General features: G+C 41.0%; 7 protein-coding genes across 13 annotated transcripts in view; 4 read left to right on the forward strand and 3 right to left on the reverse strand.

Annotated features, from left to right (window-relative positions):
• The window catches only part of emb (embigin), a 10,478-nt gene extending 1,611 nt beyond the window's left edge, over window positions 1–8,867 (forward strand). The window contains exons 4-9 of one of the 3 annotated variants that reach the window (XM_061673515.1): window positions 1,026–1,108; window positions 1,786–1,922; window positions 4,267–4,428; window positions 5,771–5,891; window positions 8,310–8,406; window positions 8,471–8,867. In XM_061673515.1, the coding sequence (XP_061529499.1) occupies window positions 1,026–1,108; window positions 1,786–1,922; window positions 4,267–4,428; window positions 5,771–5,891; window positions 8,310–8,406; window positions 8,471–8,531 (661 nt within the window). In that variant the 3' untranslated portion in view covers window positions 8,532–8,867. The remainder of the gene's footprint in view (window positions 1–1,025; window positions 1,109–1,785; window positions 1,923–4,266; window positions 4,429–5,770; window positions 5,892–8,309; window positions 8,407–8,470) is intronic. The other 2 variants (XM_061673518.1, XM_061673517.1) reach the window with 2 other exon arrangements.
• A 530-nt stretch (window positions 8,868–9,397) lies between these two features.
• Window positions 9,398–13,124, reverse strand: mrps30 (mitochondrial ribosomal protein S30). The gene is given in 6 exon segments (XM_061673519.1): window positions 9,398–9,517; window positions 9,519–9,751; window positions 10,237–10,413; window positions 10,494–10,599; window positions 11,832–11,977; window positions 12,403–13,124. Coding segments are annotated over 6 exon segments (1,434 nt in total). The 5' UTR covers window position 13,124; the 3' UTR covers window positions 9,398–9,466.
• On the forward strand, window positions 12,594–14,727 carry hint2 (histidine triad nucleotide binding protein 2). 2 transcript variants are annotated; one of them, XM_061673521.1, is made up of 5 exons: window positions 12,594–13,687; window positions 13,841–13,978; window positions 14,058–14,162; window positions 14,383–14,451; window positions 14,523–14,604. In XM_061673521.1, the coding sequence occupies exons 1-5, from the start codon at window positions 13,598–13,600 to the stop codon at window positions 14,595–14,597; spliced, it is 477 nt and encodes a 158-aa protein (XP_061529505.1). In that variant the 5' UTR covers window positions 12,594–13,597; the 3' UTR covers window positions 14,598–14,604. The 2 variants fall into 2 exon arrangements, with proteins under 2 accessions (XP_061529505.1, XP_061529504.1); XM_061673520.1 differs by having other exon boundaries at window positions 12,608–13,687; window positions 14,383–14,455; window positions 14,523–14,727.
• A 2,310-nt stretch (window positions 14,728–17,037) lies between these two features.
• On the forward strand, window positions 17,038–46,426 carry LOC133400109 (long-chain-fatty-acid--CoA ligase ACSBG2-like). The gene is made up of 15 exons (XM_061672371.1): window positions 17,038–17,229; window positions 20,601–20,675; window positions 23,044–23,135; window positions 28,574–28,857; window positions 30,887–30,975; window positions 33,329–33,449; window positions 33,520–33,600; window positions 35,219–35,368; window positions 36,585–36,752; window positions 36,817–36,998; window positions 40,923–41,156; window positions 42,376–42,590; window positions 43,307–43,446; window positions 43,513–43,756; window positions 45,222–46,426. The coding sequence occupies exons 2-15, from the start codon at window positions 20,617–20,619 to the stop codon at window positions 45,296–45,298; spliced, it is 2,136 nt and encodes a 711-aa protein (XP_061528355.1). The 5' UTR covers window positions 17,038–17,229; window positions 20,601–20,616; the 3' UTR covers window positions 45,299–46,426.
• A 2,300-nt stretch (window positions 46,427–48,726) lies between these two features.
• LOC133400111 (flavin reductase (NADPH)-like) lies at window positions 48,727–60,831 on the reverse strand. 3 transcript variants are annotated; one of them, XM_061672376.1, is made up of 5 exons: window positions 60,294–60,831; window positions 56,063–56,204; window positions 54,890–55,091; window positions 49,568–49,732; window positions 48,727–48,960 (listed from the first exon to the last, which is right to left on the reverse strand). In XM_061672376.1, the coding sequence occupies exons 2-5, from the start codon at window positions 56,195–56,197 to the stop codon at window positions 48,803–48,805; spliced, it is 660 nt and encodes a 219-aa protein (XP_061528360.1). In that variant the 5' UTR covers window positions 56,198–56,204; window positions 60,294–60,831; the 3' UTR covers window positions 48,727–48,802. The 3 variants fall into 3 exon arrangements, with proteins under 3 accessions (XP_061528360.1, XP_061528358.1, XP_061528359.1); XM_061672374.1 differs by lacking the exon at window positions 60,294–60,831 and adding an exon at window positions 58,049–58,364; XM_061672375.1 differs by lacking the exon at window positions 60,294–60,831 and adding an exon at window positions 57,813–57,999.
• On the forward strand, window positions 60,824–82,925 carry ppef2a (protein phosphatase with EF-hand domain 2a). Of its 2 annotated transcripts, XM_061672373.1 has the most exons (17): window positions 60,824–61,052; window positions 64,503–64,562; window positions 67,231–67,358; window positions 67,946–68,000; window positions 68,083–68,258; window positions 68,923–69,037; window positions 69,153–69,199; window positions 70,211–70,377; window positions 70,457–70,493; window positions 71,745–71,894; window positions 71,968–72,303; window positions 73,458–73,643; window positions 74,457–74,599; window positions 76,296–76,402; window positions 76,917–77,083; window positions 77,403–77,490; window positions 80,659–82,925. In XM_061672373.1, the coding sequence occupies exons 2-17, from the start codon at window positions 64,511–64,513 to the stop codon at window positions 80,910–80,912; spliced, it is 2,208 nt and encodes a 735-aa protein (XP_061528357.1). In that variant the 5' UTR covers window positions 60,824–61,052; window positions 64,503–64,510; the 3' UTR covers window positions 80,913–82,925. The 2 variants fall into 2 exon arrangements, with proteins under 2 accessions (XP_061528357.1, XP_061528356.1); XM_061672372.1 differs by lacking the exons at window positions 60,824–61,052; window positions 64,503–64,562 and having other exon boundaries at window positions 66,742–67,358.
• Window positions 82,926–91,451: 8,526 nt separating this feature from the next.
• Window positions 91,452–121,593, reverse strand: scarb2a (scavenger receptor class B, member 2a). The gene is made up of 13 exons (XM_061672377.1): window positions 121,194–121,593; window positions 109,792–109,949; window positions 109,565–109,712; window positions 108,369–108,563; window positions 107,351–107,442; window positions 103,926–104,045; window positions 103,519–103,697; window positions 100,079–100,197; window positions 98,901–98,974; window positions 98,745–98,796; window positions 98,510–98,662; window positions 97,564–97,611; window positions 91,452–96,562 (listed from the first exon to the last, which is right to left on the reverse strand). Exons 1-13 carry the CDS (start codon window positions 121,314–121,316, stop codon window positions 96,431–96,433), a joined length of 1,593 nt encoding a protein of 530 aa, XP_061528361.1. The 5' UTR covers window positions 121,317–121,593; the 3' UTR covers window positions 91,452–96,430.
• Window positions 121,594–134,190: the final 12,597 nt, after the last annotated feature.

The following is a 134,190-nucleotide window of genomic DNA, read 5'->3' on the forward strand; positions in this document are numbered from 1 at the left end:
TTTTTAACTTGTTTTTTCATAAGAAACAGTGCTCTCAACAGTATTGTGCCATATAAAAACACACACAGTAACACAGTTACAACATCTGCTCTCCACATAACCTGCAAACACTGACAATGCGAGCACAAAACACAGCTGTACCTAATGTACTGGCCTTCCTTGTTCTTCTGTGGGGTTTATTCGCGCTCGGCAAACCACCTTAATGGCACATTAGCGCCACCAACTGATATTGCCGTTCCATTGCAAGGAAACCAAGTGAAATGATGGTGCCAGATGTCGTAGAGTTTGCTGCATCTCAAATTTTTGTTCGTATTTCAAGACAAAAAAAATATTTAATCGGCCAAGTAAAGGCAAATATCTCAAAAAACGTGTAAGTCAAGGCAATCGTATCTCAAGGCACCGCTGTACTTAAAAAAACAAAACAAAAAAAAAAAAAAAATGTCCTCGATTAAAAAAAACAAGTTTAATTCACTGTAGCATTATGCACAGTTCTAACATTTAATTCAGTGACTCGCATACCACTTGTGGTACGCGTGCCACACTTTAAGAATCACTGCACCATAGTGTTCCCCTGCTATACTGCGGTTACCTACCATGGCCCTGCTACATCACAAATTTTTGCATATCATGGAAAACCCTGCAAGATTGTGGAAATTTGCCGTAACACATTTTGGAAAGGAGAGCCACAGTGGCACTTTTGAGCCATTTATTGAACACTGGGAGAACAATAAAACATATAAACACAATGAGCACACTCACACAGCTCACACCCTGACACTCGCACTTTGATGTCAGACGTTGCCCTACCTCTTAAAAGCACATACTGTATCGAAGAAACAGATTACAATATGGACAGTATGTTCGTACATTTTATGCTTGCATTTATTGTATGCGTTCAAATGCATTTTCAATGTTTAAAAAGTAAGTTTTAATAAGTTAAAATGTGTTTAAAGTGGGTGTGAGGGGTTTAATTATTATTATTTTTTAAATGTTTTATATGGCCTCTCTATGTCTTGCTTCCTGAGGTTCATTATTAAAAACGAAGAAAGTCTGGGAAGATACTCGTGCATGTTTGGAAATGAAGCAAAGGCTGATTTCATTTTAGCAGGTGAGTATTTTACAATATGGTAATCCCCTGTGATTTTTTTAATGTATTATTTGGTATTTGTATTGTATGCATTGCTTGTGCCTTCATGTACATACATAACAATTCATTTATACTCTATCTCTTTATCAGTTGTCTATATTTGTTATATGCATGTTACTGCATGTGTGTGTTTGACCCATATCCATCAAACCATTTTCCGTGCCGCTTATCCTCACTAGGGTCGTGGGCGTGCCGGAGCCTATCCCAGCTGAATCTGGGCGAGAGGCGGGGTACACCCTGAAGTGGTTGCCAGCCAATCGAAGTGCAAATATAAACAAACAACTATTCGCGCTCACATTCCCACCTACGGACAATTTACAGTCTCCAATTAAACTACCACGCATGTTTTTGGGATGTGGGAGGAAACCAGAGTGCCCGGAGAAAACCCACGCAGGCACGGGGAGAACATGCAAACTCCACACAGGGGGGGGGGGCCGGATTTGAACCCCGGTCCTCAGAACTGTGAGGCAGATTTGCTAACCAGTCGCCCACCATTCCGCCATATATATATATATATATATATATATATATATATATATGTATATGTATATGTATATGTGTGTATGTGTATGTGTACATATATATTACACACACACGGTATGTATACACACATACCTTTTGTGCTTTGTTACCACCAGTGCCGCACATCAGTGATGTGCGGGACAAGCCTGTGGTCAGCTACGTTGGGGACTCGGTGGTGTTGGCGTGCAAGGTGGACGACAGGAAGCCCGAACCCAAAACCTGGTTGTGGTTTCGAGCCAACGGCACTGACAAGGTGTGATGCTCTTATTCAACTTTTTAACAGTACTTGAGATGTTAACATGGCCCATAAACCACATTTCCGGGTTAAAAGTTTGATTCAATTATTGACATTTTTTACCCAAGCGTGTGAAGAAATTCATCATCTACACTATAATTGCAAAATTGGAGTCGCATGATTTCAATGAACATACGCTATATTGAATAGATTTTCATATTTAATATGGACATTACTTGCTTTTTTAGTTAAAAACAAAAAGATGATGACGCGGGCATGTTTGTGACGCCCAAACTAAACGTTCATAGCTCGATAATTAACATAAAACATATATTTTTTTAAATAGAGTTTGATGTTTTTGTCAAAGTATGATTACTTAATGAGTTACATATTAAAGGGAGTGTTTGTTTGTCATACTTTATATGTCCAAGGATTCAAGGACTTTACTAATGCACATTTACACGATATGGCATGAAATTTGACATCCAAGGTCCCAGATTTCACCTATGGGGGTTATGCCACGCACGTCCGGTTTTAAGGACCGCCTCTTCCAGTCTGTTTATCTCTATGCAAAATGACTGGATTATTTACAATTCACTCAAGGCAGACCGAAAAGTTTGCCTGAACGGCGTGAGTCGTATCATTAAAGCAAATTCATCCAAGTTTTAATAGTTGAATTCAATATGGAGCGATCGTCTAATGCGTACCTCGTGTAGCTAGTCATGTTAGCTCACTAGAGCCCGTTCATTCTTTGGTCAACTACAAGAGACGACACAATCCTTTTACTCATGTCTTTTAGCGGAGGAAACTACATCAACACAGCATTGTCTTGTTTTTACTCCTTTCGTAGTGATTTCGAGCAGCAAGCCGTTTTTTTTATCTGTGAGGCTGGCCACTCGATTAGGGACAGCGAGCAAGATGGCAGCCGACCAGGCTTGTCGTCACCCTATTTTGCACACTTAACATTCTGAAGAGGGTTTTGCACTTTGTTAGTGGAAGACTAACAAGTATAATAATGAAGAACGGAAATAAATAGAAAACTGATCATTTGGGGGAAGCTAGCAACCGCAAGAGTCATTCTTTTATTGAACTCGAACTTACAGCAGTAACAATCGTATGTGAGCATCCTGCAAAAGATTGCGTTTAAAACATGGAACAGTATGTACACCCGGAAAAGCACGGAGATGCAAAGTTGGAAGAAGTTATGTCATACTTGGATAGAATGCGTGTAGTTGTGAATATGCGGCAAGGATTTGAAGACAGAGGAAATCCAAATACCAGAGGCTAAAATTGCACATAATAATTACATGATATTTCCACGGGGGGAGGAATAAGCATCAAGGGGCTAATGCCAGTTATAGAGCACTGTTCGAGCTTAACAGTCTAACGGCTTCCGGAAAGGAGCTGCTCCTCACTGTTGTGGTCCTGCATCAGATGCTCCGTAGCCTCCTCCCCGAGGCTGGTGGATGGGAGAGCGGGTGTGCGGGATGGCTTAAATATTGTTTTCAAATTCGATGTAGTAAATATATATTTTAAAAATACAAATATTATTACCTTTATATTTTAAATAAAAAATGGAAATTTACATTTGAATTGTATTTTTAAAATATCATGTATGAATGATTACACATTACATTCATTAAATCATATTATAATATAACAACATTCAACATTGTATTCCTAAAATCTAAAATATTACATTCAAATTGAATTTATTAAATGAAATATTTTCAACAATTTTGAAATATGAAAGGTAGATTGTATTTATTAAATGTCATACAATAACAATAATCAAAAATATCCATCCATCCATCCACCATCCATCCATTTTCAATACCGCTTATCCTGGTTAGGGTCGCGGGACGCTGGAGCCTATCCCAGCTGACTGCGGGCGAAAGGCGGACTACACCCTGAACTGGTCGCCAGTCAGTCGCAGGGCACATATAGACAATGACAACCATTCGCACTCACATTCACACCGTCCCTAGTGGGAACTGAACCCACGCTGCCTGCACCAAAGTCAGGCGAGTGTACCACTACACCATCAGTGACCTAATCAAAAATATATGACTATTAATTGTTACATTTTAACACTCAAATTGTATGAATTGAAAAGAATAATATTAACAATAATTTGGAGCTGCATGCTTTTTTTGATGTGTGTAAATTAATGAAGCAACCATAACCAACACAAATGTTCCATGTTGCTTGCGTTAAAAACAACAAACTTTAATTTGTAAATGTATTTTCCTTAATTTAAGTCATCATTTTCAGCTACAAAATGTATATTAAAACAAGAGTTTTACTGATATTTGTTTCTCGATATTTGTACCATCTGTGCTACTTCCTGCTCTTGTTCTAGGAGCAGATCACCACTGTGGCGGAACCTCAAAAGTACCAAATTAAAAACGCCGGCAAGGCCACCAAGCTTCACGTGCACAACCTGACCCGGGACGACTCGGGTCTGTTTTACTGCGGCGCCGTGTTCGCCATCGGCACGGCCGTCAGCCACCTGGAGCTAAAGGTAGGCCACATTGACACTTGAGGGCGGTCTTCAGCGGGGGTCTGCAAACTTTTTCCATCAAGGGCTGCATACAGAAAAATTGAAGGGTGCAAGGGCCACTTTGACATTCTTCAACAACACATTCTTAAACACTTCAAAAACCAACAGTGTTGGGAACATTTTATACACGAACACACTGTTCCAAAAATGAACTGATTCAGTTTGTAGTTCATAATTCAAAATTTGGAACTGAGTTCACCCCTTCCAAAAATGAACTAGTTCATAGGTCTTTTTTTCCTTCCCTTCAATAGCTTGCTGACGGGCTATTACCCTCAAAATATTGGCATTTTATTTGTCCATTGTTGCCACCCATTCAGTACACATTAGTAGCCTGCTGCAGCTTTCACCCTACAATCTCAAAAACATGTTGCTTGAACGGTCTTTATTAAAATGAGGAATTTAAACAAAACGAGACTTTTGGCCCTTAATGTACAAACAAAAAGAGGCAACACAGTCTGACAGCAACGGTGGTGAAAGGACATTGATAACTTTACATTACTCGCAACTTTGCCTGACTATATCAATCAAATATTTGATCTATTCTTATAGTACAAAACAAAATCAATTCCATATCATAACAGTGTGATTATGCAGTTATTAACTAAAGCATTCTGATACAAATAATAATTTTCCTAGTAATCATTTTTTACAATATGTGTTGTATTACAAAAGAACCACCAAAGAACACATATACACCCATTTACGCAGTGTGCCTGAACGCAACTGGAGCTCACAGCTGCGACGTGCCTGCCGTGAATGGCGGCTGGGGCCTCACTTGAATCGGTTGCCAAATAGTGTTTTTCCCCCCGACATATGAAGGCTCGTCTATAGTGTGTTCAGACGGGTTTTGACCTGGAAGTCCCTAACAAAACCTGGCACTCTGGAATGAAAATGAACCGACGTTCGAAAACTGTTCACACGCGCCAGAATGAACGCGTTCTCAATAACGTTCATCTGGCCGAAAATAACTAAGTTCAGTTCACGTTCGCCCCAAATATGAACGAGTTCAAGAACGTTTGTTCATTGAACTCGTTCAGGTACAGCACTCAAAACCAATCCATCAAGCAATTATATAGTGTAGTCGTTTTGAGAAACTGCTACATAAGAGCTTCATGTGAAAGGTAATAAGGTACATAGTTTGGGATTTTTCATGATTTTGGGGTGGCCCGCAGCCCTGTATCTCACAAGAATAGATCTGACCCTGCCCTGAGCAGATATCCATAGACGGCAAGCTACAAATAGCGCCCGAGCTCATGTTTGGACACCACTGATCTAAAGGAATATTGATCTTGTTTTAAAAAAGGTGATCACCATTTACGAGCCCTTGAAGCCCTTCGTCACCATCGTACTCGAGGTCCTCGTCCTCGTCGCCGCCATTCTGCTCTTTGAGAGGGGTCAGTCCAAGAAGAGCCAAGTACAAGGAGGTATGCAACTTGCTAGCATATATACATATATAAGTCTAGGTGCAGTGTTCAAATTATTTTTGTAGATGGGAAGAGAAATGGAGCAGTGGTGATTTTAACAGACGAGTTAGCTAAAAATGTCTTGGAGGTAAAAAGAGTATCAGATCGAGTGATCAGGCTGAAACTTGAAATTGAGGGTGTTATCTATATAATGTGATTAGCGGCTATGCCCCACAGATAGGAAGCGACCTACAGGTGAAAGAGAAATTTTGGATGGAGCTAGACGAAGTAGTTCTGAGCATGCCAGACAGAGAGAGAGTCGTGATTGGTGCAGATTTGAATGGAAATCTTGGTGAAGGAAACATGGGTGATGAAGAAGTGATGAGTAAGTATGGCATCCATGAAGGGAACTTGGAGGGACAGATGGTGGTAGACTTTGCAACAAGGATGGAAATGGCTGAAGTGAATACTTTTTTCCCCAGAAGAGGCAGGAACTTAGGGTGACCTACAAGAGCGGAGGTAGAAGCATGCAGGTGGGTTACATCTTGTGCAGACGATGTAGTCTGAAGGAGGTTACCGACTGTAAGGTAGTGGAGAGTGTGGCTAGACAGGAGGCATAGGATGGTGGTGTGTAAGATGACTCTGGTGGTGGGGAGGAAGATTAAGAAGACAAAGGCAGAGCCGAGAACCATGTGGCGGAAGGTGAGAAAGGAAGAGTGTTGTGCGGCTTTTCGGGAAGAGCTGAGACAGGCTCTCGGTGGACAGGAGGAGCTTCCAGAAGACTGGACCGCTACAGCCGAGGTGATCAGAGAGACAGGCGGGAGAGTACTTGGTGTATCTTCTGGCAGGAAAACGAGAGAAGGAGACTTGGTGGCGGAAACTCAAAGTACAGGAAATCATACAAGGAAAGAGGTTAGCTAAGGAGACGTGAGACACTGAGAGGAGAAATGAATGCATGGAGATGCGACGTAGGGCAAAGGTAGAGGTGGCAAAGGCCAAACAAGAGGCATATGATGACATGTATGGCAGGTTGGATACTAAAGAAGGAGAAAAGGATCTATACAGGCTGGCCAGACAGAGGGATAGAGATGGGAAGGATGTGCAGCAGGTTAGGGTGATTAAGGATAGAGATGGAAATGTGTTGACTGGTGCTGGATAGATGTAAAGAATACTTTGAGGAGTTGATGAATGAGGAAAAAAAGAGGGAAAGAAGAGTAGAAGAGGCAAGTGTGATGGACCAGGAAGTAGCAATGTTGAGTAAGGGGGAAGTTAGAAAGGCACTAAAGAGAATGAAAAATGGAAAGGCAGTTGATCCTGATGACATTCCTGTGGAGGTATGGAAGCATCTAGGAGAGGTGGCTGTGGAGTTTTTGAACAGCTTGTTCAATAGAATCCTAGTGCGTGAGAAGATGCCTGAGGGATGGAGGAAACGTGTCCTGGTGCTCATTTTTAAGAACAAGGGTGATGTGCAGAGCTGTGGGAACTATAGAGGAAAAAAGTTGATGCGCCACACAATTAAATTATGGGAAAGAGTAGTGGAGGCTAGACTCAGGACAGAAGTGAGTATTTGCTAGCAACAGTATGGTTTCATGCCTAGAAAGAGTAACACACATGCATTATTTGCCTTGAGGATGTTGATGGAAAAGTACAGCGAAGGTCAGAAGGAGCTACATTGTGTCTTTGTGGATCTGGAGAAAGCCTATGACAAGAGTACCCAGAGAGGAACTGTGGTACTGCATGCGGAAGTCTGGAGTGGCAGAGAAGTATGTTAGAATAATACAGGACATGTACGAGGGCAGCAGAACAGTGGTGAGGTGTGCTGTAGGTGTGACTGCATCAGGGATCAGCCCTGAGCCCCTTCCTGTTTGCAGTGGTGATGGATAGGCATACAGATGAGGTCCAAACAGGTTGGAACGGGTGGAGTCTCTGCTGGGGTGAAGGGCAAAGTTGATAAAACAGAGGTGAGGCGGCCATGATGTACGGATTAGGGACAGTGCCACTGAAGAGACAAAAGGAAGAAGAGCCAGAGGTGGCGGAAATGAAGATGTTGAGGTCTCTCACTAGGAGTGACCAGGTTGGATAGGATTAGAAATGAGGTCATCAGAGGGATGGAAACAAAGTTAGAGAGAGCAGACTTGGATTGTTTGGACATGTCCAGAGGAGAGATAGTGACGATATTTGCAGACGGATGATGAGGATGGAGCTGCCAGGCAAGAGAGCTTGAGAAAGACCAAAGACAAGGTTGACGGATGTAGTGAGGGAAGACATGAGGGCAGTTGGTGTTCAAGGGGAGGATGCAGGAGCTCACCTTACATGGAAAAGAATTAAAACGCTATGGCGACCCCTAACAGGACAAGCCGAAAGGTAATACGATGATGATTTACAAAACATTCAAATTGATGGTCGTACTGAATGTTATGACCACCGTGTGCGCGTCAGCCTCAGAGGAGGAGGCGGCCAACGCCGAGCCCCCCGCCACCAACGCCGAGCCCCCCGCCATCAACGTCGAGCCCCCTACTAGCACCTCGTCTGCCACGTGAGTACCCACAATGTATTACGTGGCTTTTTGTGTACGTGTTGATTTTGTGACCTCTACTTAGGCCGTCGGGAGAAAGTAACGGACTGGAAAAGAGCTCATCGGCCAGGCAACGCAAGTCCTGAAAATGTGACTCAGCAAAAGCAATACTAATCTAGTTGATGTGTGGATTTGATCACAATAGCTCTGAATCCAACATATAATCTCTACCTAGTACTGTATTAGAATCAAGCAGCGTTTTTTTTTTTTTTTTTTTTTAAGGATGAAAGGCAATAACCGCACTTGAGTGCAAAGCTTATCAACTGATTTAATGTCAACGTGCTGAACACGTGGCACATCTGTGTTATTGTAAATGTTACAGAAGATTGTGAGCACTTATTCAAAATGAATAAATGATCAGTACCTTACCATACTATAAATACTATTCCATACACTGTACATGGCTGGATGTCTTTGTGCTAAGAGGGTCATATTCGTAAACACTGATTAAAATCAATGTACAACCAAGAAGGGTTGGATTCTAGTATGTGTGTGTATATATATATATATATATATAATAATTTTTAATTATGTACAGTACAGAGAATTAAAGTTTTTGGTAATTTTTATAATTCATATTTCATCCATTTTCTTTATTAACATCTTTTTGTACTGTATTTGTCTTTATATCAAATCTATTTTTAAATATTCAACAATTATACTCCTGTAATATTTTTAGACAAGTTTGGATCAAATATGCAGCATAAAGACAATAGATTTTTGTAACTTAGAAATTTATATATTTATAGTTCATCTGATTTAAAAAAAAATATAGATAACATTTAATAACTTTTAAAAAAAAATCTTACATTCAGAATTTATTTTAAAATATTTAAAGCTATCCATACATTTATTTAATAGCTGATTTGTAAACATTAATATTTTGAATTGCATTTATAAAAAAATTCAAACATATATTTTTTTAAAGAAACTATGCAGATGTAATGGTATGCGAAGCACTTTTATTTGTTCATAAATACAAGCTGGATTTGTCAACTTTGTTTTGCAACATTTTGCTCCCTCATTTCCCGGCGAGGGGATCCTCTTGGGGCTGATGGAGAAGGAATCGCACCGAAGAGCCGCAGTGCGTCATCGTTGAGACCGACCACGCGCTCGTCCTCCACGCCCTCGTAGAGGCGCACGCTCTCGGTGCCCCACAGGAGGTTCTTGCGGGGGTTGTGGACGTCTGTTTGAGTGGACAATGCCAGCGTGTTGAGCTGGTAGCAGAAGAAGGAGAAAAAGTGGCCGTCGCTTATCACCGCCTGGGACACGAACGCTCTGCTCACGTCCTCGTGGTTCCAGAAACCTGCACAGCGCGCACACACCCAACTCTTAACAATGGAGTAGTCAATACAAATATTTAATAACTATTAAATAATAGAATAAACATATTGGCCCGAGGAGGTATTCATGGCAGCGCCACAACCGAAGCAGAATGAATGGGAGAAAGTTGATCCAAGACAGCGTGAAAAATGACGAGAGCCGTCTAAGTAGCCAGCTGGCTAGCTAGAGAGGGGGCAGCTGGTCCAAGCCAGTGAGGATTTACGGTACTTTTTAAAATGTTTTTATTTATTATTTATATTTACTATTTTTAAATGAACTATTACATTTACTGTTGAAATGCATCTATGACAAATGTTATTTAAAATAAATTTAAATTCTATAAAATAATGTAAAAAAAAAACAACTATCATGTAATGTTATGAAATATTTTTTTAAAACTATTTTAAAAAGTGTTGAAAAGCTATTAAAAATAAACAATGAGGTCTAGTGTATGTTTGTGTGCATGACCTTGATAGGAGGCCTGCGCGGCGGTCCACGCAAACAGGCTGGCGATTGCGTTGGCCCTTAGGAACACCTCCACTTGGTCCGACTGCTGGCGACGGGCCATGCGATCCCTGTGGTAGCGGTCGGGCACCAGGTGGAACTGCGTGTGACCGTAGCACGCCGGGTCGGGGACCTTGGTACCTGTGGAGCGCCGCCACGCAAAACATTTGATGACATCTGAAGATGGTTTATATATAGGGATAAGAGAAGCGAGAGGTCACCTGTGAACATGGTGTTGGTGTACTGGCGCTTGAACAGCGGCATCAAGTCGGGAGTGTAGGGAACGTCCGGGATGTCGGCGGCGTAAGAAGCCTCCATCGGGACCAACTACATGGGTACACCGTAAATCAATATCAGCATTTTTAGCACATTTAAAGCACTTATAAAGGATGAAATGTTTTTTTGTTTTTTTAAATAAATTATATTATTACATTGATTTAAAATGTTTAATCATTTCATTTCCTCCAATTCTCATCAATCTGCCTTGGTGCTTTTTCTACTTGGGTGACTATTTGGTTTCCTATTAGCAGAGCAACTGCAAACATTTTAGCCCTTTTACCAGTTGTCATTGGCACTTCTGCCCAAATAACGGGACAGATGCAATACATTTATCAATCTGAGTGCTTTTGCGACCCAGGTTGATATATTTTGCTGTAAGCGTACCAGTCAGTAGCATGTTATCACTTGTCATTCGAAGCAGTATTTGAAGATTTAAAATCCTCATCAATCTGCCATAGTGCTTGTTCTACTTGGATTGCTATCTTACTATACGTTTGCATACAAAGTACTGTATTAGCATGTTAGCTTTTGATTAATACTCAATGGATGGAAATGGTGCCTAAATACAGGACAAGAGGCAATATCCTTATCAATAGGCCTGAGCGCTTTTTCTACTCTTGGTTCTTTCTTGTTCCGTTAGCATATCAGCTGGTACCATATTAGCATCTTATCATTGTCATTTGAAGCAATACTTGAATACAGGGCAAGATTTAAAATCTCATCAATCTGCTTAAGTGCTCAGGTTGCTAGCTTGCTATGTGTTAGCATACTAACTGCTAGCATGTCAGCATTTTATCAAACATCATAAGCAGTCCCTAAATACAAGGCAAGCTTTAAAATCCGCATTAATCTGCTATAGCGCATATTTGGCGATGTGTTAGCATACCAACCACTAGCATGTTAGCATTTTATCAAATTATCATGACAAGCAGTACCATAATACAATGCAAGCTTTAAAATCCTCATCAATATGCTAAAGCACATATTTGGCTATGTGTTAGCATACCAACTACTAGCATGTCAGCATGTGTTCAATTGTCAAGAATTGGCCCAAATGTTTTTCGTACTCTTATTTTTATCGTGTTATATTAGCACCTTATCATTTTATCAATTGCCATTAGAAATAATACCCGACGACAACCATAGTGAATAAATGCCCATGCGTTAGCCATATCAACTGCTAGCATGTTAGCATTTGATTACCGCGCATTGGAAATGGTGTACAGGCCCAGTTTTTTTCCGAGACCAAGACAACATTTGAGTGAAAAGGTAACGCTAACCGGAGGCAGCTGCTGCACTATTCTAAGCTGACAGAGCGGACGGTCGTCTATCTGGAACCTCGTGGGCTCCAGGCTGCCCCTCCTGTGGCCCCTCGGGATGACCCTCTGCCCTCTCCTCCAGTAGAAGCCCACTTGGGGACTCAAATCTGACAACAAACACACAGAAACAGGCAGCAGTTACACTACAACTCACAAAACGATTGGGATATTGAACTTCATTTGGCCTTCTGTATACTTTTGAATGCACATGCCGAAAAGTTTGTTTCTTATTGAACTTGACGTTCTCTGTCAAGAAGCTAAGCAGTAATATTCACAAGGTACAGCCATTAAAATTTCCAGGGATGCCTTTCTGTGACTTTGCATCAGGCGGTTTCAACCGGGACAGAGAGACTGGAGGAGTCACAGAAAGGCAGAAAAGTGGACGTCCATTAAATTTTGCCAAATAGCTCCATGTTAATTAACAGCAAGCTGTGCAAAAAGTACAGAAACGTTTAACATTCAAATGTTTAAAGAAGGTTAAATAATGTGAACTTGCGGATGTTGTGTCCACGGACAGTAGGAACATGCATACCGAAGCTGGAGTTGAGGAGCAGCGGGTTGTATTTGGCCAGGCCGTATGTCAACGCTGTGATCAAGTTCCTCAGAAAGGGTCCTTCGATGAGCTCCTGCCGTCTGTACACGAACGGCTTACGTTTTATCAGGTGGCAGTGCTCCTGTAAAATCACGCGAGTCACCAATGAACGGATGTCCCCGAAGGCCTCATCGCCAATGCCGAGGTCTTGTGCAGCCGGAGCGGGGGAGTTCTGCTTCTCCTCGTCGCCGGCGACGTGAGGCCGAACCGGGCTGAGTTTCTCCGGCAAGCCGGGGATGTAGGCGGTCTTGGTGAAGTGCTGGTACCATTTATCCGCGTTACGCGCGAACGTCTGCGGGTAGACGACGTACTTTTTCCGCTCGATGCGAGTGAGGAGCCGGAGTTTATCCTGCACCGGGAACGCTTTTATCCGCTCGACTTGTTCTTCTGTCTGACGCGCCCGCGCCGATTTGCTTTTGGCCGTGAGAGAGGGCTTAATGGGCGGATAGATGGCCTCCTTCTCCACCGTTGCCGCGGCCTCCGTGTGGACAAGCTTGTGGTTTGGAAGCAAGTTCTGCGGGAAGCGAAAGGGCAGCCGTGTGCGGGCCGCCATGTTTTTACTTCTTGTTCTATGTTTCCAACTCACACCAAACGGGCACTGTACACAACAGCGCCCTCTAATACACGTGAAATAATAATAAATACATCTCTTTATGAGCATATAACTTCAGTTAAATGTCAACTCATTCACAATTAGATTTTCTCAATATTTGCATGGATCGTATCACTTATTGTACATCTTATTGGTTAACATCGACGAATTCCATGGATGATCTTGAATGCAAAGCAATGCTGGAAATGCTGCGTTTTGTAAAACCAAATGTCGTATTTTTAGACTTTAAGAGACATTAAGATCTCCCACACCTTGATTGTTTTCCACAAAAATATTACTGTATTCTCATCCCAAACTGTATTATGATTTGTGAATATAAACCCAAAACTAGTGTAGGATACCATTTCTTCTGACGTTCAGCGTCAAATGAACGACAGATTAACAAGGTGCCACTGAAGGCAACATCGACGTGTGGGATCTAGCTAGACGCTTTTCTGAGTAGAAATACAATCTCCTGTGTGTTGATATGTGTGGACACCGTATTTTAATTTCAGAATAACGACGACCGTGTTCTCCCTGGCCATGTTTTATGGTCATATTCTACGAATGTGCTTGGTCCCGAGCCGAACGGCGGGCAAACTCGGCCGTTTGCAACTTGTTTGCCAAGTTGAGGTAGCTTCTCTGTCATATTTTTGCTTGTTCTTTTTTTTTGACATAGTTATGATATGATAATGTCGATAATTTTCAATTTTAGATAGTAATGTATTGTTGAGATTGTGTTTTAATGCTAGTTTTAGGTCATTCAAATCCCGCCCCTTTGTTTAGAGACGTCTTTGTACCGGAAGTGACGAAGTACGACTGGCAGAAGATGCCAGTAAGAAATATGGTCGTCCAGCTGCCACCATCTTCTCCAAAGTGATTGACAAAAGCCTCCCTGCAGATATCATATACGAGGACGACAAGGTCAACTTGTGCTTGTCAATAAATGATTGAATCTGGTTATAATTGAGTAAATTTGTGTTTTTCCCTTTTCCTCTTCCAGTGTTTGGCTTTTAGGGACATCAGTCCACAGGCTCCCATTCATTTCCTGGTTATTCCTAAAATGCACATTCCCAGGATAAGTCAAGCCAAAGACAGCGATACTGAGGTGAGATGGCAGTAGTTCCATCAAGGAAATTTTGTCAAATGCTCATCATTTGTTGACAACCAATAGGAATTTACCTAAAATAATAATTATAAAATAAAAATATATAAATATAGATATACGTAAAACAAATTCTTAAAAAACCTTGCAGCGTTGGCATGATTGCTTCATCCTTTCAGGAAAAAAATAAAATTCAGTACTAATTTCCACTGTCCATGTGCAGCTCCTGGGACATATACTGGTAGTGGCTAAGAAGGTGGCCAAGTTGGAAGCGCTAACAGAAGGCTATCGAGTGGGTAAGTAGTCTGTTGTTGTTGTTAAAGTGTTCAAGGGCTATAGTGAATCTGTTTTTGTGGTTTGCAGTCATCAATGACGGAAAACATGGTGCTCAGTCCGTCTACCACCTTCACCTCCATGTGTTGGGAGGCAGACAGATGACATGGCCGCCAGGATGAATAAATACCGTACTTAAATACATACATTAGTACTAGATGTTGATAACAAACAGTGTGAGTATGTTTCCTATACTTATGCCAGCTAAATATCAAAAATAAAAAACCTCACAAAATGTGGACGTTTTTTTCTTGTACAGTAACAATATGGATTCAGTGTGATTTGTTGAATGTATTATTGTACTGATTTTGCTAGAAATCCGCCAATTCTAGGGCTGGGGAAACAAAATGGAATAACTAAAGCTAAATCGACTTCAAAAATAGGTCAATGCAGAATCTCTGCCTTGAAGAAAAAAAGTTCCGCCATGTTTGCACCGCCAGAACCAATGTTTCTCACAGATATCTATTGCAGACGGACGCAGTGCTGGGCCACTGATAAACTTTGCCAAAAACGACAGATGAGCATCTGTAAGTGATTTTTAAGACACCTTTTTAATGTGCATATAAAATGATGTATGAGTGAGCTGAATGGTAGGTACTTTTTTTTTTTTAACCTAAAATGGTAATTGCTAGGGCGCTAATGCTAATCGCGCCCTGCGATTGGCTGGCAACCAGTTCAGGGTGTACACCGCCTCCTGCCCAATGACAGCTGGGATAGGCTCCAGCACGCCCGCGACCCTAGTGAGGAGAAGCGGCTCAGAAAATAGGATGGATGGATAATGCTAATCGCGAATGTTAACCGTTTAGCAAAGGCTGAGTTTGTTGTCTCAGATTCTGTACAGTTTATACCATACAGTCTGTACCAACATATTCAGTTTAAGGATAGAAGTACAGCCCTCAGAAATGATAATAAAATTCATATTAGTAGTAAAAAAATATTTAGCTAAGCTAAAAACTAAAATGTTAACTAACAAACGTAATAAATAATCAACCTAATAATGAGCTATCTTGTCATTAGATTTGTCAGTTACTACATTAGTTAGCTTGCTAACTAACCGTAATACCTAACTAGCGAGTTAACCCAATAACTGTCTAAAAACTAAGTAGTTAGCTCAGGAAATAACTAGCTTGCCAGCTAACTAATGGTAATAAAAGCATCCACTATCACCAAAGTTTGTACTTTTTTTGCACTCAAGGAAATTGGAGTACCATTGCTCCAAAGAGTAAGGAAATTGCTTGATGACAGTTTGAGCAACTTTACAAACAAAGTGGCCCTTTTTTCGCACAAAAAGTATATAAAAATGTGTATTTTAAACACAATGTACTAGTGAAAGATACTTTCCTTGTCCCTCGTGTAGTAAAGTTGGCATTAATAAGCAGCCTCAGCAATCAATCATTGACACACAAACAGTGTTACATTGGTTCACATGTAGCGTGATTCATTGATGTGTGTGTATGCGTGTGCATGAGTAAGGTTACTGTGTGTCGCTGGAAACAAGAGTGAACTTTCCTCTCGTCTTTCCTCAAAATGAAGAAAGCAGGCCAAACCAGGATTCATGAAAAGAACTTCATTTTAAAAAAACTACTACAGAACTACTACCCTTCGATGTCAGACATGTATTGTTGGTTTGTGCGCGATACTGTCACCTATAGGTAGTTTTATACATATTTGTGGAAGAACAACCCATAATAGGTGAAAATATGCACTATAGAGACCCCGTATAATTTGTTTGTAGTAATATTTCCCTCCCACACACTTTGAACAATATAAACATATTAAAACACAAATTTTAAACACATTGTAAACATATTTCAACAAAAAACAACACAGGTAAGGGTTCAAATATATGAATAATGCTGCAAGTATTATAGTGTGTGTGAGTTAGATATGTACCTTTCAGAGACGGGGCCTAGTGTGGTGGGATGGGACATCTGCGTTGCTGTGTGTGAGTGCCTGGGCGTGAGCTGTGGTCGACAGCAGCTCCTGCATGAGTGTGCTCTTTTACTGTATATGTTTTACAGGTCTCCCAGTGTAATTCCAGGAGTAAAATATTTTCCATAGATGTGAATTTGAGTGCGAATGGTTGTTTATATGTGCCCTGCGATTGGCTCGCGACCAGTTCAGGGTGTACCCCGCCTCTTGCCCAGAGTCACCTGGGATAGGCTCCAGCACGTCCTCAACCCTAGTGAGGAAAAGTGGTATGGAAAATGAAAATTAAATTTAAAAAAATCTGATTTAAAAAAAAAAAAAAAAAAAAATTCAATTAAGTGTTTTGTGTATTTAAAAAGTAATTTTTTTTTCAGAATAAATTTCTATTTTTGTGAAAAAGTAGTAGTATTATGATTAATAACGCCAAATTATTTTTTTTTTTACCTTTTAGGAGAAAAAAATTAATTAGTTCTATGGCGGCGTAAAAAAAAAACGCAAAATGAAAAGCAAACGCTGCATGTTCCATCACGTTGTGGTGTACATTCATGTCGTGTCAGCAGTGTCAACATCAGTTAGGTGACGAACACAAACAAGCCTGCTGTTAGGTCTTCGTCACCTCGGCGAGTCACGACCTTGATGGTGGATCTTTTTAACAGGGCGCTGTGCCCTGCCTGGCAAGTTGGCCAGTTTGAGGGGGATGGCATGCCCCGCACGCAGGCTTCCTATTGGCCGATGACCGAGGCCTTGGGAAGCACCTTCACTGGCCGGCCTAACCTTCTTCAGGTTTTCAAGGGAGTCCCTGCTGGAGGTAAGATGTCTCAGTGACACACTTCTTCTTCTTCTTCTTCTAACATGCTGAGATATTGATGCTTTGAACACACTTCTTTTGCCTGGACACTTAGTTTGGTCATTTCCTTTTTAGTTTTAAAAGGTGTAATATCAGAATAAAGTTGCTGTTCGGAAATTTAAAAAATCTTTATAAAATAATTTATTGTAGTTTTCGACAAATAAACAGTATATTACAAGAATAAAGTCATATTTTTTCCTAAATAAAAGGTTGCACTCTTACGGTTTAGTTTCTTTGAAAAAGTTGTATTAATACAAGAAAAAAAGTCTTTTGCAATAGAAAGTTGTATTTTCCAATTTAAAAAAGGCATTTAGTAGTCCCAGAAAAAAAGTAATGTTACAAGATTAAAATACATTTTTAAGTCATTTTTGGCCAATTCTTTAAATAAATCATATTTTTATATAAGCCTAATGTCACAAGAACTAATTATTTTGATAATCATATTTGTTTCTATTTTTTTTCTATTAAAAAAAGGTATAATAATAAGTTGTGTTATTTCCCGTGCCAGTCTTAGATTAAAAAGATTCAAATGTATAATGTAAAAATAAATATTTACACTAGTTATGCTTTTATAACAAGAACAAAATTTGATTTTTTTTAAGCTAAAAGGGACTAAAATATGAAAAGTTTACATTATCTATCCGTCCGTCCGTCCATCCGTCCATCCATCCAACCACCCACAGTGCCACCAGAAAGTATTCACACCCCTTCACTTCTAGACTTATTCTTAAACTGATTTGAGTATAGTTTTCTTTAAAAAAAACGCACTCAGAATTAAATATTTCATGATATTTAAAATATATATGTATAATTTTGATGATTCTAGTTTACAGCAAATGAAAAGCCCAAATTCACCATCTCTAGAAACCAGAATATTATGTAACAAACAATCAAGAAACAATGAAAATGATTTTGAATGTAGAAATTAAAATTTGCCCTCTGAAAAGTATTTTCCCAAGTTTTTTAATGAATCTATACAATGTATGAGTACTGAAATAAATTGACTTTTTTTTTTTTTTTTGCCATATTCTAATTTCTTGAGATGTACCTGTACATGCCCTGCGATTGGCTAGTGACCAGTTTGGGGTGTACCATACCTCTCGCCCAAATCAACTGGGATAGGCGCCAGCACACCCTCAACCCTAGTGAGGATAAGCAGTACAGACAATGGCTGGATGGATGGGTCTGATTTTATGAGATAAAAGTTCTATTTGATTTCCATCATTTTTTTAAATACCAGGAACAAGTCTTATCTAGGCGGCACGGTGGCCGACCGGTTAGAGCGTCAGCCTCACAGTTCTGAGGACCCGGGTTCAATCCCCGGCCCCGCCTGTGTGGAGTTTGCATGTTCTCCCCGTGCCTGCGTGGGTTTTCTCCGGGCACTCCGGTTTCCTCCCACATCCCAAAAACATGCATTAATTGGAGACTCTAAATTGACCGTAGGTGTGACCGTCAGTGCGAATGGTTGTTTGTTTGTATGTGCCCTGCGATTGGCTGGCAACCAGTTCAGGGTGTACCCCGCCTCCTGCCCGATGACAGCTGGGATAGGCTCCAGGCACGCCCGCGACCCTAGTGAGGAGAAGCGGCTCAGAAAATGGATGGATGGATGGATGGAAGTCTTATCTAACTAAAAAAAGGTGTAATAATACAAGAATAAACTTGATTCTGACTTTATTGTCGTAGTATAATTTGAGTTTTCCTTCAGTGTGGTCCTAATAGCACTCATTTTTACTTTAATTGATGCTTCATTATAGCATCATCATCCAGACGTTGTTGCCACACACTGATGTTGTTGCTTAAGCTGTTTTAGCACCAAGGAAAACTGGAGCAAAGTTCAATGTAATAGAAACACACACACACACGCGCACACACACACACACACACACACGCCACGACTGAGTGTGTGAAAGTGTCACTGAACAACTTTGTCCACCAGGTAGAGAATTATTTTTATTAGTCTTTTCTCACAAAAAAAGGTCATAGTCTTTTAGAATCAAGTCATATTTTTTCAAGAAAAAGTGATACATTTATGAGGAAATCTTTTTAAATGTTTCCGCTAAAAAAGTCCTGTTAGTGGGAGAGTGAATATTTTTTTCTGTTAAAAAAAAATAATAATTTTAGAAGAAAATAATCTTATTGCGGTATGTTTTTGAGAATAAATATATATATTTTTTTCATTAAAAATGAGTAATATTATGAGCATAAAGTATGTTTTTTTAAAAGAATAAATCCATATTTTTCGACAAGGGTTTAATGTAAAACACAAATCTTCATATTTTTTTTAGAAAAAGAAAGTATAATCTTTTGAGCATAATGTATTTGTTGTAAATAAAGGCGACCAGTTCAGGATGTACTAACCCGAAGATAGCTGGGCTAGGCTCCAGCACGCCCGTGACTCTAGTGAGGATAAAGCGGTACACAAAATGGATGGATGGATAAAGTCATTTTATTGGTTAAAAGGCATAATATAAAAGAACAATAGGTAGAGAAAAAGTTGGACTCTTTCAAGAAAAAGGTGATAATCATACGAACATAAAGTTGAATTCTTTGCAATAGTTTTATTTTTTCTTTCTAAAATGTGTATAATAATGAGAATTAACATGCATTATCGTCATACAGTAATTTCCCAAGACTAAAATAATGTTTTTTACAGGAATAAAGTCCTATTTAAAAAAATAAAAAATAAAATAAATGAAAACTTTCGAGAATAGTCGTATTTATTTGACAAAGAAAATCATATTTTTCAAGACTAGTTATATTTTTATGAAAAATGTTGACTTTCTCTTACACCGTAGTGTTCCGAGAACAGTTAGATTTTTACAAGAATAAAATATTAATCTTTTGACAGTTGTATTTTTGTTAGAATACTGTGTGTGTATATGTATGCATATATATATATATATATATATATTATTAAAAAAGGTGAACTATCGCAAGAGTAAACTAATAATTTTTGGTATTATTGTGACTTTTTCGTAGTGTTTTTCTTATTTCACCTGAGCTTAACTTGAACATGCTGTAGAATCTGCCCTGTGGATGGCGACATGTTACTGTGTTTGCAGGAAATGTAAACACAGTAGCGACACCTTTTGGCTCTTAGTCAAAGTTTGCGTTAAGTGTCATGTGCTGGCTCAACATTATTTATTGGGGTAAAGGTAAAGTAAAGGACAAAAATAAATAAAATAAGTGCGTGCACAGCGTGTCCCAATGCCGTTTGGCAGTCAATAAAATGATTTCCACATGGACATGGTCAGTGTTGCAATGTGACTGCTATATATGAGCACAGAGCCTCCTCACCGCTTTTCAGTGGAGTTTCCTCTATGTGTGTGCAGCAGCGTTGAAGAGAAAATGGCCGATGGTGTCTTGAGTAACGGACTCACGGGGGTAGATGGACACCGCGTCAACAGGTACACACGCGTGACGGACTGTACATCCATTCACTATAATGTGCAATACAGTGGTCCCTCGACAATACAAAAACTGAAAAGTTTTTAGAGATACGAGCCGTCGTTTGACTACTGTTTGTTTGTTTTTTTTGTCCTGAGTTGCGAACAAAAATTAATAATGAACATCCATCCTCAATATCACCTATCCTGTTCAGGGTTGCGGGCCGCTGGAGCCTGTCTCAGCTGCCTTCGGGCAAAAGGCGGACTAAACCCCGAACTGGTCGCCAGTCAGTCACAGGCCACATATAGACACAGGACAACCATTCACACCGTCACTGAGTGGGAACTGAACCCACACTGCCCGCACCAAAGTCAAGTGAATGTACCACTAGACCATCAGTGACTAATTCATTAATAATCTTCAAAACAGAGACTTCAATCCATTTATTGCCACTCCCAGTTGGCTATGAAACTCAACAAAGAAAATAACACAGGTACCTAACCAAAGCACATGAACATAATATGTTTTAACTAACTTAAATTAGTGTTCAATTATTTAACACTAACGAAAAACGACTAATATTATTGCAGCTTAGTTGCGACGGACTTCTGTGTTGCATCATCAAAGCTATGTGTAGTATGTCTGTAATTAATATACTGCGCCTGGTAGCCAAAGTGCGCGCACCAGAATGAGTAGCACAATGCCCATTGAATTATCATGATGCATAAACCATTTAACTCTTTACGAAGGGCTGAAATATATGTCAGCAGGAACTGAATTTGAATAATTTATATTTGAATTTGAATTGGTAAACTTGAATAATTGCAATAAAAAAAACTGAATTTGAATTTGTATAGTTTCATTTGAAACATTGCATTTAAAAACAGAATCTGAATAGTATAATTTTAAATAGAATTTATTAGTTTGGAACTGAAGTCCTATAAACTTGAAAGTGAAGATTATTTTATCTACAGTGAAAATTCAAATGATATATTTTCACATTCAGTTTGATCGTTTCAGATTCAGTTTGACAAATTCAATTTCAAATTAGCTGTGATAGACATCCGGGGACTGTAGGAATAACAATCGATCGGCAGTAGACATATCTCCTCTTCGGCCAATCGGTGCCTTCGTTTTTGAGCGTGTGACAGAGGGACTCTCCGGAAAGTCACATTTTCTAACCAGCTCCAGTATTTATATCACCTTTATAGCACCTTTCCTCAACCTTTTGGAATGAATCATATGGTCAGAAAGAGATAAAATCTCGTCGTCGTCTTTCCGTTTCACCCCCCCCCCCCCCCCCCCCCCCCTCCCCCAACATAACTTCATCCAGGCATTGAACTCCATGCCCTAGGCTTGACTGAAACATACGGGTAAAAACAGCACACTGCACATATGATACAGACAGCACTGTTTCAAATGAATTTAGCGGGGTTACATGAATGAAATAGTTTAGCCCTTATGCATCCGTCCGTGTTGTCCATTTTTTGGACTTTGATATTTCCACCAAAGACAAATCAGTTAAAGTCAAAGGTTAGAGGGCTGAAATGTGGCCACAGTTTTGAACAAGTTAAACTTTAAAATGGCACCATGGCACTATTTGAATGAATCCAAGCATTGGGGTGTGACAGACTAAAAATATGTTTCGTGTGTATTTACACCCCTAAACTACCAAATGGAACCAGAGACCAAACCATTATTGCCCATTGAATTACCAAATTGAACCAGACAAATTCAAATTAAGTTTTTCAAATTCAGTTTTTTAATGCAATTATTCAAGTTTAGTCAAACATAACTGATGTGCTGGCACATATTTCAGCCCAGACTACTTTACATTCTCTTACATGTTATTACTATATGTTTCTATAAAATAAAATACTGTAGAGTGCTATTTTTCTTGTTAAAGAAACGTCACATCCAAAAAGTGTTTTTTTTTTTTTTGGGGGGGGGGCGACTGAAATAGATTAATGGCATTTCGATTAATTCCAATGTAGAAAGATTATTTTAAGATACGCTAGTAAGTCAAGGGCACCACTGTATTATCATATGTCAAGAGTACACTACTACTTAAGTACTCACACTCTATACTTAAGTAGAAGTACAGATACTCGTGTTTAAAAAAAAAAAAAAAAAAAAAAAAAAGACTAGTAAAATAAACCTAAAACCTGATTCTTTGTGACATATTGACTTGAAAGATGTTTGCTCATAAAACGTGGTGACATGGAGATGATTGCCTAAGAGTACATGTTATTTACACAACTCATTTGACACAAATCATTCTTGGAGCGTGACCCGTGTCATCATCTGAGGAGTTTGAAAAAAAAAAAAAGAAAAGGAGCTGATCTACTTCTGTGATACAGTTTTAATTCAGTGTATGTGTATTCACAGTATCACAGATTCTTTCTCCACCCTCATCATTGATTCTACCAAGGACCCACACGGGAGTGGACCCTCAGACGCACCGCAACAGCCACAAGCAGGTTCGAGTCTGTGGGGGGGGGGGGCTGCCAGCCCCCGACCCAACCCCACCTGTAATATATCACATGGCTATACTACTATAATGATATTTCATCATAACTTAGGCCTCACTATCAGGCAATAGACAATTAACAAAGGTCTGCATAATAGAGAACATTAAATTAAAGTACATTATTTGGGCAAATATAATGACAATGACTCATAATTAATCATACAAATAAAATAAAAGCCCCTTAAAAAAAATTGTTATTCTTTTTCTAAAAAGTCTTATTTTATTGAGATTTTTTTTTATAATGGTTTGATTACAAAAAGGCATATTCCAAGGATGAAGTACTTTATCGGTAAAAAAAGTCGGTAGTCTGAATTTGAAGTCAGATTTAATGTTGAATAATTTGTATTTTCTTACAATAAATTCTATTTCCAATTAAAAAGTGGAGCATTACAAGAAGAACATATTTTTTTTAATTAAAAAGGCATAAAAGAAAAAAAGCTGGAGAAAATAAATTTGGATTTAGGTGATGTCATATTTTCCCAAGGAAAAAAAAATTCTCAAGACAAAAAAGTCATAATCTTACAGGAATAACGTTGTATTGCTTTGAGATCGGGTGGCATGGTTGATGACTGCTTAGCACATCTGCTTCACAGTTCTGAGGACCCGGGTTCAAATCCGGCCTCGCTCGTGGGGAGTTTGCATGTTCTCCCTGTACCTGGGTGGGTTTTCTCCGGGTACTTTGGTTTCCTCCCACATTTCAAAAACATGCATGGTCGGTTAATTGAAAACTCTAAATTGCCCGTACGTGTGATTGTGAGTGCGAATTGTTGTTTGTCTATATGTGCCCTGCAATTGGCTGGCGACCAGTTCGGGGCGTACCCCGCCTCTCGCCCGAAGATAGCTGGGATAGGCTGCAGCATGCCAGCTCCAGCAATAGTGAGGATAAGCGGTATGGAAAATGGATAGATGGATTACTTTTGAGGTCTAAAAAAGATATATAATTTAATGAAAATATTTATGTATATGTATATGAAAAATGTCATAATTTAAAAGTCATAATTTCTACCTATAAAACAAATTTAAATAGTAACAAGAAGTAAGTTTCATGAAAATAAAGTTGTATGTGGTTCCCTGCTCTACAAAAGGGTTTCACAAAAGACAGATGTTGCAAAGCCACATAAAAGTGGGTCGTCAATCAAAAGGTTGTTGAAAACTCCAAACTTTGGGATGAATATGCATTGACCACAGTTTAGGAAAAATGCAAACAATCTCTCTTTTTCTCTCTTTCTCTGTCACTCTCTCGCTCTCTGAACTTTTGTAATATATCCACCCAATCCATCCATTTTCTTTCACCGCTTATCCTCACCAGGGCTGGGGGCTGCCGCAGCCTATCCCAGCTATCTTTGGGCGGGAGGCGGGGTACACCCTGAACTGGTCGGCAGCCAATTGCAAGGCACATAGAAACAAACAACCATTCACACTCACATTCACACCTACGGGGGCAATTTAGAGTCTTCAATCAACCGACCACGTGTGTTTTTGGGATGTGGGAGGAAACCGGAGAACCCGGAGAAAACCCACACAGGCCCGGGGACAACATGCGAACTCCACACAGGCCTCACCGTGCGGGCTTTGTAATAAATATATAAAACAAAAGTCCAAATTTGACAAAAATAGTACAAAAAAATCTGAGTAAAAGAGATCTTTTTTATTTTAAAAAGGTGCATTATTACTGTTATAAAGTTATATTTTTATCAATTTTTTTTATCGGAAATTTGAGAATAGTCATATTTTTCTCAAGAGGAAAAGTCAGAATCTTTGGAGAATAATGTTGGCTCTACTCTGAGATCCTCCCGGATGACCGAGCTTCTCACCCTATCTTTAAGGGAGAGCCCGGACACCCTGCAGAGGAAACTCATTTCGGCCGCTTGTATCCGGGATCTCGTTCTTTCGGTCACGACCCACAGCTCGTGACCATAGGTGAGGGTAGGAACGTAGATCGACCGGTAAATCGAGAGCTTCGCCTTTCGGCTTAGCCCCTTCTTTACCACAACGGACCGATACAAAGTCCGCATCACTGCAGACGCTGCACCGATCCGCCTGTCGATCTCCCGTTCCATTCTTCCCTCACTCGTGAACAAGACCCCAAGATACTTGAACTCCTCCACTTGGGGCAGGATCTCATCCCCGACCTGGAGAGGGCACGCCACCCTTTTCCGACTGAGGACCATGGTCTCAGATTTGGAGGTGCTGATTCTCATCCCAGCCGCTTCACACTCGGCTGCGAACTGCTCCAATGAGAGTTGGAGGTCACGGCTTGATGAAGCCAACAGAACCACATCATCTGCAAAAAGCAGAGATGCAATACTGAGGCCACCAAACCGGACCCCCTCTATGCCTCGGCTGCGCCTAGAAATTCTGTCCATAAAAGTTATGAACAGAATCGGTGACAAACGGCAGCCTTGGCGGAGTCCATCTCTCACCGGAAACGAGTCCGACTTACTGCCGGATATGCGGACCAAACTCTGACTCCGGTCGTACAGGGACCGGACAGCCCGTATCAGGGGGTTCGGTACCCCATACTCCCGAAGCACCCCCCACAGGACCACCCGAGGGACACGGTCGAACGCCTTCTCCAAGTCCACAAAACACATGTAGACTGGTTGGGCGAACTACCATGCACCCTCGAGGACCCTGCCAAGGGTGTAGAACTGGTCCACTGTTCCACGGCCAGGATGAAAACCACACTGCTCCTCCTGAATCTGGGATTCAACTTCCCGACGAACCCTCCTCTCCAGCAACCCTGAATAGACCTTACCAGGGAGGCTGAGGAGTGTGATCCCCCTGTAGTTGGAACACACCCTTCGGTCCCCCTTCTTGACCACCACCCCAGTCTGCCAATCCAGAGGCACTCTCCCGATGTTCACGCGATGTTCACAGTCTGTGTCCTGGTGCCAAGTGCACATGTGGACACCCTTATGCTTGAACATGGTGTTCGTTATGGACAATCCGTGACGAGCACAGAAGTCCAATAACAGAACACCGCTCGGGTTCTGATCGGGGGGGCCGTTCCTCCTAATTACGCCCTTCCAGGTCTCACTGTCATTGCCCACGTGAACATTGAAGTCCCCCAGAAGAACGATGGAGTCCCCAGCGGGAGCGCTCTCCAGCACTCCCTCCAAGGACTCCAAAAAGGGTGGGTACTCTGAACTGGTGTTTGGTGCATAGGCACAAATAACAGTCAGGACCCGTCCCCCCACCCGAAGGCGGAGGGAGGCTACCCTCTCGTCCACCGGGGTGAACCCCAACGTACAGGCGCCGAGCCAGGGAGCAATAAGTATACCCATACCTGCTCGGCGCCTCTCACCGTGGGTAACTCCAGAGTGGAAGAGAGTCCAACCCCTCTCGAGAGGACTGGTACCAGAGCCCAAGCTGTGCGTGGAGGCGATTCTATATCTAGTCGGAACTTCTCGACCTCACACACCAGCGCGGGCTCCTTCCCTGCCAGAGAGGGGACATTCCACGTCCCGAGAGTCAGCTTCTGTAGCCGGGGATCGGATCGCCAAGGTCCCCGCCTTCGGCCACCGCCCAGCTCGCATTGCACCCGACCCCCATGGCCCCTTCCACAGGTGGTGAGCCCATTGGAAGGGGGACCCACGTTACCCTTTCGGGCTGTGCCCGGCCAGGCCCCATGGGTGCACCCCGGCCACCAGGCGCTCTCCTTCGAGCCCCAACTCCAGGCCTGGCTCCAGAGGGGGGCCCCGGTGACCCGCATCCGGGCAAGGGAAATCTGAGTCCATAAATTGTTTTCTTCATACGGGGTCTTTGAGCCATGCTTTGTCTGGTCCCTCACCTAGGACCTGTTCACCATGGGTGACCCTGCCAGGGGCATAAAGCCCCAGACAACTTAGCTCCTAGGATCATTGGGACACACAATGCCTTGAGCCGTCACCTTATCGTGGTGGAGGGGTTTGTGTGTCCCATTAATTTTTTTAATTGTCATTTTTCTATAATACTCTCATTTTTTTCAATAAATCATAAAATTACAAGATTGAGTTGATTTTATTCCAGAACAAATAAAAAACAAATTCAAGAATTATTGTTTTAATTGTAGGATTGTTGTTTTTATAATATTCTTTTTTTTTTTTTATGGAATATTAAAAGAAAAAAGTCTTTTTTCATGAACAAAGTCATGAGTAAAACCTTTCAGGAATAAAATATATGGTATTAAATAAATTTAAATTATTTTTAGACTTGCCAGGTTTTCATAAGTCTTATTTTTTAAAATTAAATAAAACAAGAATAAATTCTTATTTTTCATGAATTAACTAATAAATAAAAAAAATCACGAATAAAATTCACTTAAAATAAAGTTGCTAGTTTTTTAATATGTTTTAAAATATTTTGGTCTTTATTTTACTGTGCATAAGTTCTGACTTTTTATTACGACAATAAAGTATTTTTGGGTAAATTAAAATCTTTTCATATTCATATATTTATTTAAGAATAGTTTTGCTAAAAAATTTGAATCAAACAAATAAAGGGCGGCACGCTGAACAAATGGTTAGAGCGTCTGCCTCACAGTTCTGAGGACCGGGGTTCAATTCCCGGCCCCGCCTGTTTGGAGTTTGCATGTTCTCCCCGTGCCTGCGTGGGTTTTTTCCGGGGACTCCAGTTTCCTCCCACATCCCAAAAACATGCATTAATTGGAGACTCTAAATTGACCGTAGGTGTGACCGTCAGTGCGAATGGTTGTTTGTTTGTATGTGCCCTGCGATTGGCTGGCAACCAGTTCAGGGTGTACCCCGCCGCCTGCCCGATGATAGCTGGGATAGGCTCCGGCACGCCTGCGACCCTAGTGAGGATAAGCGGTAAAGAAGTCAAAAATGGATGGATGGATGGATGGATGGATAAATAAAGCTGTATTTCTTTCTAAATACTCGTATTCTTCGAGGAAAACAATCTTTTATAACAAAACATTTTGTCGTAAATTTTAAAATAGTTTTACTATTTTTAGGAGTCTCAATCTAATAAGAATATTTTTTTTACATAAAAGTCATACAATTCTGAGAATAAAGTCATTTTGAGAATGTATTTTTTTTAAGAAATGTTTTTTTGTCAAAATTGCCAAAAATGGTCAGTTTTCAGATGTCAGATTTATACATTACAGACAGTATTTGGATTATTATTATTATTATTATTGTCTGTCGTGTCAGTCATAAAAACATGTCCTTTAAAGCTTTTAAAAACCTGACTGGCAAGCACACACGGACGCACGCTCACACACACACCGTATCATCTCAGGTAACACGTAGACCTTGCCTCTCTGGTGTGGCCTCGCCTTCTATCTTAGTCCAACCTTGCGTACGCTCACTCACTCACACGCCCGGTCCTGAGTGCAGCTGTTCACAATGGCGACTAAATGGAACTGCCCCTGTTGCCCCCCAGAGCCTCCCGCCATAGCGCTGAAGCCCCAGGGGGTCGCCGCCGCCGCTCTGGCCCCGGCCGAGCAGTTGTGGAACACCGTAAAGGAGGGGGCTGTCCGCTTGAGGATGGAGGAGTCGGGGCCGGCCGCCGACACCCCCGTCACGGTGCACCAGATGTTCCTGGAGACAGTGCAGGGCTTTGGGGGGCACCCGGCCCTGGCGTACAAGAAGGACGGACAGTGGGAGACCGTCACGTGGAGGCAGTACTACCAACAGTGCAGAGCAGCGGCTAAGAGCTTCATCAAGGTCTGCCTGTTACATTCTTTTTCTTACTTTAGCTTTGATTCATTGTCGTTGACGAAGACCCCCATTTGTCTTCACTGTTTACCAAAATGCGTACATGAGCTTCGGTGAAAACCTTCACTTGTCTTTGATGTTTTGACAAAAACATGTAGTTTAGGGGCACGGTGGATGACTGGTTAGAGCTTCTGCCTCACAGTTCTGAGGACTGAGGTTCAATCCCCGGCCCCGCCTGTGTGGAGTTTGCATGTTCTCCCCGTGCCTGCGCGGGTTTTCTCCGGGCACTCCGGTTCCCTCCCACATCCCAAAAACATGCATGGTAGGTTTATTGAAAACTCTAAATTGCCCGTAGGTGAGAATGTGAGTGCGAATGGTTGTTTGTTTATATGTGCCCTGTGATTGGCTGGCAACCAGTTCAGGGTGTACCCCGCCTCCTGCCCGATGATAGCTGGGATAGGCTCCAGCACGCCCGCGACCCTCGTGAGGAGAAGCGGGAAAGAAGTCAGCTAACCTAACGTATGAGTTTTTTCATGAAACGTGAAAGACAATAATGTGTCCAAACTGACTTTGATATTTGTCTACAAAAACAGGTATGTCAGGTTATTCGGAAGCATAATTGTGTTTGATGTTCACAAAGGCATGTGCATTAGTCTTGTTGGAAACTAAATTGCCTTTGTGGTTTACAAAAATGCAGTTTGGGTTAATTGGATTACTGTATATTTGCCTTTGGTGGTTTATGGAAATGTACTAGGAACACTGCAAATTGTCTTCAATGTTTACAAAAGCATGTACATGAAATTAGCAGAAGACTTAACTGTCTTAGATGTTAACGAAGCTGTGTAGTTTATGTTCACTGCACTGCGATTGGCTGGCGCCCAGTTCAGGGTGTACCCCGCCTCTCGCCCGAAGGTAGCTGGGATAGGCTCCAGCACGCCTGCGACCCTAGTGAGGAGAAGCGGTACGGAAAATGAATGAATGAATGACTTCTTTGCCCAATAATAAAGGAGTCGTTTACATATAAACTATGCTATTTTGTCAATTTTAAACTAAATTGTCTTTGGCATTAACAAAATGATGTCGATTATGTTCATTGGAATAAACTGCCTTTGATGTTTTATGAAAACAGGTACATTTGGTTAGTTGAAGGCAAAATTGTCTTTGATGTTCAAAAAAACATGTACTTTAGGTTCATTGGAGACTTACTCAAAAACGTATTGAATGGGTTCTTTGATGAGCCCTAATTTTCGTCAATGTTTAGAAAAAACACATACATGACGCTAGATGAACGTTTTCTAAAACTGTCTTTGATGTTGAAGAAAACATTTTGTAGGTACGATGTGGAGACGTAATCGTCTTTTGTTGAAGTTAATTGTCTTTGTTTTATGAAAACATGTACGTTCGAGGTTAGCTGTAGACATAATTTCGGTTGATGTTTACAACAATGTATAATTTAAATTCATTGGAGACTAATTTGTCTTCGATGTTTTACGAAAACGTACGTTTGGTTCTTTCAAGGCTCCAAATTGTCTTGAATTGTTACAAAAGCATGTATGACTTATGGGTAATTGTCTTTGTTTAATCAAAACACATACATGAGATATACTTTCCTTTTGCTGTATGGACCTTATTCATAGAAGGATGCCAGATTTATGTGCTACATCTCAATAATATTGGCTAAGGTAGGGATGAGTAATTGCTTAATTATTGGTCCCTGTACTTCAGTTTGAGAAGCTTAACTCACGTCAAGTTTGAGGATGAAACCGAGGCCTTTGGCCCACTCTACGCGTCACCGTGCTCAACTCTGATCAGATGTCTGCCGCTTTTGCTGTGTACCAGTGGCCGTGCAGAACCCGTCCAGCTGGCTGCACCCAAAACTCTCTGGGGGAAACCAATACTGTGCTATGGGCGTGTGAAATCTCCATCTTGTGTTACGGATCTCCTTTCCGAGACACGTTGGCTTACGGACGTGGATGTAGGTCAAAAGTAATGCATGGCGAAGTGCCATCATTAAAAATGTATTTGTGTGTGCGTGTAGCTGGGCCTGGAGCGCTACCACGGGGTGGGCATCCTTGGCTTCAATTCCCCCGAGTGGTTCATCGCCAATGTGGGCTCCATTCTAGCCGGGTAAGAACAGTGCGCTTTTTTTTTTTTTTATATGCTGACTCGGCATCATTTTTACCAAACATGCCATTTATCGCTCACATCTGCTTTAACGTGTGTGTGTGTGTGTTGTGTTGATGTTAATGATACAATGTGTGTATCAGGTGTGCATTCCTCACATAGGCCAGACAAGACAATAAGCTGTTTATCCTTTTGACGACGTGCTTAGATTGCATGATGTACATTTTCTGGATCGTTTACGTGCTTAAAGGTCAGAGGACAAAGATGTTAAAAATGTTCTTGATAATTCTAAAACACCTTTCCAAACCACATTTGCCATTTCGAAGTGATTATTTAGCAGATATGCAGCCATTAAATGGGTAAATATGATTCAGAATGCGCCTTCTGCTTTTCGCATCCAGCGCCTTCCGGTCTTCGTCTCTTTCCGGCGCTGTGACGTCCCACCAGCCAAACAGCCTGTTCATCGTATGCGATTGTTCTGTGCTGTTGTTCCCGTCCTTGTATATTTGTTGTCGTATGATTTAGCGATGTCACGATGGTTTATTGTGTGGCATTTGGTTGTACAAATGGTTCAGGCTGTTTTTTACGGAATACGTGACAAGTGGTCAGCAACGGGTGCCTAGCAAGCATTCCAAACTCTGTGCTGATCGCTTCGAACCGGCGTGTTTCGAGAAAGACTTAGCAGAAAGCATTTGATACAAAGGCAGAGGCTGAAACCAGCTGCGGTGCCAACTATTTTTCCTACGGCCATTGGGACCTCAACCGCCAGTAAGAGAACTAAATCTTTCAGCGGCGAAGCAGCGCAGACAAGAGGTGAGGGTTTCTTTGTATATACCTATGACTCTATTATGGTTACTGTGCACTGCGGAGTAGGAAAAAAGACTCACGCAGTACTTTACAGTACTGTCGTCTGTACTTTTCCCTATATGACAAGCTAACAGACTTTCTGTGCGGTGTGTTATAGCGCTACTTGACCGAGGGGCACACAATATATAGGAATACTGCATCCTATGTAAAAGCTTGTGCTGTGTCACTAAAACATATCTGAATATATAATACATATAGAAATATCGGAACCACCGGCGTGTCATTATTTCAAGCCACGACTGTATAAAAAGACATGCTTTTGACATAACGTCACATCGAGCCAGCGGCCACTCTCTTTTTCTGTTGTACAGCTGCTCATCGTCGTCACTGTCGGGTTCCGACCGCCTGATCGGTTCAAACATGTACGGTTTGACGATGCCAAGTTCAGTTGGGTGCTCATGTACGTCGAAATCCTCCTCCTCGTATTCCAACACGTTGCTCACCATTGTGTATAGAGTGTAGCGCGCTGTTTGTCAATTGCAACGTCACTTCTGGTAGCCCTTGCGGCAGATAAAGTAACCACACCCCGGTGTGTTGAGCTTCGGGTGTGTTCGGGGAGTGCTCAATACGTGTAATAAAAACCAATGTTTTTGTTAAACTAAATTTGACAACTTGTTGGAAATAAACAATGTAAATATGAATTTTAACTGACCCCATAACATCTTTGTGCTCTGATCTTTAAAGTAGAAGTAAGAGAGGTTTTTTTTTACACCAAACAAATGATTGATTTTGGCAGGGAAAACAATGTAAAAACTGGAAAAATTGGACGTATGTAGAATATTGAATATAAATATCTATAAACTTGCTTTCCTTTGCTTAGGCTTGAGGTGATTTTCTAAAATACAGAAATTTTGCCAGATGCCTAATGGGGTTATAACAACATATTATGAAATAAACATTGCTAGATTGTTTTGAGTGGTAAGTAAAACAATCAGATACAAAGTTAGCAACAGGAACATCATAGAAATATTCCATGAGTAAAGTTGTAATTTTACAAGAATTTAAATTTAAATTTAATATGGAACGTGATAGAAATACTAGATAAATAGTCATCATTTTATGAGAAAAAGAAATGATAATTCAATTAGGAAAAACCAAGAAATATTACATACATTTTATGAGTAGAAACAATTGAGTCAATGAGAAAATCGTAGAAATACAGACATAAAAAAAGTTGTACATTTCTAAGCATTAATTGTAATTTAATGTCTGCATATTACGTAAAAAAAGGTAATTTCACAAGACATAATTGTGAGAAGTGAAGAAATATTACGCAAACAAAATGGCAATTTTTAAAGAAGAAAAACATTTGATGAGAATGAAGTCAAAATAATATGCAAATAAAGTTTTAAAATGTAATGAAAAAAGTATAAATATTACACAAACAGGCTGGTCTACCAGTGTTTTAAAACACCAAAGTAGGAGATGCTAGCTCACCATGTGTATGAAACTAAAATGCAATAAAGGCATTCATCTCCGTGCGTTCCAGGGGTCTGGCGACGGGAATTTACGCCACCAATGGACCTCAGGCCTGTTGTCATGTGGCCAGTGACTCACAAGCTAACATCTTAGTGGTGGAGAACCAGCAGCAGCTGGACAAAATCCTGCAGGTTCGTGACACGCGTGTTATCCAGTGTGCAGAAGGCCAATTCTTTAATAAAACAGGATTTCTTTGGACAGGTAAAAGACCAGCTGCCGCATCTCAAAGCCATCGTCCAGTACAAAGGAGAATTAAAGCAAAAGCTACCCTCTCTCTACACAGTACGTCGATATATACATTACTCTGTATGATTTATGGATATTATTTGACTATAAAGAAATTTAATTTCATTTAGATTTAATTAGAAATATTTATAAATATTAAAAGAATAAGTGTGTGATTTTATTTTATTTTTATTAGGAAAAAGTTGAAATATGTGACTATAGGCATTTTTACAAGAATACAGTCAATATTTTAGATGAATGAAGTTGTGCTTTTAAGAAGAGAGAGAAAATTGTGGAAAGAGATTTTTAAGAGGGAAAAGGTGTTGATTTTTTCAGGACTAAAGTTTAATTATTACGTAAATAAAGTTGGAATTTTAAAACAAAAAAAATGTTGAATTGTATGGAACTGAAGTTTAAATTTTATATGAATAAAGTGGTAATTGTAAAAGAAAAATAATTATTTTATGATAAAAAGTAGAAACTAATAAGCGTATAAATTCATAATTGTAAGACGGATTTTTTTTTTTAATTATGAGGTAACGGTTTATATATTAAATGAGAATAAGAATAAAAATACAATAAAGTCAATATATGATGTGAATAGGTGTAATTTTACAAAAAAAAAACCATTTTTGAGTACAACAAAGTCAAAATATTAAATGAAATAATGTATCACAATTTATGAGAGAAAAATAATTGATCTTATGAGTGGACAAAAATAGAAATATTATGAATAAAGGAATAATTTTACAAGGAAAAACTTTAGAATTGTATGGGACAAAAGTTGAAATACTATGTAAATGAAGTCAGAATTTCACAATGAAAATGATTTGATTTTATGTTTTTATAAGTTTTGTGTTTTTATATATATATTACAGGGCGGCACGGTGGGCGACTGGTTAGAGCGCCAGCCTCACAGTTCTGAGGACCCGGGTTCAATCCCCGGTCCCGCCTGTGTGGAGTTTGCATGTTCTCCCCGTGCCTGTGTGGGTTTTCTCCGGGCACTCCGGTTTCCTCCCACATCCCAAAAACATGCATTAATTGGAGACTCTAAATTGCCCGTAGGCATGACTGTGAGTGGCAACCAGTTCAGGGTGTACCCCGCCTCCTGCCCGATGATAGCTGGGATAGGCTCCAGCACGCCCGCGACCCGAGTGAGGAGAAGCGGCTCAGAAAATGGATGGATGGATGGATGTATTACAGATAGTTGTAATTACAACTATAAAGTGTGGGTAGTACGCCAATGAAGTCATAATTGACAAGAAAAACAAATTTCGGCAAAAAGTAGAACTATGTGAATGAAGTAATTTTACAAGGAAGAAGTTTATGGCACTGAAGTTGAACTAGTATGTGAATAAAGTCATAATTAAAAAATGTTTTCATGAAAAAATTATTCCATGGATTAAGATGTAATTTTACAAGAAAAAAAAATAAACTAAGAGAAACAAGTTTAAATATGTGAATAAAGTCAGTAAAGGGGGTCGGGGGTGGGGGTGGGCATAGAAATATTACGTGAATAGATTAGCAATTTTCGGAGAAAACAAAGGTGATATGAAGATTTTTTTTTTCATTTTACGAGAATATAGTCGCACGTTTATGAGGAAACAAACTAAGAAAAACGCTTAACAGCTACACTTTCTGTACAGTATGACCACACTGTGGATTTTGTTTTCAGTGGGCGGAATTCATGAGGTTGGGCGAGGACGTGCCCGAAAAGGACCTGGACGACTCCATCGCACGCCTCCGCGCCAACGAATGCTCCACCGTCATCTTCACGTCGGGAAGCACTGGAGCCCCCAAGGGCGTCATGCTGAGCCATGACAACGTGAGTGACAGGTGGCCTTCTGCTACGTTTTGTTCATAAGATGGCAACTTCCTGCTTCACGGAGGATGTGCCACTCGATGGATGGCACCGTTTTGATTCCATTCATGTCACAGTGACAAAAAAGAAAATGAAAGCTGTTCCACATTTTGGGGTACTGAATGTTGAATTCATTTTAATTTACAAAAATGTACCAAATTGTTGTCAGTCTTTGAACATGTTTTCAGCACTTACTTTGAAACCTTTTTAATTATAGTTAAAAACCAAATACGAAAATGACTTTGGTTCAATTTTAACATATAATCGCAATGGCAAATACAGTTTGTTGTACTATGACTATACTATGAGCCGTAACAGTTCCAAGAAAAATAAATACATTTAATGAGGAAAATGAATAAATATTACATGATTAAAACTGTCATTTTATAAGGAAAAATGTTTGAATTTTTTGGAAATAAACTTGGGGTATTAATTGGATAATGTTATAATGCAATGTTATTCAAAACATTGAATAAGGATGGATTCAAAATATAATATGAAGTTGGAATTAAAGTAAATATATTGCATAAAGTTTTTAATTTACAAAAAAGGAAATCTTGACTTATTGAAGAAAAAAGTAAAATTTTACACGAATCAAGCCACAAATTTACGAGAAAAAAATAGCCAGAATAAAGTTGTAAATGTCATTTTATGATTTTATTTTTATTTTATTTTATCTAAATATGTGACTAGTTAATAATTACAAGAAAGTCAACATATGGCATGATTGAAGTTGAAAGGAAAGAGGAAAAAAATATTGATTTGAATCGTCAATGTTACAACAAAAGATTTTATGAGGGTAAAACATCAAAATATTAAATGAATAAAGTTGTATGGCGGTGGACTGGTTTGCACATCCGCCTCACAGTTCTGAGGACGCAGGTTCAAATCCGGCCTCCCCTGTGTTGTGGATGATTGTTATTAGAAATTATTTACATGATCAATGTCGTCACATGGATGAATGAAATCATTAATTATTTGTAATAACATGTAATTAAAGATAATTTGAGCACATCTATTTCAGAAGTGTGTGTAAACTGGTAGCCTTTTGCATTAATCAATACCCAATAAGTCGCTCTCAGTTTTAAAAAGGTTGGTGACCTCTGTTGTAAAAGAGAAACAAAAAGGGTACTTAAATAGAGCCCTGGGGAACTCCAACATTCCCTTTGCTGTCGTGCAGGTGACCTGGACGGCCCAGAGAGCAGGAGACATGGTGGGCCTGCGCTATGCCGAGGAGACCGTAATCAGCTACTTGCCGCTCAGCCACGTGGCGGCTCAGCTCAACGACATGTACCTCACCATGAGGTTTGCAGCCACCACATACTTTGCGGAACCCGACGCCCTCAAGGTGAGCACAGACCACACCTTTTGGACCCTTCCTCAGATGACGACTTTATGTTTTTCAATAAAAGGGATCCCTGGTGACCACGTTAAAGGAGGTGTCCCCCACCACGTTCCTGGGCGTCCCTCGCGTTTGGGAGAAGATGCAGGAGAAAATGCAGGAAGCCGGAGCCAAGGCCAGCCCCTTCAAGAAGAGTGTGGCTGACTGGGCCAAGTCCATCGGACTCATGTACAACTACAGCGCCATGCATGGGTGAGACGGCGTCACCTGGATTTTTATCATAGTCATTCTCATAATGGTATGAGAAAAATAGCATCATTTGATAATATTATTTTCATAAATTATTTCTTTCTTTCTCCGGGTACTCCGGTTTCCTCCCACATCCCAAAAACATGCATGGTAGGTGTTAGATATATTGTAGAAGTTATCATTTATTTGCTTAGCTTGCATTAGTATTATGGACAATTTTTAGAAAGAAAGATGTCTCGCCTTCAAGAAGATGACTCAGCAGGAATCATCAGAGAGAAGGACGTGGCCGGGACGTGTTGGTCCCATGTTTTCACCTTGAAACCCTACCCTTAGTGTGTTGTGTCTTGTAGCTTAGTACGTTATGTCTTGTAAACTTAGAAACCTCCCTATTTTCAAGTAAATGCAGGAGCGACGGGAGAGATTGTTTAGAGCGTGTTGAGAGGCTGTAATCTGAACAATCTCCCATGCGCCCTCCTCATGAGAAAAAGAAACCAGCGTCTTCATTCCTTTTGTGTCCATTTTTTATAACGTTGGGCAAGATAAATCCAACATTAAATTGGTCCTTTGAGCCGGATGTCAACACACCCGAGGATTCCAGTTGTGGAGCCGACATCCAGTTAAGAGACCGTGGCCACGGCAATTGAGACCCTTTCCGGGGCTGGTCTTCGTTCTCCTCAATTGGGATCTGAAGGTTGATGACAATCCACAGGATTGAAGACGACTGGTGAGTTAAATTTTTAATTTTTTTTTTAGGAGAGTGAGTGTATTGCGCGACAAAGAAGTCTGCGGCAGAATAAACCTTGTGTAATACTAGTCACTGGCAAGTAAATAAGGGACGGCGGAGTCCGACAAATTCCGCAGGGACGGCGGAGTCCTGTACGTACTTAAATTCCGTGTTAAATAAAATAAAAAAAGGGGCGGCGGAGTCCTGTACGTACTTAAATTCCGTGTTTTTGTGTTTCCGTGTTTCCATGTTTTCGTGTGTTTGTTACAACGTTACTAATATTGTGTGTATGTGTAAAAGTATGAATGTATAAGACTGGATTGTAAGTGACAACTGAGTTTGGAAGCAGAGGCAAGAATCCTCCGCCCCATTTGGGGTAGAAGGTTGAGGGTTACCATAACTCAGACATTCCTTGTCACCCGGTCATTTTTTGAATAAAGTCAGTATTAGGTCACTCTAGGTGCAAATAAACTGACTTCCAAAATTCACAAAAATGGGAAAAAATAACAGTAAAACGGATCCAAGAGAAAGCCTGACTTGTAAAGATTGGAAATATGTACAACTTCAAAACCCTTCCAAAATAAAACATTTAAACACGTGCATAATCAAATACGGTTTCGCTGGCCAGCTAAATTCGCAAAAATTAGTTCAACTTCGAAACGAAATAAAGTGTCGACACAAAAATAATATTTCACAAATGGAAAAAGATGGATTTGACGACTTACTTTTTTGGCTAAACATGGCGTCTAAAAGAGAAAGAGGAGAGGAGAAAAAGAAATACTTAACAAATGAACAAAAAGAGCAAACAGGCAGGGATAAAAATATATTGTTCCAAAGACAGGAAGATGACGAGACAGGACCAATGATTAGAATTGACAAAACAAAGATGGTTGAAAAACAGTGTGAAAAAAATGATGAGACAAAAGCATCAGCACCCTTGTACCCGGTTTTGCCACCTCATGAACTTCCTCCAACTTGTGAGTGAGAAACTCAACGAGTTTTACGATCAGGAGGAGTACAAATGAATTGGTCTAAAACTATGGGGGAAATTCCCAAAATAAGAAATGTAACCTCAAACGAGGGTGACATGGACTTATATCCAATGATTGAGGTGGCAAATCCAAATGTACAAGAGGACCACAAAGAAACTATTTTGGTCTATAGAACGTGGACTAATGAGGATGTGAAAAAGGCCGTAGCCGGCCTCACACCCTACAAAGTAGACATTGTCCAGTTTGTTGAGGACATGGAAAATCTTAGACATTCCTATCATTTAAATGGAGCAGAAACTCAACAAATTTGGATGACTGCGATGGGGCCTGATTGGCATCTTTGCCAAGGAGATTCAAAACACCATGGTGTTATAATGCCACATAATGACAGAGAATTACAACATCGAGTTAGAGCCTTGATAGAGAGAACCATAACCAGGTTCCGCAAAAGGGCGAATTACACGGAAATTAGTAGGGTGAAACAAAAAGACGAACTTTTTGAAGAATACAGGATTAGAATGACCGCTTGTTTTAAAGCAAACAGCGGATTGATTGAGGATGCCAATCCTCAGGGCCCTTATCGACAACAGTTGAAAAATGCTTTACATGCGAATTCGAGAGAACACATTAACAAATGGGTCGATAAACATTGGATAAACCTAGCAACTGGCGCTCTGGAGGAATATGTTAATCATGCCCTCCACGCAGAAAGAGTGTTAAGAAAAAAAAAAGAAAAGAAAATAGATGTCTTCCTCAACGAAGGAGCAGAAATTTACTATCAAGGCAGAGAGAGCGATCATTTTAGAGGACGCGGCAGAGGCCGTGGGAGAGTAAGATATGGTCGAAATTATTATGATAATACCATCTGTTGGTGCTGTGGAGATAAAGGCCACATCGCACGTAACTGCCCTAAGAAAAATAACAGAGAATACGGACAAACAACCGCATGACTAAGCCAGCCTGCTTCCCAACTCAACAAATTCTCTTGTTTAAACATTACAGAGAATGAGGAAGTGGATTTCAATTTACAGGACATTCTGAGTTTGGACACAGAAAAAACCCTGAAATAACCTTGTCAGTAAATGGGAAAGAAATGAAATTTGTTTGCGATACAAAAGCATGTCGGGAAAAGATTCCAGGTTCCAAACTATCGGGGCATAAGGCAATAGTTAGATCTGCAAATGGGCAAATTACTTTTGCCATGGAACTTGAGCCTGAGTGGATTAGAGACCCACAGGGGAGAACTTGTAGAATGTCAATTTTCGAAGTCCCGGAGTGCCCTGTGAATTTGTTGGAAAGAGATGGCTTATTCCAACTAGGACTTGTACTCATTCCATCATCAAATGGAAATATTGTAGTCAAACGAAAACATGAATTAAAAAGAGACGACCTCTATATGACACTGGAAAGCAGAGAGAATACATTCTATTACACAATCGATATCCCAGACAAACCACCGTTAAACATGGGAGAGGCCCTGTTGTCTGCAGCCTTGCAGCTTATCACACAAATAGAAGATAAAAAAAAAAAAATGATGAGCTGCATATAACACTGTGGTACAAAAACACGCCATTGCCAGACCCAGTATATGAAAACAAGTTACGACATGCGACACCTGATAACATTACTGTGGATTATCTGTACTCTGACAATGAAGCAAAAGTCGCGGCAGGAATTATTTTACCGGACAAATTAAAGGAACTGTATAAAAATACAAGTGTCCCACATATTTCATTGTGCAAAGATTATGGGTCACAATGGAAACGTGGGAACATGTTGCATGTTCTCTCCGTGCCTGCGTGGGTTTTCTCCGGGGACTCCAGTTTCCTCCCACATCCCAAAAACATGAATGGTAGGTAAATTGAAGACTCTAAATTGCCTGTAGGTGCGAATGTGAGTGCGAGTGGTTGTTTGTTTATATGTGCCCTGCGATTGGTTGGCAACCAGTTCAGGGTGTAAACCCGCCTCCTGCCCGAAGATAGCTGGGATAGGCTCCAGCACGCCCGCGACCCTAGTGAGGAAAAGTGGTACGGAAGTTGAATGAATGAATGAATTTGATGAGAATAGAGTCAAAATATTTCAAGAATAAGTGCATACTTTTCCGAGTTTTAAAAAATTATTTGATGAGCATGAAGTCAAAATAGTATGACAATAAATGCTTGTTGTTCTTCAAAAAAGTAATCCGCAAAGTAATTGGTGTTGTTGTTGTAGGGAGAACCGCGTACCGTGGGGCTTCACGCTGGCCAACCAGCTGGTGTTCAAGAAGGTCCGAGCAGCGCTGGGCCTGGAGTGCTGCAGGATCTTGTTCACAGGCTCAGCCCCCATCTCCAAGGAGACCCTGGAGTACTTTATGAGCCTCAACATGCCCCTCATGGAGCTGTACGGCATGAGCGAGAGCTCGGGGCCGCACACCGTCTCCACCAACACTGACTACCTCATCTTCAGGTCAGCGCACTCTATGCTAATACTATGGACGCCCCACTTACAGCTGTAGTAATCTAATTAATACAGGAACACTTCAGAAAAACAATGTCAGTAAATACAGTTTGGCGCTACATCTGTAAGTGCAACTTGAAACTCTACTATGCAAAGCAAAAGCCATTTATCAACAACACCCAGAAACGCCGCCGGCTTCTCTGGGCCCGAGCTCATCTAAGATGGACTGATGCAAAGTGGAAAAGTGTTCTGTGGTCCGACGAGTCCACATTTAAAATTGTTTTTGGAAATTGTGTACGTCCTGTCCTCCGAGCCAAAGAGAAAAAGAACCATCTGGACTGTTATGGACGCAAAGTTCAAAAGCCAGCATCAGTGATGGTATGGGGCTGTGTTAGTGCCAATGGCATGGGTAACTTACACATCTGTTAAGGCACCATTAATGCTGAAAGGTACATACAGGTTTTGGAGAAACATATGCTGCCATCCAAGCAACGTCTTTTTCATGGACGCTACTGCTTATTTCAGCAAGACAATGCCAAACCACATTCTGCACGTGTTACAACAGCGTGGCTTCGTAGTAAAAGAGTGCGGGTACTAGACTGGCCTGCCTGCAGTCCAGACCGGTCTCTCATTGAAAATGTGTGGCACATTATGAAACGTAAAATACGACAACGGAGACCCTGGCCTGTTGAACAGCTGAAGCTGTACATCAAGCAAGAATGGGAAAGAATTCCACCTACAAAGCTTCAACAATTAGCATCCTCAGTTCCCAAATGTTAATTGAATGTTGTTAAAAGAAAAGGTGATGTAACACAGTAGTAAACAAGACCCCGTCCCAGCTTTTTTGGGACGTGTTGCAACCATGAAATTCTAAGTTAATGATTATTTGCTAAAAACAATCAAGTTTATCAGTTTGCACATTAAATATCTTGTCTTTGTAGTGTATTCAATTAAATATAGGTTGAACATGATTTGCAAATCATTGTATTCTGTTTTTATTTATGTTTGACACAACGTCCCAACTTCATTGGAATTGGGGTTGTATATAATAATCATTGGGTAATCATTTTGTAAGCAATATTATTCAAGTATGAATTTCATGATCCTTATAAATTGAGATTTTTAAATACTAAATGTGATATATATACACAGTATATAGCTAATTACTACACAGTATCAGAGTATGCATAGACAGTACGCTAATGCTTATGGCTCCTTGCGGTCGTAGCTGCGGTAAAGTGATGCCGGGCTCCAAAGTGAAGCTGGACAACCAGGACAAGGACAGCAATGGGGAGATCTGCTTCTGGGGGCGCAACGTCTTCATGGGTTACCTCAACCTAAACGACAAGACCAGAGAGGCCCTGGACCAGGACGGATGGCTGCACTCCGGTGACATCGGAAAGTTCCAGAGAAACTTCCTCTTCATAACTGGAAGGATTAAAGGTGAGCCTCAGGTGTAGTTTTTAATTTTAAAAATAATCAGAATTTTAGGACAGTTGAACTATTACTTGAGATATTTTGGTATTTTTATGGGAACATGTAAAAGATGAAAAGTTTCAGAATTTGATGACAAAGTAAAAATATTATGCAAATGTGTAAAAAAAAAAACACCCCTAAATTTATATAAATCGTAAATTTACTATATTAAATATTTCAAGAAGTCATAACACAAGAATACATCCTAAATATTACATGGATGTAGTACTTGTTCAATTTACAAAAAAATCCTTATTTAGACAATTAATTCTCAATATTATTTGAAAACATTTGTAATTCAGTGATTATTATTGTGGGGGATAGTTCCAAATCAAAACCGCGAGACTTTCCTATAAGATCCCTTTGAGTATGTAGGTGTTTGCCCTGAAACCGGAAGGTCGCCGGATCGCTGCCGTCGTCGTGTCTCTCTATAAAAACCCATTAAAAACGATTACTTAAAAATCTGCAACATAGTAAGGGTGGCAGTGATGAAATGCAATTTAGCGGGGCGTCACTCTGTGACTAGAAACATTTTTAAAAGTCAGAATTTTGAACTCATTCACTGCCAGCCTTCAACGTTACCATGGATATTTGACTTCTAAAGCCGTCAATGGCAGTGAATGTGTTAAAGTCTAAATTTATTAGAACATGTCAGAATTTTGCTTATTGATGTTATCGTGCAGAGCTTCTGATTACCGCCGGAGGAGAGAACGTGGCCCCGGTGCCCATCGAGAACGCTGTGAAAGCAGAGGCGCCCATCATCAGCAACGCCATGCTGATTGGAGACAGAAAGAAGTTCCTCTCTATGTTCGTCACGCTCAAAGTAAGCTCCCGATAAACGCGGCCGACCAATCATATTTTCCAAAAATAATGACGAACGATCGGACAGTGCGTCATGGACAAAGACGGCAATCCCACGGACCAGCTGAGCCCAGAGGCCGTCAGCTTCTGCCAGAATCTCGGTGTCACTGCCACCAAGGTGTCGGAGATCATCGGTAACAAGGAGCCCGCCGTCTACAAGACCATCCAGGAGAGCGTGGATCGATACAACGCCACGGCCATAGCAAGACCGCAGAGGGTACAGACGTTTGTCATCCTGGAAAGAGATTTCTCCATCCCGGGAGGAGAGCTTGGTGAGTTGTTCCATGAAAACCACCATTTTGGTACACTTAAGGCCACAAATTTTCATTTAAGGAGAAAACAATAATTATTTAAAGAGCAAATTGTTGTAATTTATGGTCATTTTCTTCCCAAAATGTTATAAGATTTTTTTTTTGAAATCTTAATTTTGTCCTTTTCTTAATTGTATCACTTTTATTTTTAATTTTGACAAAAAATATTAGTGTATTGCATCTTTCCATCCATCCATTTTCTGTACTGCTTATCCTCACTAGGGTTGCCGGCGTGCTGGAGTCTCTCCCAGCCATCTTTGTGCGAGGTATTCGTTCATGACAATTTGCTCATGAAATTATGAAAAAAATCCCAACTAAGATTTTTTTCATAAATGTATCTATAAATATATCTATTAATTTTATGATGATTCTTTCTTAATTTAATGGTATTTTTTTCTTCTTTTTTTAAAACTATGAAAAACATTCTCATGTTTTTCATAGTTTAGAAATGTTTCATAATTTTATGATAATTCGGTTATTATTTTGATAATTGTTTAGTAATTCATTCTGTTTTTCCTAATTGTATCAGAATAGGTGTTTTAAAAAAAATATTTTGTTCAGACTTGTAGAAGATCATTTTGTTAGATTCTTTCATAATTTGAAGTTGCAAATAAATTACATCAAATCCGAATTAAGTTTTTTAACATAATCATTTCCCAAAAATCTTAATTTTTTTTTTTTTTAAATACTTTTGTAATTTTGAGAACATTGAAGAGGTAGGTGGCACAGTGGGCGACTGGTTAGCACATCTGTACCCTGCCCCTCGCCCAAAGATAGTTGGGATAGGCTCCAGCCCGCCCGTGACCCTAGTGAGGAGAAGCGGTTCGGAAAATGGATGGCTTGAGGAGGTAATAAGTTTGACATTAAGAAAACATTGAAGACTGAATTCTGTTTAGGGGGGGGAATGAATTTTCTAGAGTAAAGTCAAAATATGACAGGAATATAGTTTGAATATTGTACTTTTAAGAGGATTGTTTGTTTAATTATTAGGAGTAAATTACTAGAGTCAAAATATAATGTAAATAAATGTCCTAAGAAAAAAAATCTGAATTTTTACAAACATACTGTAAATCCAAATTCGTCAATTACAAGAATAAAATCATTGTAAAAAAATAAAAAATTGCATTTCTTTGTTGCTTTTCCCCCCTAACACATAAATTTTAACAACTACCTAACATAGTTGTGCTATTCTGAGAAAAAAGTCAAAATGTGACATGAATACATGACTATTTTTCATTGAATAGCTACATTTGGGACTTTAGTAGAATACAACCTCTAACATATCAGCTTGCTATCAAGGTCACTTGTCTTGTGACATACCAGGCTACATTCCAGGGATGTTTTTTGACGATTCCAAAGCCAATGTTTGTTTGACTACATGTGTGCATGTAGACATAGTAGAAATGGAATGTTATTGTCTTTACAGGACCCACCATGAAACTCAGGAGGCCAATTGTCATCCAAATGTACCAGGACAAAATCAACGAGGTGTATGCCGACTAGGAGCAAACGAATAAACCACAAGGGTTGATTATATTTATAGTTTAATGCACTTTTACTTTGTAAACAAAACCTCCCAATCATGGCCAAAGCCATAGGTCACGTGACTACCGTATTTTCACAACCAGAGGGTGCACTTAAAAGTCTTAAATTTTCTCCAAAATGGACGGGGCGCCTTATAATGCGGCGCGCCTTATGTGTGCACCGAGTTCCAAAATCTGTAAATGCTGTTGTGTGACTTTGATGAGCGCTACGCTTGACTGACTGGGAGCATTTCCTGGCGACACACTGCTAATATAGAGAGAGGAAAGGCGGACGTGACTGAGGACAGCATGCGGACGTTAAAGGGGGAAGGGTGCGCGTGAAAGAGGACGCTAAAGGCACACCACCAGTAGGTATATGGCGCCAGTATGTGCATTGTGCAAAAAAACATCGGTTTGGCTAAGGACCACCGAAAACGGTACCTACGAAGAACCGTTTAAACTGCAAGCTATCAGTTACGGGGAGGAAAATGGGAATCGAGAAGCTGCAAGAGAATTCAAGATCAACGAATCCATGGTTCGCAAGTGGAGGAAGCAGGAAAACGAGCTTCGCCAAGTCAAGATGAAGCTGAGTTCCCGTGGAAACAAGGTGAGGTGGCCCGAGTTGGAAGACCAACTCGAGCAATGGATTAATGATCCAAGAAGAACCGGGAGAAGCGTCTCTACAGTCACCATTTGACTGAGGGCAATAACACTTGCAGAAGAAATGAAAATCGAACATTTTCAAGGAGGTCCGTCTTGGTGCTTTTGTTTTATGAAACGGCGCCACTATCCATCTATCGCCGGGCGAGTTAGGCCACCATGTGCGAATGGATTGTGGATGCCCGGGCTAAGGTATCTGCTTTGACTGTTGTCCGAGCTTTCGCGAAAGCCGACATCATTGCTGAGCAGCCCCCCGGCAACGAGACTGACTCCGACCGACAATGACGAGAGGGAACCCGGCATGTTTGATGGAGAACTTGTCCAGCTGTTCATTTCGGATACAGAAGATGAGGACTTGAGGATTGATCAAAAAATAATGTGAGTACATCGATAAATACTTCAATAAAGTACAACCAAACTCAGTTTTGGTCCCGCTGCCTTTTTAAAAACATTCTAGCGCATGTTTTACCATGGCTGCGCCCAGTAATACGGTGCGCCTTATGTATGTGTTAAATACAGAAATAGACCCCGTAACTGAGACTGTGCCTTTTAATACGGTGCGCTTTATAGTCGTGAAAATACGGTACCTAACACTTCAGTGGCCTGTGATTTACAGTATTTTCTGCTGCAATGAAAAAAAGTATATTCATGACTATTTTAATGAAGCAGGAGTGGCTAATATTTTGAGACATTATTATTAACACTTGTCTACTTTTTGTTGTGATAAGTTTGTCATTTTATGGTGAGAATAAAATTGAAATATTTGAATTAAGTCATGTTTTTATTGGGTGAATCAAAATTTCACAAGACCGGTCGAAATACTATGAGGTTATAGTCGTAATATTATGTGAATAAATCAAAAATCGTGATGATTTAGAGATTAAAGTTAAAATATAACAAAGATGAAGTTGTACAAAAGTTAGCACACCCCTAAATGAAAATGTCCACATGGGGTCCAAATTTTCACTACTTTAAACCCTGTATGACGAACTAGTCACAGCAAGAAGGGAAAATGGCAAATTGGGCCGTATTTGGACATTTTCACTGGGGGGGGTCTACTCACTTTTGTTGCCAGTTGTTTCAACATTAACTTCTGTGGGTTGACTTATATCAGTAATCCGTTATCAGTAATTGTGCACTGGCATACAAGCCTTACACTTACTACTTTACACTGCAGCAAAGTGTCATTTCTTCACTGCTGTCCTATGACAAAAATTATAATATATACAGTACCAAAATGTGAGGGCTGTACTCACTTTTATGAGTTATCCTGTATGATTGGAGAACTTCCCGGTTTCATCTTACTTCTGAAATATTGAGAGGGTCATTCAACCTAAAGCATAAGTCAGAGGAGTCACTCGGGGAATTGGGAAAGCTGTAAGACGTGTGTAATTATACAGAAATGACGCCCTGGGTAACTGAGGCGTAGCGTATATGGTTGCAGCAGCAGCATGTCCAGTGGCATTCTTGGACAAATTATTCATTTTTTTTTAGATCGCTGGCTTGCGCTATCTGAGCATGTTATCTGTCAAGTGTTTTAACAGCGTGTACCATCAATGAACCCATCATCTTGACAGCACGCTGTCACGCTAAAGAGATGGTTTGATACACATACTGGAGCGTTGGGCTTACAGGACCACAAATGACATTCTGAACTCAAATGGCAGACCTCCGTCATCAGTAGGTGAATGAGGAGAGGGTTCAAGCACTCTTGAGTACCTTGAAGTTAGAAACGCGCGATACAAGTCCAAGCCCATTTACCCATTTTGTCAGCCTATCACCATAATTGCCAGTCATTTTTTTTACTGACTGTGATATCCATAAAAAAATAGCAATTTGCTCGCTACATTGTTTTTATTTTTGGTGTAGATTTTTCGTCATCGACGTCACGAGTAATCTGCAGATTGAATCGAGGTAACTGGATTTTTCTTGTTTCAGAAATTACTAAAACAATTATGCTATTAGGCTAACAGGTTACCTTTGCCAAGGTTACAAAAAAAGAATACCTCTTATTTATGACTCAATTTTATCACTAGGATGCATATATTATTTAGAAACTATTACATTAAATTAGAGCAGCATGCTGATGCAATATTAAGGTTGAACATATTCAGCTAAAAGTGTTTAATGGCTTTTTAAACGGATCAATTTGTTTCAATTCAAATTCAATGAAAGCAGCAAGGTCATGCATCTTTCCATGTATTAATCTTAATGTATTTAATTTCAAATTCAACATAATTTGTCAAAATGCAATTATAGCTTTAGATCCTTTTAAAAAATGTTATAGTTGCACTTTTATGGGAAAAATATTTTTATGAACATTTTCAATGTCATATATATATTTAGATTAAATTAGGCAGCATAGGGGCCCAATTGATTTACATTATAAAGGTATCCATCTTAATGTATTACATTTATTTTTACATTCTATTTAATTATTTAAATTTGAATACAATTTTTAAGGATTGCTTTGTTTTTGCTATTTTTTATTACTTTAAAAAAAAAATTAATTAGGGAAGCACTTTGACACAATTGAATTACATTTCCAATGTAGTCATCATGGGCGTACGACCGGTTAGGACATTTGCCTCACAGTTCTGAGGATCAGGGTTCAAATCCGGCCTCGCCTGTGTGGAGTTTGCATGTTTTCCTGGTGCCTGCGTGGGTTTTCTCCGGGTCTGAGGTCTTCTTCCTCACACATCCCAAAAACATGCATGGTAGGTTAATTGAAAACTCTAAATTGTGGGTGGTGTGAATCAGAATCATCTTTATTTGCCAAGTATGTCCAAAAAACACACAAGTGTGCTGTGTTAGTGGCTGCCTCTCATTTGGTGGTGATGGCCACTGCCTTCTGCACCCAAGCGTTGTTGTTGAGGAGCGACAGCATGAAGCGAGCCACATCGCCTCGTCCCATAGCGCTCCCTGCTGGGTGCCCGTCCTGGTCGGGCACGAAGTAGCCCTCGTGCGTCAGGATCTCCAAGGCTGGGGACGACAGAGGCGGAGGGTTTTTAATTTTGGACTGGACGAAGTTGGTGCGAATTCTGCCTCACGACAACAGTGCGAGAAAGTCTAAAAAATATAGCCCCTGTCACCAGTATGTCCGACTGACATTAAATCTAGTACACGTGTTCCATGTGGAAGGACGCACTAAAAGGTCTCGAGAACTCACGCTTTAAAACATAAAGGAAGTCAGCCATTTTGTTTTGTTGGTTTCAGCCAATCAGCTCATTGCCTGCCCTGTTCTACCCATCCAAATCTCAAATTTAGATTCAGACAACAATGAAAGCTTTAAGGGACTTTTTGTAAATACTTGACATTCTTAACTTTCATATGAGTTTGAAAAATAAGTGAACCACTGTTAATGTTAAGATCCCATGAAGTCCGCCTCACAACAATGTGACCATTGGAAACATTTAGCCCCTGCCACCAGTATGTCTGATCGACAAATATAACGGAGCCATTTATAGAAACACACACTGCATTAAGGAGTCAAAGGTAATAAGCTTGTAATGCAACCAATCGTGTCCTCAGGCTCGACTATTGCCTCCTGCAGTTTCTACACATAAACTCTCTCTCTGTCTGTCTTTACCTGAGGATGGGAGGTTCTTGAGACCGGGCGGGCGCACCACGGTCCAGTTGATGTCATCCACCTGCCGCAGGTACTCCTCCATCTCCCACATGTTACTGAGCACGCTACGGATCAGGGGCAGCAGCAGGAAGCGGATCAGGTATGACGACTGAGTGCCAGAGTTAGCTGGGAAGAGGAAACATTACAGTATATTTCACATTTAACAATTTTACTGTTGGAATTGTGTAGTCAAAGCTACCCAACATTAGATATAAAAAGTCTTTTTTGCATGTACATGTGCCCTTTTGGTGGATTTATTTTCTAAATCAAATTGTCTGTAAGCCATTTTTTTTAAAAGGTAATGTTGTAAAATGAGTTTGAAATAAAATGTTTTGTGATCATATTTTGTGGTATTGAAACTATGAATCGAGGCAATTATGAACATGTTAGGGACTTTTTTCCACTATTCGTGGCAGGGTAGGTCACTGCCCCAACAAATCATGATACTACATGATTCAATTTATAATCTTACCAGAATAAAGTATATTTGGGAAAAAGATATATAGTTTCATGATTAAAGTTTTCATTTTTTTGATTTAAGTTGTATATTTTTTAGAACAAAACTGAAAATAAAAAAGTCATAATATTGCAAAATTAAGATTATATATTTTCTAGAAAAAAGTGTTCGTCCACTAAGAGAATAGTTGTAAATTTAATATATATATTTTATATACAGTGGGTACAGAAAGTTTTCAGACCCCCTTAAATTTTTTAAAATTTTCACTGTGTTATATTGCAGCCATTTCACTGTGTTATATTGCAGCCATTTGCTAAAATCTAGCAGTTCGAACGACTAATATTGCAATAGTCCGGTGCAATGACCATTGTGCAAAGGGCGCCGAGACTTCAAGGAGTGTATGCGGTTTAAAGTGACGAGTAGTGCGATCATCTGGGACAATGATGGTTGTGCAAATGTTACAGATACTCCTCAATCAGTGTGCAAATGGAGCAGATGCTACTCTGGCATGAGTGGCCAGTATATGCAAATAGTGCAGCATGGCGAGACAACTACAGTGAGTGCACGAGTAATACATAATTGGCCCCACAGAAATGTGACAACGAACTCAAGTCAAAAAATTGCCAGCTTGTTGTCATGGAATTATAGGTTAGGTGTTTAAGAAGTTGATCGCAAGAGGGAAGAAGCTGTTGGAATGTCTACTAGTTCTAGTTTGCGTTGATCGGTAGCGCCTACCTGAGGGAAGGAGCTGGAAGAGCCGGTGACCGGGGTGCAGACGGTCCGAGAGGATTTGGCACGCCCTTGTCTTAGTTCTGGCAGCGTGCAAGTCCTCAATGGTGGGTAGGGGGGTACCGACAATCCTTTCAGCAGTTTTGATTGTCCGTTGCAGTCGGAGTCTGTCCTTTTTTGTAGCAGCACCGAACCAGACTGTGATGGAAGAACACAGGACTGATTCGATGACCGCTGTGTAGAACTGTCTCAGCAGCTCCGGTGGCAGGCCGTGCTTTCTCAGAAGCCGCAGGAAGTACATCCTCTGCTGGGCCTTTTTGAGGACGGAGTTGATGTTGTTCGCCCACTTCAGGTCCTGAGAGATTGTAATTCCCAGGAACTTGAAGGTCTCGACGGTTGACACAAGGCAGCTGGACAACGTGAGGGGCAGCTGTGGCGAAGGATGCCTCCTGAAGTCCACGATCATCTCTACCGTCTTGAGCGTGTTCAGCTCCAGGTTGTGTCGCCCGCACCACAGCTCCGGCCGCTCCACTTCCTGTCGATATGCAGACTCGTCACCGTCCTTGATGAGGCCGATGACAGTGGTGCCATCTGCAAACTTCAGGAGCTTGACAGTCGGGTTCGCTGAGGTGCAGTCATTCGTGTAGAGAGAGAAGAGCAGCGGAGCGAGGACACAACCTTGGGGCGCCCCAGTGCTGATGCTGCGTGTGGATGAGGTGGCCGACCCCAGCCTGACCTGCTGTGTCCTGCCCGTCAGAAAGCTGTAAATCCACTGGCAGATGGCAGGTGAGACGCTGAGCTGGAGAAGCTTGGTTGAAAGGAGTTCAGGGATGATGGTGTTGAACGCTAAGCTGAAGTCCACGAACAGGATCCTCGCGTAGGTCCCTGCACTGTCGAGGTGTTCTAGGATGAAGTGCAGTCCCATGTTGACTGCATCATCCGCAGACCTGTTCGCTTGGTAGGCAAACTGCAGGGGGTCCAGCAGGGGACCTGTGACACTCTTGAGGTGGTCCAGCACGAGACGTTCAAAGGACTTCATGACCACAGATGTCAAAGCGACAGGCCTGTAGTCATTCAGACTAGAGATTGCAGGTTTCTTGGGGACTGGAATGATGGTGGAGCGTTTGAAGCAGGATGGAACTTCGCACATTTCCAAAGATCTGTTAAAGATCTGAGTGAAGACTGGAGCGAGCTGGTCCGCGCAGACTTTGAGGCAGGATGGGGACACATGGTCCGGTCCTGTTGCTTTGTTAATCTTCTGTTGTTTGAAGATGCGTCTCACATCCTGTTCATGGATGGTTAACGCAGAAGTCAGAGGTGTGGTTGTGGTCGCGGGTGCGGCCGGGTGGGTGTGTGGAGTGAAACTGTCCTTTTCAAATCTGCAATAGAAGGTATTCAAGTCGTTGGCTAGTGTGCTATTGTTCTCAGCTTGGGGGGATCGTCGCTTGTAATTAGTCAGCGATTGGAATGCACGCCAGACTGATTTCGAGTCGTTCGCGCTAAACTGTTTTTCCAACTTTGCTGCATAGATCCTCTTTGCAATGTTAATTTCTTTAGTAAGCTGGTTTCTAGCTCGATTATACAGGGCCCTGTCCCCGCTCTGATATGCATCTTCCTTAGCTTGGCGAAGCTGCTTATGTTTAGCAGTGAACCACGGCTTGTTGTTGTTGAATGTCCGAAATGATTTTGTTGGTACACAACCCTCTTCACAGAAACTGATATAGGATGTGACAGTGTCCGTATATTCATCCAGGCTGCCAGCTGAATTTTCAAAGACACTCCAGTCTGTGCAGTCTAAACAGCTTTGAAGTTCCATCTTTGCAGATCTGAGGTTCTGCGCACTCCGGAGAAGTTTTTCGTCCAGGATATCCCTGTACTACGCGTTCATCTTTTCTTCGATTGCAACCAGTCGTCCTGTCCCGGCAGCTGAAAAACACCCCCACAGCATGATGCTGCCACCACCATGCTTCACTGTTGGGACTGTATTGGAGAGGTGATGAGCAGTGCCTGGTTTTCTCCACACATACCGCTTAGAATTAAGGCCAGAGAGTTCTATCTTGGTCTCATCAGACCAGATAATCTTATTTCTCACCATCTTGGAGTCCTTCAGTTGTTTTTTAGCAAACTGCATGCAGGCTTTCATGTGTTTTGCACTGAGGAGAGGCTTCCGTCGGGGCACTTTGCCATAAAGCCCCGACTGATGGAGGGCTGCAGTGATGGTTGACTTTCTAAAACTTTCTCCCTTCTCCCAACTGGATCTCTGGAGCTCAGCCAAAGTGATCTTTGGGTTCTTCTTTACCTCTCTCACCAAGGCTCTTCTCCCCCGATTGCTTAGTTTGGCCGGACGGCCAGCTCTAGGAAGGGTTCTGATTGTCCCAAACGTCTTCCATTTTAGGATTATGGAGGCCACTGTGCTCTTAGGAACCTTAAGTGCAGCAGAAGATTTTTTGTAAACTTGGCCAGATCTGTGCCTTGCCACAATTCTGTCTCTGAGCTCTTCAGGCAGTTCCACCGTATTAAAAGGCGCAGACTCAGTTACGGGGTCTATTACTGTATTTAACACATACATAAAGCGCACCGTATTATTGGGCGCAGGCATGGTAAAACATATGCTAGCTTAAAACATATGTTTTTTAAAAGGCAGCAGGAGCAAAACTGAGTTCGGTTGTACTTTATTGAAGTATTTAACAATGTACTCACGTTATTTTTTGATCAATCCTCAAGTCCTCATCTTCTGTATCCGAAATGAACAGCTGGACAAGTTCTCCATCAAACATGCCGGGTTCCCTCTCGTCATTGTCGGTCGGAGTCAGTCTCGTTGCCGGGGTGCTGCTCAGCAATGGTGCCGGCTTTCGCGAAAGCTCGGACAACAGTCAAAGCAGATACCTTAGCCCGGGCATCCACAATCCATTCGCATATGGTGGCGTAACTCGCCCGGCGATAGATGGATAGTGGCGCCGTTTCATAAAACGAAAGCACCAAGACGGACCTCTTTGAAAATGTTCAATTTTAATTTCTTCTACAAGGGTAGAATGGTGACTGTAGGGACGCTTCTCCCGGATGTTCTTTGATTATTCATCCATTGCCACCTCGCCTTGTTTCCGCGGAAACTCAGCTTCGTCTTCTTGACTTGGCGAAGCTCGTTTTCCTGCTTCCTCCACTTGCGAACCATGGATTCGTTGATCTTGAATTTTCTCGCAGCTTCTCGATTCCCATGTTCCTTCGCATACCTGACAGCCTGCAGTTTAAGCTGTAATTCGTAAGCGTGTCTCTTCGTAGGTGCCATTTTCGGGGGTCCTTAGCCAAACCGATGTTTGCACATACCGGCGCTATATACCAACTGGGGGCGTGCTTTAGCGTCCTCTTTCAGGCGCACCCTTCCCCCTTTAACGTCCGCATGCTGTCCTCAGTCACGTCCGCCTTTCCTCTATATAAGCAGCGTGTCGGCAGGAAATGCTCCCAGTCAGTCAAGCGGAGCGCTCATCAAAGTAACACAACAACATTTGCAGCTTTTGGAACTCTGTGCACACATAAGGCGCGCCGCATTATAACGCGCCCCGTCCATTTTGGAGAAAATGTAAGACTTTTAAGCGCGCCTTATTATTATTTTATTATTGTGATTGATGTTTTAGGATTGATTCTTATTTATGTACAACACTTTGTTGCAGCTTTTGAAGTGCGCCATAAATAAAGTAGAGTTGAGTATATTTTCAACTCAAGGTATATTATTTTCGATTAAAAAGTTGTAATTTATGATCTTAAAGTTATATATTAATTATCGAGGACAAAGCACAATCACAAATTCTGTCTAGCAACATGCAAAAACAAGTGACTAAGTATTATTTTGTATTTTAATGTTCTTCTTATTACTAAGCAACTAACTAGCAACCCTTTATTGCTCAGTGACTGTTTTTGTCAATGTCTTTATGTCTCTAAAGTGTTCTCTGTCAATTGACTGTCTGTTGTCGTACTAGAGCGGCTCCAACTACCGGAGACAAATTTCTTGTGTTTTTTTTTGGACATACTTGGCAAATAAAGATGATTCTGATTCTTATTTTATTGTTATATGGTGTCCTGTACTTTAATTGTCAACTTACGGTCTGTGTACCAGGATGTCATGGTGATGATCCTGTTGACGTTTGCCTCCCGCATGGCTCCGATCACGGCCCTCATGGAGTGGGTGTACCCCGTCACACTGGAGAAGAAGGAGGCAGAGAAGCCCAGGCAGGAGACCAGCACATCCACCCCCTTGAGATGAGACTTGAGGCTGTCTGCTGAGAAGATGTCACCCTCTACTACCTGTGGGCAGAACCACAAATTTCACTGCGGAGACAGGATATTAAACTCTGTCTGGCAACACGTGCAGTAACCACGAAAAAGTATCCGGACAATTAGCCCTGGCCACCAGTATGTGCAAAGTAATACTTTTCTATGAGACAAGGGCGTGTCTTGACTAAATGAAGCTCATCCCCACACTTAAACATAGTTCCTTGGCACCGAGATTGCCACCAGGAGGTGCAAAAGTAATACTGCGTAAGGTGCATATGGGTTAATCCGTGTGTAGCAAATCTCGAATATGTGGGGACAGCACTGTACAGTGCCTTGAGATACGAGTGACCTGGAAATAAGAGCCGTTGTTCGGCCGATTTCTTGCTTTGACTTGCAAGCAAAAATTTGAGGTTCTTGTCCTGTATGGTGGTAGTGAACGCATCATGTCATTACTGTATGTTTTTTAAAAATACAATACTATAGAGTGGTATTTACTATACCTGTAGAGACATTACAAACATTTTTACCTGTTCTTTTGAGAAGCTGTAACAGATTAATGCCATTTCCATTCATTTCGGAGGGGAAAGATATTTTGAGATACTCAAATCAACTTTATTTACAGAGCACTTTAATAACAATACGAGTGCTGTCACAGAAGTAATTAAACTCGTATCTCGAGGCACCACTGCACTTTATTTTAATTTTCTATTACACTAGCAGTAACTATGAAACGGCACCAAGTGGGAGAATCACTGCAAAAACCTTTGGTATCGTCAAACGGTGAGTAATTTTACTTTATTTTAGCTTTAAGATAAAGTGGAAAATTATTTTTATACTTGTATGGCAGTTAGGAAAGATAAACTATTACTTAAAAATTTGAAGGTTGGAGCTATTTTCACCTGCGGATCAATACACGACTTTTCCTTGCATTTGGCTACTGTATCGTGTAATCTTTACAGGAAGCCAATTAAAGTGTACTTTGAACCCTGGCGCGTCAGTACCTTGAGGTTGTCATGACGCACGGTGACCTTGTCCAGGTTCCGGACGACGGCGGTGACAGCGTGGCCTTGCTGCAGTGCCTGGTTCACCACAAACTGGCCCGTCTGCCCGGTGGCTCCCAGCACAGCGATCCTCATGCTGACACTGAAGACGTAGAAAGCATTCAAGATGGCACCGCCCACGTTTAATAAGTTCACACCGTTACCAAGTGATTAACAAACCGCTGTAAAAGGAATTTGGGTTTTTACACGCAGTGAAAAACACTCGTGTTTGTCATGAAAAAGGACATTCTTCCCAGCCTACAGAGGGCGACACCAAACTAGTGCGAGTGAATAGAAAAGCTCACTTGTTCCAAAGGGGGCAATGGATGCTGCATTAGCCGAAGGCGTTAAATGCTCCATTCCTTCTCAAATTGATCATTTCTGAATCTGTGCTAGAAGCCTATGCTGTCTCCCAAAACCATTCTTGTTCCTATTTTAATGCAGTCGCGGGCGGGGGGTCTGCTGGCCTAAACAAAATCTGAAGCACTGACCTATCGTGGATATAAAAAGTCTACACACCCCTGGCCAAATGTCAGGTTTTTTTTGTGACACAGACACACACACAAACACAAAAGAGACCATAAATAAATCTTCCAAACACGTGAGAAAATGTGTTATGGTCTGATGAAACCAAGGTTGAACCTTTTGGTCAGAATTCCAAAAGGTATGTTTGGCGCAAAAACACTGCTCATCACCACAAGAACACCATACCTAACGGTGAAGAATGATGCTGGCAGAATCACGCTTTGGGACTGGGTTTTTTTCAGCTGGAATTAGGGCCTTAGACAAAGTGCATGGAATTAAGAACAGTTCCAAATAGCAGTTGGAGTTCGCACAAAACCTTCAGGCAAATGTCAGGACAAAAACTACGAGAACAGCTGATTTATTTGGGAATAATCAGAGGCACTTTAAATGGTAGCAGGTCTGTGCTGTGATTGGTTGATATGAACACAGCCACGTGCCCAGTTATAAGAGGGTGTGCACACTTATGAAACTACATTATCTCAGTTATTTATTTTTTTACACCCACCCTTCAAAAGATGTATTTTTTTTTTTTTTCCAATTGAGGTGTACAGGTTACAGATCACATTAACGGTTGAAAATGGTTTATCTTAGTCTGAATAGGGGTGTGTAGACTTTTTATATCCACTGTATATTTACAACCTCAATCTTTTTTCCATTAAACTGTGTTAATTCATTTTCCACAATCTATTCTCCATTTCGTAGCATTACTCTTGTCTGCACTGCTTCCGGTCCATGTGGATGTTGGATTTTTTTGGTCCAATCAGATTTTAGCTTCCAAGTGCTGCCACGTCAATCTAATTAGTCCAGGGCCTGCCTTTGGAACTGGCCAACGTAGAAAGATAAGTTAATACTGTGCGATAAAACTACAATAAAGTTCAACTATTCACCCTTTGAAGACACCAGTAGCAGGAAGACTGACTGCGATACCGTCTCCTAATGACATTTTACAGGCAAAGGTTAGGTAAAGGTTATGATCCTAGTGACAATTGTGCCACTTTTATCCAAGACTTTGGAGTCCCTCAAAATGGAGGTCATTCCGGAATAGTTAAATGTCATATTTGTGGGAAAGCTCTGAATCTCTTATCACTCACACCTTCGCTGTTTTATTTCTAGAATTATAATGACTTAGTAAACAACGGCATTAATACAAATGTACTTTATATGCGTTTAAGTGTATTTATCTTACCCATGAGATTCCAATTTTGTTGCTTTTGGTTTAAGCCGGCTTCACCTCATTTAAAAAAACGTGATTTTGAGTCAAGTTGAACAGAACCGGTCCTCCTCACAGCAGAACGAATAAAGGCAACAATAAAAAAAAAAAAACAATGATCAATTATTTGCACATTTAAATTAACAAATATATCAAGGATAAAAGGCGTGAGTGTTTTTGAGTTGTTACAAAACACTTCCGCATACACTCACCTTCCCACGCTTGTCCAAGGGCGGCGTTGAAGAGCAGCCTTCGTCCATAAAGGCTTCTTTCTACTCGTGCGGGCGGCGACCGCGCCGACGTCACTGCGGCCATCCAGCACGCAGTTTGCCTTGGAGCGCAACTCACGCGCGCAGTTTTGAAAATGTACTACAATTCACCTCCAAGTCGGGGGTGTGGCTACGGCTGGTATTGGCTAGGACGCCACAGGGTGGAGTTACCTCTGCATTTTCTTGGTCATTTCCGGTAGCCGTTTTTTACTTTCCTTTACGCAACAAGGAACAAAGCAACAACAATGGCGACCGTGGAACGGTGTCTGCTAGAACAAATTGACCTAGATGACCAGATGATACGTTTAATTATGCTGCAGAACCGATCGAGAAGGCGGGGCGTAGACGGTATGCAGAACCAAGGTGCACGCTGAGTACGTCATCACTGCATGTGACTAAAACGGACCAATCACGAGAGATGATGTCTGCCGCATTCTACGCGCAGCAACAATTTCTGCCGTGCGCGTTAGCGACAGTTTCGCCACATTTAATAATAATAATAATAATAATTCATTATTATTTTATTTATTATTAAATAAACATTTTCTTGAAAACGTGGCAGAAAAAATGCTAAATATTATCAGTGCTAAATATTATTTGAAATGGGTTTTTGCTAGCTATTAGCACTAGGTAAATTGTAGCCTACGTTACAAGTCAAATTAGCATTTATCATAATAAAGAAATTCAAAGTCGGCTAGTAGGGCAAACTCGAAATGGATGTTGTCATGACCGTTTATGGTTCACAAATATGATCATTAAGCGATCAAACATATCTAAATTGATAAAGCTCAGAAATATCTTTATTTGCCAAGTATGTCCCAAAAACACACAAGGGATTTGTAAACTTTGCCTTTTAACTCGGATACCAGACTGGAGTTTGTATTTTAATCAAACTCCTGGTTAAGTTTGAGTCATTATTTTTAGTCCTATATTTTTATTGAAGCTTTTCTACATCGTTAATCCAAGTATTATTATTATTATTATTATTATTATAACTGAACCACCTTCTTATTTCCAGTATCATTTAGTTGTTATTTATTCCAACTGTAAGAAACTCCGACTGTAACGGACAATCAAAACTGCTGAAAGGATTGTCGGTACCCCCCTACCCACCCTTGAGGACTTGCACGCTGCCAGAACTATGACAAGGGCGTGCAAAATCCTCTCAGGTAGGCTCTACCGATCAATGCAAACTAGAACTAGCAGACATTCCAACAGCTTCTTCCCTCTTGCAATTAAACTTCTTAAACACCTAACCTACAATTACATTGCAACATGCTGGCAATTTTTTTTTTGTCTTAAATTTGTTGTCACATTTCTGTGGGGCCAATTATAGATTACTCGTGCGCTCACTGTAGTAGTCTCGCCACGCTGCACTATTTGCATATCTGTTGTTGACCAATACTGGCCACTCATGCCAGAGTAGCATCTGCTCCATTTGCACACTGACTGAGGAGTATCTGCAACATTTGCACAATCGACATTGTCCCAGATTATCACACCACTCGCTTGAAGTCTCGGCGCCCTTTGGACAATGGTCATTGCACCGGACTATTGCAATATTAGTCATTCGAACTGCTCTAAGTGCTAGAGGACTCTGCATCTTTTTGCACAGTTGTCAAAAAAATGTAAATAAAATAAAAGTGTACCGACATTACCAGATAATGAGCAACCCTTTATTGCTCAGTGCTACGTGATACGTTCCAAACCCCGGGATATGTGAAAATCTGCGATATACAGAGACCATACAAAAGAAATTGTTCAAATAGTTTTACTGCTTGACTTGCGACCATTTCAGGGTGTAGTCTGCCTTTCGGCCGAAGTCAGCTGGGATAGGCTCCAGCACCCCACGACCCTGAACAGGATAAGCTCTATTGAAAATGGATGGATGGAATTGTACTGCTCCCACTCACTTTTTAAACATTTAAACTTATTAAATCACATTTTTAAAAATGATTCCTTAGCCCCTGTTCTCAAACACCAAAATGTGTGGTGTTAGGGTTAGGGTTAGGGTGAGGGTTACTTTTTTAAAAAAAAACACAAAACCATATCATTAAGTTTGATGGACGTCTCTAAGCTTAAGGCTAATATATAATGTGAAACTCCATAGATGGCTAAAGATGTTACAGTAATTATAAACCTTCAAAGAGCAGCAAAACACACAAACAGATCATACAACAATACTCACAGGCATACAGTATGTTGTCTCTGGGAACGACTGTTATTGCAGCTAATTTGAGGATTGGGGACCTTCTCTGCCTCTTCTTCTTGCTCTTAATTATGCTGCATCACTTCCAGTGGACTTCAGTGTTTCCCGGGAGGCTGTGGCACAACGTGGTACTACACTGAAAGGCGAGCAGCTTTAAATTCAGACTTGCCTGTATACTGTAAAACCCATTTAAAATAATCTGCCATCTCGCGGGGCGCCAATGTAATACTTCATAATCATCTATTTGTTCCTTACTAGCATTTGCTTTTTGTTCCTTAGAGAGAGAGGTATGCGTCGGCCATTTTGACTTGAAGTTCCTTGCCCTATAAAAGGCTACAGGCGAGTTGCTAAACGTCTCATAGCACTCCACACATGCACACCTAATCCTGGACTAACAAAAATAATTATATTTATGGTGATTTTGAGCCGCTTCCAGCGCCACCTGTGCTTGCTTCCTGCGGTCTCATGCGAGTGGCCTGTCTCGTCTCATCGAGCAATTAGCGCCTCTAATCCACTTGTGCCTCGACGACCTCGTGAGGGACTAAAGAGTGAAGCAGCTTTCGGGCAGCACAGAGTGTAAAGAGCCGCGCAACCCAAACCTGGAAACTTCCTTTTGACTTTGTTTTTTCCCCCCAAGATGGCCCCCGTTAACCTGTTCACCTGACTAGATGAGTGTTGGATGAGGCACTGCAAATGTCCTAATAAACGCACCTTGGACATAGTGACAGGATAAACCACGTAAGTTTTTACATCTTTCTATCTAGCGACCTAGCTGTCGACCGAGCTAATCAATGTAGAATTGCAATGATGGGCTCAACTGCTGGGTTGTGGATAGTCAAAAATAAATGACGAATAATATTTCTGGGCATTTCAAAATATATATACTTTTTTTGCTTTGATTTTTGGTAATTATTTTTTTTTATATATACTGTGTAATACAATCGAATAATAATGTAATTTGAATTTAGAATTGTCATTTTTTAAATAACATTTATTGTACTTGATACATTGTTTGATTTATTATTAATTAAATGTATTATAGTTATCCATGACACAAGGGGGGTGAGAAGCGGAAAATTAGGAAAGAAGAGGGGTTGGGGCACCTGTTAAATAAATTGTAGAAGTTATCATAGATTGGCTTAGCTTGCATTAGTATTATGGACAATTTTGATGGAAAGAATTGCGCGACAAAGAAGTCTGCGGAAGAATAAACCTAGGGTAATACTAGTCACTGGCAAGTAAAAGAGGGACGACGGAGTCCGAGAAATTCCGCGAGGACGGCGGAGTCCTGTACGTACTTAAATTCCGTGTTTCCGTGGGTTTGTAAAAACATTACTAGTATCGTGTGAATGTGTAAAAGTATGAATGTATAAGACAGGATTGTAAATTACAACTGGATTTGGAAGCAGGTGCAAGAATCCTCCGCCCCGTGCGAGTAGAGGTTTGAGGATTACCAAACCCCAGACATTCATTGTCAACCTGTCATTTTGAATAGTCAGTATTTAGGTCACTCTAGGTGCAAATAAACTGACTTCCAAATTCACAAAATAAGGAAAAATAACAGTAAAACGGATTCAAAGAACGCTTAACGTGTAAAGACTGGAAATATGTTCAACTCCAAACCCCTTACAAAATAAAACATTTAAACACGTGGATAACCAAATACAATGTCGCGGGCCAGCTAAATTCGAAAAATTGGTTCAACGACGAGACGAAATAAAAGTCGACATAAAAATAATATATCGAAAATAGAAAAAGAGGGATATGATGACGTAGTGTCTAAAATAGAAAAAGGAAGTAAGAAAAAGAAGGACTTAGAAAATGGACAGAAAAGGCCTTCAGTGACATTAAACAACATTTGGTGTCCAGTAATGCGCTGGCCCTTCCAAATTATGATAAAACATTCATTCAAATGGCAGAGTGTAAAAGCTATTACATGACCTCCGTACTTACGCAACAATGCGGTGATAAACTAAGACCAAGAGCTTATTTTTCGACTAAATTAGACAGCGTGACGCGATAATGGCCGGAACGGTGGCCAACTGGTTAGAGCGTCTGCCTCACAGTTCTGAGGACCGGGGTTCAATCCCCGGCCCCGCCTGTTTGGAGTTTGCATGTTCTCCCCGTGCCTACGTGGGTTTTCTCCGGGCACTCCGGTTTCCTCCCACATCCCAAAAACATGCATGGCAGGTTAATTGACAACTCTAAATTGCCCGTAGGTGTGAATGTGAGTGGGAATGGTTGTTTGTTTCTATGTGCCCTGCGATTGGCTGGCAACCAGTTCAGGGTGTACCCCGCCTCCTGCCCGATGACAGCTGGGATAGGCTCCAGCACGCCCGCGACCCGAGTGAGGAGAAGCGGCTCAGAAGATGGATGGATGGATAATGCCTCAATGAGGAAATTGGTGCACGGTTAATTTTTTTAAATTTGTGCGTTTTTTCTGTATTTTGTAACTTTTATACATAGTAAAATTCATTATTATTTTATTATAAATAAAGTATGAAATTATTTGTGTGATGTAAAGATATATATATTTCATTTAATTTATGATATGTAACACTTTTTTAACTTCATATTTACTTAATTACTCTATTTATCATAATCGCTTAAGGTAAAATTAAATGTGCACTTTTGGTTGCACTTGCATTATTATTACTAATGTTAGTATTGATAACTTTGATAATTTGAACAAATGTTTCGTGCCGTGCGGGTGATTGGAGAGCTGAGTAGCGTCTAAGCCTTCGTAGAATTTGTGTCGAAAACATTCTCCTTCCCGCTCCCACTGATTCTACAGCAGGTAGGTAGTTAAAGAAGTGACCCAGTAGTTAACAGGATTAATGAGAGCTTCCTCATTGACTTTGGTGCTAAGTGGTTAAAATATGATGCTAACCAGGTATATCATTGTACAGTGGTACTTCGACTAACAAGTGACCCAACTTACAAGGTTTTCCGTCACTCCGCCAAATTTTTTGTCATGAGTCGTGAGCAAAAATGTGAGTTACAAGCGCTAGTTCTTCAAAAAGAACTGCTTGCTTCGAGCTGTTTATTGACATTCCCAGTTGAACTTTACTGTCAAACCAAACATAAAACAAAGAGAATGACACACATTGTGTATTTAACCAAAATACATGACTTTGCCTTGGTCCGCTAGCTGAATGCTAACACACAATGCAAACCACCATGGACGGGCTAATGAAACTAATATCAATGTTGCAGTACTTATAAACCTTTAAACCATTTATAAATAGCATCAACACATGCAGACATATAAGGCATATAGTCTTTATCCTCTCTGATAATGACTAATATTACTGCACCTTAGTTCTGATGGTCTTCTGTTTCATAATCAAATCAACATGGACTGTGTCTATACATTATGCTTCCCCCTGGTGGCCAAGGCGCACACATCAGACACAATGCCATTTAATTAATGCATGAGATCATGATGCACAAACCTTTATATATATATATATATATATATATATATATATATATATATATATATATATATATATATATATATATATATAATTTACATCCATTTCTATAGGGGAAAAGTAATTTGAGATACTTGATATTGATATTTGGGAGTGGAATTTCGAGCGTGGTCAGAGAATGAATAAAAGGAATACAAAGTCAAGGCATCACTGTATGTAATCATAAATATATAAGAACCCTTTGTTCATAATTCTTGATCTTGGACAACATGTTTCCAACTTAAGGGAACAGTTTAATGGAAGGCCCTTTGCTGTTACCAGTGCACATAACAAGATCCCAAAGGTTTGTTTGGATACATTTGGTGCGGAAGAAGAAAGCCCCTTCTTCTCGTGCAATGGACTATTCCATCTTCTTGGACAAAGTCTTATTTTCCCCACGTTTCACTGTCTCAGTGCTTTTGTCCATTTTGCATGTATCATATTGATCTGCCGTATTGTCTTCCATGTTCACTTGGGGCTGCCACATGTGATCCAATAATCATGTCCTTGTGAAGCAGCATGTGCCTCACTCTCCACGATAGTTTCCAGTTTTCAAATAACTGTATTTTTGTGATCACAAGGCAGATCAAAGTTTAGTGGCCCGTGCCTCTGACCATTTTCTTCTCTTTCCTGCAAGGAATAATCCAGAAATACAACTCTTGTTTCGAGTGTTTTTGATGGGGTTTCTTTTTTTGTGTCGTCGTCGTTGCAGGAACAGTCATGGGATGTGGCGTCACCAAGTCCAACCAGTTCCAAAAACACCCGGTAAAAAGTAAGCTTGTGAAGATGCACCACTGAACTATTAGGGACCTTCACTCAGTCACTCATGAAAGTTTTCTTTTCTTCTTTCTTTCTGCTCTGCTCTTTGCAGGCGTCACATGTAAGCCGTTGCCTGTTCTTTGTTTTGTGTTTATTAGTTGGACGAGATGCATTTGAGTTATTGTTGTTGTTGTTGTAGCCTTGCTTTAATGAATTTTTCCATAATTATGTCCGAGTCTCTTTTATTACAATACAGCTGAAGTGAAAACCCAGGGAAAAAACCTACTACTTTTATAGGGGAAATGTTGATTGATTTTTTGATTTTTACCAAACGGAAGCCAATTTTTAAAAAGTACACGTTGTTAAAATGCAATGCAATTTATTTTAAAAAGTTATCTTTTGATCAAATTATAATGTTCTGATTTGATGAATATAATTACCCTTTTTTTATTATATGTTATTAATTGGCGGAACGGTGGTTAGCACATCCGCCTCACAGTTCTGAGGACCAGGGTTCAAATCCCGGCCCCGCCTGTGTGGAGTTTGCATGTTCTCCCCATGCCTGGGTGGGTTTTCTCCGGGCACTCCGGTTTCCTCCCACATCCCAAAAACATGCGAGGTAGGTTGACTGAAGACTGGAATGGTTGTTTGTTTGTATGTGCCCTGCGATTGGCTGGCGACCTGTTCAGGGTGCAGCCCGCCTCTCGCCCGGAGATAGCTGGGATAGGCTCCAGCACGCCTACGACCCTTGTGAGGATAAAGCGGTATGGAAAATGGATGGATGGATGAATGTTATTCATTTATTCATTGTGTCTATTAAAAATATATATATTAATTAAGAGTTTAAATTACCATTGTAATGCATCTATGGAGTTCATTCAAACATAATTAGATTTAAATAAATAGGAAACGTTTTGTGAGTATTCTATTGTTAATAAATTTATATTTCAAAATGTATCCATATTTTCCAGTTTTATGAAATAAATAAAAAAGAATAAGAGCAATAAACATTTTTTTGGGTTAAATTATATCTTCCTGATTTATTTAATTAGTTTAAATTCAATACAATTGTAATTAATGTAATGAAAATACACAGTGGGTATGGAAAGTATTCAGACCCCCTTAATTTTTTCACTCTTTGTTATATTGTAGCCATTTCCTAAATTAATTTAAGTTATTTTTTCCCCTCGTTAATATACACACAGCACCCCATACTGACAGAAAAAAACATAATTGTTGTAATTCTGCAGCTTTATTAAAAAAGAAAACCTGAAATATCACACAGCCATGAGTATTCAGACCGTTTGCTCAGTATTTAGTAGAAGCACCCTTTTGAGATAATACAGCCATGAGTCTTTGTTTAGGAATGATGCAACAAGTTTTTCACACCTGGATTTGGGGATGGTTTTCTCCACACATACCGCTTAGAATTAAGGCCAACAAGTTCTATCTTGGTCTCATCAGACCAGAGAATCTTATTTCTCACCGTCTTGGAGTTCTTCAGGCATTTTTTCTTTTTTAGCAAACTCCATGCTGGCGTTCATGTGTCTTGCACTGAGGAGAGGCTTCCGTCGGGCCACTCTGCCATAAAGCCCCGACTGGTGGAGGGCTGCAGTGATGGTTGACTTTCCAGAACTTTTCTCCCATGTCCCGACTGCATCTCTGGAGCTCAGCCACAATGATCTTTGGGTTCTTCTTTACCTCTCTCACCAAGGCTCTTCTCCCCCGATTGCTCAGTTTGGCCGGACGGCCAGCTCTAGGGAGGGTTCCGGTCGTCCCAAACGTCGTCCATTTAAGGACTATGGAGGCCACTCTCATCTTAGGAACCTTAAGTGTAACAGATTTTTTTTAATAACCTTGGCCAGATCTGTGCCTTGCCACAATTCTGTCTCTGAGCTCTTCAGGCAGTTCCTTTGACCTCATGATTCTCATTTGTGGCTGTGTGAAATTTCAGTTTTTCTTTTTTAATAAATGAGCAAACAATTTTATTTATCTAAAAAAGAAACAACCATTTGCACTCACATTCACACCTACGGGCAATTTAGAGTTGTCAATTAACGTACCATGCGTGTTTTGGGGATGTGGGAGGAAACCGGAGTGCCCGGAGAAAACCCACGCAGGCACGGGGAGAACATGCAAACTCCACACAGGCAGGGCCGGGATTTGAACCCCGGTCCTCAGAACTGTGAGGCAGACGCTCTAACCAGTCGTTTACCGTGCCCTGTTGCTCACTTAGTTTTTATTAAAGAAAGCAGTGTTTCCCAACCTTTACTAAGCCAAGGCACCCATTTGGAGAAAAAAACAAAATGTCACAAAAGGCATCTATACTGAAAAAATGATGACATCAACTCACTGGACTCACAAATTGACTTATTGTGAAATGTGGGCCTCTTTAGTTGTAGTTGACCACAAAGTTATTATTCTGTGGTATGGATGGTAACAGGTTAATTGTACCTTCCGCCATCTTGTGAAAGGCCATTTGATTGTTCTGCCTGTCGCTATACGTCCCTTGCATTGATGAACAAATAGATTATATGTAAGACAGAAATCCCTTTCTGACCAATTAAGTGAGACTACGGCACACCTGATGATCTCTCACGGCACAGTGGTTGGGAATCACTGTACGGTATTAAGGGATTAAAGTTGAAGGTGGCTCCTGATGGTGTGCTTTGGTGGTGCAGCGATAAGGGCGGCTGTGCTGATCCAGCAGTGGTACCGTCAGTATGTGGCACGCATGGAGATGAGAAGGAGGTACACCTGGCACATCTTCCAGTCCATTGAGTACTCGGGAGAGCAGGCTCAGATCAAGGTGGGGATCAAAAAATATCTAATTGTCCTGGACACTAATTTCCCTAATCGACACGAAATTGGGTTGAAAAGTCTATCATAGAGGATGGACAAAAAAGCCTCACGGACACATGCAACAAATTGAACAGAAAGTCTGCCATTTTTCTTTGCAGCAGCCATTTTGCCTTGAACGTTGATGAACTCCGACGAGAGAATTTGCCCTAAGGAACCCAAATTGGAAGCTATCAACTATCCTAAGCAGAGGGGCAATGCTAAATTGACAAGCTTTTTTGGCTACGCTCAGTTAATGGAGGCGGAGCACCGGATTAAAGTTTGATCATCATTTCAAGTCATCAAATATGCAGTGACAAAATGCAAATCCGGACAAGAGGGTCTTTCATTTCCAGGTCATCCTGGAAATGTCCAGGATGACCCTATAATGGCTGCCTCAAACCAAAATGGTAAACTTCGTGTGTCTTTTGACACTTTTGTGGGTCCACTCACGATAGCCATGCTTACTTAATTTCATTTCGTTACGTGAAACCAACTTCAGGGCCTAAATTTTCCAAATCATTTGGCACTGCCTTCAAGTAACTTCTCTTTTTGCAGCTGTATAACTTCCTGGGCTACCTCATGGACAACTTCACGCCATCGAGCAGTGAAAGTAAGCTTTACGTGCCGCCGATTGGACTCCCGTGCTGATACACAGACTGGAACCCTCTAAACAGATTCATGTGACCTCGCAGGAAACCTGATCTCGCACATCTTCCGGGAGAACGAGGTGTGTCGCGACCCCGAGTGGGAACGTTACTTCTGTTACAAGAACATCGAAGTACCCAAGATCTACTCGGGACCTCACCTGTGCTTCCCTCTGACGGCAGAGCAGGCCATCTGCCTAGTGGAGGCCTTCAGGAACAAGAAAGTACGTGCTAGTTGCCATTTGATTCCTATGTAACTTGAAATTATTGTGTTGCGTTCAATAACACTGGGAGGGGTGCGGGTGGGGGGGGGGAGGAAAGAGAAGTATGGCAAAAATGCTCCTCTTGGTTGATTAGCATGAAAGGTACATGGCTTACAGATGTTTTTTATTTAAAAAAAAACAGTATGCACCCTAAGTGAGCGTGTCCATACATGAAGACTCTCCATAACAACCCAGGCAAAACTTAACTCCTCCCCAACATACAACGCTTGTCTCTCAGTTGAGATGCATCACTTCAACATACTTCCTTGACTAATTACTACTTTCCTATTAGACAGGGTTTTGGTGTAACCTTGTGGAAGCTCATAGCCTTTTAGAAATACCGCAAATAGTTTCCAGAGAAAAAGAATACAAATAGGTGAATTCTTGAATAGTGAACTGCAAATAAGATGGGTTTACTGTAAAACCTAACCCTCTCGAATATTAATATGACAGACATGTAATAGAGAGGAGACAGCAAAAAGTTTACCTAATGGTATTTTATAGGTATTTTGAAAGCACAAAGCCCATCAGCGGGAGTTCATCCTTGACACGCTCACTGAGTCGAAATCTCACTCGATTGGCCGCCTCCCGTCTCTTCCCGCTAACGCCGTCTCTCTGCCAGCAGCAGTTGCACTCGCGTTACGTCCTGCAGCTCCTGCTGGAGACGTGGAAACTGCTGCGCATGTTGCCCAACATCAGCCGCGTCTCCACCTGCCACAGCAAAGAAATCACCATTTGCGGTGAGTGTTCATTTTTGAATCACTGCTCTGTATTCAATATAAACAACATACCGTGGGACTGGTGCAGAGTCACCAGTGTTGACATGTTGTATTTGATCTCTTTTCTTGTCGACAGGCGATCTGCACGGGCAGCTGGAAGACCTGCTGTTGATTTTCTACAAGGTAAACTTGTTAAGTGACTGGGGCGGGGCGCCAACGGTCTGCCATAAATCTCTAAAGTTGAATAACGCCACAGAAGAAGCCTCTCATAATATGGAAATATATGCTACGTTTTATTGGAACGTAATAGTGTCCGCATTTCTTAACGGATCCCAACTTGATCAAGGAGAAAATATCGGTCCTATTCTGGACATGTGTGCTACTACTTTTCTCAGCACCTCCAACACAAAACATTTGTAATCATAATAATAATTAAAGTCAAACGCAAAATCACGGCCACAACAACAAAAAGCATATAAATGCGTCCCCATTTGTCAACAGATTGCAGCTTAAAAGAAAGATAAAATGTGTTTCTGATTCTGAACAAATGTGATATTATTTTTCTCACCTGAAACACAAGAACAATTTATAGGGTAATAATTAAAGTCAAAGGCACAATCATGGACAGATTAATAATTGGCACGTAATAGTGTCCCCATCTGTCAACGGATTCCCACGTCATCAAGGGCAAAATGTTTCTTGTTCTACACAATTGTGTTATCTCAGCTGAAACGCAAAACACTTGCAATGATAATATTTAAAGTCAAAGGTGAAATCATGGGCATAATAACTATTGGTACCAAATAGCTTCCGTATTTGTCAGTGGATTCTCACTTAATCAAAGGATGAAATGTGTGTTTCATTCTGCACAAGTGCGCTGCGACATTTCTCAGCTCCGGCACAAAAACGTAACAGCGTCCTCATTTGTCATCAGATTGCAACTTAATCGAAGACCAGACGTTTCTTCACATGTACGTTAATACTGTTCTCACCTGAAACGCAACAACAATTGTTATAGTAATAATTAAAATCAATATCGAAATGATGGACAGAACAATAAGTGTCACCTAATGGTGTCTCCATCTGTCAACGGATTCCGACTTAAACTCCAAAATGTGTCTTGTTCTGGGCAGATGTGTTTTCTAAACTCCGACACAAAACCATGTAATGATAGTAATTACATTTTTCTAACAGAACGGAACGCCATCCTTGGAGAAGCCCTACGTATTCAACGGCGACTTCGTGGACCGAGGTAAGGACTCCATCGAGATACTCCTCGTCCTCTTCGCCTTCCTGCTCGTCTATCCCACCGAGGTGCACCTGAACCGAGGCAACCACGAGGACCACATCATCAACCTGCGGTACCAAACCCGCCTCCGGCCAAGGCCATGTGAGAAATATAGGAAACAAAGTATTTTGTTGTTTGTGTGACTGTTGCAGGTATGGCTTCACTAAGGAAGTGCTGACGAAATACAAGGTAGGTTCCCTCCTTTGTTGTCCCCTCTATTTGTGAGCAACACATGGATGCCACTGTTGCTCCTCCTCGCTACTTAAGAGGATTTCAAAAAAAAAAAAAAATTCATTTGAATGCCTGCGGGACATTTGACTTGGTGGCGGCCTCTGATGAATCAGCCCGGGTCGAAACAATGTCTCATTTTCCGGGGGGATAAAATGAAGAGAATATAGTCATTCATTTGATTTTGATTTGTATTACGTAATGTAAAAACATATAAATGAACTCATTTCAAAATACATTGGTAATACAATTGAAATAAAGTTGAATACAATGAATGCGTTCTTGCCCCCCCAAAAAACGTTTTTGTTACGTTTTTAATAAAGAGGTATAGCAATTTATCATAAAATATAAATGTAAAAACGCAATAAGACATAATTAAAGAGAATTTAAAGAAATACAAGAGTTTAAAGGTCCCTTATTTTGCCAAACCCATTTTTTTCGAGTATTTGGGATGTCATATTTCTACACGGAGGCAACCAATCAGAAGAAAGGGGGTGGTCATGGCCAAGTATGGTCAAAGTGGATACAAAACTGGGTCAAACACAAGTAGCTGTCAGAGGGGCCTTTTCTGGACACAACCATGTTGTTGTTGTTTTTTTAAAATGAAATTTGACACTTTTATACAAAGTCCGTGTTAATGTAGATCACTCTATGGTGATCTACATTAAATAGACAAAATACGGGCCCTTTAATAGAGTGTAATTAAGCCAAAAGTCACAAAGACTGTTCACATGTGCCTTTAAGGGGCGCGGCCTCGTGAGTGACATTAGGAGCTCGGACCCCAGCTTGGTTTAGCCGTTTACCACGCGATTACTTTCATGTTACACACAAAAGGGAGTGATTTTGTACTCGGCAACCTTTTTGAAACTGAGTTATTTCTTGGATACTAATTAATGTGAAGGGCTACAAGTTTCATATATATATATATATATATATATGATTCAACACAAAAGATAACCAGTCTGCTTTCATGAAAGACTACAGATGTCAGAGAACATTTTCTCTCGATAGGCTGAAATCAGAAGATTTGGACAATTTTTACTTAAGCAGTGGCTCTAAATGATTCATTGATTATCAAAATAGTTGTCGATGAATTTGATGAGCGTAGTTGTTAATTAATCCATTAATTATGACACCTGTAATACAAATGACGGGTTGTTAAAAAGTACAAATGAGAAGAACTAGTGGATGAAGTTGTTCACTTTTCTGCAGATGCACGGCAAACGGATCCTAAAGCTGCTCCAGAAAATCTTTAGCTGGTTGCCACTGGCGACGGTGATCGACCAGAAAGTCCTGGTCCTGCACGGCGGCATCTCGGATTCCACGGATCTGGGTGTGTTGGCTAAAGTGGACCGACACACTGTGAGTGAGCAACAGATCCTCATTTTAGATAGCAAAGAAATTTCTGAACTACTCCTGCCGTGTTTTTGTCCAGTACGTTTCAGCGCTGAGGCCCCCCAAGAAGAAGAAGTACCAGAGCTCCACGGGCACGTCCATCGACTCCGACGTGGACGATGACTGGGCCAATCACAGGCTCCTCAAGCGACGGGCTTCCCTCACGTGTCCTAAATCATTGGGCAGCCGCGACAGCTTCCTCAACCGCTCCCTGCAGGACTTTTCCTATCGGATCAAGGTCAATGTGGAGGATGAGCTGAAGTTCTGCCAGCAGAGAGCCGCACTGGTACATTTGGGGAGCTTTGGCGCGGAGAAAGAAGGCCAGGCGTCCTTCGACTCGGTCGCTAGTGACAACGCCAAAGAAGAGTGGAAGCAGGTGAGTGGGAAGCGATCGTTTTAAAACGCATTTTCCTATGGATCCGTGCCTAAAAGTTTCTTTCTTGGACACACACATCAGCGCTTTCCATAGGCTTTAGTCTTGACTATAGACCATAGACATCATCCCCAAGCTGTCACAACAACGTCATGGGGTCAGAGGCCAAAACCTTTGCGCCTAAAGCGCCCTCGCAGTCGGTAATCAACACTAAGGATTAACGGCGCTTGCCCGTACACCTTAGCTTTCAAATACGCTAATCCACGCGTCATTAATCCCCCCCAGCCTCAATCTTCTTTTCCAGCTCCCCGTCATCACCTTAAGTCGCAGCTGTAGAAGTGCGCCGTCTGATCTGGTTCAGTTTCAGGCAGGCACGCACAGTCACGCTGATGCTGGTCAGAGACAAAAGTCAGCAAGAACATAACCATCTGAGTTTTTCTTTGTTTGAATGTGCAACATGTGGAAAGGACGTCTGGCTCACAGTCACGTGGTTCTTGGTTTGACTCTCCACCCTGGGTTTCTTCTGGTACTCAGGTTTCCTTGTACATGTACTCTAAATTGCCCATATCTCTCTACCCGCCTTTCTATCATCCTATCTAACTGCCTACCTAGCTAGCTACAGTATCGATCAATCTATCTATCATCAACCTACCTCCCTACCGATCCGTCTACTTTACTTCCTTACTATCTACCTACTTTTCTACCCATGACCAATAGGTATTTGGGTAGGTAGGTAGATAGTTGGTAGTTAAGTATCTATGTAATTCGGTAGATGGTAGGTTGGCGAGGTAGGTAGGTAGTTAGATTGATGGGTAGTTCCTTAGGTATCTAGATAGGGAGGTAGATGGTAGGTTGATGCCTAAGTAGGTAGGAAGGTACACAGGTAGGTGGGTAGCTAACTAGGGAGATACTGTAGGTACGAGGGTTTATAGGTAGGTTGGTCGGTAGATTGAGATTCATCCATCCATTCTGTAACGCTTATCCTGTTCAGGGCAACGGGTAAATTGGCGTCTATCCTTGCTGACTTTTGGGTAAAGCCCGGACTGATTGCCAGCCAAACTCAGGGTTCGTGGAGAGAGGCCACCAGTCACACTCACCAAAAACGTCCAAATGAAGGAAGACAGTCGGTTTAACTTACTCTCGTGCTGTTTTGTCAGATCCTGGACTTGCTGTGGAGCGACCCCATGTCACAGGACGGCTGCATACCCAACGAGCTGAGGGGCGGCGGATGCTACTGGGGCCCCGACGTCACCGAGGACTTCCTGAGCAAGCACAACCTGCAGCTCATCGTACGCTCGCACGAGTGCAAACAGGACGGCTACGAGTTCTGCCACAAACGCAAGGTGACCGCTGACTCAGGCCCCATCTTGTCCTGGGATTTGGATAGTGGTGGGCGGGCAGGTCCAGCAAGGCCTTCTCTGTTGGCCTAACCAGTATCAGAAGCACTGACCTATATTTTCGACCTAACTTCTAATATTTGTTCCATGAAATTATCGTATTTTGTCCCAACAGTCTACTATTTTCATTTTAGACAATTTCTCTTGGCTGCACTGACTCCAATTTGTGTATGTGGAGAGTTTTGGTTCGATACAGTATGTGGTTTGATCTTTTTTTATTTGTTCTTTTTCGCTCCGATTTCAGATTTCAGTCTCCATGTGAATCTGCCCAGGGCCTTCACAATCAGTAGTGGTGGCCCCTTGTAATGGGACAGTTTCTTTAACCAATTACATTACAAATTCACTTCACAGGGGCCATCCAGCCGGCCATCAATAACGCCACCATTTTTACGTCTTTTGATTGGCTTGTCAGAGCAAAACATGTCTGTAGTGATCTGCACATATGTGTGTTTTGAATAATCAGCTTCCCTGCTGAGTATGAAGTATTTGATCAACTTTTTAACGTATTTTTCATGTTATTAGATAAATATTGATCCTGAACTGATCTCGATGTAGTGACCACAGACTCATCATTGAACTTGACCATAGACCATAGACTTGACTGACAATTAACCATAGAACATGGACCATAGAAATGCTGATTATTAAATGTAAAATTATTTCAGTCGGATAAGTACCACTGATGGCCCCGGTCCCGCCTCTAGATTAGGTTAGAGGAAAATACTGCAAAAGTGACAAGCTTCTGTCGTTTGACCCAAGGTCCTCACGCTCTTCTCGGCCTCCAATTATTATGACGTGGGGAGCAACCGAGGCGCATACGTGAAGCTGGGACCCAACCTCGTGCCTTATGTGGTTCAGTACCAGGCCAGCAGCATGACCAGAGAACTGACCTCCCGACAAAGGTACCGAGTCACTCTTAAAACCAGGGGTTCTGAAACTCTTTGGGTCCAGCCCCAAATAAACATAACTACAATGGGTACCACTAAATGCCGTAGCAATTCAAAAGTTGAAAGAAAGAAAAATGTGTAATGTTAGAAATTTTTTAAAATAGTTTTTCCTGAATTTTTTTGTCATTTCTATTTTGTAGTATTTTTTTTACAAAATATATAGTCATAACCATTATTTTATGAGAATACATTTTATCCCCCCCCCAAAAAAAAAACCAAACATGCCTGATAGGTTAATTGAAGACTCTAAATTGTCCGTAGGTGTGAATGTGAGTGCGAATGGTTGTTTGTTTCTATGTGCCCTGCGATTGGCTGGCAACCAGTTCAGGGTGTACCCCGCCTCTCGCCCGAAGTCAGCCGGGATAGGCGCCAGCACGCCTGTGACACTAGTGAGGAGAAGTGGTTCAGAAAAATGAATGGAGGAATGGATGGAAGTTGTAATATGATAACAACATTTGTATTTTTTTTTTTAAAAGAAGTTGTGTTATGAGTAAACTTGTATTTTTCCAAGAAAAAAGTTGGAATCTTTACAAGAACAAAGACATTATGTCAGGATTAAAAAATCGCAATCTAATGACAATACAGTCATATTTCTCCAAGAAAATGTTAGAATTTTTACAACAACAAAGATGTTGGGGGGATAAAAAGTTGTATTTTTCCTCGATGAAATGGTAATAGTATGATAACAAATGTATATTGTTTTTGAGAAAAAAAAAGTTCTTTAGAAATTGTAAAGTAAAAACAAAAGCAGTTAAATGTACCACAACAAAGACGTGTTTTTTCAAGATGAAATATTATTATATGAATGTCATATTTTTCCATGGTAAAGTCGTATGATGACAAATGAATTTTTTTTTTTGAGAAATAAAAAAGTCATGTGCGAATAAAGTCATATTTTTTTCAAGAAGAAAAAGAATAATCTTTCCAAGAAAAGATACTTAATTTGTTATGGTAAAAAGGCGTAATCTTATGAAAATGAAGTCAAACTTTTTTCCAGAAAAAAAGTCATCATCATTACAACAACAAAGACGAGTTTTGTCAGGATAGAAATTCGTAATCTTACATGAATGCAGTCATATTGTTCCAAGATAAAGTGGTAATAGTATGATAAAAAAAAAATCATATTTTTAGATCTAAAATTGTAGTTGTAATTTTCAAGAACAAAAGTTGTAATCTTCACAACAGCGTTGACTGTTTTACAAACTGAAAGCTACTGTACTTCTTGATTACTGATTAATGCGACGGGCTACCAATGACATTTTAATGAGGTAAGAAAGAAAGAAATACCAACACACAACATCAAATTGTTGTTACGAATGTGTGTTACGAATGATCACTTCGATAACATTCCTGGTAAACCATAATGTCCCATCACCGGTGAGCTATTTTTGGAGTAGGCCCGTGGGGTCTCCAAGTTTGGTGAGCGCTGACTTACAAGAACAAATGTGTTTTGTCAGGATAAAATCTTGTAATCTCATGTGAATAATGCTGTATTTTCCAAGATTAAGTCGTAATATTATAATATGAATGTCCGAGTTTAACAAGGGAAGAAAGTCATATTTGGACTTTGGAATTTAACTCTATCCTGTAGTATTTTGCCCTTTGCGATGCATTGCTTTCCATTTGAAGGTTATTTTTTTGTTGTGTGCAGCTTGGGTCAAACAGAGCGCTCGGCCCTCAAGGTCCTTCGGGAGCAGCTGTTTTCCCACAAGTCGGACCTCATTAGTGCCTTTAAAAGTTTCGATCGCGACAACACGGGTGAGTCTCGCCAAGCAAACTGCTCAAAGGATAAGGTTTTACTTCTCAGGTGTGCCCGCCCCCACACCTCCTTCCCGGTAGGACAATAGAGCACAGCAGCGGCCTGCCAAGTCATGTGTGCTGAACCTTTTGTACTTCGGACAGAGAATCACAAGACGACAATACATCCCGGGAAATGTTGACAGTTTGACAGAGAGCTTATACCATTTGAATGGAGGTCAAAGTTTAGGTGTCAAGCAACATTGTCTCCGACCGACGGACACGTCACACATTGCAGTATTCACACTGAATAGTCTCACTTTTCAATTCGCTAGATGGTGTAGGTGGGTAGGTGAACATGATTTTTTTGACTGGTAGGTAGAGAGGCGCTGTACGTAGGTAGGTCAATATACAGCTAAGTAAGTAGGTAGATACGTGGGCAGTAGGAAGGTAGACGCGTAAGTCGGAGTCTGCTTTGCGGTGACGGTGTGAGTGAGCCAAGGTAGAACGTCCGCTTTGTGGTCGCGCTGGCCAGGTACGGTGTCCGCGACGGACTGGGCGTCGGCGGTCGAGAGCGCGATGCGCCTCGGCCTTCCCTGGAGGATGCTGCGCTCTCGGCTGGTCAGCGGCAGGAGCGGCGAGGGCCTCATCGACTACCAGCAGTGGTTCAACGAGCTCGCCATCAAAGGCGCCAACGCTGATGTAACGGCCGACATGCACACTACACTACACTATGGTGGCTTATTATTGCGTCAGAGCTCAAGTGCTTGTTATTGTGCCCCCAAAATCTTCATTACTATTAATTTTTTTGGTCCACTTTCTACTTCTTCTACTCCTTAATTCCTACATATTTACCTCCTCCATCCCCATTTCTTGAACAATTCAAACCATTCCAACTTGAGGTCTTAAACAATTCAATTCATTATGCAGCATTTCAGCTCATCAGCGTTCACGTGCAATTTCGACAGAAATTGCTTTCTTTGGTTGTTATGATGTCACAGTGGTGTATTTCCTCTTGCAGCATATTGACCAGTGTCTGCTTGAAACCTTGTACCGCCATCGCTCCACTCTGGAGACCATCTTCAGGATCATCGACACGGATAATTCAGGTGAAATACGCCCTAATACAACGCGGCTGCGTCATTGTGCAAAACGTTGCATCATCTGCCAAACTCAGAGGAATCGATGAATATAAATGGATTCAGTTTTTGGGCTGAGAAATTGCGGAAGCAGAATTGCGCTGTGTTCGGGCCCATGTCACGGAGGATGGCTTCGTAAACATACACTTTCACACACTGCTGCAAGTGCATTTCTGGGTTTTGAGTGAGCGACCCAACCGCCAAGCCAGGCGATTACAATATATAAAGCATACGTTGCATATTAATGAGAAATCCGTCCTCTCTCAACTGCCAGCTGAAAAAGACCAACTACAATAACGTGAAAAAGGACATTCTGGGCATTTTCCACCCAAATTCTCTCGCAAAAAAGGTTACTAAAAATAAATACATTTGATAGAACAGCACTTTTATTTTGTTGGTTGTTGAATTATAAATAAATTATTTAAATCTAAAAATAAGAATGATTATTTTGTTAGTAAAATAAAACAATTGCATATACATTTAACATTTGTAATTTATTTTATTAGATAATTGGTTGAGAAATTATAACAGAATTCATTTTTAAAAATTAAATCCAAAACTGAATAAGACTGAAATTGACTGTAAATATCTACATTTAAAAAAATGAGTGAATTGTTCTTTTGTAAGAAAAAGAAAACAATTTACATACACGTTTTAACTACTTGTTATTATATTAAATGACTGGTTAATTCATTATAATCACATTACAAATAATAAACCAAAATTATGGTGGCGTTAATTATAGTTCAATTATCCCTCCATCCATCCATCTTCTGAGCCGCTTCTCCTCACTCGGGTCGCGGGTGCGCTGGAGCCAATCCCAGCTGTCATCGGGCAGGAGGCGGGGTACACCCTGAACTGGTTGCCAGCCAATCGCAGGGCACATAGGAACAAACAACCATTCACACCTACGGGAAATGTAGAGTCATGAATTAACCTACCATGCATGTTTTTGGGATATGGGAGGAAACCGGAGTGCCCGGAGAAAACCCACGCAGGCACGGGGAGAACATCCAAACTCCACACAGGCGGGGCCGGGATTTGAACCCGGGTCCTCAGAACTGTGAGGCAGATGTGCTAACCAGTCGCTCACCGTGCTGCCTATAGTTAAATTATGTATGAATAATTAAAACATGATAAGTAATTTTTTTATTACATTATTATTAAAATGTGGCGGCATGGTGGGGACTGGTTAGCACATCTGGCTCCCAGTTCTGGAGACCAGGGTTCAAATCCCGGCCTCGCCTCTGTGGAGTCTGCATGTTCTCCCCGTGCCTGCGTGGGTTTTCTCCGGGCACTCCGGTTTCCTCCCACATTCCGAAAACACGCATGCTAGGTTAATTGAACTGACTCTAAAATGCCCGTAGGTGTGAATGTGTGTGCGAATGGTTGTTTGTTTCTATGCACCCTGGGTTTGACTGGCGACCAGTTCAGGGTGTGCCCCGCCTCTCGCCCGGAGTTAGCTGGGATAGGCTCCAGCACGCCCCACAACCCTAGCGAGGGTAAGCGGTATGGAAAATGGATGGATGGATTATTAAAATGAACTACATTACATGCACAGTACATTTCACTATCTTCCTCTGTTTTATTAAATAATTGGTTATTCATTGGTTGATTAATAAGAGCAAAAAACACACATACAGGCACACATCACGTGTGATGACATCATCATATGATTGTTGTTTACCAACGTGTGACGCGCTAATCTGCCCGTGACGTCGTCTGGAATCCTCCCGATTAAAACGAGAGATTAACCCACTGATCTACTGCTCTTCACTTCCTCCACAGAGACGCAACACATTTTTTCCCCCCTGCGGCCTTTTTTGTCCTTTCAGAAACACCGTATTGAACGTATTTGCCTGGGGGGGGGGGGAAAACTGTTGTCGGCAGCCATTTCCATCAAAAAACTACCTATCTATCAGTTAAGAGTCTTTAAAGAAATGTACTGAGAATGGTGTGTTTGTACATATTTATTTCATGTTGGAACAGTAATCCCCAAACTGTTCCCACAGAGTTGGGAGCAATGAATTGTATATTTTGGATTCTCTTAACTTCATGGGAACAGTTCTTCAATTTCTGACATGGCCGTGCACCAGTTCACAAAGCAAGGTCCATAAAGACATGAATGAGAGCGTTTGGGGTAGATGAACTCGACTGGCCTGACACCAACCTGATAGAACACCTTTGGGATGAATGAGAGCGGAGACTGAGGGCCAAGCCTTCTCGTCCAACATCAGTGTGTGACCTCACAAATAGACTTCTGGAAGAATGCTCAGAAACTTCCCTATTAACAGACTTTTCTTCCAAAAAGAGTTTAAGCTGTTATAGCTGCAAAGGGTGGACCGACATCATCGTTAACCCCGTGGATAAAGAATGGGATGTCACTTAAGTTCATGCAAGTTAAAGTGGGGCAAATGGGTTGGTAGAAGGGTAATTAGCTAGCCATGTGGGAAGGTACTTGCTTCTTGGTAGGGAGGTTGGCTTGGTAGAAAGGTTGGGAGGTAGATACTCTTAGATGGGTACGTACTGTAGATACTGTAGGTAGGTAGATAGGTGGGTCGTTGACACTCACTTTTCCCATCCTAGTTGTGTCGAAAGCAACGGTTGCTGACCGACAAAGTAATATCTTGGGCTCGAATGGGTCAATTTTGGAGGATCTCGGTGCGAAACCCGTTTTACACGACGGTGTGCTTTGACTCAGCTTGAAAAGAGATTATTATTATTCTCCCTCCGTCCATCTATTTTCCGTTCCGCTTATCCTCACTAGGGTCGTGCTGGAGCCTATCCCAGCCATCTTCGGGCGAGTGGCGGGGTCCACCCTGAACTGGTCGCCAGTCGATCGCAGGGCACATACAAAGAAACAAACAAACATCCGCACTCGCATTCACACCTACGGGCAATTTAGAGTCTTCAAGTAACCTAGCATGCATGTTTTTGGGATGTGGGAGGAAACCGGAGTGCCCGGAGAAAAGCCACGCAGGCACGGGGAGAACATGCAAACTCCACACAGGCGGGGCCGGGGATTGAACCCCGCACCTCAGAACTGTGAGGCAGATGTGCTAACCAGTCGCTCACCGTGCTGCCTTTTTTATTTATTTAGCTTTTTTTTTTTTTTTTTTTTTGCGGTGCGGCGTTCAGGCTTCATCTCGCCAACGGACTTCCATCAGACGTGGAAGCTGCTGAGCGTCTACCTGAAGATGGAGATCACCGACGAGGCCATCTCGGAGCTGGCAGTGGCCATCGACAGCAACCACGACGGCGCCATCGACATCGACGAGTTCATGGAAGCGTTCCGTCTCACCGACAAGAAGAGTCGGCTGGAGAGGGGACGCAGCATGTTCATGGGCACTGCGCCCGACCTCACCGCGCTCGACCAGTGCGAACACATCTGAACAAGAAGAACAAGTCACATCTTCATCTAAAGCAATTACATTCACGTCAACCCGCAGCAAGCTTTCATGGTTATCGCTAGTGTAGTTTAGTGTAGCTTAAAAATATTAGTTTTTCAATTTTAAAATATTTATTTTTATGGTGAATTTTATGGTTTATGGTGAATTTATATATATATATATATATATATATATATATATATATATATCATCCAGCCATCCATTTTCTTTACCGCTTATCCTCATTAGGGTTGTGGGCGTGGTGGAGCCTATCCCAGCTATCGTCGGGCGGTTACACCCTGAACCGGTCGTCAGCCAATCGCAGGGCGCATAGAAACAAACAACCATTCGCACTCACATTCACACCTACGGGCAATTTAGAGTCTTCAATGAACCTAGCATGCATGTTTTTTGGGGGGATGTGGGAGGAAACCGGACCGCCCGGAGAAAACCCACCCAGGCACGGGGAGAACATGCAAACTCCACACAGGCGAACCCCGATCCCCCAAATCAGGCAACCCCTATGCAATACCTATGTAAAATGCGCACCATCGATTCGCTGCGATCCATATGCTGTTTTTTTTTTAACCGAACGTTTGTGTCCCTGTGTAGGCAGTCGAAAATGCTTAATGTAAAAAGCTTAACGTGTGAAAACTGCAACTAATCGTCATCAAAATGTATGTGGACATCTCTCCTCATGCCCAAGTCTACCTCTGAAACTATAAGAACGATCGCCGCAATATGTTGAATTTTATGGAAGTTCGTTTTCCTCTCCATAGGCGCTCATTAAGCTTAACGTCACTGACATTGACCCTCGCGTATTCAGTGTTCGGCATTCGCAAATTCACCTCGTATCAGATTTCTGTGGGAACATAGCCGCCATTATTCGCGGAACACCGCTTAGTCACGTTTGTTTTTTTATTTTTTATTTTGGAGCGACGCCCTCTATTCACATAGTTTTGCTAAGAGCGCTGGTCTACTGTATTATTCTTTTAAATACAACCAATTGTGAATGAACATTCTATATTCGGTCACGATACCGCATAGCTCCTTGAACTGGTCATAACATGTTTGCTGTTAAAAATGTTTGGGCCCTGAAGTTACACATCCATATTGATTGTTTCTTTGTTTATTTGTCAGGGGTGTAAACTGGATTGACCATGATTGGTCCAAGTGAGTGACATCAGCAAACTCTGCAACACTGAGCATAAGATGCTCGTTGTGAATTTTGTGTTCATTTGAATTAAGATGTTAGAAAAAAAAAAAAAAAAAAAAGTTGCACTATGTTGTTATTGATGGTACAAAATGTGTGTGTGTACTCTTTTTTTTTTTCTTATTTCGGCACTGAATGTAAATGAAATGCACAAAAGTATGCACACGGTGCCTTCGTTAGCAGTATTTGCATGTACGGTATTGCGTCATCCCAATGTGGAGTCTGGAGTGAGCACTTTGTCTCTGTGCCAAGCAGTTTGTCCTGGACCACAAAATAATATCTACACAGTTCATCCTCCATGATACTGTAGTACATGATCAAAGATTTCTGCAGTTCCATTCCTCAATGACTCTTGTTTGTTTGTTAGCCCGGTAAATGTTGGCTTGGAAACTCTTATGTTACTGTGTCAAATTGGAACGTAGAGGATATAAATGGCCGGTGTGTGATTATTTGAATTCAACATGAGCTTGAATGTGATTGGTTCATTCTGAACATAGACTCGTCGGATTTAAAGAGGGTGTGGACACTTGTGCAACCACATTATCTCAGTTGTGCATTTGAACAGTAAACATTTTAAAGCCACAATATTTATACATATGTTTAGTTTGTGTGTTGCATAAAGTTAAGTGGCATGTTGACACTCAAAATAAGTAATGTGAATTGAAAGGTTTTTGTACTTCTCTCTGTTTACTTTTTATTTTAAATGATGTACTTATTTACATAAATGTATACATTTTGAGGGAAATTGCTTTAAAACAATATATTACTCTACATTATGTGTAAATATAAGATTTAAGGATGAATATTTTACCTGTTATGTAATTTTTTAAATGTACATTTAACAAAATGTATACTGTATATAACAGAGACATATCTTTACATATACACCGAATATAAAGAGTGAGTTTTAAGTATTACATTTAAACTGTATGTTTTTTTTAAAAATATAAAAATGTCTATAAAAATACAGTAATATATTTTAATTAACTTTTACACTTTTATTTTAAATGTATGATAAAGATATATTAAATGTCAATAATTTAAAAATAGCTATGATATAAGATTTGAATGTTTTTTTTGTCATTTTAAGTACAGTATTTGATTGACATTTTACAGTAATTAAATTATGTATATATAAATTGATGACTCTAAATTGCCCTTAGGTGTGAATGTGAGCGCGAACGGTTGTTTGTTTCTATGTGCCCTGCGATTGGCTGGCGACCGGTTCAGGGTGTACCCCGCCTTTCGCCCCAAAGATTGCTGGGATGGGCTCCAGCATGCCCGCGACCCGAGTGAGGAGAAGCTGTAAAGGAAATGGATGGATGGATCAATCCGAATGCGAATTTTGCCAAACGACTACAAGCAGTAAGTCAACATTACCACCAGGGGGCATTAAAAACCACTTAGTGCAAATTTGCTAGTGCTTAAAAAAAATCTTACAAGTGACTTGTAAGGGAGTTAAAAGTTTCCGACAATTTTTTTTCTCGTTTGTTGAATATTTTGAGTTCATGTTTGTGGTCAATGGGCTATTTTTATCAAAATAATCGTTTTTCCTGGTACATAAATATATCATAGTTAAGGACTGTAACGTTAATGTGCCAAATATGAAATAGATGACAACAAATAGATAAAAGCGACATGTGAAGCTAAATGCATTATAAGCAGCAAAACATTGGGGTTTTGCTTTTAACAGACATTCTGCTTTGAACTTGAAGTCAGCATCTCACCACCAGCTTCTTATGGTCAAAATCAAATCAACTGTACGTCTGAATAAAATCTAAATTTAATTAAGTGACATCACATTTAGGAAAAAAAAACAACAACAACAATAAAACACAAAATACATGAAATTTAACGGGGAAAAAAAATAATAGAAGAAATATACTAAGAAGATACAAATAAATACTGACACAAAAATGTACAAAGTTATCCTATGGACAGTTTTGATCATCCAGTTATTAACCAACGCAGGTATGGGGGAAAACATGCAAAGTCCACACGGGGAAGGTCCGCATTTGAACCAAGGACCTCACAACTGTGAGGCAGATGTGCGAACCAGTTAATCAATGTGCCGCCATAGATAAGCATGATTTTTATTTGATTTAACTAAATAAAATGTAAAAATAAAAATACAATTTTGAAGTAGCAGCCATAATCATAATACAAAAAAAAAATTACAAAGTTAAATGAAATAGAAACTGTAAAAACTATTACACAAAAAAAATATATATATATATTTAAATGATTTTTAAAAAGTACAATACAGATGTACAAATGAAGAAAGCATCCGACCCCCGAGCGAGCTTGCGTCATCGTCTTTTCTTTTTCTTGTCGCCTCCTTTGACCCCCAAGATGGAAAATGGCGCCGTGGCGTCAGTGAGGACAAAGCAGTGAGGAGTGCTCATTGTTTTGGAGAGGACCACCACGAAAGGGGGGATGACGGGGGTCGGGAGGCCATTGGGCGCGGGCGTCTTCGCGGCTGCTCTCACGAAAAGTTGATGGGAAAAGCTGCCCGTGCACGCAAGGAGCACAACAGACTCACGAACGACTCAATCAAAACAAATCTAATCAAATCAGTAGCGTTTCAAAACAACATTTCTTGCCATGGTTAGGGTTTCAACATAGGGTTTGGGAGTTAGGGTTTCAACCCAAGGTTAGAGTTTCAAAGTAAGGTTTCAAACCAATGTTGGGGTTTCAATATAGAGTTTAAGGCTTAGGGTTCCAAAGTAGGAGTTCAACACATGGCTAAGGTTTCAAAATAGGGTTTACTGCAAGGCTTGGGGTTTGAAGTTAAGGTTTTAAGCAGGGTGAGGGTTCCAACATAAGGTTTATATCCAGGGTTTGGATTTGAAGTTAGGGTTTAAAGCCAGCGTTAGGGTCTTTAAATAGGGTTAACGGCTCAAGTTTCAGGTTTAGGGTTAGGGTTTCAAACAAGGGTTTCTAGCCAGGGCTCAGATTTCAAATTAGGGTTAGTGTTTCAAAATAAGGCTTATAGCCAGGAGTTTCAAGGTAGGGTTTCTAGCCTGGGTTAGAGTTTTCTAGTTAATGTTCAAATCATGGTTGTTTTTTCAAAGTAGTTTCAAGGCAAGTTTATAGAAGGTTTTGGGTTTCAAGGTAGGGTTTCAAGGCAAGTTTGGGGGTTGTCTCGCCAAGGTTCAAAGTTAGTCATGAGAGTTTTGAATCATTGTTCAACTGGGGTCAGGGTTTGAAACGAGGGTTCAGGTTTCAGATTAGGGTTCCACGGGGCATTTCTTTCCTATGGGACGACCGGTCAAACACACAAATCTAAAATGAGAACAGTCACAAGGGGCTGCTGTAGGCCACAACACATGCGCAGATGCTCACACGCAGATTAATTGATTTCACTTTCTGATGTCACTCACTCGGCCACACCCATTAAAGGCACACACCCGACATACAAATGCTACAATGCTTTATAATATCTTTCTAATCTCTTTTATGATTTTTTTTTTTTTTAAATGAAATACAGTACAGCGCCATTGTTCTTGATCAAAAACAAAAGTAAGCAAATAAGTCGTGGTATTTTTTTTGGGTGACTGCTATGGTTTAAATTTGTTTTACGAGTCAATTGAGCGACGAGCTTGCTCGCCGCTCTACTGTCATTTTAATTACATTTAAAGATCAAACTGATTAACCTGTGCGGATTTGTGTGCTCTGTCCTACATTGACTACACAATGACCCACATAGTGACAATCAGACCACACACACACACGCACACACACACACACTGCACATTTGTTTGAGTTGATTTAAGATTGCAGAGTGAAAGGTTACTAGTCCCGCCGCTAGCTATTACATCACATGCTGCTCTTTAATTCTCAATTCTAGTGTACAACAGGGAAACCTTGTCAGTCATTTGAAAATGTGCTCACCGAATTGAGGTTTCACGAGGTTGGCCGACGTCTCGTGTGATGTCATATTTCTTTGGTGGGCTGGATGTTTTTTTACTGCAAATTCCAAATCGTAAGCCTTCAAAACAAAAATCTTCCATTGCGTGTAAAAAAAAAATTAAAAAAAATTAAAATACATTGAGATTTTAAAAATAAAAATACTATATTTAATACGAAAATAAAATACAAAACAATTGTCCAAATATAAATGGAAAAAAAATAATAATAATTAATTGGATTTTTTTTGTTCAACTGCATGTTAGTGTTCAATCTTCGTTATAGCTGTGGTTGTTTTTTTTTGTTTTTTGTGCTTTACAAATCAAGTTGAGTAGTGTTGTGTTGCATCCATCCAGTATACAGCAGCTGAGCATGGCAGACTTTGAAGGTCACTGACTTGTAGTAGTTTGATAAGAGAGAACACTTGCTCAGAAGAAGAGTCAGCAAAAAAAAAAAAAAAAAAGAAAAAGACACCAATGGGTCAGAGTTGACCCTGGTGAGGAACTTTGTGAAAGTGCAAAAATAAAAAATATCTACATAATGAATTCCATGAAAAAAAATTATAAACACCATTATATATTTATAAAAAAATATACACTAAAGAGCCAATATAAAAATAAAATACCAAAATATTCAAATCAAATAAAATTCAAACTACAAATATAAACCAAAAAATTAGAATGATATTTCAAAAAAATAAATTTAATTCTCAAAGAAATAAACAAAATATATAAATACAAGAGAATAAAAACAAAATAAAACCAGTGTGAATAAAATATTTGAAAGAGAATTATTAAATAAATAGAAATAAATGCAAAATAAATGAACAAACTATAATTAAAAAATCTATATCTTGTCAATAAAATTATAATTAGGAAATAAATGAATAAAAATCAAATATAAATACAATTAAAGTATATTTATTTTATAATATATACAGTACACAGTAGATGGATAGATAGACAGACAGACTAATTTGTATTTTATACGTGTTGATTTTATATATAAAGCATACATATTTGAACCAGATTTATTATACTATATAGTAAAATTATAAAGACAAAATCATAACATTTTACAAAAATATACAGCTACATCTACAGTTCCATGGAAAAGTACTGGCCTCCTTCTCAAATTCATATTGCATAAAGTTTCCCCAGTTTAATATGTAAGAAATGAAACAAAGACAACTTGCTGTGATTGAGAGAAAAACAAATTTTGCTCGACCAGAAAATCCCGGAGGAGAATGTTTGGCAATCAGTTTGTGACGTCAAGCTGGGCCTCCCTTGGGTTGTGCAACAGGACAACGATCCAAAACACACCAGCAAGTCAACTTCTGAATGGCCTAAATAAAACACACAAACAAACAAACAAACAAACAAAAAAAGGTTTTGGAGTGGCTTCGTTAGTGGAAGTCTTGAAATGCTGTTGCGTGACCCTAAAAAAGGCCGTTCATGGTCAAATCCTCCATTTTTGCTGAATTAAAACAATTCAGCAAGGAAGAGTGGGTCAAAATATCTCCACAGAGATGTGAAAGACTCATTAATTATAAAAAGAGAGTTATAGAAAACGCTTCATTTCAGTTGTTGCTGCGGTGTTATTAGGTTCAGGGGCCAATTTCTTTTTCAAACATAGCTTTGAATTGGGTTTTTTCCCCTTAATAAAATTACCATGTAAAAACTGCATTTTATGTTTGTGTTATCTTTGTCTGATATTGACATTTGTTTGATGATCTTAAGCATCAAAGTGGGGAAAATATGCAGAAAAATGATAATTTGAGAAGGTAGGCCAATACTTTTTCACAGCACTGTACAGTGCGGTAAAAAAAAAAAAAAGTATTTAGTCAGCCACCAATTATGCAAGTTGTCCCCTACTTAAAAAGATGAGAGATGCCTGTAATTTTCATCGGTGGTATACCTCACCTATGAGAGACAAAATGAGAAAAGAAAATCCAGAAAATCACAGTCTGATTTTTAAAGAATTTATTAGCAAATTATGTTGGCAAGTAAGTATTTGGTCAATAACAAAAGTTCCTCTCAATACCTTGTTATATACCCTTTGTTGGCAATGACACAAGGTTTTCACACACTGTTGCTGGTAGTTTGGCCCATTCCTCTGTGCAGATCTCCTCTAGAGCAGTGATGTTTTGGAGCGGTCGCTGGGAAACACACACACTTTCAATTCCCTCCAAAGATTTTCTATGGGGTTGAGATCTGGAGACTGGCTAGGCCACTCCAGGACCTTGAAATGCTTCTTACGAAGCCACTCCTTCGCTGCCCGGGCGGTGCATTTGGGATCATTGTCATGCTGAAAGACCCAGCCACGTTTCATCTTCAATGCCCTTGCTGATGGAAGGAGGCTTTCACTCAAAATCTCACGATACATGGCCCCGTTCATTCTTTCCTTTCCACGGATCAGTCGTCCTGGTCCCTTTGCAGAAAAACAGCCCCAAAGCGTGATGTTTCCACCCCAATGCTTCACAATAGGTCTGGTGTTCTCTGGATGCAACTCAGCATTCATTCTCCTCCAAACACAGCAAGTTGAGTTTTTACCAAAAACGTTCTATTTTGGTTTCATCTGACCATATGACGTTCTCCCAATCTCCAAATGCTCTCTTGGCAACTTCAGACGGGCCTGGGGCCTCCTGTACAAAAGGTGCGTACGCACAAAAAACGTGGCGTGTGTTCTTTTTCACGGCAAAGTTCAGATGTATTAAGAGTGAAATGACCGTGGAAACGTGCGGTGCCTCACGCCAACTGCGTGACTGGCGTACGCACGATTCTACAGCTTTTGGCGCTTTGGCGACACTTCGAGGTGATGATGGGAAACTGTTATCAGAAATCTGCACATCAGAGACACATGAACAATTAGCACTTATAAACAATTCATGCCCGGCAACATTTGAGTTCAACAATGTAATTGAGGCAAGGACTCGCAATTCATTTGTTAACTAGTGTATTTAATCAATCACTGATGTTTGTGAGCACGCCTATGAATTGATCAAGGCGATCATTTATGCCGCCGATTGCTCTCACAATCGCTTCTTGTGACTTCAGCACATGCACCAGAATAAAAATAAAAATACATTTAAAAAATAAATTAGAGTCCTTTGAATTGACTTAATTTGAACATGTACATCGGTTGCACATGATTAAAATGTGTTGAAATAACATAATTTACCCTTCTTCTCCTTAAAAAATGTGTGCCCTCGCACACTGAAAAAAAAAGTTTATTAAAATAATAAAATGAGTCATCAAAAAGGACTCAAAGTTTTTGATATCTTCTTTGATATGCTTCTATTTGAATTCAAAAGATTTATTACAAATACCACACATACAACAGTTACACATGAACCTTTATCTCTCATAGGACTGGGTGTATGTTACTGTATGAACACATTTGTTATGAGTTATAAAAATACATGGCATTTACCTCGGGGGTCATCAGAGTCAGCCACATGTGAGAGCAGCGTCACCCATGATCGCGGCGACTCTCTCCTCGAACGAGTGAGGCCCTCCGCGCCGATTCCTCCCGCTGTTTTGGCCACACTTTGGCGGTGGGCAGCGGTCCTCTGCTTCACATCCACCTTAATGTCTGACCACTTCTTTTTTTACTTCAGCGCGTGCGCGCTGTTGTGACTCCACAGCACTGACAGCCGCACACACGCTGTCCCAATCACTCCTCTTTCGCTCGTTGTTAATGCCGGGGGACAGCGTGCCAAAGAGGATTTTCTTGCGTGCCTCCACTTCATCGAGCAACTTCACATTGAGAAAATTCTTTTTCTTCATTACCTTGCTCAGTGTCCTTTTTTTCCTGATCATGCAAAGATTGGGATCTCAGGTGCAGCGTTCATTTCAATATGATTTGCATATTGAAATGTGCGCGTAGACAGGGAGGAGTCGGCTACTCCATGTGCGCTCAATTCCACGTTGATCGGGATGTAGGAAGGAAAAGTGGTTGGATTCATGCGTACACAGAGATTCATACATCTGGATATTTTTGTGCGTACAACATTTTCTGGATTTCAGCGTATGCCATGTCTCAGTAGGAAATCCACGCAAGTCTTTGTACATGAGGCCCCTGGAGATGTACTGGCTTAAGCAGGCGGACACGTCTGGCACAGCAGGATTTGAGTGCCTGGCGGCGTACTGTGTTACTAATGGTAGCTTTGTGACTTTGGTCCCAGCTTCTCTTTTTGCTCACCATGCTTGTCATCATTTTGACCCCACGGGGCGAGATCTAATAATGGCTCCCACAGCTGATTTCTTCAGACCAAGCTGCTTACCTATTGCAGATTCAGTCTTCCCAGCCCGGTGCGGGTCTACAATTTTGTTTCTGGTGTCCTTTGACAGCTCTTTGGTCTTGGCCATAGTGGAGTTTGAGGTTGTGGACAGGTGTCTCTTATACTGACAATGAGTTCAAACAGGTTCCATTAATATAAGTAACGAGTGGAGGACAGAGGAGCCTCTTGAAGTAGTTACAGGAAATCTTGCTTGTTTGTAGGTGACCAAATACTTATTTTCCACCATAAGTTGCTCATAGATTATTTAAAAATCAGACAGTGATTTTCTGGATTTTTTTTTCTTCTCATTTTGTCTCTCCTAGGTGAGGTATACCTATGATGACATTTACAGGCCTCTCTCATCTTTTTAAGTGGGAGACGTTGGACAATTAATGGCTGACTAAAATACTTTTTTGCCCCACTGTATATAATATTATATAAAAGCTGAAGTTATACACAACACAAATAACTATTTTGTAAAAAATAAACAATAGGAGTACAATCTATTATATGCTAAAAGAAACATTTAGGTTGAGACGGCACAGTGAACGACTGGTTAGGACATCTGCCTCACAGTTCTGAGGACCCGGGTTCAATCCCCGGCCCCGCCTGTGTGGAGTTTGCATGTTCTCCCCGTGCCTGCGTGGGTTTTCTCCGGGCACTCCGGTTTCCTCCCACATCCCAAAAACATGCATAAATTGGAGACTCTAAATTGTCCGTAGGCATGACTGTGAGTGCGAATGGTTGTTTGTTTGTATGTGCCCTGCGATTGGCTGGCAACCGGTTCAGGGTGTACCCCGCCTCCTGCCCGATGACAGCTGGGATAGGCTCCAGCACGCCCGCCACCCTAGTGAGGAGAAGTGGCTCAGAAAATGGATGGATGGATGGATATATGGAAGGTTAAATTAAGACTCTAAATTGCCCATAGCTGTGAATGTGTGAATGATCGTCTACACGTGCCCTGTGAGTGGCTGGCGCACAGTTCAGGGTGTACCCCACCGCTCGCCCAGAGTCAGCTAAGATGCGCACCAGCACGCCCGCGACACTACTGAGGATAAGTGGTAAGGAAAATGGATTGATGGTTGAAGTTAAGACAGTATTGTAAAAAGTATCTAGAAATAAAGCGCAGCAGGCCATATTGCACTTGACGGCAAGCTTTTATTTTCTTGCAAATACACTAGAAATGTTTACAAAAGCACTGTAAGAAAGATGTGTGCAGTGGGAATTATCAAAACTAAAAGTGAGTAGTACTTGGAAATCATCTTTTTTTGCACGTCTCATGACAAGGGGGAGATTGTCATTTGGAAAACCAAAATTAAAACAAAAACCACCATCAAGCGAGTGCAACGACGTCGTCTGTGACAGAAATGTGCGCAAACAGAAAAGTGTTGGGACTCCGAGTAGGTTTATGGCACAACTGCTGGTCCCTGAAGGAGGAAGAGGAGAGGGCATCATTCATCTCATTCGTCACATCAAGATAATCAGCCTGGCCATCGAAGCCCTCCAGATTGACAATGTTAGCATGCCACGATAGCATCACGTAACGCTACATCTTTTTTGAAAACATACTGAAATCGACTTGGACCCAAGCAGGACTAAACAAACATCACAACAAAAATTACAATTCCAGGGGGGGGGAAAAAACTGAACATAAATACATGGCCCTGTAATAACAACCATTCATTTATACACACAACTCTGTATTGCTTTTGTCTTACATAATACTGAGATTTATCCGGTTTCCACACCAAAGTGTTCCTTTTTTAGCCTTGATGTCAAGAAGGCACAGCAGCGAATATGGTGGCACAAGGCAGGGGAAAAACAAATACGGTAGGCGGTATTGGTTTGTGGCACGAGGAGCTAAGCCAGGGATGTCTTTGGTCATAAGTGTGTGTGTGTGTGTGTGTGTGTGTGTTAGGTCTCAATAAAGTATGCTTCCACCACTTCGGTACACGTTTTTTTCCTCCACCACTTCTCTTGCGAAAGGCTACAAACATCGGAATTAATCGATCCAAATAAACCACCACAGAAAAAGTTGTTTCCACTAAGTTGTTTGTTTCGGTACAGCATTATTCAGTGTTTCCATAATTAAAAGGTCCCAAAATATCCAAACTGTCCCACTTTTAAAACCCCTAGGTCAGAGTGGTAGTCTTGAAAATCAGTTTCCTCCAAACGGTTCAGTTCGGTACATGTTTTTTCGCCGTTTCCAGAAATATCCCGACCACGATACGTTCTTTTTGCAACAGAATAACCGATCCGACCCGTACTGGTGCAAAGTGAATTGGCTCACTTCTTAAAGACTGACATAAAAGGCAGTTTGGTTCAGTACAGTAAGCAGTAGTTCAGCATTTCCATTGTAAAGGGCCCCAAACATAACCAAATTGTCCCCCTTTTTTAGAACCATTACGTTGGGGTGCCGGTCACATGGGGCTCAAAGGCGAGCTTATGGTCCCCCGCAAAAAAAGGTTTCTACGACGCAGTTCTGTCACTTCCATATGCGTTTTCTCACCATTTCCATCATAAAAGGCTGCAAAAATGTCCTAAGTTGTTCTTTACATGAGTAACCTGCAATTGCAATGAAATCAGCCAACGCGACTCGTGAAAAGGATCACGTAACAATGAATTCAAAAAGTGGTGTGGTTCGGTACAGTTAGGATTTTTTTTGTTTGTTTTTTGGGGAGTTACCAATTTAAAGGGTCCCAAAGCATGCCAGTAGCAAAGTTGCAAATCCATGTGTCATGGTGCCGGTTGTGGACAAGATTGTTGCTTTCAGGAAGATGGAATTGTATGATAAATAAAACTCTATGCATCATGGTGAAATGTTGGCAACTTAACTCAACAGTTAGCAAATCCGGATGCAAACAGGATTGTCACTTCCATATTACAATAATATTTTATGATCATAAAAAAATGCTATGGCAAATGTGAGAATGTTGGTATTTTAATAAAATGGTTAGCAAATTGTTGGGGTGGAGGATGCAGAAAAAAAATCGTCCCTTTCGTGTTATGATGGAATTTTACAACCGGAACAAAATGTTCCGCATTGTGCAAAAACGTTAGCAAATTAATCCAAACAGCTAGTGAATCGTACCTAAGGTGCCGAATGCGCAGACAAAATGGTCATTCTGTGTTACACGATGCCGATTCAGAAAAAAATCTTCCTTTTCGTGTTTCGATAGAATTCTATGATCTGAACAAAATGTTACGCATTGTGTCGCAACTAGGTAATTGAACAAAACTTTTAACAAATCCTTACATTTGGGTGCCAGAAAATTTTCCCTTAAGTGTTATGGGACTTTACAATGCTACGCGCATTGCCAAAATGGTATTGGTTAAAAAACATAGCTAGCGTTAACTTATTACCATTTCAAAACAGACAAAAAAATGAAGATACAGTTAAATACACACTATCGTCTCACATTTCTCTTTGTTGATTTTGCCGGCGAGTAACAACCTGAAAAGTACCGAACCGGTGGAAACTTTTCAAATCTAAAAGAGGGAGAAAAGGCCCTTTAGTAAACTACATGCACCAAACAGCCGTTCAGAGTATCCACCCTTTTTGGAGTCCTTGGAATGGGTGCTGGAGAGCGCTCCTGCTGTGTACTCCATCGTTCTGCTGGGGGACTTCAATGCTCACGTGGGCAATGACAGTGACACCTGGAAGGGCGTGATTGGGAGGAACGGACCCCCCGATCAGAACCAGAGCGGTGTTCTGTTATTGGACTTCTGCGCTCGTCACGGATTGTCCAGAACGAACACCATGTTCAACCATAAGGGTGTCCACACGTGCACGTGGCACCAGGACACCATAGGTCGCAGTTCGATGATCGACTTTGTGGTCGTATCATCGGACTTGCGGCCACATGTCTTGGACACTCGGGCGAAGAGAGGGGCGGAGCTGTCGACTGATCACCGCCTGGTGGTGAGTTGGCTCTGATGGTGGGGGAAGATGCCGGTCCGACGTGGCAGGCCCAAACGTATTGTGAGGGTCTGCTAGGAACGTCTGGCAGAATCCCCTGTCAGAAGGGGTTTCAACTCCCACCTCCGGCAGAACTTCACCCACGGGGGACATTGAGTCCGAGTGAACCATGTTCCGCGCCTCTATTGCCGAGGCGGCCGACCGGAGCTGTGGCCGTAAGGTAGTCTGTTCCTGTTGTGGCGGCCATCCCCGAACCCGTTGGTGGATGCCGTCAAGCTGAAGGAGTCCTATCGGGCCTTTTTGGCCTGTGGGACTCCTGAGGCAGCTGATCGATACTGGCTGGCCAAGTGGAATGCAGCTTTGGTGGTCGCTGATGCAAAAACCCGGGCATGGGAGGAGTTCAGTGAGGCCATGGAGAACGACTTCCGGATGGCTTCGAGGAAATTCTGGTCCACCATCCGGCGTCTCAGGAGGGGGAAGCAGTGCACCATCAACACTGTGTATGATGGGGGTGGGGCGCTGCTGACCTCAACTCGGGACGTCGTGAGTCGGTGGGGAGAATACTTCGAAGACCTCCTCAATCCCAATGACACACCTTCCCATAAGGAAGCAGAGGCTGGGTTCTCTGAGGCGGGCTCTCCTATCTCTGGGGTTGAGGTCAACGAGGTGGTTAAAAAGCTCCTCGTGGCAAGGCCCCGGGGGTGGATGTGATTCGCCCGGAGTTCCTAAAGGCTCTGGATAATGTTGGGCTGTCCTGGTTGACACACCTCTGCAACATCGCGAGTTTCCTCCGGAGGGTGTCCGGGGTCTCCCTTAAGAGATAGTGTGAGACGTTTGGTCATCCGGGAGGGGCTCAGAGTAGAACCGCTGCTCCTCCACATCGAGAGGAGACAGATGAGGTGGCTGGGGCATCTGATTCGGATGCCTCCCTGGTGAGGTGTTCTGGGCACGTCCCACCGGGAGGAGACCCCGGGGACGACCCAGGACACGCAGGAGAGACTATGTCTCTCGGCTTGCCTGGGAACGCCTCAGGATCCCCTCGGAAGAGCTGGAGGAAGTGGCTGGGGAGAGGGAAGTCTGGGCATCCCGACCTCGGATAAGCGATAGAAAATGGATGCATGGATGTTTTCTAAGCTGACAAACAATACAAGTTAGGATAGAATGGCAACGTGTAAGACTCATAGGAACATCCACAGGTTTATGGCCACTTCCTAGCAGAAACGAAGACAAAAAAGAGAGGATATAAATGTTGTGTACAGGCAGACCATCTGGCGCAGAAGTAACAAAAACCCAAAACAATGAAAAAAAAAAAAAACACAGGGCACATTTTTCAGGCAAAAAGTGTAGCAGTGGTGTTTTTTGTTGCGATTGTTTTCTTGAAATGATTTCTTGAAATGATAAGACAAGTGATTCAAGTGCTCTGTTGTGCACATTAACACAGTGTCTTTGACACAAGAAGGAAAGAGAGAAAGAAGACCTGGAGCCTCGGCGAGGATCGTTCGTGGTCCAAATTGTGCTGGAGTAACAGTGTATACGTGTGAACCGTCATGGCGGTAAGGCAGAGAAAGTGAGTTCAGTCTCCCTTGCAAGTTCCTCAGGCGTTTTTTTCCCCCCAATTGAAAAAAAAAAAAACCAAAAAACTGACGAGCTACAAGTAGGGATTAAACTGAGCAGCTAGGAAATGTTTAGTGTCACAAGGGGGAGGGGGAAAAGGTGGTGCGAACCCACACTTTCACAACCAGCTAGTGTGTGAAACAAAAGGCAAGATAACTAAATTGTTTGGCTCAGTCTTTTTTTTTTTTTTTCTCCCCCCCCCCCCCCCCCTAATACTTTTGTTAATATGACAAGGCGGTTCCCAATGGTGGGACAGTGCATCTGTGTGGAAATGATGACCATTTTGGGTGTGAGGGGCATGAAAAACAACTCCTACTCAAGTCCTTTATCTTAAGAGTCAACCAGGAGAGGAAGAGGAAGCCTCTCGTGACTGACTCAGGCTTGGCATGGGCGGGACGGGGGTTAGATAGTCCTTAAGAGAGCTCAGGTAGAGTTCCCACCCTATGGAATAGTAAGCCCGTCCACTTGCCCTCACCCGCCTCATGGTAACAAGACACCCCCACTGTGCGCTGCTCCCTCAAGCCCCTTCCTGAGCTCCAGACTTGGGGTACAAGAGATGGGAAGAGGGGGGTGGTGATCCGAGATCAACAGTTCTGGGCCTCCACTGGAGACATGGCGATGTAGGAGCCGTTTCTTATCGGCTGGCTGGCGGGAGCCTCGGGCGACTCGTCAGTCTTGTCGCTGACCTGTGTGTACGCAGTCTCGTCTTTGGCCGTCTGGAGCCACAAATTGGGAGAAAAGCGGAGGTTAGTACCAGATGGCAAAGGTGCGGAGTCGCTGTCCGACAAAAAAAACAAAACAAAAAGAGAGTGAAGACTTGAAATGATCGGCAAACTCCGGTGAATACATCTATCAGAAAGGGTCACACGAAAGTCTCAAGGACCCATGTAGGAAATTGAACAGGAAGTCAGCCATTGTGGGTTGAACCCGCCATTTTGGTTTGGTTTGTCATATATATCACACACATACATATATACACACACAAGTGAATTCCTCCAATTAGTTCCAATGGGAAGCAGGTATGGGTGTTAAAATTGCCCAAAAATAATTTGCCAACACTGTCAAATGTGTGCAATGCAAGGCATTACAGTTTCATGATCATTTGGAAGACAGGCCATGGTCGCTGCTGACAGATTAAATTTGTGTTGTTATCGGATAAATAAATGTAAAATGACAACATTGATGATTGTCGGACAGCGAGCACTGAAAAAATTACACATGCTTGTACGTTAAAAAATATATATTTTAAATGTTGACAGTGAAACATCCTCTTAATACTGTACTTCCTCATTAAGTGACCATTTACGTACAGAGATGGGACCAGGTGTCTGTCCAGAAGCCTTTTTTTTTTTTTTTTTTTAAACAAACTAATAATATAAAAATTTACATTTTATTGCAACAGAAAGAAATTTTAATTGAAACATTTTGAGAAAGATACTTTGTTGGACAGCAGCATTTTCCCCTTACAAATGGGGGGGGGGCGTCTAACCAGGGAGACTATTTTTTTGTGGAAGTGGAAGACGCAGCACTATTTGAGGAAATACGGTAAAAATGGAAGATTTGGGACAAAAGCAACAACAGGATAAAATGTATGTAACCAGACTAAATAAGGCAAATGGACTGTGTGAAGAAACATGGGCATGAAAAAACTGATACTCAACATGGCCAACAAAATGGAAAACAGCAAACAAGGGAAAAAAATGGAAAAAACACTTACAGCAAAAGAATGAAAAGCCTCAGTAAAATCAATGCGTTTTACTTCGTTCTAAAACAGAAAAAGGGGAGGGTTACAGAAAATTTAAACAACAAGGTTAATACAACAATAATGCTTCACATTCACTTAGCATAGTTGTTTCCCTAACAGCTGCTATGCTTATAGAATGCTAATAGAGCTTTCACAACTAAAATCGTCAAGTTAAACGTTTGCTGCTTAAAATCCAATTATCATTTTGGAGCTGAGTGTAAGTAAAACATTTTGTTTACCAAAAATAACCAAAATTTACCATTTCAGGTGCTAGACTAATAGCCTAGCCTGCTAAAATGGAATTGTCCAAGACATTTTTTTTTTTCAGCTCAGAATTACTGAAGAAAATGAACTAAAGATGACTGTGGATCATAATTTAGGTTTGACACTAGGCTAATAGCCACACCTGCCTAAAATTGAAAAGTGATTCCTCACAATTTCTGCCAAGAATGAAAAGTTTTTTTAAATTGTGACTTTTCAGGTACTATCAAGTAGATGCTGCTACCTTAGCAGAGTTGTTTTGCTAACAGCTGCTATGCTAATAGACTGCTAATGAGGTTTTCACAACTAAATCAGCTAGTTAAAGCACTGCTATAATGAACTAACAAAAATAAAGCCTTTCACCCAAACATGCAGTTAGAAAATGCTCCCCCAAAAAGATACAAATTAACACAAAATTGCAGGAATCACTGCTCATGCTGGTTTTGTTGTTAGGTATGCATGCAATGCAGTTAATTAGCATGCGGCACGTTTGGGGCTTCAAAACTTTCTCGCAGTCTAAAACTGGCACTCTTTGTTCAGCCTAACGACACTAAAAATCTAGCAGGGACACTGTGAGTTGATAGATTACTAGATCATTATTGCTATGGGGTTAGGCCTCGGGGGAGGGGGGGGGTTGCTTGGGCTTGAGGAGACTCACCTTCTTCTGGCGGTTTCGGCAGAACAGGACCACCAGGACAAGCAGCAGGATGAGGCCCATGCCCACGATGAGCAAAGGGAAGTTGGACACCAGGGTGACGATGAGCAGCAGTGTCCTCATCTGGGAGGCAGAGTCATCATCCACTGTTGCAGTCTGCCAGAAAAAAAAGTGTATGTTATAGATGTTATAGTTTGTATTTGATGCCATATTGCGTTTCTGCAGCGGCCATTCTCACCTCATTGACGTACATGATGGGGAAAATGGTCTCGTTGAGGAACCTAGTGTCACTGTGAAGGAGGAGGTGAAAAGTTAGTGAGATGTGGGGAGGGGCCAAGGTTAAAAATAAATTAATAAAAAAAAAATAATAATAATAATAAAAAAAAAGACTTACGGGAAGCCCTTCACTCTTTTCACAATGACGTTGAGCTGAGCGCGCTTGCAGGCCCGAATGGGAACACCTGTGGTCTGTAATCATGATACACTATATTAAAAACAGAAGTAACATGTTCCAGTGCTACAGCTGCTATGCTTATAGTGTGTATAGATCTTAGATCTTTCACAACTAAAAATTAGCTAGACAACTGTAAGCTGCTTCAAAATGTAATTGTGAATTTAGCGCAAAGTGTAATACAGCTGCTAAGCTATAGCGTGCTAATAGATCTTTCACAACTAAAAATCAGCTAGACAATTGTAAGCTGTTTTAAAATGTAACTGTGAATTTAGAGCAAAGTGTAAGTTTTTACATTTTTAACCACAGTGCTTAAAATTGGGTTGTCTCAGTAATTTATTTTCATTTTTGCTCAGAATTCGATAATTGACTAAAAGGTGACCCCGAGATCATTAACTTAGCTTAGCTATCAATTAGGAAACAGCTAGCTTGCTCTGTCGAGTCTGGTAAAAATATTTTTTAACTCTGAATTGTGACTTTTCCAGTCCTCTAGTAGATATTGCTAGCTTAGCACAGTTGTTTTGCTAACAGCTGCTATGCTAACAGCTTGCTAATTGAGCTTTCACAACTAAAATTGGGTAATTGCTTTAAAATGCAAATGTGAATTTAGAGCTGCTTGTGAGTGAATTTTTTTGTTAACCAAAAATATTAATAGTCTAGTCTGCTTTAAAGTGAACAACTGTCCTTGTTTTCCCTGTTTTTGCTTAGAATTGGAGGAGAAAATTCACTAAAAAGGTGACCCTGCATCATTAGCTCATTAACTAGAAGCAGCTACCTTGTTTTCCTGTCTGTTGAAAAATAATGTCTAGTTTTGAGAAGTAGAAGAAGAAGAAGAAATGAAAAAGAAAGAAAAAGAAAACAAAAGGTGATGACATTTCTGGTGTTATCAAGTAGCAGTTTCACTGCTAACAGCTACTATGCTAATAGCATATCTCAACTAAAAATGCCTACCTAAAACCAAAGCTGCTTAAAACCGAAATTGTGAATTTAGTTTGTTTAACCCAAAACAAGATAGCTGTTTTGTTTCGGGTGCTAGGCTAATAATCTAGCCTACTTAAACCTGAACTTTCCATGCCTGGAAGGTGCAAAACCGCAACCGTAGGTTCTAGGACGGTCCGTACCGGTTGAAGGTCGAGGTAGGTCTCGTGCTCCTCCGCGTTGGGATTGAGGCCTTCGATGGCATTGATGTATTTGGGGTCGGCCTGGTAGAAGTGCGGGAAAGATACCACGATGGGGGCGCCTTGAGGGAGGACACAAAAGTAACACAAACAAGTCAATGACCGCTCTTAAACCCCACAAGGTAGATAAGAGAAGAAACGTGAGATAGAGGCTGTGTTTGTGTAGCTATAATTGCTGTATAGCTGTAGATAGTGCGGGCATGTGTTTTGAGGACATGCTGACGTGGCCAACACAATCATCACAGAAACCTTTTCATGATCCCCAAGACTTTGAGTAATATTTTGTGGATTGCTGAGACAAAAGTGGCCCGTTACATCGGAGATAAATGTAACACAGCATTTGCTAATTTTAAAAATAAATAAATAAATAAAACCTTCTTGACAACCGTCAAACAGGGAGGTGGCAGTGTGATGGTCTGGGGCTGCTTTGGTATTTCAGAACCTGACCCTGAAAATCCAGCAGGAAAATCTCTGGCCAGTTAAAACAATTATGCAGAGAAGAGTGTATTGTATTCAACAAGTGATGAATATAGAATAAAAAGAAAGAGAGATGGAGAGAGAATTTTCTTTTTTTTTTTTAAACTCAGAAATGATGATGGGTAAAAATATTTTTATCACACCACTATAAGTATCGTATGTAAAAAAAAAAAAAAAAAAAAAAAAAAAAGATTTTAATGCAATTTTATGATTATTAATATGCATCTCTAATTAATTTAGTAAATCTAATTGTATTATTAAAGGCCTTTTGTTGTTTCTGTCCTATAAACTAATCTAGGCAGCACAAGTGTCTGATAAGGAGGATGAATGGTTAAAGGAATGCAAACACCAGAGTCCAGAGGTGAGCGTGTGTAGTGTATGTCTGGGATGCTCCTCACGCTTTTATCACAGCAATCCTTCTCCATTCAACAGAGTCAAATAATCCAATCATAGCGACACCCACGGGCTCGGCACTGTTAATCATTCAACCACGCGGTCAAAAATGTAGAAGGAAATACCACATTGTGCTGGTTGAGAGGGGCATTGCAGGGTGATGGGGGTGTGGAAGCGTTACTTCATTTTAAAGAACCCAAGTGTAGACATTAAGGGTTTATTTCCCAGTCTTACTGATGCAGTTTAAAATTAGATTACTAAATCTGCGGTTTAACTGAGGAACTGTGCAGCATTCAATGTAAAATGTAAATTAATTGCGTTATTTCAATGGTACTTAGCTTTAATGAATGAAGTGTCAACCTTATAGTGACGCTTCAGAGTTTGAGTGACTGACAGATCTAAATCAGATGGCTAAATTCTTCTTTAAACAATGATTTATGTTGATTTCAATGTAAACTGTACATTGTCAACAACCGTGGATAACGAACATTCTGTTTTGAGCAGATGATTGACAATGAAGGTATGATTGGCATAAACCGATTGCTTTGATGATATTGTGAGCTTTATTCTGCGGTTATTTTGTTTTAATAAACCAAAAAATGGCGGATAATCAACTGAACTGTTTAACAAAATTTGCAATTAAAATGTGAATTACCCTGATTTCAATTAAAAATTCTCATTTAGCGCCACATTTTTGGTTCGCTAAAATTTGCCTTTACTTTGTTTTGATGAGTCAAATGTTGATAACCATGAACTTGTCTATTCCTACCCGTGTATCTTTATTTCATTATCAATATATCTACAGTATTTAGGAATGTTTATACCTACTATCTATAAAAATAATATACTATACACCGTTTTCCAATACACTTTGTCACAATACCATATTTAAATACCAGTAGGTAGTTATCCATAATACTCTATTAAGTTTCCCTGTATCACTGACCTATTAATGTTATATAGTTTCTATACTAGTTTCAACAAACAACCCACCTTATACCATAAATTTTTCCATAACCATGAATTGCTCTTACAGCAATTATAGTTATCAATAAAATATGGTTGCAACACGTTCCAAAAAAGCTGGGACAGGTGGCAAAAAAGACTGAGAAAATAGAGGAACGCTCATCAAACACCTGTTTGGAACATCCCACAGGTGAACAGGCTAATTGGGAACAGGTGGGTGCCATGATTGGGTATAAAAGGAGCTTCACTGAATTACTCAGTAATTCACAAGCAAAGATGGGGCGAGGTACAACTCATTGTGAACAAGTGCGTGACAAAATAGTCGAACAGTTTAAGAACAATGTTCCTCAACGTACAATTGCAAGGAATTTAGGGATTTCATCAGCTACGGTCCATAATATCATCAAAAGGTTCAGAGGATCTGGAGAAATCACTGCATGTAAGCGGCAAGGCCGAAAACCAACATTGAATGCCCGTGACCTTCGATCCCTCAAGCGGCACTGCATCAAATCAAAAACCGACATCAATGTGTAAAGGATATCACCACAAGGGCTCGGGGCACTTCAGAACACTAATGTCAGTAAATACAGCTTGGCACTACATCCGTAAGTGCAACTTCAAACTCTACTATGCAAAGCAAAAGCCATTTATCAACAACACCCAGAAATGGTGCCGGTTTCTCTGGGCCCGAGCACATCTAAGATGGACTAATGCAAAGTGGAAAAGTGGACTAATGCAAAGTGGAAAAGTGTTCTGTGGTCCGACGAGTCCACATTTCAAATTGTTTTTGGAAATTGTGGACGTCGTGTCCTGCGGGCAAAAGAGGAAAAGAACCATCCGGACTGTTATGGACGCAAAGTTCAAAAGCCAGCATCTGTGATGGTATGGGGCTGTGTTAGTGCCAATGGCATGGGTAACTTGCACATCTGTGAAGGCACCATTAATGCTGAAAGGTACATACAGGTTTTGGAGAAACATATGCTGCCATCCAAGCAACGTCTTTTTCATGGACGCTACTGCTTATTTCAGCAAGACAATGCCAAACCACATTCTGCACGTGTTACAACAGCGTGGCTTCGTAGTAAAAGAGTGCGGGTACTAGACTGGTCTGCCTGCAGTCCACACCTGTCTCCCGTTGAAAATGTGTGTCGCATTATGAAGCGTAAAATATGACAACGGAGACCCCGGACTGTTGAACAGCTGAAGCTGTACATCAAGCAAGAATAGGAACCAATTCCACCTCCAAAGCTTCAACAATTAGTGTTCTCAGTTTCCAAATGTTTATTGAATGTTGTTAAAAGAAAAGGTCCCAGCTTTTTTGGAATGTGTTGCAGCCATAAAATTCTAAGTTAATGATTATTTGCTAAAAACAATGATGTTTATCAGTTTGAACATTAAATATCTTGTCTTTGTAGTGTATTCAAATAAATATAGGTTGAACATGATTTGCAAATCATTGTATTCTGTTTTTATTTATGTTTAACACAACGACCCAACTTCATTGGAATTGTATTTATCATCTCTTATCTTATATTATCTTATCTTACCTTGTCGACAAACGCTGACTTTGAGGACGCCAGTGCCCAGGCACTCTCCGGCGGGCACGCAGAAGCCCTCATTGGCGGGGTTGTCCACGGGGCTCATGAGCACGTCATTGGGGGGTGCAAAGCGGTACGCCTGGATACCTTTCACCTCCACGTCCTTCACGTAGGCCAGATGGATGGACCTGTGAGAAAGAAGTATTACGCTCAGTTTGTGTACCCTGTGCTCTCATCTCCAGAATAACTTCCTGTGTATCATCAAGCCTCCGGGCTTGTCCACTTTTCTGACACAAACTCCTTATCAGACCTAGAGACAGTCCTTATAAGTGATTCATGATACCATGTTTGTGTCTATTCTGGTCCCTTGATGGTAAACGAGGGCAGGACAGGACACAAAATTGGAGCTTGCATACCTGCAGAGATCAGCGGCGAAGATGTAGAGCAGCTCGTTCCTGCTGATGAGCGGGTGGAAGACAGCGCCATCCGTGCCGTTAATCATGTTGCTCTGGTTGGACGACCAAAACGTCATCTGCCTAGTCACAAAGAGAAAACAAAAATAGCATGCTTATATTATGATTCTTGATTTTACCCTGAACATAGAAGTAATGCAGATTTTAATGTAAAATGTAAACCAAGTGCCACCGTTACTTTCATTTTAATGAATCAAGTGCAAACATAAAAGGAATATTTCAGATTTAATTCCAAGTCTGAATAATGTGTGACGACACTTTGGACGACTGGTCAGCACATCTGCCTCACAGTTCTGAGGACCTGGGTTCAAATCCGGCCTCGCCTGTGTGGAGTGTGCATGTTCTCCCCGTGCCTGCGTGGGTTTTCTCCGGGTACTCCGGTTTCCTCCCACATTACAAAAACATGCATGGTAGGTTAAATGAAGATGCTAAATTGCCCGTAAGTGTGAATGTGAGTGCAAATGGTTGTTTGCGTGTGCCTTGCGATTAGCTGGCGACCAGTTCAGGGTGTACCCCGCTTCTAGCCTAGAGTCAGCGAGATAGGCTCCAGCACGCCCACAACCCTAGAAAATGGATAGATGATTAATGTGTGAAATTCAAAATCAGGTGGCTAAATTTGCTGTTATAAATATACTGTAACTTTGCACATTAACCTGATTTGAACATGAAATGTAAACTGATTGCTGTACCTTGAACCAAGTAACGATACTAAAGGTAAAATTCACAGTCCGATTAACAGGTACAGATCCAAATCAGGTGACTAAATTTTCCTTTAAAAAATTAATTATGTTGATTTTAATCTAAAATATAAATACATTTATTAACTTTGTTTTAATGAACTAAATGAGAGCATTAAAGATATATTTTCGAGTCAGACTGACAAGTGCAGGTAAAATCACGTGGCTAAATTCACTGCGAATTACGCTGACTTCAATGTAAAATGCTAATTCATTGCTTTACTATTCTATCACTTTATTTTAATGAATCAAGTGACAACATTAAAAGGTATAATTCTGATTTACATTGACACACGCAGGTTAAAACTTGCTGTGAAAGTGCCCCAAAACCTGAGCTGTGTAGTAACACGCTACATTTACTCCGTTACTTTAATTCAAGTAACAATTTGAATAAATTGTGCTTGTCAGAGGAGTTTGAATGTATCATACTTTTTACTTTACTTGAGTATTTATGTTAAGAAGAATCAATACTTTTACTTTGTTACAATAATCGACATACCGTTCACTACTTTTATTTATCCATTATTGCGTGCACAATCTATTTTTAGACTTCATTTTCGGCGGTAAGTTGCACGTTTTTATTGTTGTTTTGGCAGTACATATGGCAACATTATCCCTATTTTATGGTCATAGGTCACTGTAAAACATGCTTCTTTGGGGATACATGCATGCTGTAATCTTAAATCTCTCTCTCTACCACACACACACACACACACACACACACACACACACACACACACACACAAAGTCTGGTCAGCAAATAGCTTCTTCATTCGGTCATTGAAGTGAATAAAGCAAATGTTTCTGTAGGGTCTAATGCATGTGTTGTTGGTTTTTGGGCACCTAAAAATTGAAATGGTGGCAGGTGTGTGTGTGGACTCCCATATATTATTTTTTATTTGACATTCATGCTGTGATTTAAAAAGAATATATATCAGAAGTTACTCACCAGTTACTCTTGAGTAGTTTTTTTTCCCACTGAGTACTTTTTTTATATCATACTCAAGTAAATATTCGGAAGATAACATTTTACTTTTACTTACTTCACAGTCATATTATTCTAAAGTAATAGTACTCTTACTTGAGTGCAATATTTGGTCACTCTACCCACCTCTGTCCAAAACGTAAAACTTTGTTTTGTTTCTGAATACATGAAATATGTTTGAAGTGCTGAAAACATGTTCATAGACTGAGAACAATATAGTACTGAATTATTGAGATATGGCTTCAAACTCTTATTCACCATCTAAATGTTTCTAATTTTGTGGGTGGGGCTAAAAACTATCCTTGTGACGTCAAGAGGTTTGGGCGAACACTTTTCGTCCCCCACTATATAAACACCAGCATCCTTATTCCATGAAGCGGCCATGCGGAAAAATTGCCTCTTCCTCATTCATAAGGGACCGATTGAACCAGTAAGAGAGTATCTTGGCATGTTTTGACTTATGACTGACGCCGTTTTAGCTGCGTCTCCACACAAAAAAGTTATTCTTTTTAAGTTTAAAATGGCTTACTTTAAAGAGGAACCCTCGACGTAGTTTGGCCACAGGTAGAATCCCGGGCAGTTCTGTTTGACCATCGTCGTCCGTGCCATTAATTCTCACTGACTGGACCTAACTGCCGCTTTTCCACCTAGCCTGCTGGTTACGTAGCCACACTAGCTAAACATTGTGTTGGATCTACTCACTCTCACTCTCTCTCTCACACACTCTCTCACACTCTCTCTCTCTCTCTCTCTCACTCTCTCTCTCTCGCTCTCTCTCTCTCTCAAATCTGCCACCATGCCACTGCCCCCTCTCCAGCGATGGCTCCTTTTTTTTGGGTGACGCTTCCATGGTAGCCGTGCCTGAGCCTCCTTTGGCGGAGAGCTCGTTTTTCTTTTAAACAAACTTTACACCGCTCTTCGTAAAGCCACAATGTGTACATGTGCAGAAGCGATGCGCAGTTGGTCAAAATGGCGGGAGAAGTAAACAGAAACATTGCAGCACTTGTCAAAATAAAAAAAAAAATGAAATTGTTTTCATTCGAATGTGAAAATTCTGATTCGGCATTCATTTTGTTTTGTTTTTTTAACTCGAGAATTAACTCGACTTACGAACCACTCGTTCATAGCTCTAGTAAATTCATTGCCCTACTTCCTATTATTGAGCAGATAATGAAGTTATATGCACGAGTTCGATTGATCTATGTCAATTAATTGCTTTTTATATCCTGAGCTTTACTGTTGCTTTGTCTAATGACCAAAGTGTTTATGGAGCAAAAACTATGAGGTTAGGGTATGTTTTTAACGAACTACTTCACAATAAAACAGCTTTTATGGCTCCCAAAATGTGACACGGTGTGGGATCTATTCTATGCATAATGTATTGGTGCTTTCTCAAATCCACCGACCTGGATCCATTCAAAGTACAAAGTCACATTGGATAGCCAAACATTCATTTTGTAATCATGTTCCACTTTAAATCCAGGGAGCAAAGGCTTTCCCCACTGGACTCTACTCAAAAAGTTGTGTAATTGAACAAATACTGAGAATCACTGGGCGTAACTGTGCGAGTAAGGAGGAATATTATATATTTATAAAATGTAAAAAAAACCTGATCATGAATTTTAAAAAAAAATAAAGGCGTTTACCTGAGTCCGTTCCACGTCTCGATTTTGCCGTAGTCCATGTAGTCCTGCTCGCCGGTGTTGAACACAAACTCGCCTTCGTGGGTTCCATTTTTCTGCCAAATGAGAGGGGCGAGAGACTGATTGAGACACGAAGCACATGCTGGCAAGGCACAGAATCAGAACGCGTTTGCGTCTGTGCGATTACTGACCGGCATAAAGAAATGCCGCTAAATGCTTGGTTGACATGACCCCCTCGTTGGGCACAATAAACCATGAACTGAGCACTAGGAACGCTCATAATGAGACAATGGGATGCGGTGGGGTACAGTGAATGTGGACGCTATGACAAATGGGAAAAAGTATTGGGACAAGAGGTCTGTTACATGAAAGGAGGCAAAAGTACCAAAAAAAATATAAAATAAATTTAAAAAAGCACTGTATTGTGTAATAAAAGATATTTTTTATAAAAGGTATAAGTACTGTGTGTACTGTAGTATTTGTGCACTGGATATGTGCCTTTAAGGGGCGTGACCTAATGAGTGGTGTCAGGAGATGGAGTCGAGTTGGCTGCTTCGTCTGCATGTGAGCATCTTGGCGTGAGTTGTGGCCTACAGCATCCTTGCGAGTGTTCTCATTTTTTATTTGTGCGCTGCAGTGTTTTTTCCCCCCACTATGATGCGTCTTGCCCAAGTGCGAGGGCGTTACAGTAAAGTAATTTATTTTTTTATTTTTTTTAAACTTCGCTGGAGTGGGGTTCATAAATAAAAATTTGGCTCACAACATAAAGCTCAAAGTACTGCTGTATTTGTATACAAGCCAGAGATGCATAATGTCCCAATACTTTTGTCCACATAGTGTCTTTACCAGCATGGGTGTTCAATTTAATTCTGAGTCAACTCCCTGACTGAGTCATCCAGCTAAGATGTTCATATTAGCACCTGATGGCCTCATCACAATGTTGCAGAAGTTGCCCCACACACTTAACAGGAAGTCGGTAAAGTTAAGTAACTGTGGCCACAAGTGAAACCTCTACGTTTACCTTCCACATGAGCCCGAAGTGGTCGTCCACATCCGGCTTCATGGAGTGGATCTTGGTGAGGATGGGGTCCTTGAAGCCCCACAGGTACTCGTGCACAGTGCGTGTAGTGAACAGTTCGACGCCCAGGCTTTTGACGTATATGGAGATGAAGCTGCGCAGGATGTAGGCGTACGAGTTGAGCTCGTTCATCACCACCTGGTGAGGGGGAAAAAAGGAGGGCGAGGGGGGCCACATTGATAATGTCATTTCAATCATTTGTTAATGAAACTGTCAATAATTGTTTTATGAAAATAACAAAATTTAAACTGTGAAAAAATATTTTTTATTCCTATTCATTTACACATTTTTTATATTTTCATACATATATTTTTTAAATTTAAATATTTTTTAATGAAAAATAAAAAAATATATTTTTACTTAGTGTATTCCTCTATTATAGATTTTTTAATAAAACCCTTTTTTTTTTTTTACAAGAATGTGAGAAAAAATGTTTTAACATGAATATTTTCCCCTACATTGAAAAAACATATATATATATATATATATATATAAAATATAACCTGTTATAACAGTGATTTTTAAAAATGTTTTTTTTTTTAAATGAAAACAGTTGTTCATTTTTACAATATTAAGAATGTGAAATAAAAGTTACGATCTACTTTTTCAAAAATGTGGAAAATATTGTATTTTCAACTTTGTATTTAATGAAAAAAAGAATATAAATATATATATGAGCTATAAATTGAATATTAATGAAAAATATATAAATATTTATGAGCTATAAATTGAATATTAAACTTTTTCCCCACTTTTAATTTTTTTTTTATAAAAGATTAACATGATATCTTAATTATATTTACAGTACACACACGTATACCTTAAAAATGTTTTTTTATAGCTTTAAAAATGTGATAATTAAATCTATCTTTTGAAAATGTGATTTTCACTATGTATTATTTTATTCATATTTATGCATACATTTATACTTCTTTAATATTTGCATCATACATACTTTTTTAAAATTGTGTATTTAATGGATATGTTCATAAAAAAACATTCAAAGTATTCTTCCGCCCAACACTTTTGATGCGCACTTAACTTTTTTCCTCAACTTAATTTTGAAATGTGGAAAAACAATTGTTCTACTCACAAACTATTACGTCCAGAATGGTGACGATATATGAATGGTCACTTACCACTAAAGGAATGTTGATGGTCCTGAGGATGTCCACTTCGGGGTCACCGACCGACTTCTCCCGCATGAACACGAAGGTTTTGGGGTTGAGGGCGTACACTTTGGTACCGTTCTCCAAGAAGGTGACGTTCTCCCTGGGCCGGTACTCCCTGGAGCAGGCAATGACAGGACCTGGGTCAGACGACATGAGGAAGAGTCGGGGGTTCCGAGGCGAGGAGGTTGGATTACCTGTAGGTGTAGGGTCCAATCTGCTGGACGGCCGCCTTGCCGCCCGCTAAGAAGACCTCTGGGTTGGTGACGTTGAAGAAGTAGTACTCCATGTAGACAGGCGGAGGAGGGTTTTTCCATGATTCAAACATTTGACTCTTCTCTGTCAAAGTTATTTCCTAAACACAAAGCAACACTTAATCCAGAGCGAACTACCACCAAGGTCGAACACAATCAAAGCCCTGAATGTTCTCTGACTGGTGTGGTGTATTGACTCCATCTGTTGTTATGTTTTGCCCCGTTACTAGACTTCTTTTGTTAGAGGACTACTTCGTGTTTTAATTGGCTTGATAGGACTCTCAGTGGACCCACTTTTTGTGAACAAAGGACTTTGATGTGGACATTCTCCAACTGGTGTGGTGCATTTGAGTCTTATCTGTTTGTAATGTTTGACGCTGTTACTAGTTTTTCTTGGTAGGTTTCGAATTCCTGTTTTTGTTGGTTTGATAGGACTCTCAAGCCAAACCGTTTTTTTTTTTGGTGAACAAAGGACCTTGATTTGGATCTTGGTGAACAGTGTGGCACATTTGAGGCCAGACGTTGTAATGTTTGGTGCCAATACCGGTTTTATTTTGATAGGTTGCAACTTGCTGTTTTGGGTCCCATTCCCTTGGGCTTGACAGGGACAAACACATTGTTGCTTTCATTTGCGTTTTCTGTCCAAAACGAGGTTCAGCTTGAGGGCACGCACGTGCACATACATGCATGCGCGCACACACGCACACACACAAGATGGAGGCAGCAAATGTGCACCCCAGCAAGCTCGGACAAGAACCTGCACAGGACGAGCATGCCGGTGAATGTTGGCAGGGTGATGAAATTCATATGGGATTGCAGTAGCAGTCAAGTCAGGCCACAAAGGCAGGATGCTATAGTTATCGTTTGAAAAAGTAACAAGCCAAGAGTAGAAACTACAGATACATGTTTTCAGAAGTAGGGATTAAAAGTAAAACATCTGAAAATATATACATAAATACAGAATAGATACCTGAAAATCTGCTTGAGTACAGTAGCAGTATGTACTTGGTTACTTGCCAACACTCTTGTAGATAGACCACAAATCAGGTTATTTTTAACAACGTGGATGTAATTGACACTTCCTCCTGTTTCCAGTTTTCTCGAGAACCTTTGTTCGCTGGATATTCACCATTGAGGGGGTATTGTCATATGTACATTGTCACACAAGCCCTCGCCGTTGACCTTGATGGGCGCGGCCGCTGCATCCTGTCAAGAGACTTTCCAACCATAGCAGATGTTGAAGGTCTGCATGGTTGTTTGTTGAATTGGTCGCATCCTCCGAGGCTCAAGGCAAACAAAATAATCCAGGCAGGTTTCCTGCCAAATTATACAACTTTCTATTAAATCTTATTTCATTTTATGCATGCTTTTCTGTCTGTCAAAGCAATTTGGAAACACGTTTTAAAGGCACCATATAAATGAAGTTATTAGATTTTTTTTCCCCCAAAGAAATTGAATTTATATTCCAGTAATGTCAAAATCTATCTAGAAATATACAATCTTATTCTTGTAAAATAGTGCTCTCTTTAAAAATATGCAACTACTTTTTAAAAAAAATAAAAAAAAGTTTTTCCTTTTAAAAACAAGCTTTTTATTATCACCTGCATTAATTGTCATTAAAAAAGGAAGATGAATCTTCACTTTTGAAAGATTAAATGTTTTTCCTGTAATGAATAAAGTTGTACTCTAATAACATCACAGCTTCTTTTCTTGTAACAGCACTTTATTCCAGTAACAATGTATTTTTATCAAGAAAAAGATACAACCTTATTCTCATGACTTTTTCTATGCAATATTACACCTTTGTCTTACAATATATATTTTTTTCTAAAATAACTTCTTGAAAAATGTAGCTACTTTTCTTGACAAACGTTTTTCATTTTAAAAAACTTAAAAAATACAACTTTTTGTTCTAAAACTGCATAAATTTTCCTTAAGAAAAAAAAGTAGCATCTTTACTTTCAAAAGATTCAGTTTTTGCTGTAAAAAAAAACGACTGTATTCTCATATTACAACTTCTTATAATTTCACACCTTTTTTTCCTCCCATAAAATACAAACTTTCTTTTAAAAAAAAAATAAATTAAAAAAAAAAAATAATAAAATACGACTACTTAGGGCTGCACAATTAATCAAATTTTAATCGTGATCACGGTTTTGGCTGCCACAATTAAATTAGCATGATCGTCAGCTATTTTTGCATTTAGAATGCGGGCAATGCTGCATATGAAGCACTTTCTATACATCGTCAACCAACCAGCGAGGGGCGAATGCATGGTTAAGGCTTCATTAAGGTGCCTAAATAACAAGGGAGTTGCACCCAGCGCACCCTGCAGTGGGAGCCTCAGTCACTCTTCTAAGTCATGCAGAGAGAAGCAAGTACAACTAAAAATGGAGATGAGGAGCATCATGGTGATGAGCTGGTGCCTCGAAATCGGAATGGGAACATCTGTTTGCTGGGCATGTTTTGAGTGAAGGCAAGTTAAACAAGAAGCCATATGTAAAGAGTGCAGCAGAGTTGTCTGCCCCGCAAGGTAATACAATAGATGGCTGAACACATTTTTTAAAAATGGCAGAGAAACAGCAAAACATTACACAGCAAATATGTGATCCACTTGTGCAATTATTTCTCCGAATTGGCATTGAATACATTGTATGAACAATGACTGCGGTTTAGCCAGCCGCAACGATTGTTCATATTATGGTAACAAGTCGGCAATGCGCTGCGAGGGCCAACTTCAAAATAAAAGCATCAAATGGCATTGATGTCCAATGTATTACAATGTCAGTAAGTTGGCCTTCGCAAGCATATTGCCAGCGTGTTGCCGTATGCATAGTATGAACAATTGTGGCAGCTGGCTAGACTTCATCTTTTCAAGTGGAGGCTGTCCTGGCCGTAGTGAAACACTATATAACTAAAGAGGGAAATCACAACTGTCCAGTTCTTTGCAGTTTGCGATCACGACTGACCTATGGTCAAGCAGTGCAATGGAGCCATACGAGTCCTTGACAATTCACTATATTGACGGGGATTTTCAAATGAAAAGTGAGTGCTTGCAGTCTTATGTTACTGCCTTTTATCCACAGATTGTATTTGCTTCCATTTAGTTGCATTTTGTGATTGCACTCTTAAAATTCTTGGAACGTTTTATTTTTTGTTTTTCCATAATCTATCATTAATTCCCATTTAAAGATTACTTTTGCAATTAAAATGTTTTACATATTGTTTGTTGAAAGGTAGTGCAATACAAATGCAGACCTTTTCCCTAATATGAGGAACAATCATGATTAATAATCACGATTACAATATTGATCAAAATAATTGTGATTATTACTTTGGCCATAATTGTGCAGCCCTACGACTACCTTTCTTAAAGGTCCCGTATTTTGTGTCTTTAGACCTCCGTAGAGTGACTCTCTAAAATGGACCTTGTATAAAAGTGTCAATTTCATTTTAAAAAACACCTTGGTTTTGTCCTATTAGTGTCCCGTAAAAGCCCCTCTGACAGCTACTTCTGTTTGACCCAGTTTTTTACCTGCTTTGTCCGTATTTGGCTAAGACCGCCCCCTTTCCTCTTGGGTGGTTGCCTCCGTTTAGAAGACCCACATGTGAAATTACACATTTGTTATGTTGACAGTGCTGGTTCGGGAGCAGAGAGGTAGGAAGAGATCTTTGCTCGTGACGTAGATAAGATTGAGAAATTCAAATGACCTGATTTCAGGCCTCTCGGCCGAAAAACGTCTGCCGCTCTGGAATGCGTGGACGTATTTCACTTTTATTGAGGCACCATAGAGGTAATATTACATCCCAAATACTAGAAAAAGTTGGCTTGGCAAAATATGTCCCCTTTAAAAAAAAAATAAAAAAAATAAAAAAAATTCCCCTTTAAAAAACATTTCTCCTTTAAAAATGATGATAATTATTCCGCTCTTCCGCGCTTGACTGACTGGGAGCATTTCCAGCAGACACGCTGATTATATCGAGGAAAGGCAGACGTGACTGGGGACAGCATGCGGAGGTTAAATGGGGAAGGATGCGCATGAAAGAGGACGCAAAAGGCACGACCCCACTAGGTATACAGTGCCGGTATGTGCAAACAACATCAGTTTGGCCAAGGACCCCCGAAAATGGCACCTACGAAGACACACGCTTACGAAGCACAGTTTAAACTGCAAGCTATCAATTACACGGAGGAACATCTGTTTAAAATCAATAAATAAATAAATAAATAAATAAATACAACTTCCTTATTTCTTTTACATTGTTAAAATATTTGGTCTCTTCTTGGAGATAGTTCCGCCCCCCCAAAATGTGCCTGTTAACAAACCTTTATAACCCAAACCTCTTTCAACCAAACTCTCATGAGATTGCGATGTTTTCCCTCAACAAATATGTGCATTTGATGAATCAGCTGTGCGTTTATATTGTCAGCTTTTTTAAATCTGCTGCTGTAGCAAGTTTGTTCCACCGCCATAATGAGGAACTCTATGTTTTAAAGCCTCGACCATTAAAATAGCCGAAGTGAAACAAAGATGATGTCACACACTTAAAAATAAGTTCTCCTTTTGTGCAAAAAAAAAAAAAAAAAAATTATCAGAATCATCTTTATTTGCCAAGTATGTCCAAAAAACACAAGGAATTTGTCTACGGTAATTGGAGCCGCTCTAGTACGACAACAGACAGTCAATTGACAGAGAACACTTTTGAGACATAAAGACATTGACCAAAAAAAACCAAACAAAAACAAAAAAAAGTCACTGAGCAATAAAGGTTTGCTAGTTATCTGGTAAAGCCGGTAAAAAAAATTTTTTTTTGACAATTGTGCAAAAAGATGCAGAGTCCTCTAGCACTCAGAGCAGTTCGAATGAGTAATATAGCCTTAGTCCCTTGCAATGACCATTGTGCAAAGGGCGCCGAGACTTAAAGCGAGTAGTACGATAATCTGGGACAATGTTGATTGTGCAAATGTTGCAGATACTCCTCAATTAGTGTGCAAATGGAGCAGATGCTACTATGTCATGAGTGGCCAGTATTGGTCAACAACAGATATGCAAATAGTGCAGCGTGGTGAGACTACTACAGTGAGTGCACGAGCAATATGTAATTGGCCCGACAGAAATGTGACAACAAACTCAAGACAAAAAAATTTAAACAAATAAAATAAAATCGAGACAACTCGAGTAATACATAATTGGCCCCACAGAATAATTGTAATACATAATTGGCCCCACAGAAATGTGACAACGAACTCAAGTAAAAAAAATTGCCATCTTGTTGTAATGGAATTATAGGTTAGGTGTTTAAGAAGTTGATTGCAAGAGGGAAGAAGCTGTTGGAATGTCTGTTAGTTCTAGTTTGCATTGATCGGTAGCGCCTACCTGAGGGAAGGAGCCAGAAGAGCTGGTGACCGGGATGTGGAGGGTCTGAGAGGATTTTGCTCGCTCTTGTCTTAGTTCTGGCAGCGTGCAAGTCCTCAAGGGTGGGTAGGGGGGTACAGACAATCCTTTCAGCAGTTTGATTGATTTGATTGTCCGTTGCAGTCGGAGTTTGTCCTTTTTTGTAGCAGCACCAAACCAGACTGTGATGGAAGAACACAGGACTGATTCGATGACCGCTGTGTAGAACTGTCTCAGCAGCTCCGGTGGCAGGCCGTGCTTTCTCAGAAGCCGCAGGAAGTACATCCTCTGCTGGGCCTTTTTGAGGACTGAGTTGATGTTGATTGCCCACTTCAGGTCCTGAGAGACTGTAATTCCCAGGAACTTGAAGGTCTCGACGGTTGACACAAGGCAGCTGGACAGCGTGAGGGGCAGCTGTGGCGAAGGATGCCTCCTGAAATCCACGATCATCTCTACAGTCTTGAGCGTGTTCAGCTCCAGGTTGTGTCGGCCGCAGCACAGCTCCAGCCGCTCCACTTCCTGTCGATATGCAGACTCGTCACCGTCCTTGATGATGCCGATGATAGTGGTGTCCTCTGCAAACTTCAGGAGTTTGAGAGCCGGGTGCATTGAGGTGCAGTCGTTCATGTAGAGAGAGAAGAGCAGAAGAGAGAGGACACAACCTTGAGGTGCCCCAGTGCTGATGAGGTGGCCTCCCCCATCTGTTTGAAACAGGATGGTACTTCGTACAGTTCCAGAGATCTATTGAAGATCTGATTGAAGACTGGAGCCGCACAGACTTTGAGACAGGATGGGGACACATGGTCTGGGCCTGCCGCTTTGTTAATCTTTTGTTGTTTGAAGATGCGTCTCACATCCTCTTCGCGGCTGGTTAACGCAGAAGTCGTGGTGTGATTCTGGTCGCTGGTGCAGCTGGGTGGGTGTGGTGTGTGTAAGTGTCCTTTTCAAATCTGCAGTAGAAGGTATTCAAGCCGTTGGCTAGTGTGCTATTGTTTTCAGCTTGGGGGGGATCGTCGCTTGTAATTTGTCAGCGATTGGAATGCATGTTAGACTGATTTAGAGTCGTTAGCGCTAAACTATTTTTCCAACTTTGCTGCATAGTTCCTCTTTGCAAGCAACACGAACGCCACACTGCTAATGCTCGCTGAACAAGTCAACGAAATTGAGGAAAAAAAATAAAATACAATTTAAAAAAAAAAATAAAAAAAATAAACACCCGGGATTCACTTAATACCGCCATACAGGCAAGAACTTAAATGTGCGAAGCCTACAGTGAAAACAGTGAAAAAGTGGACCAATGAAGCAAAGCAAGCTGTTTAGACTGCACAGACTGGAGTGTCTTTGAAAATTCAGCTGGCAGCCTGGATGAATATACGGACACTGTCACATCCTATATCAGTTTCTGTGAAGAGGTGTGTGTACCAACAAAGTCATTTCGCAAGCCGTGGTTCACTGCCAAACTTAAGAAACTTCGCCAAGATAAGGAGGACGCATATCAAAGCGGGGACAGGGCCCTGTATAATCGAGCTAGAAACCAGCTGACTAAAGAAATTAACTTAACTGATGTCATTACTGGTCAAAGCATACATCCTTGAATCTTCCCAAGGATTCTTTGATGCTTTTGAACTGTTATTTGGACAGCATTTATCAGTGGGAAGGGCATCAGTCCCGCCAACAGAAACACAGCCCAGGGACATTAGTGGAGGTTGAAGAGAACCGGTCCTTAACCAAACAACTTTGGAGGCGCAATGCAAGCATGACGAGATCCGATGAGAGAAAAAAGTAAAAGTACACCAGGCCGAACCCAGCATGACTTTCTGTTGAAACGCTTTCCAGCTCAAATTTGTCACCATTTGGACAGACAAACGTTTACCATTTCCTGGTTCAAGCGCAGCGGGACGGAAAACAAAAAAAATAACAAAACAAAACAAAAAACATGCCCTTAGGGGTTGAAGAAGGAAATAAATGCCTCAAAAGAAAAATAAATAAATAAATAAATAAATGCCTTATGCTTCTATCCACGCCCTAAAGCAAGGATTGGCAAACTAAATTTGAAATAACAATTGAATAAGCCTCGCGCCAATTAAACATAACTATCACATGTACCCTTGAATGCCATATTATTTAAAAGTAGCTTATTTGACAACAACAAAAAAGTAAATATGAGAAAGAAATTGTAATGTTGAGAGTAGTCCTTTTTTCAAGAAAGTTGTAATGTTTGCGACAACAAAGTTGTATTCTGTCTGAATAAAAAGTTCATAATCATCAAGAATAAGATCACCGAGAAAAAGTCATAGTATATTGATATTAGAGTCAGTTTAATGAGGGAGAAAGTCGTATTTTATTTAAGGTATATTTCAAAAATACAACTTTATTCTCATATTACACCTTTTATTCTGCCAAAGACAGCCTTTATTCTAAACCAAAAGTGGACTATATTCCCAGAAAAATGCCTTTTTGGCAAAATGACTATTCCTGTAATATGAGCCTTTTGCACATAAAGACATTCATGTGGGGGTGTCATGTTAGAGCTTTTATTTGGCCCAAAGCTAAGGTAGTAAGGAGGAGTTGCTGTCTTATGTTTGTTTTATTGACATTGCTCTCTCCTTATGTAGGTATGCACTTTTCTAAATGATACAACATAATAATTTACTGCAAATTATTCCACAGACCCGCGGACCATAGTTTGAGTATGACAGCGCACTCAGGTGCGCACCGATAACTTCTCAAAAAACATGCCATTAGGCTTTTTTTCCACTTGAGCTACTTGAGGATTAGCCGTTCCCCCCGCTAAGCAACTTCTCGTTTGGAGATTCTCAATGGGGAAAATTAATTTGCACCAAGGAGTAGAGGGAAGCTGTCTCGCTGGCTGGCTTCCTCCCTAAGTAGTCCAGATGAGTTGGCACGGAGCCCCCAAAAACGGTTGCCGCTGATTCATGGCACCAAGAGGAATGCCAACAATCCCAAAAAGGTCAAAGGCAGCGGCAGGTGTGGCGGGGTGCGAGATGTAGCGTGTCAGCTGCCGCCCCCCATTGAGTTGCTGAATCAGCACTGTACCGCCTTAATTAACCCTCTGGTTATGTTGCGTCTTGAAAGTTTTCAAATCTAAAATTGTTTTTAAAGAGCTTTTGCTGCTTGCCTCACCTTTGTTTTTTCCCCCCCCTTCTTTTTACAATCCATATTTCTGTATTTTTTTTGTTGCACTTATATATGGCATATACAGAAGTTGTATTCAATTTGAGTCAAGAGATAGCAATAGTGTTGCGGTGTGTTCAGTTTTGGTTTGTTTTTGGCAAAAGTTTTCTTCTTTTTATTAGCCTCCATAAGTGGTCTCTATATGAGTTGTACTAAATATTGATGGAATATAGACCTAGATAACACAATAGATATTCTTATTATTTTTTTAGTTTTTATTTGATACACATAGGTGGCGTATACAGGGGTTGTTATTTAATAGTTGTTAAATAGTAATATTGTTGGGGCGTGTTGAATTTTGGTTTACTTTTCTGATGATTAAACAATTAGCCTCATTTTTGTTTGGTCTTTTTTTTTTTATTAAACCAAATTAGGATGAACTTCCCCTGTTGGCCTTATTGGATTCTTTCTTTCTTTTGATGCTTTGCACCCATATATGGCATACAGGACACGAGTCGTACTAAAACTATTGACTGAATTATTAGCGCTAGTGTTGCTGTGTGGTCATTTTCAGTTCACCCCATGAACATTTGTGGTGTACCAAACAAACAAACAAAAGCAATTGCTAACAAGCTGCTTCCAACAGTTGGGAATGACAATGTGGTCTAAAGAATGCTTTCTCGCTACACTAAAGTCACAACACGACTGAGCGTAAACACGACCAGACAAACCCTGAAGGTAAGGAAGTCTCACCCATCAACTCCCTTCCCCCATCCCAAGACAGACCCAAACCCAACCACCCTAACACCGTCCCCCACTGCTGCTGTCACTGTACCCGGACACATTACAACATGAATGCATTCATTCATTTTCTATTAATTAGTATTATAAAGTTCCCCCGAACTTACTTAACCCTCCTGTTTTGTTCGTTTCTTCAACTCAAGATTCACGTGCAGAAAAGTAGCAATTTTGTTGTATGTGAATATTGGGAAATAAACTGTATAAATGTAGGTTCTTTTTCATTTTTAGTCAATATATTTAATATACAATGCAAATTAAAAATATTTTTAAATATACAGACAAGAAAAAGACCAGAAGAAAACATTGTCCATTTTTTAGTACAATTTGAGTATGAAACTTCCATTTGACCTGCAGCAAATAAATGAATAACAAATTAATCTAAAAGGTCTCATGATCAATTGACAACTGGTGACACCCTCCTCCCATCCACAAAAAAAAAAAAAAAAAAAAAAAAAAAAACTGCGACCTACTGTGGGATACCCTAAAATTGTAAACGTCTGTTTCAGGGGTACTTGGTGCCCTCGAAATGGTACGTCTTTAGTAGCATACATACTTGAAACATTAACTAGTTATATGGAGAACATTATATTTATTATAGCACATAAATTAATAAAATCTATATAAATATTGACATCGCTGCCATCCGCAGCTCTTCAAAAGTATCACTTTTCAGGAAACCTAAAAATGGCATGTTTGCTGAGCCATTAACATTGTATCATTAAAACTTTTAGATTGGTCAATAATTTGTAAAAGTAATGGATCCACATGGAGACTGACCAGTAGTATGTTTTGGGATTTTTTTTATATAAAATTGACCAAATTTAGACGTAGGTTTCCGCCACACAGTGACGATATGATTAAAAAAAGATAAGAACAAGGCCTGCAGTAGTTTTTTTTAGTCTTTCTTTGGTTCCTGAATTTTAAACTAGTCAATTTAGAAGTAGACACTGTACATTAATGAATGAATGAACTGAATAAAAAAAGTGTTCTGGTCAATAAAATGACAATAGATGACTGCTCAAAAAGGGAACCACCCGTCCATCCATTTTCCATACATCTTATCCTCACTAGCGTCACGGGGGTGCTGGAGCCTATCCCAGCTGACACTGGGCGAGAAGCGGGGTACATTCGGAACTGGTCGCCAGCCAATCGCAGGAAAAAGAGAACCATGGGAACATGGTAAGAGAACCCATTTCTGGGCCCACGCCCCTTAGATTGCAAATCTCTGGTTTTGCGGTACTTGCCACTGGGGTTGGTACCTATTTATCTATGGATACATAACAAATTAAAAAATATTGAAAAATATATAAAACAAAAAGAAGAAAGGGGCATAGTCTGCAGAAGTTTTATTCCAATTTCTAAAATACTTTTTCTTGCACATTTTAAACGGGTCAACTGCTACTGTACATACATGAATGTCAACGAGTGTAAAAGGCTTCAAGACCTCAGCAACCAAAGCAGGAACTGCCGCTCATTTTGGGTGCCCCACCACCACTACTACTACTACTTCTTTTCCTTTCAGCTTTTCCCTTTAGGGGTCACCACGGCACGTCATCCTTTTCCATGTAAGCCTATCTCCTGCATCCTCCCCTCGAACACGAACTGCCCTCATGTCTTCGCTCACGACATCAACCAACCTTCTCTTTGGTCTTCCTCTAGCTTGCTTGGCAGCTCCATCCTCATCATCCTTCTCTGCTTTTAACTACTAACTTTACCCTCAAACTGAACTACCCGTGTCCTTTTTTTTTTTTTAGACAGAAAAGGTACAAGTAGTTTGTGCAGTCACCTTAGGGTACATTTTAGTAGATTTAACCCCACTCTTGGGAATAAGCAAAGATTGTTAAGGGCACTAATAGTAGGGTAAATGGGAAGACAGGGTAAAATAAAAGTATGAGGGAATGTGTCAGTGGGTCATGCTGCATCAGCCGCTCTGAGGCTAAGTGCAATGCTTTTCAATGGAAATTTTTTTTAGTGGCAGTTAGTTGGACGAAAAGAAGGTCAAACCGAACTCACCTTTTTCAAGCGGTTGTGTATGGTGGTCTGGAAGACTTGAGCCACCACCAGGGCAATCCCCACAATGAGGAGGTGGGCGCATACAATGCCGGTGGCATAAATGGCACACGATCTCCGGGTCATGGTGACAGAAAAAGAAAAAAAAAAGACAAAAACTGTTGAAAATGTCGCTTTTAAGCCTTTTTGGGGTGGAAAGGGTGTCCCTGAAGCGAGTAGCAAGCGTGGTGCGTTCGATTAGTCTCCGCGGGTCTACTTTTCGGAGAGGCTTTTTCCTTTCCTCTCCTGACTGTCACCGTAAGGCTCCAGAGGTAAGGTGGCGATTTTAGCAGGGTGAAGTGTCTTTTTGAAGCGGGTTGACGACGAGGAGGAGCCGCCGCTTTGCCTCCCTGCCCCTCTTGGTCCTTCTCCACTGGAATGAAGCCGGTGAGGCGGAGCGTCGCGTAATTAAAAAAAAAAAAAAAAAAAAACTAAACAAAAAAAACCACACCCACTATCTACTATTTAAACGGGATGCTTACTCGTCTATGATAAACGTCTCACTACTGGCTCCACTACAACCATATGGCGCCCCACCGCCCATTAATACGACATAATAGCAAGTTTTAACAACTTCCTTTGAATTTATTTCAAATATTTTTTAGCCCGTTAGCTTTACCATCTGTGAATTGAAGCGGCGTCGAGCCAGTCACGAGCAGTATAGTAGCGTCACGTGACTTTAACACGTTTGTGTTTTGACGTGTAACAATTTCAAACACCTTGTGTTCATCTCCACGAATGACTTGAATGGCTTCTTTTTAGCCCCTTCTATGTAAAAAAAAAAAAAAAACATTCAAATGGCAAACAGTCGTGACGTCACTGACCCCGTCACCCCCTGCTCCCCATTGGTCCTCCCTCGCAGGACGCATGCGTCAAACTCAGACTCTTATTGGTCAGCGTTCGCCCGGACCACCGTCTCGACACCGGCTCATCCGCGCGCTGATTGGTCAGAAGCCGGTGGGCACGATGTCGAATTTGATCGACTGATTTCGGGGCGGGGCTGGTATTTAAAGGGGGGAGCCGGCGGCGAGGAGGCCGCCTTTGAGTGAGCGAGTGGTGAGAGAGGGTGTGAGGATGCGAGGAGGCCAGCAGCGGATGTTGCTGGATGATGGAGGTGGGGAGGCTGGTGGGTGGCTGCAATTCGCTCAATACTGTATTGATGTACAAAACACTCATTTGTGACTACTACAAATGTTTTCAGTCAATAATGCACATTTTAGGCTGGATTACAGTGCCGACTCCGATGACATTATGAATTTAAATGTAATCTTTTAGCTGTTTGGTAGCGAGGTTGCAGGACTCGTGTAAAATTCTGAGGAAATATGAGGTACAGTTGTGCCTTGACTTCCGAGTTCAATTTGTTCTTTGACTCAGTTTGGAACTCAACACAAATAAGAAATCAATTTTCCCCTTTGAAATGCCATTAATGTTTCCAGGCCACCAAAAAACAGTTTTTGTTTTGTGATTTTAATAAAGAAATCTAGCACTTCACTGTACGAAAACAAAGAGAATGTAAAGACATTTGTTATTGTCAGTACTGAATGTACTGTAGTACAGTGGACCCCTGCTATTCGCGGGGGATTGGGCTGGACCGCGAATAGAGGAAATCCGCGGATAATTGCCGGCCGTTGTAATAGCATTGAAATTAATTAATTAATTAAAACCTCCAAAATACAACCAGTAAGCCTTTTTGGGGTTAGTTCCCCCCAAAACTGAAAAAAAAGGAACAAAACAAGCGAATCAGGGTTATGCCACAAATGGGACGAGTCTTCCGGCAAAATATTTCTGCCACCGCAAGTACTTCTGGGGCTCACAGTCGCCACGGTGTCAGAGTAAGATTTTTGTCAATACGATCTGGCAGTCACATGCTCCAGACATAGAAATTAAAATTTCAAAGATTGTGTCGTCTCTTGTCGTTGATCAAAGAATGAATGGGCTCTAGTGAGCTAAAATTAATAGCTACGCGAGCTACACATTAGACGATCGCGCCATATTGAACTCAAGTATTGACGTGGATGAATTTGCTTTAATTATACGACTCAACTCGTTTGGCAAAATTTTCAGTGTGCCTTGAGTGAATTGTAAATAATCCACTCATTTTGCATAGAGATAAACGGAGCAGAAGAGGCAGTGCGAGATCAGTCCTTAAATCCGGAAGTGCGTGGCATAAGTGAATCCGTGGGTGCCGAACTGCGATTATGCGGGGTACACTGTAATCATGTGTTAGATCTGTGGCTTTAAGGGGCATGGCCTAGTGAGTAAAGTCGGGAGCTGGAGTTGGAATCGCTTCTTGCGAGTGTTCTCATTTCTCTCTGTGTGTTTGACTATTTGTGCCGTTCAATAAATGACTGAAAGTGCATCGGCGACTGAGGCTCTTCTTGCCCATAAGAGGGCAGGACACTATCTTAATTGCTTCATTTTTTTAAAAAGACACTCGAGTGGCGCTGTATCTGAAGCTCACTTGTACCTCAAATTTTGTCTCAACACAAAGCAAAGAAATCAACCAAGCGACGGCTCCTAACTTCAAAAACTCATAGGTCGGGGAACTCGTAAATCGAGGTATTACTGTATATAGGCCATGGGACAACCTGTTAAATTTTGGTGTGGAGCCAGGAAATGTAATATTTGTTGACTTTATGATTTTTGTTTGTTAGGGAGTTACTAGGACTTTTCGTAAAGGGTTGAGGCGTAGGCCAAAGTACAAACCATTAAACTAACTATGGATACAGGATATTGTTTTTAATTTTTGCTGACATAGTTTCTTGTTCATGTTCTCATCTTTGTTTGTTGGGTGATTTAGCAGGACCGATGGCATTTTGTGCTATTTTTTGAAAATTACGATTTTCATTGTCATTGTGTTCTCATCGCTGTTTGTTAGTAATTTAGGAGGACTTTTGTGACGTTTTTTTGGACGGATGCGACACCGGCCTTTAAATTTAGGTGCAGATCCACGAAATAGTTTTTCACTTTTCTTGACATTGTTTTTGTCTGGTGACCTTATGTTCTCATTGCTATTTCTTGCTGATTTAGCAGAACTTTCGTGACATTTTGTGGAAGGATGCGACACCAGTCAAAGTACAACCTTTCAACTTGAGGTGTGGATCAAGGAAACTGATTTTTTTCAGTTTGGTTGACCTTATAATTTCGTTGACATTATGTTCTCATCGCTGTTTGTTAGCAGGACTTCAATGATGTTTTGTGGATGCGCCACAGGCCAAGAAGGTACAACCGGTTAAATTTATGTGGGGAGCAAGGAAATAGCTTTTCCTTTGGGTTGACAGTGTGCGATAACAAGAGATGCCAACCCCCCTGATTTCCCGAAAAGCCTGAAAGGTGGAAATAACGCTGACTTCCGATGGACGTCTATAAGATCCTTCATCTTCCAAAGTAACAATGCACCCTGTGTGAGCGGTCTTTTTTTACTCACCACACAACAATCTATTTTACATTGCCTGTAAAAGCTAACATTTTTCGTTTTCCCATGCTGGTGCTGTTTGTACAGAAGAGCGATATGGACAAAGGTGGAAAAATGGGGGACAGAGTACCTGTTAAATTTTCCACTTTCGTAACTGTAACAGAGGAGGGCTGGAGGCTGTGTGTATGCAAATGTGTGACAGGATTATTATTTGACACTCACTTGTGTCGAAACCAATTGTCACTGTCATACCAAATGCTGTCACTGATGCCATCTAATGAAGGGATGTTACGCAGTCGTGACAATAGTCCGCCTTTCCTGGGTAATGTGTAAAAAGCAAAGGCATATAAATGCTTGCTCTTCTGATGTTGCTACTTTGTGGAAACTGCGCGGAACATGCAAAAAATTCTGCATGTCACTGTCAAAGCTCCCAGTTGCGGCAACATCACACATTTGCTGGGTTCTCTTTTAAAAGGCACAAGAGGATCAAATGTAAGAATATGTGTGGAAAAACTCAAAAATTTGTGCATGGTGCTGTTTTAACACTGACACACTTGTAGCAAGGTCATGCCTTTACTGGGTTCTGTGTAAAAGGCCGTAGCGGACCAATAACCGCTCTTCTGCTAAGACTACTTAGCAGAAACTGTGTGAAAGATCCTACAAATTATGCGTATCACTGTGTGAATGCTCACACAGTCTCACCAGTATGCCGCTTTTGCTGGATTTTGTCTAAAACCCAAAAGCAGATCAATGCTGGGGGGTTTGATGCGGCTATTTTACGAAATTTCTGTGAAAAAGACTCAAAATTCTGTGTGTTGCTGCATAAAATATCTGGTTTTTGCTAGGTTCTGTGAGAGAGACCAGAAAAAAGGCCAGAATATGATGATGCAGCTATTTTGTGGCATCCCTGAATGAAGATGCTGAAGTACCTGTCTAACTGGTGTAGACATCGCCGAGACAGTTGCGGCAACGCCGGCACCCGGGGGACCAAAATATTGTTTGCACTCACACTCGGAAGATGTCTGAGTGACATCTTCAGAAAACGTGATAACCAATTCACCCAAAAATCGCTGATATAAGCCTATATTAAAAATATATATCACTTAACAGAGGAGGGGGCTTACGACATCAACTATGTCCTACTTACAATGCCGTTCTTTCGTCCATTCCAAAGAAACTCAATAATTCTGCCTTCAACAAACAGCACGGCCTCCTTGACCATTAGGTAACTCCACAACCACTTTATAACTGAATGTAATACGAATGAGGGAGTTTCCACCCAACAACTTTGGTGGACGGACAATGGCCTCTCGACCAGGCGGCTTCTCGGCTCTCCCCCTTTTTTGCATTCCAAAGGAATGATTCCATATGTGGTGTGGGGCATGCCTCTAAGTTGGAGCATAAATAGTTGCGTTTTCCACACAAACACTGGCTAGTATGTCCTAACTAAGCCTTGTTGCATGAACTGGTGAAGCCTGCTCGGATGAGAGGCGAAACGTCTAAGACAAACAGAACAGTCCAGTTGCCATCGATGCAATGCCCTGAGAGTACAAATGCAGTACTTCATTACTGTACTTAAAGTACAGTTTTCAATTTAAAAATAAAACCAAAAACACTTTTTGTCATATTTTTAAAAACTGTCAGTATAAATGGGCATAAGACTAGCAAACAGAGGCAAAGCGAACTTACTAACAGTCGTAGTAATGCTCGCGCTGCTATTTTGTTGAAGCTGGATATGCGTTCTCTGTGACTGTTTATCATGACTACGCACTTTCCTAATTGTGTTCCATTATGAATGGCCATGTTGAAGAATCACGCTCATGTACTTTAGAAAGGGCCGTGGCTTTGCTCAGAGACTCAAGGGGTGGGAGGGATTAGTGAAGTGAGGCTACATTCAAATCTTGCTCGCAGTTTTAATGCCGCAGACTTCCCTTTTCAGTAGATTTTTAAGGTATCTGTACTTGAGTATGTTTTTTGACAACTTTGTACTTTTATTTTTTACATTTTCAAACAGATATCTGTACTTTCAAGTCCTTACTTGATCAAAATAGACTCATTACTTTTTCAACTTCTGGGATGGCAACACAAGGTAAAAAATAAAAATTGTAATTAAATAGAGACGTAAGGTCATCTGCTGTTGAGATCTTAATGGATTGAGATCTTGGGGTCTTATAAGGTGGAAAAAATAGCGACATGAAAGAATGTACAGAATGTGACTACACAGATTCCATAAAAATAGCAGTCGAAAAGATGTGTGACACCCCCGAGTGCCACCCAGACTGCACCCACGTCACTCACGTTATGGTTTTAGTGGAACTGATGAGTTTTTAGGTCAGGCGTGACATTGGCAAGATTTTACGAGACCCCTTTGCATTGTGGAACTTGGAATATCTTGTCTGCCTCTGAGAAGGAAACAGGACACTGGACACTTGTGAGAGGCCCACACAGCAAAGCTTATTTACAGACAACACCAGCTGCTCATCTCACCTTCATTTTTAGAATGGATTGAAACCTCGCACATGAGAAGCTTCAACAGATAGCAAGTTGACTTCAAGGCAGCGTTCAGTAAAATAGCCATGTCCCAACTCAGTGGCAATTTGAAGGCCCATGACTTCGCAAAGGAACAGGAAAAGCTGTCAAACAAGGCCCATAAGGCAACTATCCTTTGAGGACTGAAGTCAAAATATTAGGCACACTCGAATTAGCAAACGAAAGCCAACGCAAAAATGCTTAAAATATTAGTAAAAATATCTAAAATAAAAAACAAAGACAAAATTCACAAAAAACAAACATGAATTAGGATAAATTACACAAATATTATGCAGAAACTTACACAAGGGGAGACAAGTGGAGACCTGCTAACCATCAAGGAGGCTACTCCGGACTTTCTGTCACCAACTTTCGAATATCTGTTCAGTTTTTTCCCCGAGTTACTCACCGGAGCGGCGTCTGCGGTTTTCGGCGCATGGAGACGGAAGCGGCGCCACAGAGGGAAGCGAGCCGGCATTCAGGTGAAACTCCGCAAGAGAGGACACAGATTGGCGTTCCCGTCGATCCACCTCGCGAATGTACGCTCCCTACCCAACAAAATGGACGAGCTTCATCTTCTGTTAAAGACCAGTAAAGACTTCGGACGTTCCGCGGCCATGTGCTTCACGGAGACCTGGCTTTGCAACGCTGTACCCGATGGCGCCGTCATGCTTCCCGGCTTCAACATTCATCGAGCGGACCGCGACATGGAATCATCGGGGAAAACAAAGGGCGGCGGGATATGCCTCCATATCAACGAAAAATGGTGTACGGACGTCACGGTGCTCGGCACACACTGCAGCCCGCATTTGGAGTCGCTATTCTTAAACTGTAAACCATTCTACTCGCCACGTGAGTTTGCATCGTTCATCCTGGCTGGAGTCTATATTACGCCTCAAGCTAACACGAACGCCGCATTGCTAACGCTCGCCGAACAAGTCAACGAAATTGAAAAAAAACACCCGGACTCACCCCTCATTATTCTCGGGGACTTTAACAAAGCTAAACTCAACCACGAACTCCCTAAATACAAGCAGCACATCGACTGTCCTACCAGGGAAAATAATACTTTAGACCACTGCTACACTACGGTAAAAAACGCATACCGTGCTATACCTCGTGCAGCCCTGGGCTCGTCTGATCACTGCTTAATTCACTTAATACCGACGTACAGAACTTAAATGTGCGAAGCCTACAGTGAAAACAGTCAAAAAGTGGACCAATGAAGCCAAGACGGAACTTCAAAGCTGTTTAGACTGCACAGAGTGGAGTGTCTTTGAAAATTCAGCTGGTAGCCTGGATGAATATACGGACACTGTCACATCCTATATCAGTTTCTGTGAAGAGGTTTGTGTACCAACAAAATCATTTCGGACATTCAACAACAACAAGCCGTGGTTCACTGCTAAACTTAAGCAGCTTCGCCAAGCTAAGGAGGATGCATATCAGAGCGGGGACAGGGCCCTGTATAATCGAGCTAGAAACCAGCTTACTAAAGAAATTAACATTGCAAAGAGGATCTATGCAGCAAAGTTGGAAAAACAGTTTAGCGCAAACGACTCTAAATCAGTCTGGCATGCATTCCAATCGCTGACTAATTACAAGCGACGATCCCCCCAAGCTAAGAACAATAGCACACTAGCCAACGACTTGAATACCTTCTACTGCAGATTTGAAAAGGACAGTTTCACACCACACACCCACCCGGCCGCACCCGCGACCACAACCACAACTCTGACTTCTGCGTTAACCATCCATGAACAGGATGTGAGACGCATCTTCAAACAACAGAAGATTAACAAAGCGGCAGGCCCGGACCATGTGTCCCCATCCTGCCTCAAAGTCTGCGCGGACCAGCTCGCTCCAGTCTTCACTCAGATCTTCAACAGATCTTTGGAAATGTGCGAAGTTCCATCCTGTTTCAAACGCTCCACCATCATTCCAGTCCCCAAGAAACCTGCAATCTCTGGTCTGAATGACTACAGGCCTGTCGCTTTGACATCTGTGGTCATGAAGTCCTTTGAACGTCTCGTGCTGGACCACCTCAAGAGTGTCACAGGTCCCCTGCTGGACCCCCTGCAGTTTGCCTACCAAGCGAACAGGTCTGCGGATGACGCAGTCAACATGGGACTGCACTTCATCCTAGAACACCTCGACAGTGCAGGGACCTACGCGAGGATCCTGTTCGTGGACTTCAGCTCAGCGTTCAACACCATCATCCCTGAACTCCTTTCAACCAAGCTTCTCCAGCTCAGCGTCTCACCTGCCATCTGCCAGTGGATTTACAGCTTTCTGACGGGCAGGACACAGCAGGTCAGGCTGGGGGAGGCCACCTCATCCACACGCAGCATCAGCACTGGGGCGCCCCAAGGTTGTGTCCTCTCTCCGCTGCTCTTCTCTCTCTACACGAACGACTGCACCTCAGCGAACCCGACTGTCAAGCTCCTGAAGTTTGCAGATGACACCACTGTCATCGGCCTCATCAAAGACGATGACGAGTCTGCATATCGACAGGAAGCGGAGCGGCCGGAGCTGTGGTGCGGCCGACACAACCTGGAGCTGAACACGCTCAAGACTGTAGAGATGATCGTGGACTTCAGGAGGCATCCTTCGCCACAGCTGCCCCTCACGTTGTCCAGCTGCCTTGTGTCAACCGTCGAGACCTTCAAGTTCCTGGGAATAACAATCTCTCAGGACCTGAAGTGGGCGACCAACATCAACTCCGTCCTCAAAAAGGCCCAGCAGAGGATGTACTTCCTGCGGCTTCTGAGAAAGCACGGCCTGCCACCGGAGCTGCTGAGACAGTTCTACACAGCGGTCATCGAATCAGTCCTGTGTTCTTCCATCACAGTCTGGTTTGGTGCTGCTACAAAAAAGGACAAACTCCGACTGCAACGGACAATCAAAACCTCTGAAAGGATTGACGGTACCCCCCTACCCACCATTGAGGACTTGCACGCTGCCAGAACTAAGACAAGGGCGTGCCAAATCCTCTCGGACCGTCTGCACCCCGGTCACCGGCTCTTCCAGCTCCTTCCCTCAGGTAGGCGCTACCGATCAACGCAAACTAGAACTAGTAGACATTCCAACAGCTTCTTCCCTCTTGCGATCAACTTCTTAAACACCTAACCTATAATTCCATTACAACAAGCTGGCAATTTTTTTTACTTGAGTTCGTTGTCACATTTCTGTGGGGACAATTATGTATTACAATTATTCTGTGGGGCCAATTATGTATTACAATTATTCTGTGGGGCCAATTATGTATTACTCGAGTTGTCTCGCCATGCTGCACTATTTGCATATACTGGCCACTCATGCCAGAGTAGCATCTGCTCCATTTGCACACTGATTGAGGAGTATCTGTAACATTTGCACAACCAACATTGTCCCAGATGATCGCACTACTCGTCACTTTAAACCGCATACACTCCTTGAAGTCTCGGCGCCCTTTGCACAATGGCCATTGCACCGGACTATTGTAATATTAGTCATTCGAACTGCTCTAAGTGCTAGAGGACTCTGCATCTTTTTGCACAATTGTTTTTTGTCAATGAGACAAATTCCTTGTGTGTTTTGGACATACTTGGCAAATAAAGATGATTCTGATTCTGATTCTGATGAGAAAATACTAAAAAAAGTAACTCAAGCAAGATGGGGTTTTAAACTAAACATTAAATGAAAAATACACAAATATTAGAAAAACACATAAATGTTCGGAGAAAAATACAAAACACAAAATGAAGAATACTTAAGTATTATAAAGAAAAAATACACAGCCCTTAGAAAAAAATATTAAATTGACAGAAATGTAAGAAAAATACACAAATATTTGCACACAACCATAAGTAAAACAAAATGACTAGAAAAATTGACAAATATTGGGAAAAATTTTTTTTTACAAAAATGCCAAGTATTTGATAAAGATACTAGACAAAAAAAACACAAATATAATTACAAAAAAATACACAAATATTCATCCATCCATCCATCCATTTTCTGAGCCGCTTATCCTCACTAGGGTCGCGGGCGTGCTGGAGCCTATCCCAGCTGTCATCGGGCAGGAGGCAGGGTACACCCTGAACTGGTTGCCAGCCATACATAAATATTACACAGGAAATACAAAAAAATATTACAAAATAAAATATTAGATAAAAATACAAAAACAAATGAAAAATACACAAATATTAGGACGAAAATATAAATAGAAAATATTAGATTTAAAAACTAAACAAAATATTAGATGAGATGAATACTATAATATCAGTTTTGTTTTATAATAAGTCTGAATTATTTTTAGACTAATGAGTGAAAATAGTTACGTTAGATACATTTGAGTAATCTTGTTCTGTTAAAAATGGATCGCTGTTAATGTTTCGGTGCAGAAGGAATTGGCCAGCCACATAGGTAAGTGCATGTAGATCCATCCATCCATTTTCCGAACCGCTTATCTTCACTAAGGTCGCCGGCGTGCTGGAGCCAATACCAGCTATCTTTGCTACACCCAGAACTGGTCGACAGCCAATCGCAGGCCACATACAAACAAACAACCATTCACACTCACATGCACACCTACAGGCAATTTAGAGTCTTCAATTAACCTCCCATGCATGTTTTTGGGATGTGGGAGGAAACCGGAGTACCCAGAGAAAACCTACGCAGGCACGGGGGAGAAGATGCAAACTCCATACAGGGTAGGCCGGATATGAACCCGGGTCCTCAGAACTGTGAGGAAGATGTGCTAACCAATCGTCCACCGTGCTGCCGCATGTAGATCCATTTTTGCCTATTGAACTGTTTTGTCAGCTGATAGTTTTATTTATTGCATCACTCATGACCTTTGAGAGACTTTGGGAATGTGATTTAACCAGTCGTTTGCTTTTGTGAAGTATTGAAGGATTTTTGTCTGGTCGTGGGATCATTGCAAGCACAGACTTTGATGTGTCGTACCATTTAAATCAATGAAAGCGTAATAAATTAGCGATTTTTTTAGCATATTGAATTAGTGATTTAACATGATTTTGTTGTGGTGTTGTGCTGATGTTGGTGCGCAGCGCTATATGACAGCAATGTAAGATATAATACCACTTTGAACGATGCACTGTTTGATAACTCAAGCAACATGGTGTTTTTTTTCGTTTATTTTTTTTTCCCCCCTGAAAAGTAATGATTTTGGAGATGCAAGAATTCCGCCCGAAAGCATCTGATGTCGTCTTCTTTTTTTTTTTTCAAAAGATACAAAATTATTACACCGTTTCATCACTAATTTGTTTACGTTAGTGCTGCTATGATTTCTATTATGTAATAAGGGATTTCCCCCCCCCCCCGCAACCCCTTAGTTTTCCACATATATTCGCCTTAAAGAAAGCATCCAAAGGTGAGTGCGGTCACCGCCTCTTGTATAAGGGCCATTCTTAAATTAATGTCCTCCATTTAGTTTTGGCACAGGAAGTGACACATGGGGCGGCGTTTGATGTGTCTGTCTCTTGGAAAGGAACCGACTGGACGCTGAGTGTTACGTCATTGTGCTAGGGCGGAGGATGGCGTCCGGCATCTGTTAAAACAAAAGCAATGCAGAACAGAATCATAAGCGTGGGGGGAACGATAACAGTTGGAGTAATTTGTCTGGAAGAAAAGGGTAAAACTGTCCAAACGGTCGTTTTTTGTCTTTGCTCAGCAGAGCGACACTGACGGCCTTTCTTTTAGAAGACGATGCAGCCTTTTGCATGTCAATACAGTGAACAATGTGTGTATCATTTGTTCCTTCCATTTTCAAGGGAAAATAAAAAATGGGAAAATGTGATTGATTATTTTGTTTTTTAAATTAACCCAAAGGCGAAAAAAATGCCGGATGAAAACAATTGGGTTTATATGACCTGGAACTTTTGTAACAAGCATAAGTAAAGCTACATTGGCTTAAACTGGCTGTTAAAATTTTCGGCAAATAACAAAATAGTCGGTCATGTTTTCATTTTTCTTATTTTCGATTGATGTTATTTTTCATTTTTGTTCCCATTTGCTTTGGCTTGATTGAACTCTGAGCTGGAGCTGCTATTACAAATTGAATCTTTTTGTGAACAAAAGACTTCAGATGGCTATGTTAGCTTCTGATAGCTACCTAGCTGCTGGCTAACTAGCTAACAACTGGTGTAATTTTCGTATTTTGGTCTCGTTTATGTTCGCATTCGCATTGGCTTAATAGGACTCTCAGCTGGAGCCGGTATTAAGCAACCTTTTGTGAAAAAAAACACTGTTGACTGCTATGTTAGCTTCTGGGGCTAGCTGCTAGCTAAATGGCCATAAGGTAGATAACTGTAGACTGATTTTATTTCGAAATTTTGGTTCCCATTCCTGATGTCTTGAGAGGACTCTCAGCTGGACGGAGCCGGCATTAAGCAACTCTTTGTGAACTAGAAACTTTAGACGGCTTTGTTAGCTTTTGGTGGTCACTGATAACTACCAAGCTGCAAGCTAGATAGTGGCAGAGTGATTTTATTTTGGTATTTTTGTCCTATTTTTTTATTTTAGATAGCCAATCTAAATTTGAAAGAACAACATTGAATTCAGTAAATAATTTATGTACCACTGAGGGAGCCTGAGTACCACTAGTGGTACCTGTACCACACTTTGAGAAGTGATCTAGGCAATAAAAAATTTGTATTTTTAATTTACATTTTTATTTTTTTTTGCAGGGGGAGGATGTGATGGATGAACACAGGACAGATTCGAAGACTGCTGTGTAGAACTGCCTCAACAGCTCCTGTGGCAGCCCGTGCTTCCTCAGAAGCCGCAGGAAGTACATCCTCTTTTTGAGGATGGAATTGATGTTGGTTTCCCACTTCAGGTCCTGAGAGACTGTAATTCCCAGGAAGTTGAAGGTTTTGATAGTTGACACAGGGCAGTTGGACAGCGTGAGGGGCAGCTGTGGCGAAGGATGCTTCCTGAAGTCTCTACTGTCTTGAGAGTGTTCAGCTCCAGGTTGTGTTGGCCGCACCACAGCTCCAGCTGCTCCACTTC

This window comes from Phycodurus eques, chromosome 3 (genome assembly GCF_024500275.1).
Source record: "Phycodurus eques isolate BA_2022a chromosome 3, UOR_Pequ_1.1, whole genome shotgun sequence".
Taxonomy (NCBI): domain Eukaryota; kingdom Metazoa; phylum Chordata; class Actinopteri; order Syngnathiformes; family Syngnathidae; genus Phycodurus; species Phycodurus eques.

Bases quoted from the DNA above. Each gene is read 5' to 3' on its own strand.
- ppef2a (XM_061672373.1), top strand. From the start codon at position 64,511: ATGGGATGTGGCGTCACCAAGTCCAACCAGTTCCAAAAACACCCGGTA. The intron at 67,359-67,945 runs GTGGGGATCAAA...CTCTTTTTGCAG, and splicing joins GAGAGCAGGCTCAGATCAAG to CTGTATAACTTCCTGGGCTA. The intron at 72,304-73,457 runs GTGAGTGGGAAG...CTGTTTTGTCAG, and splicing joins CCAAAGAAGAGTGGAAGCAG to ATCCTGGACTTGCTGTGGAG.
- LOC133400109 (XM_061672371.1), top strand. From the start codon at position 20,617: ATGGCCGATGGTGTCTTGAGTAACGGACTCACGGGGGTAGATGGACAC. The intron at 28,858-30,886 runs GTCTGCCTGTTA...GTGTGCGTGTAG, and splicing joins CGGCTAAGAGCTTCATCAAG to CTGGGCCTGGAGCGCTACCA. The intron at 42,591-43,306 runs GTGAGCCTCAGG...GTTATCGTGCAG, and splicing joins CATAACTGGAAGGATTAAAG to AGCTTCTGATTACCGCCGGA.
- hint2 (XM_061673520.1), top strand. From the start codon at position 13,598: ATGTTTTATGGTCATATTCTACGAATGTGCTTGGTCCCGAGCCGAACG. The intron at 13,979-14,057 runs GTCAACTTGTGC...TTCCTCTTCCAG, and splicing joins TCATATACGAGGACGACAAG to TGTTTGGCTTTTAGGGACAT. The intron at 14,163-14,382 runs GTGAGATGGCAG...GTCCATGTGCAG, and splicing joins CCAAAGACAGCGATACTGAG to CTCCTGGGACATATACTGGT.
- LOC133400111 (XM_061672376.1), bottom strand. From the start codon at position 56,197: ATGAGGATCGCTGTGCTGGGAGCCACCGGGCAGACGGGCCAGTTTGTG. The intron at 55,092-56,062 runs GTACTGACGCGC...TTCTGCCCACAG, and splicing joins TGCGTCATGACAACCTCAAG to GTAGTAGAGGGTGACATCTT. The intron at 48,961-49,567 runs GTAAAGACAGAC...TGTCGTCCCCAG, and splicing joins CAAGAACCTCCCATCCTCAG to CCTTGGAGATCCTGACGCAC.
- scarb2a (XM_061672377.1), bottom strand. From the start codon at position 121,316: ATGACCCGGAGATCGTGTGCCATTTATGCCACCGGCATTGTATGCGCC. The intron at 109,950-121,193 runs GTGAGTTCGGTT...CTTTGTGTTTAG, and splicing joins TACACAACCGCTTGAAAAAG to GAAATAACTTTGACAGAGAA. The intron at 100,198-103,518 runs GTAAGATAAGAT...TCCTCCCTCAAG, and splicing joins AGTCAGCGTTTGTCGACAAG to GCGCCCCCATCGTGGTATCT.